Here is a 121,896-nt window from a genome sequence, read left to right as displayed (position 1 = left end):
GCACTCTCTGGGCACGCTCCGCCTGGGCCACCCTCTGTAACAGGCTCTCCAGGAAACTCTTCCTGGGCAGCAGCCAGGCACTGCCGTTTCCATTTACAATGGGTTTTTGTCATGTGTTCTCCCACCCCACCCTGTCCCAAGGGGGCTCTGTCTCTAGTAGGGCTGAGACCCCTGCAGGACCAGGGCAAGGATCTCAGCCTAGCCTGGTGGGACCAGCTGGACTGCGGACAGGCCCCCATGTTTAAGAGTGGAAATGGAATGGGTTGGCAGGCCTCAGTGGGGTACGGGGAGGAGCCCCTTCCTACTTTTGGCTTCACCTGATGGAAAGGCCCCTCCCCACACCCAGCTTCTCCTCCTAGGCAGAGACGGGCCCTTCAGGCTCCTGACAGACAGGCCCGGGACATCACCTGGTGTCAAAGCAGAGGCACTGGAGGCAATGGCCTCCTCCCAGGTCAGTAGAGACATCCCCAGTGCAGCAAGGCTAGGGACAAGGCCCTCCCAGGCCCCCACTGACCTCCTGAACCTGCTGGAGCACCCCGGCACCCCCAGTGCTGAGCCGGCCCCCTTGTGGAACTCCACCAGGAGTCTGGGGGTGAAGCCCACACCCCAGGCCCCACCACAATGCTGCCCTCCCTGGCTGCCCTGGCCACGTGGCCCACTGGTTGCACCTGGCAAGCACTGGGCCCTGGGGGTGGCCAGGTACAAGTCCCAGCCCCACTAATGAACTTGATGATGTATGTGTTGACTCTGGGGAGCTACCCCCTCTGAGCCCCAGGAGCATGGTTGGGGGCCTGCATCCTCTCCAGGCCCTCCCCCGAATCCTGGCAGGGATGCCAGCTCCAGGCAGGAACTCCTGCGACACGTCCACACCCTCCAATTGCCCCTTCGGTGCTACTCACACAGCACCCAGGGCTCCTGGCGACCCTCAGAGTCTTAAATGCCACACCCCCAGCTGAGGACAAGGCCTGGGGGCCCTGCTTGCTGCAGGCCAGGCCAACCTTTCATCACCTGGGGGCTGAGTGGGCAGCAGACCTGGGCTCAATCCCTTCTCTGCCCCACTGGGTGGTCGGGTGGGGCCTCAGTTTCTCCATCTGTGTCTGGTACGCAGGTAGCTCAGTGCAAGGGGGTGGGAGATGCCTGGGCCAGGGAATCAAGTTTGGGGGACTTCTAGCTAACAGCCCCCCTTCAAGTGAGATTTGGTCACTCACCCTTAGAAGCTCCTTGGTGGCATCCCCATGACTGCAGTGGCGCACCTGAGCTCTCCCTGGCTTCCCTGCCAAGCCTTTCCTGCCCAATCCCATGGTGCCTTTGCCTTTCCTGTGTCTTCCTTTGGGTACTCTCTGTCTGCCCCTACCCACTTCTGCCTGGCTGGCCCTCAGCACCATGTCAGCAGCCAGGTTGCACTTGGGGGCTGTGTCCTACCATGAACATGTGGCCCTGGGGCCCCACCACGTCGCCCCGCCCCAGGAGCATCCCCAGTTGGACTCCCCTGTGGGCCCAGCCGGGAGGGGGAATCCTGCCACCTCTGGGAGGGGTTGGCTGGACCAGAAGGCCTCCTGCTGTCCAAGCCCAGACGACGCCATGGGGAGCTCCTGGCCCGCCCCTTAGCCCCCTCAGATGCAGCACCAACTTTCATCGGTGCTGGGTCCCCTGGCCTCATGCTCCTACGTCATCCAGGCCACTGTAGCTTGGCCTGGAGATCTTTCTCGAGGGGTGAAAACAGGGTCAGCGTGCCAGCCAGTGCCCAGCGTCTGCGTGAAGGTCTCAGAGCAGCTTGTGTTCACAGAAACAGACCCAGTCTGTGTGGCGGGGCACAGCAGGGCGGGGAGCAGAGTTCCAGTGTTTATTATCGTACATATATATATTTCATGTGTATACACAGATAGTTTTCTCTCTTAGAAGTATTAAAAAATTGATCAACCTTCAATCTATAAAAAATACCTACTCTACACGATAGAAAAATCTCTCCTCCAAGTTTACATTGATTTACACCCAAAGCTTTCCCCAAAATATACAATACGAGGCAACATCTTAAATCTTAGTGTAGAAGGTGGGCCACGTGGAGGGTGGAGGGACACAGAGCCACACTCACGCTCGCTCACGCACGCACACACACACCCTCACGTATGCGCTCGCACACAGCAGTGGCCCGCCTGTGTGCAGGGTCTTGGCCCACCTGGGAGCACCCGGAGGCTCCTGGCTGGCGCTCAGGCTCGGGGGGCAGGCCCAGCAGCCCCTGTGGGTGATGCTGCTGCTCCTGGCAGTGCAGGTGCTGGGCACGGGCTTCCTTGAAGGAGCCCCAAGCCACCAGGAAGGCCTTGAACTGTGTACTTGTGAGAGCCTGCCCGCCCCAGCCTGCTGCAAAGTGCACCTTGTGGAGACAGGACGACTCCTAAAGACCTCAAACTCCCAGAGGAAACTGGTTCCAGACATTTGGTTTCCTCGGGCCAGCGGAGATCCGCACAGGGAGGAGAGGACACACCCCTGGGAGCCACAGCCCTGCCTGAACCCCCAGAGTCAGAGGGGAACAGCAACACCCACCCGATGCAGACAGCACATTCTACGCCATGACTCTCAAGTCACAGGAGGGTCAGCGCCCAGGGTTACTGCAGCGAGGGGCTGGCCGTGAGCACAGGCCCATGGCCTAGAGGCCCCTGGGCCTGAATCTGGACCAAGGGGCCCCTTCTGGTTGGGTGCCAGCCTGAGCAGCTCCAGGAACGCTGGGGGGGTGGGGGGCCTGCAGCTCCTGGCCAGACCCTGACACACACTGGCCTCTCCTGCTTGTCCTCCCCCTGCCCCACCATGTCTGGCGCCAGGGTCCTGGGGCTTCTATGCCATCCAGGAGCGGCTGAGACTTGGACGGCACCAGGTCAGGGTGCCTGGCGGGGACCCATTTCATTCCTTTCTTCCCTGACAAGGCAGGAAGCGTGGGAGAGGTCACAGAGGGGTTCACCCCAGCCTGAGAGACTGTCTCTCATTCTCTGCAGAAAGGAGGGCGTAGCGAGAGGCCAGAGCCACCACGGGCTCCGGCCCCAGCATCCCTCCTCCCCCACCCTGCCCTGCCCAGCTGTGTGCTCCACGGTGGGCGAGGGACCTCGGTCTCGGCCGCGTGCGTGCTGTGCTGGAGCCCCACCAAGTGGCACTACTTGACCTCCAGGATGGACGGGTTGGTCTCCATGATGGCCACGATGATCCTGTCGATGTAGTCCTGCAGGCGGAAGTTGATCTCCTCCTGCTTCTGGATGGCGTCCATGAGCTGTGGGAGGAGCCAGGGGTCGGTGCCAGGTGCCCAGACTGCGGACGCCCGCAGGGGATGGGGTGGGGTGTTACCTCATCGCGGGAGACGGAGCTGATCTCTGCGGCCAGAGACTCGGAGAAGGCCGTGGAGAAGAGGTTCTTGGCGCCCTGGATGCTCAGGTTGATGATCTGCCCGTTGAGCTCGTCATTCTGCTCCTTCAGGCTGCGGTTGTCCTGGGGGACACGGGGCGTCACTCCTGGGCCGAGGCAGGACCACCAGCTCCGGCACCGGCCCCCAGAAGCGTGAGCCCAGCCCATACCTGCTTCAGCCTCCGGACCTCCTGCTCCAGCTCACTCTCCCGCGTGCGGCTGTTGTACTCCTGCAGGCCTGCGCTGCTGCTGCGGCCCCTCCTCTGCTCGGCCTCCAGCTTGAAGAGCTGCAGATGCTCCAGCTGCTTGCGCAGGTCCTCGATCAGCTGCAGCAGCGGGGGTTGTCTCAGCTTGGCTTCAGGACCTCTGGGGCGGTCTGAACGCCAATGGGGGGGGGACCTCGGGGCTCTGTGCTCACCTCCTGGGTCGCCTCCTTGTCCCTCTGGAACTGGTGCCTCTCGTGGCTCAGCCTGTCCCCCAGCTTCCTCCTGTTCTCCTGTTCCTCACTGAGCCGCAGCGACAGCTCCTCAATCTCATCCAGCAGCTTCTGCTTCTCCTGCGAGAACGAAACAGTTGCCGGAGACATGCCCGTCTGCCGCCCGTCCATGCAGCTCTCCTCAGCTGTCTGCACCCGACACGTGGCAGGTGGGCCTGCGAGGCGCCTGGGATGGTTTCTGGGAGGAGGCCAGAGCCCAAGTGCTCTCAGATGTCCTCAGGGTGCAGAGTTGCCCAGGGGTCCCTGGGTGGGGAGGGGACCACGGGGCACAGGGGGTCAAGCTGAAGTCAGCCCCTCAAGGACATCATCCTAGATTCAAACCAGGGGTTAATCTATGCGTGACTCTCCAGGCCCAAGGATGCCGGGAAGCCGGGCAGGGTCGCGCATCTTCCAGCAAAGGGACGGCCAGGCCCAGCGTGTCCTGGCTCCCTCACCCCCGGGGCCGCAGGGCCCGGTGTCACCAGCCTACTCTCGAGCAGCACAGCTCCCTGGCCTGCAGGCGCACCCCTTGGCCGGCCACACCCCCGCAGGCCCATCGGCCAACAGTGCGGCTGCCCTGCTTTGGAGAACCTATCTCAGGTCCCGATGGCCCACAGGCACCCGGGGCGGAGGCTGCCGGCAGCTCACCTCCTCCAGGCGCTCGATGCTGGCCTTCAGGCAGGGCGTGCAGGACCTCAGCTCACTGTTCTCCTCGTCCAGCTGCTGCAGCCTGGGGCACAAAAACAAGGCTGGGACCCGCGGAGCTGTCCCCCGACCGCCACACGCACCCACACGAGGGTCCTGGGCCAAAGCTTCTCGTAAGCCAGGATGGTATCTCCACACACCTCCGGTTTACAGAGAAGCTGCAGACACAGAGCAAGTCCCCGGGACCCTGAGCCCCTTTCGGCTTCTCCAGGCATCTGCTCAGCATCGTGGCGTTCATCACACCCACACTGGAAACGCGAATGACCAACCCATGGACTCAACACAGCTTTCCCACCAGCGCCCCTTCCCGTCTGGGGTCCCCGCACCGCATTAGCCGTCATGGCTCCTCTGTTCCCTCTGGTCTGCAGCAGCCTCTGGACTTCCCTGGCTCTTCATGACCTTGACAGTTCTGAGCAGGTCTGGTCATGTATTTGGTAAAATGTCCCTCAGATTGGGCTTGTCTGGTGTCTTCTCATGACTGGAAAGGTTGTGGGTTTGGGGAGAATCCCACAGAGGAGAGGTACCCTTTGCATCACGGGTGATGTTGACCTGGATTGCCTGGTTGGGGTGTGTCTGCCAGGTGTCTCCTCTGTCGAGTTCTCCTTCTCCCGTCCCTTCTCTGTCGTCTGGAGGCCAGTCACGGGGTCCAGTCCATGCTCCAGGGACCCCCGAGCGGGCATGTCTGTGTGTTATTTGGTCTCCTCTGCAGGAGTCCACGTTGGGTTACACTCTGGATGGCGGTTCCTGCCGTGCCCCAGCTATGCCCACTGGGAGCCATGACACACCGTCGTCTGTGTGTGCTTCTGTTCAAGCACCTCCCCGCTTCCTGGCACTCCAGGCTCTGCCGGTTTTCCTCTGTGCCAGCCACAGACCCAGCCCTTCGCCAAGAACCCCAGGGAGCTGAGGGAGGCCATCAGGGTCCAGGCACATGGAGCTGCTAACTGAGGTGCAAAGAGCAGGCAGTGGTGACCCCGAGTCCCATCTCACTCTGTGAGGGCCTCATGAGGCCCTGTCCACCTCGGGCCCCTGCATATGCTGTCCCACTCAGCCAGCAGGATGTCCCACTTGGCCAGCAGGATGCCCCCTGCCGTGCAGGCTCTGGTGCTGGCAGACACGGGAGGCAGGACGGCCCGCCCCTAGGCACCCACAGCCCGGTGGACAGGGCCCCACGGAGAGGCTGTGGCCCGCGGGTCCACTGGACGGCACTATGCCGAGGCCCAGGAAGAAGGCTTTCCCGGGAGGTGACACCGCAGGCCTGCCCCCGGGGAGGCCTCCCGTCCAGGGAGACCCCAGCACAGCTCTGTGTGCAGCCCCTCCTGCCACCTCCCACTGTTGAAAATGTGTCAAAATTTATTTTCCAGCTTTAAGAGCTGGAGATAAACACATGCTAAAGAGCCTGGAGTTGTCGTTCACGAGTGTAAAACGGCTGCACGTTGAAGGCTGAGAGTGGTGCCTGTTCAGTTAAAAAGACTGTGAAATACCCGCCTCCCTGTCACTACCCACCCAGGAGCGAGCTCTGCAGGGGGAGGACGAGCAGGAACCTCCAGGTGACTGTTGACTTGTGGACATTTAGGTTCTCTGCTGGTTTTCTTTGACAAACAACGTTTGAGATCCACGTGTCCCCGTGAGTGAACGCCCCCAGCCCGAGTTCCTGGTCCACTCCTGTGCCTTTGTGGGGTGTCTGCACAGAGTATGTTCCCCTTTTCCTGACTCATCTAAGGCTTATGCCTTCAGGGAAGCATAGGGGTAATTTTCTCAAGTTGCCTTAAAAAAAGATTTTGACTTTGATTTTGAATGGTGCAGCATCCACTGGAGAAAGATTAGAGAAAGTGACATCCAGGTAGTGTCAGTCTTTGCCTTCAAATACTTCGTGGCCTTCAGTAGAATTTTTTAGTTTTCTTCACGAAGGTTTTTCCACTGTTTGTAAAATCAAATTTGTTCCTAGGTATCGTGCCCTCCTGGGGTGGCCAGCTGTTGTGGTGAGAGCCCAGCTGCATTTCTCATCAGCCCTCTCCCCCACCTGACCTGCGGGTCCCTGGTCCCCCTCTCCTCCACCTGGCCCGCGGGTCCCCTATCCCCCTCTCCCCAACCTGGCCTGCAGGTTCTCGATCTCGATGCTCTTCTCTCGCTCCATCTTGCACAGGAGCTCCTTCTGCTTGCGTGTCTCCTCCAGGACCATCTCGCAGGCTCTCAGCTCCTGCTCCTTGAGCTGCTCCTCCAGGGCGTTGGCTCTGCAAGGCAGAGGGGGAGGGGAGAAACCGTCCTGAGATGCTGCACCTGGAGCTGGAGAGAGCGGCCCTGCCCAGAGGGGGGACAGGAAGGCACTGAGACGTCCCCCAATGGCCCACAGCTCTAGTCAAGGGCAGTTCTGAAGCAGGACATGTATCCCCCAAACAGCCTTCACCTCACACTGAGGGTGCCTGGCCTTCAGACCACGGCACAGTCCTGACAGCAAGGACATCATTCCCAGGGGAACTTACCCCCATCCTGGCCTGCACCCACAGTTGCCTCCTGCTCGCTGGGTGTGGGCAGGAGACCCTCCCGGGCACAAGCCCACAAGGTGCCTGGCCCCAGGGCACCTTGCACTGATACTCCAGGCTGGAGACATGGTGTACAGACCCACCCCACCCAGGTCAGCCGTGGCAGACTCGAAGGCAGGTATAGCAAGAACATGGGGACAGAAGGAAGATACACATGGGGACCCTGACCCTGGCCTCTTCCCAGACCACCACTTCCACGTGCAGGAGACAGGAACGGACCAAACCACAGAGAAGGGCTCCGGGCTCTGCCTGTGGACGGCCGGAGCCCATGCCCCCAAGCTGCCCGTCCACACACGGCTTCTCATCTGCTTTTTGGTACTTCGCACCCAAGAGTGAACAGACAGCCAAAGACCACCAGACATCACAGGAAAGCTCTTAATACAAAGTGGTCAAAGCAAACAGAAAAAACGACCTGAAGGAGACACACATCACGCGGGGAATACCACAGAAGCCCTGTAACTATCACCCTCAGAGGCCTGAGACACCACGTCCACGAAACAGGAGCAGCTGTCGCAGAAGGAATGGGTAACAGAAGTAACTCTTAGCAATTAAAACTACGACACGACAAAATTTTAAATTCAACAGAATAACTGAAGGAGAAAACCAAAGATTATTACACAGAAAAAAAGAAAAATGAGAAAGGTAGAGAATAAGGAAGTAAAGAAAATGAGAAGGAAGGTCCATAAGGTCTGATATCTGATTAACAGAAGTTCAGACAGACAAGAAAATGGAAGAAACTCTGAGAGACACGTTTTCCAGATTTAAAGGCTGGAAACCACGTGCCCTCAGCACAGGAAACAACAAGAGACCCTCACAGCGTCGGGAGAGAACAGGACCTCACAGAGCAGTGAGCCCAGCGGTGCCAGGGCCCTGGTCACAGACGGGACAGACGGCAGCGGAGCCAGCTCCCAGGGACCCAGCTCCCAGTGGCATCCCAGACTCAGCCACACTGTCGATGGTGGGGGTGGCGGGGGGACATGACACAACCCCATTTTCAGACATGTGAGGCCTTAGGAAGCCTGGCTCCTATGCTGCGAGCAGGGCATCTGCTCAGAAAGCGAGTAAGCAAAGAAGAAATGCGGGATCTGGAGAATAAGAAACCAGATGTGGAGAAAGCAGGTGGAACTCCTGGGATGGAGGGAAAGGAGAGCAGTGCGGCGGGTCAGTGCAGCTGGGAAACGCCAAGCAGCAGCGGCAGGAGTGTGTGCTTGAGGGGAACTTAGGCAAACACTGGCAGAAACGGCCCCAGGAAGTGGATATGACAGGCCCCGGGGCTGGGTGGCCAGGCGGGGCACAAAGTGTGGACTTTCCACCACATATGTGGATAACTGATAAATGCCCATTGGATGAGATGAACCTCCGGTCAGCTGGAGAAAGGAGTCTGGTGGCCCATCCAGATCTCCCTGGACAAGGACAGGGAGGGAGTAAGGAATGCCCTGCAGACGCAGCACTGGAGCCCCAGCCCTCGCACGAGCAGGGCTGACCCCACCCCTGGCTCTGCAGCAGGGCCACGGGCAGGAAAGCGGGCGGCCCCCGAGCCAGGGTCTCGACCACACAGGAGAACATGCTTCTGCTGCTCTGTTATAGCAGCGGCGAGGCGCCCAGGACAACATGGCACATCCCGGTTCCCAGCCTCCAAGAGCAGGAGGACAGGTCATGAAGGCCCATCTCGCCCAGGAGAAGCCACAACAGGAGGCCAGCGTCCCCCGGAGCCTCGGGGCCCGTGTCCAGAGCTGGTACAAGTGCTCAGAGGGCGAGGAGTCCGGGGCTGCAGAGGGTTCGGCAGGGCCAGGCTTCGCCCAGACCACATGCCGTGCTCCCAGCCTCTGGACCTCCTGAAAGGGGTCTGTGACCCCAAGCCTCTGGCTGCACACGGGCCAAGTCCCTTGTCCTCTGCAGGAGAAGCGATGCAAACTGGGGTGAGGTACACAGCGTGACCGGCTTCCCAACACCGAAAACCACACCATGTGCTGTGAAAAGTCTGCAAAACAGGAGATGGGGAAGCGCCTGCTCCCTCCTTACACCGACTTCCACACGGCTGTTATTTCTAACTCAGAGCTCGCGGCTCCCACGTGGGGCTCGGTCGCGCTGCTACACCCCAGGAGGACCCCATGCTTCAAGGATGGGTCAAGTACCCGAGCACAGGGAGCTCTGGAGGCACTGGCCCCGCCCCAGAGCCCCCACTTGCTGCCTCGGTTTCCTCGTCCAGGAGATGCGGAGATGGAAGCAAGCCTGCGTGGGGTGGGGGGCGCGCCTTTGGTCAGGACGGGTCTTGGAAGCGGGGCACACGCCAGACACCCCCAGACGGGAATCCCAGCCGGGCACTCTGCAGGCAGGGTGTCGGCCCCGGCTTCTCCTGAGAGGTCCCTCCCTCACCCTTTCCTCTGGGGAGAGCCCTCCGCGAGAGCCTTGCTCACCCCACATCATCCAGCGAGCTGGCCCCCAGCAGCTGGATGGAGGGTGGTGCTCAGAGAACCTGAGGGGAGGAGAACAACCAGGGGGGCGGATCACACCCCACAGGCACTAAGAGGCCTGCGCTCACCTGTGCACCAGCTGGAGGTTCTCCTGCCTCAGCCGGCTGTGCTGCTCCCCGTTGGCAGCCGTGTCCTTTTCTAGCTCCGACACTCGCTTCTCCAGGAAGACAACCTGGGGAGCAAGATGGTGGCTTGAGAATCAAGGGGGCGGGAGAGTGTGTGCCCCACGCAGACTGTCCCAGAGGCCACGCCCACCAGGCTGGACATGCCCCGTGAACGAGGCAGCGCAGCCCCATGGGCACCAGTGAGGACAGGGAGCACGCGGTGCCCTCGAACCTCAAAGGCAGAGGAGCTGAGGGGCCGCAGGCAGGGCCACTGCTCTGCCAGACACAGCCCACAGAGGCGGCTCACGCTGGGGACTCGAGTGACAGAAAGGCCCAGGGTTTGGAGCCAGACACGCTCACCAGGCGGTGGGAGGCGTGACGGCCAGACCAGAGAGCTGGGGAGGGCTCTGCAGAGCTGAGATGCTGGAGGTGCTGTAGAGGTCCAGGAGGTGGGGGGCAGGGGGAGGTGGGCGAGGGGGACAGAAGGAGGTGGGAGAGAAGGTGGGGGGGGTCTGTGGCCACCCTGCCCCTGCACTTCCTGGAGCTGGTCCTGGAGCCCCGGGGCCTTGGCCACGGGGAGGCTGCCCTGCCCCCGGCAACCTCTCAGGAGTGGCCGATTCCACCGTCCTGGCTCTAGGATCACTGCAGGCTGCAGGCCCTCCCGCCTCCCTGGCCGGCACCTCTCCATGGACAATGTGACACCTCTCCTGTTCACCCCACGGCTGCCAACCCGAGGAAACCCGCCAGAGATCATCAGGGCTGGCGGACGGCGCAGCCCCGACGGTGCCATCACCACCTCCCGCTGTGCCCTCTGCACACCTCACCCAACACACCCACCAGGGGCCTGCGCCCGAGGCCGCTGAGTTGTCCACACGTGGCCCTCCAGCCCTGCCATGCATCCAGGGCCTACCTTGTCAGCAATGTCCTCTTCCATGCCCTCCACGGGGTCTGGGGGAGGGTCCTGCAGGGCCTCCATGGTCAGGGCCCCTGACTGATGCAGGTGCCTGGGGAGAATAAACAACAGCCCTGTCCAGAGAAGGTCCTTCAGCAGAGCAAGGAGAGCAAAGAAGGGAAACAACTTCACGGCCAGGCCTGTACACATGAACACCCCCAGGCCGGTCTGGAAAGCAGAACCCAGCAGCAGGCGGGCAGGTCTCCACCGAAGGGGACTCCGGGCAGGACACCACTACCGAGGGCTGGGTGAACAGGCCATAGTCTGTGGAGCCCAACGGGCCCGGCCTCCTTCCCTACCAGCTACTGGGCCAAGATACTTTGAACTTGGGCAATAAAACAGGACGTCACTCCTCTCGGTGATACGAAATAATCTCATCTCCCCGCCCCCCTGCCCCCCGAGCCGTGAAACATTAATTCAAGGTCACAACCTGTGGGCACACCATGACTTCCACGCCCTCTCCATCTCTGACTTCCAAGCACACCTCCTGGGGCAGGCACGGCAAGACACACTCGGGGCCTCTGGGGGCCAAGCGTGAAAAGGGCACAGGCCCTTGGCTCTGACACATGCGGGAGGAGCCTCAGCGCTGTGTGACCCTGAGGAAGCTAGGCACCCTCACTATGCTACAGAACGGGGATCTGCAGGCTGCCACATAACTAAGGACACAGCACAGATCCAGTTCAATAAAACACTGTTAAGAAGTACACTCTCAGGACTTCCCTGGTGGTCCAGTGGTTAGGACTCTGGGCTTCCATTGCAGCGGGCCCGGGTTCGTTCCCAGGTTGGGGAACTAAGATCCCGCATGCCATGCCACATGGCCAAAAAAAAAAAAGTACAGTCTCTTTACCAAACATATGAAGTTCTATTTCCTTTTCAGCACTGACTGAGCTTGCGCATTCCTTACATTTCTTTTCCAGAAACATTCTCAGGGGAACAAAAAGGAAGGGCATCTTTATCCCTGTAGACCACAAACCCCCAACTGTGCCCTGGGGGGTACGTATCAGCGCATTTCTGTGGATTTCACTCAATTCCCCGAGGGCGCTGAATCCCAAGGGCCAGGGGAGGACAGACCATCAAGTTGCCATCTAATCACTCCTCTTAACATCCATGACCTTGACCCAAATGTGAGCTCCTAACGCCACTCCTGGGGCAGGAAGCTGCCCACCCCAGACCCAGAGACCACCCTGAGGAGGGGCCGAAGCCTGGGGGCTGACACCCGATCCTGATCTCAGACCAGGGGTTCAGGCATTTTCCAAGGGCTGAATCTGGGGTCGGGGTGTGTGGCCACAGCATGTAGCCACCTTAGGGTAAGGCCAAGGTTCCTCCCATGGTGGGTGGGGAGCTTGTTTATTTAAGCCCATCCCGGCTCAGGAGACCCACCAGGAGAAGGGAGGGGGGATGCCTGACCCACCCCAAAGGGAATCAGGTCAAGCCTGGCCGGTGGACGGGACTGCACCCTAAATGTCACCCGACCCCAGACCTGCTGTCGCCCTGTGGGGTCCCCAGGCACACCGATTCCAGAGCCATCTGCACCCAGGCGAGCACACACCCAGGTCAGAGGCCTGGGCTGAAATGCTGCCACAAGAGTGAAATGACAGCAAGCATTTTGAGTTTCCTTGGAAGGCTGGTGGCAGTTCTAAGGGCAGAAGAGCAGCAGATTCAAAGTGCACGTGTGTGTGAGTGTGTGTGCACCGAATGCAGACGATGCCTGTTTGTAAACAACAAACACCTGCAGGCTGGCCTTTTTTATACCAAAGGGTATCTGCAAAGGAAGATGAATTCTCAGAGCAGCAGCCGCAGAGGCCAAAAGCCGAGGAGCGGGGCCCTGGTGGCTCCAGGTCCAGCCACGTGCCTGGTGTGGGAGCTGGGAGGGCAAGTCAGCTTCCTTAGTCTCACCAGCTGCAGGCTGTTTGGGTAAAAGGTGGAGCGAGAAGAGAAGTAACGCTGAAACTATGATCAAAGCATGGTCTGGAATTACTAGGACGCTCCCAAGACCCAGGTGATGGAGAGAGCAAGTGAGGAGGGTGGGCCTTTGGATTCACCTCTGCTTCCCCTGGACCCTCAGCCCTTAACATGATAAGAAAAGAAAAACAAGTGTTTTACATCCTCAGGGACAGAAGCAGGAGAGTAGGACAGCACCAGAGATGAGATGTCCAGGGCGCCGGACGCTGGAGGAGAGCCCAGGCGGCTGGCACCTGAGGGGCAGCAGGGAGGAGCTCAGATGGGGGAGGGGCGGCCCCCACCAGGCGCCCAACTCAGGACTGCGGGCCTCCAAACGGGCTGCACCACAGCCTGTGAACTACCTGAAGGTTGGCAGCCAAGCAGGACCCCGCTCAGAGGGAGACCTCTAGCAAGAGAGACAGAGCTCAGAGAAGGGTGGGGGAGCCAGAGCAGAGAGGCCGCCGTCAGGGGCTCTGGGGGCAGGGGCTCCAGGGGTAGGAGCTCCAGGACCAGTAGGTGGGGTGGAGGGCTCTGCGGATCGCGCTCCAGAGAGGCCCGCAGAGCTCAGGGCAGGCACTTCCAGACTGGAACCACGCCTCTCACTCCACCCAGCATAATTAACGGCGGAAAGGACGCACAAGATTCGCCCTGAAATGTCTGAGCTTCAGGGACAGGGAGAACATCTTTTAAAAGCTTCCAGAAGGGAAAAGCAGTCACAAAGAAAAACCAGCAAGCACTAGACTGTCCTGCAGCAGCGCCAGGACTAGAGGATAATGAGCAACGCCTTCAAAATGGCTAAACGGAAACCACTTCTGATCTGGAATTCTACCCCAAGCCAAACCACAGGAGTAAAATATCCAACAAGGGCTCAAAAATTTATTTCCTGGGCATGTCTTTTCTCAAGAAGCTACCAGAAGACGTGCTGGATAGAAAATGGAGATTAAAAAACGGAAGAAGGGGCTCAGGGGGTGAGATGATCCAGCACCTGAAACAGACACCAGGACCCGGCGTCAGGGAGACACACGGGGCCACAGCCGTGCAGCCCACACAGCACGGGCGGAGAGGGTTAGGGCTCTGGGGGAACCATCCAGGCAGCGGCAGGGCCAGGCAGTGGAGGCAGAAGACGATGCAAATAAAAACATAAAGGCAAGCACTGCCTCCAGGAGAAGCAACAACTCATCTTAGAAAGGAAATCCAGTAACACATCACATGGCTTCCTGTGAAGATTGCTGGCGTCTTACAAGCCTAGAGAGGGCCTGGCAGGAGGGGTGAACGCATGTGCTGTTACCTCTCACTGCAGGAAGCCAGTGGGCAGCTCCCAAAACTGAAAAATGAAGAAATGGTCACCAACGCTTGTTCTTTAGAAGCTCCTCCACCTCCTCCTCACCTTGGGGAGCCAGCAGGGGTGGAAAGGACGCAGCCTTTGAAGGAGGTGGACCCAGACCCGGGCTGTGGCATCAGGGCCCCCGCTGACCCTCCCCACCAGGTTAGCCTACAGCCCTCACATGGGAAAGACTCAACTGAACAGGAGGAAGGACAAAAGTTTTCACCACGGACCCCCAGCCACAAACCCAGGTCCAAATCTACTGCTTTGGAAATTCTTTTTACAACCCGTCCCCTCAAACTATTTTCAATCCCAAACCATGAGAAGTAACTTTCAGAAGTTTTTTTAAAAATACCTTGAAAACAGTATTTTCTAAACAAGTTTTTAAAGCACTGTGACCAGTGACACATTTCAGAAGAGCACCTCAGTGGGCACCCAGGGTTCCTACCTTGCCACCTTCTTGCTGGAGAGCCGCTTCGATGGACTGCAGAAATCAAAACAAACAGGAAAACGGTGTCAGAGAACAGACAGGGAGGATGGAGAGGAAGCAGGAAACTCAGGCGAAAGAGATATGGGGCGGGGGCGCGTCCGCAGGCATGCAGCACCCGCTCCCGAGGCCAGCTCCATGCACGGAAAGGCTTGCTCAGCAAAACATTCAGGGGCACGGGGACAATCTCAGGGGCCTGTCACCTGGTCCCAGCCCTCAAGGAAGTTTCAGATGGTGTCACAACCGGGCCTCGGTTCAGGGGCTGGCCCCAGCGCCTGGACCCACAGGTGGCCATGCTGGGTTCGAGCCATCGGCCACCGGCACGTCCCAAGTGCTTTTGGAGCCACACTGCCCTCCAAAGCCTCGGCCGTCAGAGGCTCCACACAAGGTGTGACACGGGCCCATGTGTACAGGAAAGCTCTGTCATGGGTTTTAACTCTGGCACTGACATTTCACCCTCTACCACCCCAGCTGCTCAGAGACTCGCAAAGCTTTCCTGCCGCCGTTTCAGGACAGGAAAGTCAGCCCCATGTTGCCTGCCTGACGTGATCACCTGCAGTGGCAAAAGGGCCAAGCTTACCGTACCCCTCGTTTTGCTTCCCAATTTAACTGCTAAACTATTAGCTTCAGCCTATGAGAACAAGAACAGTGTCACCCCCGTCAGTTACTGTGACCCCCTCAGGCTGGGGCAGGAAACCCTATCTGGGGAGACAACGCTGTTCCCGTCACCAGCAACTGTACCCATTACCAACGCACTGCCTCTCCGCTCCAGGCTCGTCCTGCCTACCAGCTCCTGGCCCCTGCGATGCTGCGTCGGCAGAGGGTGCTGGACAGGAACCCAGGAAAGGGCCTGCTTCCAGGTGCCCCTGCTGCCTGGGCAGCACCAGGGTTTGAACTTGGGCCCTGATCCCCACATTCCCGAATCCCACCTGGGCGGCTGCCCCTGACACCTCCCAGGCAGTTCCGTGGTGGGAGTCCCTCTGGTGAGACCCCTCCCAGCAAACAGCTTTCCTAGCAGCCAGCGGGTGGACTTCGGCAAGTTCTAGAAGGTGCAGCTACGCCCTCTGCAGCCGGTGGGCGTGAGCCACTGCTCCTCCCTCACAGCTGCTGCCCCGTCTCCTCCTGAGCTCTCCTCCCAGCCAATGCCACGTTACTCCAATCCCCCGTTACAGTGGTCACTCTCTTTATTAAACTTTCCTATTCAAGTTACTGTGTGGTCCCCTCTTCTGACTGGGCCCTGACTGATGCTGTACATTTAACACAAGTCTAATTTCATCCTGAAGCAACAGGAAAGGACAGACCACTGTCCAGTGTACTGTCCCCCTCCAGCGGCTGGCATCACTTGCACCTTTGGGTAAAGCAGACTTCTCAGTTTCTACAAAATGAACCGTTTTACAGAGGCTCCCAGGTATGTGGAAAATATGTATGTTCTGAGGTTCAATGGGTAGAAATTATATCAGATGTCAAAGCTGCTGTCTGAATATGGTTTGGACTAAATCACCTTTCACCAACCACAAAGCATGACCAAATACATTTATTTTGAGGCAATTTCATGGAAACCAATGGGTAAAATTCACATCTCCTTAAGTGAGTGTGTAGGGGAAAGTTCCTGACTGATTATAATGAGGGTTCTGATGGCATATTAACCCCCTTGTTAGTGCCTGTCTTAGGGAACAGGTGGCTGAAACTGGACGTGAGACCCGCTGGACTTGCTGGCTGGACTCGGCCACGTCCTGGTCTGTTCTCTGCCCCACAAAGCCTAGCAGAGGCGACTATGGCCGTCCTGGGGCAGGTCCTCAATGTGGGAAAAGATCACTTCCACATCAAGAACCTTCGGAGGGTGAGAGCTGAGATACGGAGACGACAGGTCCCCACTCGGGAAGGACAAATGACCATCCCAGCCAGGCTGAGCGGCCATCCTGGAGCGCTGAGCACTGGGCTGAACACGATGGGTAAAGGGAGGCTGGCGGGTCTCTGGAATCCCCGGTCTCCCCGGAAGCCCCTCAAAGAGCACCTCCAGTTCTCCTCAGCGCTGCTGGCACCCCCAGCTCCCCTCTGAAGCTGCCAATCGCCCTATCCCTCACCTGACCAGGTGCTGGCTGGACCCCGGCCCGAGCTCTGAGCTGCACAAGTGCAGGAGGAAGGGCTGAACCAGCACCGGGGAACGACTGGCTGTCGGTCGCAGGGCCCACCAGGCAGACTGAGCGGCCGAGGCCAAGCCCCAAGGGCAGATGGCAGGCCCGGGAGGAAGCGTACATGCCAAAACCATTAGAATGGTTCACCTTCCATGCAACTCCCACCAGTCCAAGGCCCCTTCCTCCAGGAAGTTGCCTGGGAGCCCACAGCACTGGTTGGCACGTCCCACCCCTTCCTTGCTGCCCGCACAAGAGCGCCTGGCAGTCCCTCACCCCCTCCGCTGGGCTGGGGCTGTGGGGTGCGCCGCACGAGGGCCCATCTCTCCTCCACACAACACGCTAATCAACAATCTGCCTAACGAACACGTCAGCATGTGCAAACCACCCAAAATGTTTCCTGCAGCTGGAGCCTGTGAGGAGCCAGGTGCCTCCTCCTGGGACTCTCTCTGACTAGGGGTGGGTACAGGGGGCGGAGAGGGAACCAGGAGATGAGGAGAGGGAGAGGCGAAGAGCAGCAGGCATGGTGGGCCCAGTGGCCCCTTCTGGGGACAGAGCAGCCAGTGACCCTGCCGCTGACGGAGGCTGCACAGCCTCCCGGAGACCAGCTCAGGGCAGGGCTCACCCCGATTCAAACTGACGCCTCTGACAGCTGCTCACAAGTCTGCGCTGAAGACCTACTCTCACTTTAGATTTCCCAGTGCTGCTTCTTGTGATTCTTAACTTCAAACATCTTTTAGTAAAACGGAGAAAGCACATCTTTCTAAAAGCAGACTTTCTCCCACACGCTGGCTGTCCTCAGGCAGGGCAGAGGCAGGGGACTGGACCGCGGCATGCACACGGGGCACCAGACCAGGAACAGCACATGCAGGGCAGGGGCCGGAGAAGAGTCTGCTGTCCGCACACCTGCCCGGCCTCTGGAGGAAGCCCCCGGAGTGGGCCGGGCACAGGGAGTGGCACCTGGGCCAGGGAAGTGGGGGCGGCTGCGGGCAGGCGGAGTCTGCCTCCCCTGGGACAGAGAGCAGGCCAGGCACCGCACAGGTTACCTATTCTTTTCAAGATCGTTCAGGCGAGCAGAAAGATCCTCAAGGCGGTTGATTTGTTTGTGGCACTGGCTACAGTAAAACTCAAAAGCCTCATCCGTGAGGATGCTGTGCAGCTTGGCGGCAAGCGGGTCAGCGCTGGAGGGACGAGAGGTGTGGCTTCAGGAGAGAGCAAGGACCGGGTGGCTGGACGGGGTGAGCTGTCAGGCGGATGACGCGGAGGCCTCTGTCACCCTCGGCACCACCTCCGGGACCCGCAACGCCCGGCGCAGTGGCTGGGGGCACCTTCCTGGTCAGGCTCTCAGAGGACGCAGGTGCAGCCCCGCGGCTTCGTTGTAAAACAAGAACCCTGCTTTGCCAAGAAGTAAATGACTGGACACACTGCATCCTCCTTTGTCAGAAACACGTCAGCGCGAGAGCAACACACATGGCCAGGGGGCGTCTTACTTCCTTTTCTATAACCATGTCAGTAACTGTCTAAGAACCACCAGAACCAAGAACTATGGGTGGACGACTTTCATTAAAAAGTCGTAATTCCGTTAGCCGTGCCGCGACCTAATCTCAGTGGGCTTTCAGGGCACTGGTAACGGCAGCCACATCTTGGGGGCATTAGGACCCCAGGCTACAGAAAAGTTAAAGTGAGACATCAGTCGTAGCGCAGAAGTAACCCTGCGGACATGGGATGAGGGACGGAGACACGGAACAAATGGAGAGATCACCAAAATGGGGAGACACACGTCCCGTGGGGCCACAGCCTGGCCCTCGGGGCAGCACCACTGGGAGCACGTCAGGCAGCCCTCCTGGCTTGGCCCCCGCCCAGGCCCTCGGCCTCTGCTGTTGGCACAGCTGGAGAATTTCCAGAACTGGGGGCAGAAGGGAGAGGTGACTGACATGTGCAGGCTGTCCGACCAGGCCAGGGTCTCCCCGAGGGGCCGGCACATCCCCTGACCTGGATACGAGGGTGGGTACTTTCTCCTAGGGCCTCCTGCAGCCCGAAGAGGCAGGAGAGCCGGGCAGGAGCCAGCTCTCTGAGCGAAGGTCCTGCCCTTTAGATGCCACGGTTGAGTTTATTCAAAGCCGGAATTTTCCAGAGAGTTTGGGGATTCATAAGAAAATGAATCCGAAGAGCCATTTGTGATGTTAAACCTCCCTCAGAGGCCAGTTGAAGGGCACAAACTTTCACCTACAAGAGGAATAAGGTCCGAGGACACCACAGATGATAACACTGTGCAGGCAGACCTCGGAGATACTGCGGGTTCACCTGCAGCCTGTCGCAATAAAGTGAGTGTTGCAATAAAGTGAGTCATGTGAAGTTTTTGGTTTCCAGTGCATGTAAAAGTGACGTTTACACTATACTGTAGTCCAATAAGTGTGTAAAAGTATCACATCTAAAAAAACAACGTAGGGAATTCCCTGGCGGTTAGGACTCTGCACTTCCACCGCAGGGGACACGAGTTCGCCCTCTGGTCAGGGAACTAAGATCCCGCAAGCCACATGGCACAGCCAAAAATTAAAATATTAAAAATTGAAAAAGAAAAGAAAAAACCCATGTGCATGCATACCTTAACTAAAAAATACTTTATTCCTAAAAAATGCTCACCAGCATCTAGGCCTTCAGGGAGCTGTAATCTTTTTTTTTTTTTTTTTTTTAAGTAGACAGCTGCTCCCTGTTGGGGAGAGGAGCTCTTTCTGTTTCTTCTTTAAAATAAATTTATTTATTTATTTATTTTTGGCTGCATTGGGTCTTTGTTGCTGTGCATGGGCTTTCTCTAGTTGTGGTGGCTTCTCTTGTTGCAGAGCATGGGCTCTAGGCACGCAGGCTTCAGAAGTTGTGGCTCGTGGGCTCTAGAGCGCAGGCTCAGTAGTTGTGGCGCACGGGCTTAGTTGCTCCACGGCATGTGGGATCTTCCCAGACCAGGGCTTGAACCTGTGTCCCCTGCACTGGCAGGTGGATTCTTTTTTTTTTTTTTTTCAGATTAACATCTTTATTCTTTTTTTAAAAATTTTTATTTATTTATTTATTTATTTATTTATGGCTGTGTTGGGTCTTCGTTTCTGTGTGAGGGCTTTCTCTAGTTGCGGCAAGTGAGGGCCACTCTTCATCGCGGTGCGCAAGCCTCTCATTATCGCGGCCTCTCTTGTTGCGGAGCACAGACTCCAGATGTGCAGGCTCAGTAATTGTGCCTCACGGGCCTAGCTGCTCCGCGGCATGTGGGATCTTCCCAGACCAGGCCTCGAACCCGTGTCCCCTGCACTGGCAGACAGATTCTCAACCACTGCGCCACCAGGGAAGCCCCTGGCAGGTGGATTCTTAACCGCTGTGCCACCAGGGAAGCCCTGTAATCCTTTTGCAACAGTCACATCAAGGATTGCTGATCACAGATTCCCACAACAAACAATCATAATGAAAGTCTGAAATATTGTTAGAATTACCATAATGTGACACAGAGACACGGTGCAAGCAATCGCTTTGGAAAAATGATGCAGGGCTTCCACAGGCCTTCAGTGAGTAAAAAACACAAAGGGAAGTGCAGGACGAGGTCCACCTGCACAGCAAGACTGAGATTGCTGAGCAGGGTGTCAACACTCACACACACACACTCACACACACTCTCTCACACACACTCTCTGACACTCACACACTCACACACTCTCTCACACACACACAGCCTCCCTCAAGCTCACTGCAAACCACAATGTGATCCACAAACAGCACTGTGAAACCCGTAAAGCCGAGTTTCCCAGCCCCAGCTCCGTGCCCTGGGACTCGGCTGAGGCCCCATAAACGGGGAGTGACTGGGACCATAACCGATGAGAGGAACCACAGCCAGCTGTTATCCCAATAGAAATCTTAAAATTTTGACTGTGGCATTGTTCAATTATATTACAGTGTATAAAACAAGTTCTCTGTGAACCAAAAGGGGACCCTCCCCCTTAACAGAAGAGAACGTGAAGAGACAGGGCCCTGGTGCAGGGCTGTTACCTGGGGGTGAGGAAGACGGGGTCTCTGCAGCCATGCTCCCCGTTGCAGAGGGTCTCTGGGGACAGCTCCGTCTCACTGCCCTCACCATAGTCCTCGAAATGCTCCTCGCCTCCTATCACCGTGACGACCGACTGGCTGTGCAGGTGGGACCTGCAGAGGCAAACTAGTGTCAGCTGCCGACATGGGCTGCGGGCACCCCAGAGCCACGGACGTGACCTGAGCCTCCAGCAGAAACGTGCGGTGACCACACGTGTGAGTTCGTGTTCTAACAGCCGCACTAGGGAAGGTAAATGCGCAGGTGAAATACACTTTAACAATGTACTTCACTTGGCCCAACATACCCAAAATCATCACTTCCAAAACAAGATATTTACATTATCTATGTCCTTGTGTCATAATAAGCCTTTGAATCTGGTGTTCGCTGCACCCCGGGCACATGGCAGGTGCTCCCTGCCCCGGGGCCGGGCCACCACCTCACCACGGACCCCCCCACCCCCCGAGATCCTGTGAGCAGGCGCAGGAGCTATCCCCTCAGAGGGGCAGGCCTGGTAGTCAGGAGGGGCCAGTCTCCGTCCGCTGCCCAGACCCACAGTCGCACGACACACAGCGCAAGCTCCCCGAGGCACCTGACCCCAATGGTCTCGGGACGTCCGACGGCTCTCTGAAGAGCATGTCCGAGTCTGACTGCCGCCCGCCTGCTACCAGCCCTCACCTTCTCACACAGAGACAGGAAGAAATGATTCCTTCCGACAGACACCATTTCACACTACGCTGCTTTCTGTTTCTGTAGATGAGCTGCTTCGTGGATCCATGTGCCCAGACCCCGGGAGAGGAAGCTGCCCCCAAAGTGAGAGGGACCATGCACAGCCTCCACGTGCCGGACGTGGACGCTCGTGGGCGGCGAGGAGCACAGCGCCTGTCCTCATGTCAGAGGGGATGCGCGCTTGGTGCTGGGGACCCAGGGCAGACCACGCAGCTGTCACGCACCGCATCGACAGAAAACGGGTGGCTTTAGATTACAATCGGCATCCTCGCGGCAATTCAAGATTTTCTCATTTGACACCAACGTGACTTCAACAAATCCTAAGGGCAAGTCACTGCTTAAGCAGCAAAACAGCCCAGAGCCTAGAAACTTCCAGAGAAAAACTAAGACCTCATAATGGTTTCCCAGATTTGACACTTCAACTTTGATTACTTGACCCAAATTGAATTTAATTAAAAGAACTTAGGGACTTCCCTGGTCGTGCAGCGGTTAAGATTCCACACTCCCAATACAGGGGGCCCAGGTTCAATCCCTGGTCAGGGAACTAGATCCCACATGCATGCCGCAACTAAGAGTCCACATGCCACAACTAAGGACCCCGCGAGCCACAACTAAGGAGCCCGCAAGCCACAACTAAGATCCAGTGCAACCAAATAAATAAATAAATATTTTTAAAAATTTAAAAGAACTTACCTTATTACCTTAAAAAAATACTGATCAGGGGCTTCCCTGGTGGCGCAGTGGTTAAGAATCCGCCTGCCAATGCAGGGGACATGGGTTCAAGCCCTGGTCCGGGAAGATCCCACATGCCGCGGAGTAACTAAGCCCATGCGCCAGAGCCTGCGCTCTAGAGCCTTTGAGCCACAGCTACTGAAGCCCATGCGCCTAGAGCCCGTGCTCTGCAACAAGAGAAGCCACTGCAATGAGAAGCCCGCGCACCGCAACAAAGAGTAGCTCCCGCTCACCACAACTAGAGAAAGCCCACGCACAACAACAAAGACCCAATGCAGCCAATAAATAAATAAATAAATAAATAAATACTTAAAAAAAAAAAAAAAAAGTACTGATCAGGAAGCTACAGCGAACGTGGCATCCCCAACCCCACGTATTTTACCCTCACACCTCCCTCCTTGGTCACTGCAAGCCACTCCGGGCTCCATCTCCATACGCTGGGCTTGGCCCCTGGTGGCCCTGGAAAGTGTTCCTTCAGTCCCAACAGAGCCCAATGGCCGAATGTGCACACACGACGCCCCCTTCCCCACCAGACGGTCACCCCACACCGCAGCAATCAAGGAAAGACCCCAATAAATGGAGCAATAAACTATGTTCAAAGACTGGGAGACCCATAGGGACAAGATGTTGGTTCTGCCCAAATAGTCTACAGATCCAGCAAAATCCCAATCCAAATCCCAGCAGGTACTTTTTTCCAGAGACTAACAAGCTAAATCTATATAAAATCCACATGGAAATGTGAAGGCCAAAGGTGCCAATGCAGCCTTGTAGAACGAGGCTGGAGGGTGCACATGGCCGAACGGCAGGACCGGTGGGCGACAAGCCTGGAGCAGAAGGACTGAGTGGTGCTGACCTGCGCAGGGCACACAGGGCCAAGCAGGGCGTCCAGCACAGCCCATGCACTTGGCCACCTTGTGGGGCAGTGAGGAAGGAGGGAGCTTCAAAACCGAGCCTGAGCTGATGGACATCTATACAGGTAAAATGACCCCTGCCTCACACCATGCACAAAAACTCCCTTACGGGGAGATGAAAGAGCTGAAAACAAAGGCAAAACAATAAAGCTTTTAAAAAAAAGCAGAAGTAAACGTCACAGTGATGTAGAGTAAGCAGAGACCTCTGAAGCAGAACACAGACGTGCCAACCACAAAAGACAAACAGATACACTGGACTACAGTAGAATTAAAAACGTCTGTTCTCAGACACCCCAAGGAAGTGAGAAGATGACCTGCAGAGGGGGAAAAAGATGCCTGCAACACACCCGGGACAAAGGAGTCCCCTGAGACAGAGGAAGAGATCCCACAATTGAAGACGGAGGAAAAGACGGCCCACGGGACCCGGGGAGGCCAGATTCACCCACCGCCTGTATCCGCAGAGGCAGCCGACGCAGAGCTGAGAAGCAGTGCTGGGACCATCAGGCCACGAGCCTGTTTACTATCTGGCCTCTACGGAAAAGCTTGCAGAGTCCTGCAATCAACAAAGGGGCGAAAGCCTGGAACAGGCACCGCACAGGAGAGGGTCTCCACGTGGGCAGCCAGTGCAAGAAAGGCACTGCCCCCGTCAGGCACCTGGGAAACCCAAGTGAGGACCACCTGCTCTGCGCGCCCTCGGACAACGGGCGTGAAGAAGCGGAGGATGCCAGGCGCTGCGAGAATGGAGAGCAGCTGGAACCCGCAGGCGGCTGGCAGGCAGGGAGCTACCAAACCCCACCTGTAAGTGTCTGAGCTGCAGTAACTCCTACAGAGGAGCCTGTGCCCCAGGTGCGCCCTACGCCACCGAGGAACAAACACGGCCACCGAAAGACGTGATGCTTATATGCAGCAGCTTTATTCATGAAACCAAAACTGTGAGCAAACCCAATACCCCAATGCCCACTGACAGGAAATTAAGAAGCTGTGGGCATTCACACAGTGGAACACTCAATAATAACCAGAATAAACCACTCACAACGGTGCACACAGACACGGATAAACCTCACAGCCATGATACCAAGTGGGAGAAGCCAGGTGGAGAAAGGATACACACTGTGTGATGACCCTTGAGTGAGGAACAAACCAGAAGCCAGGGTACCAGGGAAGGAGCTGGTGGGGGGGGGGGGCGGCGGGAGGGCTGGCACCTGGGACAGGCATGCTTTCTTCAATTAGGGAGGAAAAACACAAGCTCTGCAGGGGCCAAACAAGAAACACAACGAAATACAATAAGCAAAATTCCAGTTTCAAGGCATCCCGGGGAGCCGAGGGCAGAACCGCCAGCCGTCACCTGGGCCCACATGGGCCACCTGGCACCTGGCCTCTCTGAGCCGGCCCTTTCCCCTCACTGTCCTCAAACGCATGGAGTCAGGGTGCCATAAAGATGAAGACGTTTGAAGTGTGTCTCGCCCTGGGTCATAAGAATTGTGATGACAAAATCCAAAAGACTAAGCGAACGTTGTCTCCTAGGATTCCTATCTGTACAGAGGAGCACCTCCTGACGGAGGCTGCACGGTCAGCTGGGTGCAGGCTCTTCCCAGGACCGCAGCCCTCCACAGGCTCACACTCCCCTCTGGATCACCCGACATGAACCCCCCCATGAATCCATCTGCCATCAGCCCCGGGCCATGTAGATGGGAACAGACCTGCCCGGGAGCAGCAGCAGGGCGCCGTGGCTGGGCTCCTCCGTGGCGTCCAGGCATTCGGGGGGCACCAGAGTGCCTGTGTCCTCATCCGTGAAGGTCTCACACTCACTGTAGGTGCTCTCGGAGCCCATGTATGCGCTGTCTGTCACCTCGTTGGCCTAGGAGAGAGAGCCAAGAGTCAGTCCCGGGGCCCGGGAAAGGACCCCGTGGAGGAGGAGCTTGCACGTGGGAGATGTCCCTCCTGTACTTCTAAGCAGAAACAGTAGGTTACAAACACTTCAGTATTTTAAAAAATGAAAAATAGGCACACGTTCAAGAGCAGAAAAAATGACTGGAGTGATTTTTAAACTTAGTTATAGAAATATGCCTAAAACAGACACAAAGTATCCCAACATCACAGGATACATGCCAGAACAGCCCGTTTTGTGGCTTTCCAGCACTGGAATGAATTCTACCCCAGGAACTAATGTTCAATAATGTAAGACTATGTCTTTTTAAAAGTCCCCATCAATATCTGCTATGTACGTGCAAGCTACTGCTTTGAAATTCAATTACGTGGTCTAACCTCAAAATACGAATTCATCAATTATTTGACCAATTATGTTTGCTGGTTAAATGTCTACTTTCCTGGACTTCCCTGGTGGCGCAGTGGTTAAGAATCCGCCTGCCAATGCAGGGGATGCGGGTTCGATCCCTGGTCCGGGAAGATCCCACATGCCACAGAGCAGCTAAGCCCATGCGCCACAACTACTGAGCCTGCGTTCTAGAGCCCATGAGCCACAGCTACTGAGCCCAAGTGCCACAACTACTGAAGCCCGCGCGCCTAGAGCCCTCCCGTGCTCCGCAACAAAAAGAAGCCACCGCAATGAGAAGCCCGCACACTGCAACGAGGAGTAGCCCCTGCTCTCTGCAACTAGAGAAAGCCCGCACGCAGCAACAAAGACCCAACACAGCCAAAAATAAACTAATTAATTAATTAATTTAAAAAATGTCTACTTTCCCACTAAACACATCTTTGTTTTTACTCTTGTGGACCCGGCACCGAGCACAGGGCTGGGCGTACAGCAGACAGTAGATATTTGTGGATTGTCCAAATGAACTTAAAACTGAAGAACCATTAAACAGGCCATTTTCAATTTACAATCTCAGCTTTAACTGAAGGGCAACTTCATTGGTTAGGAGAAGCAGCCAACCTTTCATGCTCGCAAGAGTCTGAGGTTAACAATTTGCAAACAAGAATTCAGAGAAGCAACTGGAGACGGTGCACTTTGTCCTCGGGCTCTGGTGCCACAAGATGAGGATGGGGTGAGGGGGGCAAGAGGGCCCCTGATGGCTGTCTCCGCGCCTGCGCCCAATGGAGACCCAGGGCCCATCCTCGGTCTGCCGTCCACCAGCCGTGTGACCCCAGCCCGGGCTCTCGAGCATCCGAGCTGTGCTGCCTCATTTGTAGATCAGGGGCTGCAATGCTGATCTCAAGAGGTCGCAACCACTCAAGACTTAGAGATCACACAGGCAGGTGCGAGAATAGAGCCTGAAAGCCAGGGGCTCACGTGTCATAGGTGGTGCAACCCCCGCCTCCTGCACATAGGACAGAATGAAGCAGGGAAGGCACCCGAGGTACCTACTGCAGGCATTCCACGATGCTCCTTATTTCCAAGGGAAAACCCCATATTCCTTGGAATCTCAGGCAACTAAGTAATTCACAAAGAGCGTTCACTTCCAAATCTGAAATCAGGAAATCCCTTCAAGAGGCCCCCACTCTTTCTCCCCACCACCAAGCAGGTAGCTCTGGGCTCAGCCTGCAGGTAGGGACACTGTCCGAGCCAGGCAGGCTCCGCCATGTGCGAGGCTGGGCCCGCTGCTCCTGGGCCGAGGGACAGCTGCCCGGAGCCCTCCCCTCCCCTCTGCTTGCCCTCGAGCTGGAAGCAGGCGGGGCCCACACACCCCAGACTTGGACTGGGGGCCTCAGAGATGGCTTCCTGTAGGGGACAGAACATGATTCTTGAGGTCAGCGTTTAGACAGCCGACCACCACCACTTCCAGCAGAGGCTCCTCTGGCCAGTGTGGCCCCAGGTCCTCTCAGGCAGCGGGGTGCGCAGAAGTGACGGCCAGCTCGGTGCCAGGGGAGGCCCGGAGCTCAGGCCTGTTGACCTCACCCGCAGTCATGCCGCTGAGGCCGGGCTGCAGCCGGAACCCTCCCTGGGGCCTGGAAGACGGTTCAGGGTGGAAGTAATTCCCCACAATGCAGGACGAGGCAGATGCCATGCAAACCCGACTGCGCCCACACCTCACAAGCAGACACGCCCACCTTCCATCCTCATTCCTAAAGCAAGCCCGGCCCCGGGGGCACACAGAGCAGCCCCAGGGGCAGGAGGCCCAGAGGCTCCAAGAGGACCCAGGGCAAGGCCCAGGGAGGGCCAAGGGGACCGGGAGGACGGGGCCAGCTCGTTTCACAGACACTGCCCACCTGCTCACCCCCTGAAGTCCAGGCTGTCCTGAATAAATTTCAGCAAGCCAGATAGTTTTCTAGGGCAGGCGGGCGAACACCTGCCTTTCAAGAGGGCAGAAAACTGTCTGTGAGCGTGGTCCACTGGAGGAACACCGAGGGCTCAGAGAGGCACCCCAGCGGCCCCCATGTGCTGCCAGACAGGACCTCGCTTTGCCAGCCCACCGTCTATGCCGCCAACTTAAAAATGATTACAAATTACACGTTAGGATAAGCTCATGTGGAAATCAAAGTGCACTTTAGAAAGCTTGGCTGTGTTTCCTCACCGGTTAACAAACGCTGGGCCAGCGGGTGGACAAGGAAGCCCGTGCTCACGGCCATCAGTGAGGGGCTCGAGGGTGCCCAGGCCTGCCTGGGGCCCTCGCTGTCTGGTCATGGTCCCTCCAAGGGGAACAAGCTGCCGGGCAGACCGTGGCCAGTGTCCAGCCTCCTCTTACCCTCAGATGCCAGCCTGGCCAGGGCCTGGCTCCTCACACCAGCTCCAGGAAGGGCGCGCTCGTGGAGACAGCCTTCCCATGGAATTGGAGTGCTGGGGACTCTGTCCAGACCGGTCGTCAGCTTCCAGCGGCCTTCTATTTGCCCATCGTGCTGAGGTTCTGCAAAACCTGTGTGTCCACCTGAAGGTACATCACTGTCTCGGAAGGAGTTTAACCCGCTCCCAGACATGCTCCATTAAACCCACTGTGCTAGCTGGCAAGGGGAGCAAAGTTCAGGAAGTGCTTGCTGGGTTTTTAACAGTCAGATCTCAAAACAGAGCAGCTTTTGTTCTTGATTTTCTAAGCTTTCTGATAAGAGTTTGAACAAAAGACCTATTTCACCATCATCTTATTAAGGCCAAGAGTTGGAGGAGAAGGGAAGGCTGGAGAAGGCACAGCAGAGACCACGCTTATCATTCCGCTGGCGCCTGCTCTCTGCGAGACTTTCCCATCGTCCCTCTAGAAGTCCTGACACGCACTCGTCCCCGCGGGCATCAGGTCCTCTGCCAGTCCGCCCTCCACCTCGATCAGACTCTCAGACCCGGAACCACCTTCTCATCCCCAGAACGTCAGGGACAACCCTCATTCACCGCCCCGCCCTTCCCCTTCTCAGAATCGCCACTTTCTCCTGGGGAGAAAAGAATCAGAAACTTTCTCCTGGGGAATTCCCTGGATGTCCAGTGGTTAGGACTCCGTGCTTTCACTGCCGAGGGCCCAGGTTCAATCCCTAGTCAGGGAACTAAGATCCCACAAGCCATGTGGTGAGGCCAAAAAATTTTTTTTAAAATGAAAAAAATAAAAACTTTCTCCTAGGAGCTCTCCTACAAGCTGGGGACAAAGGGATGCTCAGTCAAACACCGGAAGCCACGGGTCCCCCAAAGCGTTCCCAGCAGGAAAGGACTCGGGAGCAGCAGTCCACCAAGTGGTACTGCAGAGTGCACCCTGACCAGCACCGCTGTGTGCCCAGACAGAAAATGTTCAACAAAAGGCTTATTTATCTCTGAAGATCGCCAGCAGAGGGTCTCCAGATGTGGTATTGGATATAATACACATAATCTTCACTCATCTTGTTATGGGACTTATTGGGATTACACGATTCAAAAGTTTTTTTTAAAAACAGCTTTCTAGGGCTTCCCTGGTGGCGCAGCGGTTGAGAATCTGCCTGCTAATGCAGGGGACACGGGTTCGCATCCTGGTCTGGGAAGATCCTACATGCCGCGGAGCAACTAGGCCCGTGAGCCACAACTACTGAGCCTGCGCGTCTGGAGCCTGTGCTCCACAACAAGAGAGGCCACGACAGTGACAGGCCCACGCACCGCGATGAAGAGTGGCCCCCGCTTGCCACAACTAGAGAAAGCCCTCGCACAAAAACGAAGACCCAACATAGCAATCAATCAATCAATCTAAAAAAAAAAACAAAAAAAAAACAAAAAAAACCAGCTTTCTACAAGTTTCTGTATAGCACCTAATTCCACTCCCCTCAAAATTACATATAAAAACCTTGAAAACGGGGCTTCCCTGGTGGTGCAGTGGTTAAGAATCTGCCTGCCAATGCAGGGGACACAGGTTCGAGCCCTGGTCCGGGAAGCAACTAAGCCCGCGGAGCAACTAAGCCGTGTGCCACAACAACTAAGCCTGCGCTCTAGAGCCCGTGAGCCACAACTGCTGAGCCCGCGTGCCTAGAGCCGGTGCTCGACAACAAGAGAAGCCACCACAATGAGAAGCCCACGCACTACAACGAAGAGTAGCCCCTGCTCGCTGCAACTAGAGAAAGCCCGCACGCAGCAATGAAGACCCAACACAGCCAAAAATAATAAATAAATAAAAATAAATACATTTATAAAAAATAAATAAGTAAATAAAATAAAAAATAAAAACCTTGAAAAGCATAAAAACACACGGAGGAACTTTTAAGGCCCAACACTGTATGATTCTAACCAGCTCTATGACATTGTGAAAAAGCAAAACGATGGAGACAGTAAAAGATCAGAGGTTGCCAGGTGCTAGTGGGAGGAAGGGACGAATCTGGGGAGCAAAGAGGATTTTTAAGGCAGCAAAACTGCAACAGTAGATACATGTCATGAATTCATCCAAACCCACAGAATGTACACCACCAAGAGTGAGCCCTAATGTAAACTATGGCCTTCAGTTAGTAACAGTGTATCGACATTGGTTCACCCTTTATAACAAATGGAAGATGTTCACTGCAGGGAAACTGTGTATGTGTGTGGGGTGTAACGGGAACTCTCTGTACCGTCTGCTCCATTTTCTATGGAGCAGAAAACCTAAAACTGCTAAAATGTAAAGTGTATTAATTCTTTTACAGCAACCAAAAAACTTAAAAAGAAATATTCCCTCCTTGTTGAAAAAAAAATGAAGATCTGAAAACCTGAGAAGCATTCCTGCTGCATACTCTGAAATGTCAGGTTCCCACCCACGTCCTCGGAAGGTGACAAGCGCGAGGTGGGGGCTGGCACACCTGAGAGGTGAGGCACCATAAAGGTGGGAGGGCCACACTTGTGGGATGCCAGGGGGTCCACCCTGCAGAGGACGGGAGCCAGCGGTCGGACAGCACCCCAAGCCTGCTCCACCCAGGCTTCAGGAGGCAGCCCCAGCGTCAGTGGGCCTCACCCTTTTGGATCAAATGTGTTGACACTTTTTACTATCCTGAGTAACAAAACTCATTGTATTAGTTCCCTGGGGCTGCCAATTTCTTTTTTTTTTTTTAATTTAATTTAATTTAAATTTTGGTTTTTTTTTTTTTGGCTGCATTTGGGTCTTCGTTGCTGCACGTGGGCTTTCTCTAGTTGAGGCGAGCAGGGGCTACTATTTGTTGTGGTGCACTGGCTTCTCATTGCAGTGGCTTCTCTTGTTGCGGAGCACGGGTTCTGGGCACGCAGGCTTCAGTAGTTGCAGCACGCAGGCCCTAGAGCGCGCAGGCTTTAGTAGCTGTGGCACGTGGGCTGGGTAGTTGTGGCTCGCGGGCTTAGTTGCTCCGTGGCATGTGGGATCTTCCCAGACCAGGGATCGAACCTGTGTCCCCTGCATTGGCAGGCAGATTCTTAACCACTGCGTCACCAGGGAAGTCCCAGGGCTGCCAATTTCTAACTACCATAAACTGGTGGCTTAAAACAACAGGAATATATTCTCAGAGACCTGGAGGCCAGAAGTTGGAAATCAAGGTGTCAGCAGGGCTGAATTCTCCCTGAGGCTCCAGAGGAGGACCTTTCCTGCCTCGTCCAGCTCCTGGTGGCTAGGGGATGTCTCGGCTGGCAGCCGTGTTCCTCCAGCTCTGCCCACGTCTTCATACCGCCTTCTCCCCCATGTGTCATCTCCCTCTTCAAAGGACATTGGTCATTGGATTCAGGGCCCACTCTACCCAGCATGATCCCATCTTGAGATCCTTAATGAGATCTGCAAAGACCCTTTCTCCAAATAAGGTCACGTTCACGGGTTCCGATGGACCTTTTGGGGGGGTACCATTCAACCCATGACACCCACATACACATAAAATACAAAGAATCAATATAACGCCCACACGGAAATACGAGAGAAGAACAAAACGGACGACATTGATGGTAAAGTGTGTGCTGGTGTGTCAACGTGCAGGAGAGGTCTGCTGCTGGCCAACCACTAAGTGAGGAGACGGGGTTCTCCAGACGCTCTGAACAAGAAAAGCAGGCTCTCCCCCGACCTAGCTGCACTTCTGGAAAGTTCAAGGTGTGTCATTCCACACAGAGCCTTCCATGCCTCGCCATCCCACAGTCTCAGGGTCTGGCAGTTGACTTGACAGCTGACACGTCAAGGTCTGCACACCCTCAGCCCTGCCCAGCCACACCATGCCACAGCCAGCACACGTCCCAGCTGGGCACTTGGCCTCCATGTACCAGGACTGGGCCTGGCACCACCAGGCCACACACGGAATGAACACACCAGCTGTTGCTGAATGGGGAACGCAAGGTGGGGTGGTCCCTGCCCTCAGGGGCTCAGGCCCAGGTGGGACTCTGGGACAAAGCTGAGGGGTGAACGCTCCCAGGTGGCTTGGAGGCCTGTGCTGGCAGAAGTGAGAGACAGTCAGGAAGTGAACCTGTGTCATCTGAGGGATGACTAATACCTGGGCAGTTTCTCAGAGCAGGGAACAAGCTACAGAGACACAGAGGAGGGCAGTGGGATCCTGTGGGGTGTTACCATTCACAGGGACTCTCAGAAGCTCTTCATTTCACAAAGGAGCTCGTGCTCTGGCCTTGCTTGGCAGTCTGGCAGAAGGGGACAGCAATGTCACAGGCGAGCCTGTCCCTCTGCTGACAACAGGCCACCAGCCCCAGGTGCACAGCACGGACAACAGACACCAGCCAACCACAGCGTCCCCACCAGTGTCAGAATGAGCCCTGCCTGCCTGCCCTTCATGCCATTCCCCACAGAAACAGCCGTGGAGATGACCAAGAGACACATGAAAAGATGCTCAACATCATTAATTATCAGAGAACTGCAAATCAAAACTACAATGAGGTATCACCTCACACCGGTCAGAATGGCCATCATCAAAAAATCTCCAACAATAAATACTGGAAAGGGTGTGCTGAAAAGGGAACCCTCCTGCACTGTTGAATGTAAATTGATACAACCACTATGGAAAACAGTATGGAGGTTCCTTAAAAAACTAAAAATAGAGCTACCATATGACCCAGCAATCCCACTACTGGGCATATATCTGAGAAAACCATAATTCAAAAAGAGACATGTACCACAATGTTCACTGCAGCATTATTTACAATAGCCAGGACATGGAACCAACCTAGATGTCCATCGACAGATGAATGGATAAAGAAGATGTGGCACATATATACAACGGAATATTACTCAGCCATAAAAAGAAATGAAATTGAGTTATTTGTAGTGAGGTGGATGGACCTAGATCCTGTCATACAGAGTGAAGTTAAGTCAGAAAGAGAAAAACAAATACCGTATGCTAACGCATATATATGGAATCTAAAAAAAAAAAAAAAAAATGGTACTGATAAACCTAGTTGCAGGGCAGGAATAAAGACGTAGATACAGAGAATGGACTTGAGGACACGGGGTGGGAGGGGGAAGCTGGGGCGAAGTGAGAGTAGCATCGACATATATACACCACCGAATGTAAAATAGTTAGCTAGTGGGAAGCAGCAGCACAGCACAGGGAGATTAGCTCGGAGCTTTGCGATGATCTAGAGGGGTGGGATAGGGAGGGGTGGGAGGGAGGCTCACGAGGGAGGAGATATGGGGGCATATGTATGCATATGGCTGATTCACTTTGTTGTACAACAGAAACTAACACAGTATTGTGAAGCAATTATACTCCAGTAAAGATCTATTAAAAAAAAAAGAAAAAGAAACAGCCGTGGGGACCAACGAGTGAAGCAGGATTTAGGGTACATGAGGAAGAGAGGGTGTATCTGTCAGATGCCTGCTCAGCTCTCTGGGGAAGACCACTTGCCTCAAAGGTAACGAAGTCATCGAACTCCTCGGGGCAGGCTGGCGGCTCCTCGTCAGGGGCAGGCGTGACGCTGCAGAGCTGGCCGTCGGGATCTGCTAGAGAAAGAAGACCCTGTTCAGCAGGTGGCCCAGAGTATCCCCAGAGAGGTCAAGGGGGAAGGTGCATGCATGGTGGACGTGAGCGGGACCTGGACTGGCCATGAGAAACCCGGGGGGAAGGAGGCAAGCAGTGCAGCCCCCAGGGAAACAAGGCTTTGGGCCAGCTCTCAGGGGGCCGGGGGGGAGCCCAAATGACAAGAGGGCTGTTTCTTAAAGAGCTGGCAGTATTGTAAAGAGAAGGAGTAAGACACCAAGCTCTGCCATGCCACCCCGGCTGGAGAAGGAATGAGGTGCCAGACTCCACGTTTTATTTATTTATTTTGGCCACGCCACGCATCTTGCGGGATCTTAGTTCCCCAACCGGGGACTGAACCCAGGCTCTTGGCAGTGAAAGCGCGAGTCCTAACCACTGGACCGCCAGGGAAGTCCCAGACTCCACGTTTTAAAGAATCTGTCTTGTCTGGGGAGGTGTCAGTGTGGTAACATCTGTCCAAGGTGCTGGACCCACGGCAGCTTTTATTTTCTCCTTTTTTACTTAACTTTATCTTCTACAACACATTTTATTTTATAATAAGTTTGAAGGAAACGCTATTGTTTCATGCTGGATAACGCCGACGTCAGCACCACAGACCCCACTTCTCAGACACGAGCCCACAGCAGCGGCCCTTCTGCAGGAAAAGCTCTGCTCCCACGGCCTCTAGGCAATGTCAGGGCATAGCCCGTCCCAAAGAGCATGCAAGACGCCTATGTTTCCTGAAGCTGTCTCATTACTGTGATATCATAAGAAATATTTATTTGGTCTTTGTCTCCATCGGTTCCTGGCACAGAGCTCCTAAAACCCCGGGGATTTCCTGAGTGAAGCGGTGAAAGGAGCATCTTTTATTCATAACAAGCCCCTTTCAGCCTTACCTGGGTTCACACCAGTGAGGTGGCTCTCAGAGGATGGGGGCTGGTTGCCAGGGGAACTTTCAGCCCCACTCCTGACCTCTGACCTCCCGGGAGGGGGAGGGGCTGGAGACACAGCTAATCTCCAATGGCCAGGGATTAAACAGTCCTGCCCGTGTAATGGAGCCTCCACACAAACCCCAAATGAAGGGGTTCGGGGAGCTTCCGGGTTGGGAACACACTCAGATACCAGGAGGGTGGCACATCCCAAACTCCATGGGGACAGAAACCTCTCCATGCCAGACCCTGCCCCATATACCTCTTCACCTGGCTGTTCATTTGTAACCTTCATAATATCCTTTATAATGAACTGGTAACAGTTAAGTAAAGCGCTTCCCTGGGTTCTATGAGCCATTCTAGCAAATTATCAAACCTGCGGAGGAAGTTGCGGGAACTCTCGATTTGCAGTCAAGTCAGACAGGAGGGAGGGTGACCCGGGCACCTGGGCAGTTGGTGTCCCAGGTGGTATCCACAGAGCACAGAGGACTGCGTGGTGAGGAAAACCCACAACACGGATCACAGCAGTGACTACTCAAACACATCAGTTCCTTGTTGAGTGTGTTTCACGTGACCTAACAAAACATCAGTCACTTATTTGTATGGAGTAGAGGCCTTTGAGGACCAAGTGGACCAGCAAGCCTCCTGATGCTCCTGGGAAAAGGACTCTGAAGGGTCAGTACTGGCCTCCTTGGCCAGAGGACGCTCTTGTCTGGCATCTGGACACCACGTCCCCAGCTGGGCTCTGAGGCTTGGAGCCACAGGACAGCCTGGGGAGGGGGATGGATGCTGCCGGACCCTCAGTGGAAGGACACATGACTATGTCCTGTTTTTTTTTTTATATAAATTTATTTATTTTATGATTTTATTTATTGTTTCTGGCTGCGTTGAGTCTTCATTGCTGCACGCGGTCTTTCTCTAGTTGTGGCGAGTGGGGGCTACTCTTCGTTGCAGTGCACGGGCTTCTCGTTGCAGTGCACGGGCTTCTCATTGCGGTGGCTTCTCTTGTTGTGGAGCATGGGCTCTAGGCGCGCGGGCTTCAGTAGTTGTGGCTCATGGGCTTAGCTGCTCCGCGGCATGTGGGATCTTCCCGGACCAGGGCTCGAACCCGTGTCCCCTGCACTGGCAGGCGGATTCTCAACCACTGCGCCACCAGGGAAGCCCTGTGTCCTGTTTTTGAAGAGTTCTCAATTTGAACAGAATAATCATGCTTCCCCTCGACAGTCAAGCGGATTCAAACATTTACACGTTCAGTAACCGTGAGATGCTGCTCCAAATTCAAGACTGCAAAAGCCCTTTGGCTGCTTCCGTCTTAAGAATCACAGGTACTTTTGCTGCTGTTGCTTTGTACCGTTTTCCCCAGGGGAGTGTGGCTCAGACGGTGGCTGGGGTGAAGGAGCCTCAGAGCGTGGCAGGCTGGACCTGGACCCCGTGCTCGCTGCCCACCACGCCAGCCCACAGCCCTGCAGCCCCTCATTGGAGGCCTGGTCTTTGGTGCAGGTGAACTATGGCAGAACCATGGGGAGAAGGTGACTGTGGACGGAAGGCTTTGGCGTCTGGGGCAGGGGAGGGAGAAGACCACTTACCCCGGCGCAAAGCTGTAAAACGCTAGGCTGACTCTGCCTATCTTTCCACTTTCAAATGTTAAGTCTTGCTTGCACTTCCAAAAACTGAAACAGAGAATTCAAAACTCTCAGAGCGCAGCCAATCATCTTAGCCATGGTGGACATGAGCTCAGATTCCAGGGGGGGGTCCTGCCGCATGCAGTGGAGGAACATGTGAACGCAGCTCGCATTTCTACGATCTCGATGGGAACTAAATATGGTTCTTCTATCAGTTTTCTCAATTAAGTATCAGTTTTTACTGTTTATTTATCTTATTCTTCCAGAGCCTGGGGGTGGGGGATGAGCCAGAGCAATGGCCCATTTGTAACAACCACCCTTGATTTCATTCTATTCCTGAAACGAGGCCTGTGGCGAGGACAGCAGACTCCTGCACTCCTCTGCAAAACTGGGTCAGTACACGGAGTCAGTGCTCCACTCCAGGACGCAGAACGAAAGTCTGACAGACGCGACAGGCCGGCCATGGTCATGGCAGGCGTGCCGGCAGGAAGACGTGAGGTGAGCTCTGGCTGAAAGCAGTTCAGGTGATCATGCTCCCATTCTCCCAAATGCTACGAGTTAACAATTTCAAAATCGTCTCTGACTTGCTTTTATTCTAATTTTATTTTCACTCTCCATTCGTAACAAAAGTTAAATGATGACGTCAAATTACCAAAAAAAAAAGAAGCAGGGGGACTTCCCTGGCAGTCCAGCGGTTAGGACTCCGCAATTTCACTGCCAGGGCCTGGGTTCAATCCCTGGTTGGGGAACTGGGATCCCACAAGCAGTGAGGCCAAAAAAAAAAAAAAACAAGAAAAACAAAAAAAAGGAAAAGCAGGGCCCACAGCCCTGAACTGCCCAGCAGTTCACCCACTGTGCGGGGAGGGGCGTCCCCACCAGCACTGCCCACTCCAGAAAAGGCCAAGTCTCCTGAGGCACCCACGCTGCCCAGCCCAGCCCCCCGGCCTCCCTGCAGCCCCAAATGTGCAGCGTGACCCCAGGTCCCCTTCCCAGACGCTCTCCGGGAGACCTGTGTGCCCCCAGCTTCACCGTCCCCCGAGTCCCATCACCTCCCGGGGTTGTCCGGGCTGTCCTCCACTAGAAAGCCAGCTCCACGGGTGCTGTGTCCCCGAGCCTGGAATGGTCCTCTCGGCAAAGCCGACGGCCCTGACAGGTCTCAGCTGCCCCCTCCCACAGCCGCAGCCCCTTCATCCGCCTGATTCAAGCTCTCATCATGGCAGCCTCCCCGTAGCCTGCCCACCCGAGGACCCCGCCCTATCTGCTGGCCAGGCTGGGCCCCTGACCAACCCTGCCCACCACCCCCCACCCTCTCTGCTCCCTCCGGCACACACTTCAGGAGTGGGGTCTGCTCTGCATAGGCTAAACTGGGGCAGGGGGACACCAGCTGCAGTGTGGCATCACGCTGAGACCGAGCCTCACCCTCCCACACCACCGCGTGGGACGCTGCTGTTCCAGAATATTCGTGCCACTGAAGAATCACAGCACCACTTCCCGGAGCATTCAGGCTAACTCTGGGACAGCCTAGGAAGCTTTTATTTTTAATTACAGTGGAAATGTTACCAAAAAAGAACGTAAAAATAATGAGACTCAGTGATGTGTGTGGGCCCCAGAGGCGGAACTTTCACCTAGTTGTCCTGACCTGGGGACTTCCCTGGTGGTCCAGTGGTTAACAATCAGTCTTGCAATGCAGGGGACGCTGGTTCGATCCCTGGTCGGGAAACTAAGATTCCCACATGCCGTGGGGCAACTAAGCCCACGCGCCGCAACTAGAGAGAAGCCTGCGCACCACAACGAAAGATCCCGCGTGCCACAAGACCCGACGCAGCCAAAAACATATTAAAAAAAAAAAAAAAAAAAAGTTGTCCTGACCTGGAGGCTCTGATTCGGGAGGAAGTGAGGACAGAGGGCCCTGCAGCTGCAGAGGGAAGGGCCCAGGCCAAGGCAAGGAGGGAGGAGGGGTGTGGCGAGCCCCATCTCAGCATCAGGTGGAAGGTTGACCACAAGGGACAAGCAGGACCCAGGAGACAAGACATTCTCAGACAACCATCTTCTCTCACCAGGTTGATAAATCTATGCACACGAAACTTCGAGACACGTGCAACCAGGAGACAGCCTCGGGGACAGCAGCTGGCACCCCTCCGGCTCAACAGATGGGGGTCACTCTGCTCCCACGCCGGGGCCTGACGGGCTGGTGGCTGGAGAGCTCTGACAGCGCACTGGGTCGCGCCCGCCTGGTCATGAGTTTTCCAGGGAGCACATTCTGACTCCTGAGGCCCCGGGTTGGGACCCCATAGGTCACGACCCCCCAGGAATTCCTACAGCTGAGCTTGCTCTGTTTCTCATCACCTGTGGGCCTATCAGAACAGAGCAGCCACTGCCCAGCAACAGAACTGGGGATGTGGGCTCAGAGAGGCTCAGAGAGGGCCTCAGAGCCACACAGATAGCCCCGGCACCGTCTCTCACTGGCCACTGTCCTGGGCTCCTTCCTGCCCACACCCAGGGGCCTTGACCCTTCAGAGAAAGCATGGTCTCGGCCCTGGCTGGAAGGTGCCCCGTGGTCAGCAGCTGCTCCGTGGTCACCCCAGGGAATGGTCCACACCACTCCCCCCCGAGGCCATGGGCTGAGGGTGGGCAGCAGCATGCCTAGCCTGGCTCATGTCAGGCCGAGTGTCCCAGCAATTCCCGTAAGTTCTTGAATTCTAGAATGTTCTGCTGACGTCCCGGTACAGCACTCAGGGACTTTAGCACCTTCTTCCCCACAAAATGGCTTAGTCTCTGCTTACCTGAATATTCAATTTGTTTAATTACTGTGACCACATAAACATTGATCCCCTCTGGCCGAGAGTATTCCAGAAGCACATTTTCCTCTTACTCCACGTCTTGTTTTTCCTGGCATGAGTGACTGCTTGCTGGTGTCCTGGGCTTGACCCCTATGCACCCACCACCCTCCCACCCCCAAGCCCTCGGGCAGAGCTGCAAATCCTTCTCCAATGACCCACCAGTCCTGGGGCCCTGGCTCCCATCACCACCAACCTGCGGCCAACCCATCACATGGGGTGAAGGTGAAATGAAGCTGCTGAAGACAAAGACCCACAGAGCCACCTCCTCCGGGACATGTGACCTCCTTACTGACCCCCGGGACTGAGACCAGGCAACCCAACGCAGCGGCTCCAGCCCCGCTGGGTCCGGACACCCAGGGACCCATCGGGAAGCTCTCAAGCACACGCGGCACACGCGTGAAAACCAGTCACACGGCAGACCTCAAACTCCAGGCACAGCACAGAGATCCCATTCTCTGACTATCACACACATGATTAGATTCAAATTATTGACAAGATCTTAAAATACATTTAGAAATTGTTTAAAATAATTGATGAGTCAAAGAAAAAAATCACACTGGTTTGTTAAAACTAAGAGAAAAAAGCCCACACCTAGAGTTTCCCAAAGGTTAACCGAGGAAGCTGTGGGCGGACAAGCCAGCCCCCAGCGTCCTGGGCGTGCCTGCGGTGGCCCTGGCCCCGGTGACCTTCCCGAAGGCCTGGCTCGGGTGCCTGCTGTGGGGCGGTGAGCACACCATATCAGGAAGCACCAAGACACACTGGAGGTGGAGAAGCAAAAATCTGCATGAAGCCACCAAAAAACTTTGCGCAAGGGATGAAGTTTTAAACAACTTTCTGTTTTAACCGCACACCTAACCTCCAAAAAATCACTGAAGGACTACAACCCACTGGTTACACAGATCCAGACACAGGCACGAAGCCTCCGCCTGCGGACTCTCAGCCTGGAGCCCAGGGTTCACCTCGCCCACCCCCCACCCCAGTACCACCTCTGGGTGGTACTACCCAGCTCACCACACGGGCCTTGGGACTGCCCCCCACCTGGACCAGCCTCGTGCCAGCCGGCCCAGAGAGGGCTGCCAGCCCGGACCTGGCCCATGGGGTCCTCCAGCCCGGCCCCACCCACCACACTGAGGTCAGCTACACGGCCTCGGCATGTGCCGTGCACGCATGGGGTCCCCAGGCTGTGCGGGGCCTCCGACGGCGTGCGTGCAGACTGACTGGGAGAAAGAGCCAGCGGGGACTTGGGGTTTAGGAAACCTTGCCCACGTGACACTGCTAGGCAATAACTTGGGGGCGGGGACAGACAAGACAGGTGACACTACCAACAACTGCTGATAAGACCCAAGGGCATCCCTTGACCCAGCCCCATCAGGTAACTGATGGCCCCACCCAGGTCTGCACGTCCTCCTCTTCCTCCGCCGAGAGCAGGAGGAGGGAACAAGCCTGCGACTGGGACCTCCCACCACCCTCACCCCAGCACATGGCCACAGATGGGGAATGAGAAGGAAAGCTCTATTCAGAGCTTCGGGATTTTATTTAAAAGGACAGCATATGGGCAACCAGTGAGAGTGTGAAGTGTTCGCTCTGGCAGTTCTGTACGAAACTAAGCTCACAGCCAGCACGCGACCAGCCATCCCATCCCTGGGCACAGGCCCCAAAGCCATGACAACACTGTCCACACAAAGACTTGGACCCCAGCGCCACTAGAAGGTTCATTCATTGTGGCCCCAAACTGGAGACATATTACTGTCCATCACCTGGGGGGCGGACAGACAAACTGCATAGGCATGCAGGCGAGCACAGCTCCACACGGGAAGAGTGCCCTGACACGCGGCAGCACGGGTGAGTCGCAAGCATCACACGCGGGCGAGCGCAACACAGGAGTGCGGCCAATGGTTTATTTATGTGATGTCCACAAGAGGCAAGGCTAATCCATGCTGACAGAACCAGCCAAGGAGATGCCGGCAGGAGGGAGGGGATCACTGGAAGGCCGGCAGGGAGCTGTCTCCGGGGGCAGTAAGGCTCTGGGCAGGGGTCTGCATCCCAGCAGGAGAACATCAACATTCACAGACGGGCACACAAGATTTGTGCGTTCACAAAAGGTAAATTTTGACTCAAAATAAGACTGCAAACGAATACTGAACTCTAAGTAATGACTGATACACAGGACAAGGTGTTTGGGGGAGTGTATGGTAGTATACCTGTCTAAAATGCATCCCATTTAAAAAAAAAAAAGATGGATTGTTGGACAGATGTATGGGTGGATATATGATATATAATGACACAAACGCAGGAAGATGTTCCCTGCAGACTGTGGACAGCAAACACACGTGTGGGTGTTCATTGTGTAAGTCTTGCAATGTTTTTGTATGTTTGGAAGTTTTCATAAAAAAAAAAACTTCTGGGGACTTCCCTGGTGGCACAGCGGACAAGACTCCATGCTCCCAATGCAGGGGGCCTGGGTTCAATCCCTGGTCAGGGAACTAGATCCCACATGCATGCCACAACTAAGGAGCCCCCCAGCTGCAACTAAGGAGCCCATGTGCTGCAACTAAGAAGCCGGCAAGCCACAACTGAAGGAGCCCTGGAGCTGCAACTAAGGAGCCAGGCTGCTGCAACTAAGACCTGGTGCAACCAAATAAATTAAAAAAACAAAAACAAAAACAAAAAAAACTTCTGGGGAAAGGGGCAGTAGACTTCTAACATTACAAATAAGTAGTTGAGTCAGTGAATTCTGGAGTACAGGGTGTGAGGAGCAAAGAACAAGGTGGGAGAGAGGGCCTCCTGAAACCTGGGATGTTTCAGGGGCTCTAAGGAGGAGGAGGCTGTGAAGCTCAGCAAAAGGAGTCTGAGGAGTGAGGGTCACTAATCGGGGGGCAGGGGGCTGAGGGAGGGGGCTAAGGAAGGAGTGAGGCGACAGAAGCACACGGTGGGGTGACTGACCTCCATTTCTGATCGCTGTGATCCCTCGGTAGAAGTCTTCGAAACTAATCACGCCGAGCCCACTGGGATCCAAGTACCTCGTTAAGTCCTTCACCTGCAATGGCCAAGTGAGAATGTTATCGTAGCCTTCACACTTTGGGTGGTCGGGGAGTCGTGCATGTGACATCTCACCACATTCAGAGAAGCAGGAGGCTTGCAAGGGGCGGTGCTGAAAGTAAGGGCCATCGGGTCCTCTGACTGGAGTGCCAGCAACAGCTCCAGCCAGGGCACAGGTGGCAACTGGGGAGATGCTGCCAACAGTACCCAGAACCATGAACCACGAACCACGGAATAAGACCCTGCTCTCAGGCCAAAAGCCATGCTTCTTGAGTGTGCTGAAGTTTTAGGCATTACTGCAGTCAGGATCCAGGCGCTATGCACAGCACAGACCTGCCCATCCCAACAGGCACCCCAGCCGTGCAGAGGCCTTAGTAAAACTGACTCCAGCAAGTAGACTCTGGACATCAGAAATAATAGAGTAAGTGGGATAATTCACACATGATGTTCCAGAGAATGAAACTCTCCAAAAAGAAGATAAGTTTCTGTTTGTAAGTATAAACTGGATTTCATAAAAATTTAATACTTTTGCTCTTTAAAAGACACCCTTAGGGGCTTCCCTGGTGGCGCAGTGGTTGAGAATCTGCCTGCTAATGCAGGGGACACGGGTTCGAGCCCTGGTCTGGGAAGATCCCACATGCCGCGGAGCAACTGGGCCCGTGAGCCACAATTACTGAGCCTGCGCGTCTGGAGTCTGTGCTCCGCAACAAGAGAGGCCGCGATAACGTGAGGCCCGCGCACCGCGATGAAGAGTGGACCCCACTTGCCGCAACTGGAGAAAGCCCTTGCACAGAAACGAAGACCCAACACAGCCTTAAAAATAAATTAATTAATTAAAAAAAAAAAAAAAGACACCCTTAGACAACACTGTAAATCAACTATACTTCAATAAAAATTAATTAAAAAAAAAAAGACACCATTAGTATAACTAAAAGACACAGACTGGGAGAAAATACTTGCAAATCATATATCTGATAAAGGACTTGCATCCAGAATGTATAAAGAAATCTTAAAATTCAACAAGAAGACACACACAATTCGTTTTAATGGGCAAAAGATTTAAATAGACATTTCATCAAACAAGATATATAAATGGCTGATAAGCACAAGAAAAGATGGTCAAGATCCTGAGTCCTTAGGGAAATGCAAACTAAAACCATAAATGGCTGTAATGAAGACAACTGACAACAACAAGTGTTGCTGAGGAAGTGGAGGCACAGGAACCTCCGACGCTGCCAGGAAGGGTGGGAAATGGTCTGGGAAATCTGGAAAACCAGGGCCAACCACACAACACAGAAACTCTACTCTTAGGGATCTTTGCAAGAGAAAGGAAAACGTGGGTCCAAACAAAGACGTGTATGCAAATCTTTCCAGCAAGCGGCATTATTCAAAACAGCCAAGGAGCAGCAGCAACCCAGATGTCCACCAGCTGAGGAACAGATAAACACGATGTGGTCCCTCCATACAAAGGACTACTCTTCAGCCATGAAAAGGAATGAAATACTGACACACATACAACATGAAAGCGCCTCAAAGACATTCTGCTAGATAAAAAGCCAGGCACAAAAGACTACAAATCATATCTTTTCACTTACAGAAAATTTTCAGAAAAGACAAACTTACAGAGCTCAGTGGTTTCCTGGGATTCTGGGGTAGAAGCAAGGGTTGACTGCAAACAGCACAAGAGATCTTTCTGGGGTGTAGAGATGTTATAAAACTAGGCTGAGGTGAAGGGCATGACTCTATAAATTTACTAAAATTCATGAACTGTACACTTTAAATGGATGAATTTTTTGGTATATATGTTATACTTCAACAAAGCTCTTAAGAAACAAATGAATAGAAAGATAAAAAGGATTCAAGGGAAACTAACAAATACTGAAGTAAGGCAAAGAAGATCTAATATATGGATATTAGAAGTCCCTCAGAAGAAAAATCAAAGCAAAGAACAAATATTAAAACTATACTTAGCGACTTCCCTGGTGGTGCAGTGGTTAAGAATCTGCCTGCCAATGCAGGGGACACGGGTTCAAGCCCTGGTCCGGGAAGATCCCACATGTCGTGGAACAACTAAGCCCAGGTGTCACAATTACTGAGCCTGCGCTCTAGAGCCTGTGCTCCACAACAAGAGAAGCCACCGCAATGAGGAGCCCGCGCACCGCAACGAAGAGTAGCTCCCGCTCGCCACAACTGGAGAAAGCCTGCGTGCAGCAGCAAAGACCCAACGCAGCCAAAAACAAAATAAATAAATAAACTAAAAAAAGAAAAGAAAACAAAACAAAACAAAAAAAACTATACTTAAGGGACTTCCCTGGTGATCCAGTGGTTAAGAATCTGCCTTCCAATGCACAGGTTCAATCCCTGGTCGGAGAACTAAGACCCCACATGCCTCGGGGCAAGTAAGCCTGCATGCCACAACTGCAGAGCCCACACACCACAACTACTGAGGCTGCACGCTCTGGAGCCTATGCACCACAACTGGAGAAGCCCTCATGCTGCAATGAAGGTCCCGCATGCTGCAACAAAGATCCTGCATGCCACAACTAAGACCTGACACAGCCAAACAAATAAATTAATTAGCCAAAGCAATCTTAAGAGAAAAAAACAGAGCTGGAGGAATCAGACTCCCTGACTTCAGACTATACTACAAAGTTACAGTAATCAAGACAATATGGTACTGGCACAAAAACAGAAATACAGATCAGTGGAACAGGATAGAAAGCCCAGAGATAAACCCACACACCTATGGTAAACTAACCTATGACAAAGGAGGCAAGGATATACAATGGAGAAAAGACAGTCTCTTCAATTAAGTGGTGCTGGGAAAACTGGACAGCTGTATGTAAAAGAATGAAATTAGAACACTCCCTAACACCAAACACAAAAAAAAACTCAAAATGGATTAAAGACTTAAATGTAAGACTGGACACTATAAAACTCTTAGAGGAAAACATAGGAAGAACACTCTTTGACATAAATCACAGCAAGATCTTTTTTGACTCACCTCCAAGAGAAATGGAAATAAAAACAAAAATAAACAAATGGGACCTAATGAAACTTAAAAGCTTTTGCACAGCAAAGGAAACTACAAACAAGACAAAAAGACAACCCTCAGAATGGGAGAAAATATTTGCAAATGAAGCAACAGACAAAGGATTAATCTCCAAAATATATAAACAGCTCATGCAACTCAATATTAAAAAACAAACAATCCAATCAAAAAATGGGCAGAAGACCTAAATAGACATTACTCCAAAGAAGACATACAGATGGCCAAGAGGCACATGAAAAGCTGCTCAACATCACTAATTATTAGAGAAATGCAAATCAAAACTACAATGAGGTATCACCTCACACGGGTTAGAATGGGCATCATCAGAAAATCTGCAAACAACAAATGCTGGAGAGGGTGTGGAGAAAAGGGAACCCTCCTACACTGTTGGTGGGAATGTAAATTGATACAGCCACTATGGAGAACAGTATGGAGGTTCCTTAAAAAACTAAAAATAGAATTACCCTATGACCCAGCAATCCCACTACTGGGCATATACCCAGAGAAAACCATAATTCAAAAAGACACATGTACCCCAATGTTCATGGCAGCACCATTTACAATAGCCAGGTCATGGAAGCAATGTAAATGCCCATCGACAGACAAACGGATAAAGAAGATGTGGTACATATATACAATGGAATATTACTCAGCCATAAAAAAGAATGAAATTGGGTCATTTGTAGAGACGTGGATGGACTTAGAGACTGTCATACAGAGTGAAGTAAGTCAGAAAGAGAAAAACAAATATCGTATATTAATGCATATATGTGGAATCTAGAAAAATGGTACAGACAAACCGGTTTGCAAGGCAGAAACAAAGACACAGATGTAGAGAACAAACGTATGGACACCAAGGGTGGGGGGCTGGGATGAATTGGGAGATTGGGATTGACATATATACACTAATACGTATAAAATAGATAGGTAATAAGAACCTGCTGTATAAAAAATAAAATTCAAAAACAAGAAAAAAAAGTAATTTTAAAAAGAAAAAACTATACTTAAGAAAAATTCCCTAGAATAAAAAAAATGTTTTTAACTACATATTTGGTTTTTTCCTTATTTTTTTCCTTGAAACTTTATTTTATTATTTTTTTAATTGAAGTACAGTTGACTTACCATGTTTCAGGTGTCAACTACCTACTGAGAGAATATATCACATCCCTAAGAATATCAACTCCCATCCCCAAAAGACCTCATACAAGACTTACTCTGGTGAATTTCTTAGACTTTAAAGGAAAAGAAAAAAATCCTTTGAATATGCAAAAATCAAGTGATTTATAAAAGAAAATTAGATGATCATTAACCTTTCTGGCAGCAACACCAAGTAACAAGGGATATTCGAATTCCACCATCCCATGTGTTGTTGAGGACTGGGATCCCCAACACGACTGAAAAAGGAGAAAAAGATATAAGACTGAAGATGCCAGGCAAATACCCTATTATCCTGATTTTGAATTTTAAGTACCACCATGAAGCATCACTCATGATGTACTAAAAACAAAACAATCGCTTTCTATTCTGTCCACTTAGCAGTCAGCACCCCTCACACCCAGGTGAAGGTATTTACATTCCAATTCCCATTAGAGGGAACCAGGACCCTTGGAGAAGTGCTAGGGAAAGTGCAGGCTGAGCCTGGACTATCTTGTCATCCCTGAGAGCAAAGATGCTGTGAAAGACTTTGTCAGGTCACATCAAAGAACTCAGGAGCCAACCTGAAAGTGAGTTGACCTGAGCACTGACTGGACACACCAAACTCGCCTCAACCCACAATGGAGTGACAGCAGTAAAAGTCACCGCTTATCACTGGAGACACTAGGGAACCCGCTTATTATTGTGAAAATTAACCCATAAAGGGAAAGAATCCAGCGGTGGGCCTGCCTTCCCTACACAGGCATAATGGGGCCACAGTAGATGAACGAGGGCAATAGCTCTGTACAGAACATCCCATCTACTAAGCACAGCAGCGATGGGATCAGAACAGCAGGTCCTGCCCGCGATCCTTGGTGAGGTAACAACACGTCACACATCACACAATACGATGTTCAGTGCCCCCAAGGGCACAGAAGACACACCCAGACACCATGTGTCTCTGATGGAACCGCGAGACACTGCCTGAATCCACCCGGAATCCAACTGCCGATTTACAGGAAATACAATGATCAACATGTGTTAACAATACTGAGGGGTGTAATCAACAAAACCCAGTCCGTGAGACCCTTGACAGAGACAGACAAGGGACCTGCTGTCTTTAAGGGAAAAAAAGATGGAGAGGAACCTTTATTGAGAGACTCAGGAGAGGGACGTCCCTGGTGGCGCAGTGGCTAAGAATCCGCCTGCCAACGCAGGGGACACCGGTTCGAGCCCTGGTCCGGGAAGACCCCACATGCCGTGGAGCAACTAAACCTGTGAGCCAAAACTAGAGCCTGTGCTCTAGAGCCCGCGAGCCACAACTACTGAAGCTCGCAAGCCTAGAGCCTGTACTCCTCAACAAGAGAAGCCACCGCAAGGAGAAGCCTGCGCACTGCAACGAAGAGCAGCCCCCTCTCGCCGCAACTAGAGAAAGCCCACACACAGCAACGAAGACTCAAAGCACCCAAAAATAAATAAATTAAATTAATTAATTAAAAAAAGAGAGACTCAGGAGAGATACATCAACCTACTACCATGCAGGGACTTTTTGGATCTGGACTCACATTTTTAAAGCTTTTAATCGTATTTATAAGATAACTAGAAACTTGAATACTGACTGATGCAGGATACTGAATACTGATTATTTGATGATATTGAGGAATGGTGGTTAATTTTTATAGGTGTGACAATGATATTTTGGTAATTTTTCCAAGTGCATTGCTTTTCTTTTTTTTTCTTGGCCACGTCATGTGGCATGTGGGATCTTAGTTCCCCGACCCGAGGATCGAACCCGTACCCCCTGCATTGGAAACATGGAGTCTTAACCACTGGACGGCCAGGGAAGTCCCAGCGCATTGCTTTTTTGATATATACTTACTGAAATATTTAGGGGGTAAGGCATATATGTGGTTACACGTATGTACCCGGCTGGCATGGCTGAGAAGTGTCAGAGCAGGGGGGCACACACCAGGGAGGCATCACACAATTCTCTCTAGTCTTCTATAGGCTTGAACTTTCCATAATGAAAATAAGAGAGAAAAGGAGAAAAAGACCAAAGAAGAGCAAGAAAGAAAGAGAGGAAAGACGGGGGGAGGAGAGGGAGCAAAGGAGGAGGCAGTCAGCCAGGGAGAGGGCGGACCTTGGACCACAAAGGGCTGGCGCATGGACAGGGCACACTCGGGGAGGGGTACAGGCAAACAGGGCGCTCAGCAGTGGAGAACCCACTCTGGCCAAGGCCCCCCACAAGCACTGTTCTGTGCTGGGCAGGCTGGTGGACACTGCCACGGTCAGCCCTCTTCCCCATCTGCTGACGTGCGTGGACAGGGACCAGCTCAAGCCGACGGACCCACAGCTCAGGATTCTCTAGCCTTCCCCCATCCCAGGGCCTGTGTGTTCCTGAGACACTGGGCTTGGAAGTCCACTCAGAAGCTGACTTCCTGAGACCATGGAGTCTGAATCCTCCCTCCTTATCTCACGAAGGCCTTCATTCCTAAAGCTCCTCGCTTGCTGGGGACCTGAAATCCACAGTGGCCAATCTGTCCTTAAGATTCCTAAGAATTTCAACAATGAAGCTACCAATTGGACACAAAGTACCAAGCTATTCATTCCTAAACATTAACCAATGCTTTTTAAACAAATTATTAAATAGTTACCACGTTAGAAAGAGCAAGGATGAATCAAAGCGTTCATTTTTTTTAAACTCCACTTTAGGACTTCCCTGGTGTCACAGTGGTTAAGAATTCACCTGCCAATGCAGGGGACACGGGTTCGATCCCTGGTCCTGGAAGACCCCACATGCCGCAGAGCAACTAAGCCCATGCGCCACAACTACTGAGCCTGTGCTCTAGAGCCCGCAAGCCACAACTATTGAGCCCGAGTGCCACAACTACTGAAGCCCGCGCGCCTAGAGCCCGTGCTCTGCAACCAGAAAAGCCACCACAATGAGAAGCCCGCGCACCGCGTGGAAGAGTAGCCCCCACTCGCCACAACTAGAGAAAGCCCATGCGCAGCAACGAAGACCCAACACAGCCAAAATTTAAAAAAAAAAAAAAAATCCACTTTATTTTTCTCTATGATTTGGAGGATAAATCAATGTCCATGCAGCTAATGACTGGGGGATGGTTCTATTCTCCAAGCCCAAAAGTACTCCATTCAGAGGCCGTCAGGAAAACAACAAGGCTGGAAATTAAGAACCTGCCCTTTGTTGCAAAGAAGAGACAGAAAACCAAGCTCAGAGGAGTACACCCCATCCAAGCCAGCCAACACCCCGTCGGGCAGACAGACACAGGAGACCACAGAAACACCCCAGGAGAGAACCCCACTCTGCAACCAGCTGCAGGCAGGCGGGCCCAGCTTCCACGCGGTTATTCTAACAAATTTACTGGCAAATTATATTGTTTCTGCTACAGACGTGCAGACATAATCTGCAGAAGAAGCCAGAACAACTTCTCCAACCACAGCTAACTCCAGCCACAGAAGCCCCAGTCACAGAAATCATGGGAAAGCACAGCCCTTCACAAGGAGAGCAACCCTTCTTCCTGCACCTGCTCGTTACTACTGTCCTTGAACTGTAACATTTTCAAAACAGCTTGTGTTTTATCAGAAGCACCTCAACCATTTACAGAACACTCCAGCCTACATAAGTAGAATCCTGACAAGTGCACATGGCACATTTATCAAGACAGTCTATATACTGGCCCAAAGAACAAGTTTCAAAAGACTCAGGTCTCAAGTCAACGTCATTAACCATTAGGGAATGTAAATTCCCACTGCAGTGAGGTGCATGTGTATTTGAATGGCCAGAATGTAAGACTGGCCACACCACGCACACCAAGTGTTTGGAGGATGAGAATTGGAATTCTCCTACACTCTGCTGCCAACTGGAAAATTCCACAACCACTTTGGGAAACTGTCTGGAAATTCCTAAGAAGGTCAGCCTTATTCCTACCACACAATCACACAAAAGAAGTCATTTCACTTCTAGGTGTTACTCAAGAGAAATGAAAGCAGACGTCCAAAGCAAGACTTGTAGACGAAGGATAGCAGAAGCCTTATTTGTAATGGTCAAAAAAATGGAGACAACCCAAATGTCCATCCACCCAAGAATGTATAAAATGTGGTATTCCATGGGGGGAAAAAATAAGCAGCAGCAGCCATGGTGACAAGAAGCAAAATGTTCTAGGGGCTCCTGTAGCAATACATAAACTTCATACCGACGTGAGGGTGGGCAGGCGTGGGTGGGAGAGAAGCTGATGGTAGCTCATCCCGAATGTCCACAATGAGCCCTGCAGCTCGCCCACCTAGAGACATCTGACCTGCTTTCTAGGAGCATCTATAAAGCAGCTAAACTACGTGCCGTATATATACAATGGCTTTCCCTGCTGCCGAGAACTCCTCTCAGCTGTCCTGGGCTGCTCTGCCCAAGCACCTGGAGGGACCAGCCAGCGCCCGAGGCAGCCAGAGGCCGCCTGCCTCTGCACCTGGAGGGGTGATCCTAGATCACCTGTTACGATGAACTGATTAACCACCCCTGGTTTAAGAGGGAGGGCTTAGAAAATTCTAAAATAAAAGCATCGTGCTGGTCTTAGATGGACAAGGTCATTCCTCATGTATCACATTCAGGAATCCACTTTTGTCTTTAGACACAGGTGTTGCAGTGTCGCCAGCTGTGTCCTTTGTGGATGGAAGGCGCCCACTCAGAGCCCAGCTGTACCCTGTGACTGGGAGGCTCTTCTTGCTGTGCTTTGGGACAGGGACACCAGAAGCTGCTGTCTCCCTACGTCTGTCATCGCTAGGAGTTTGGAGGCTTGCTGTTTGAAGATCTTGGTGCGGGAGGTGGGGGTCAGGGAGGCTGGGGTCTGGGGCAGGGGCACCTCCAGCCACTTCAGGGGATGCAGCCATTCCTACCACCTTATTTCTTTAACAGCTTTATGGACATACAATTCACCAATTTAAAGGGTACAATTCAGTGGTTTTTCGTATATTCACAGAGCCGTCTCCATGTTATTTTAAAGACAATAAAATCTTAAAATGCACATGAGAATACTCGGGAAAATAGTCAAGTGGAAACACTCAAGCTTTATGCAAACGTGCTGAAAAGATGAAACAGAATTTACAGGAGTAACAGAGAACATGTCTGTTCAACTTATGCAACCATGTTAATCAGGGTGAAGAGGAGGCACTGCTGGACGCAGAGGCCTCTCCAGCCCTCCCTGCAACTCAACTCCCAGAAGGGGCACTATGGGCCCCCCAAGGGGCTACGAAAGGGTCCCCCTCATGGCCCTTCTCTGGATCAAGGACGATCAGGCCCTGCTCCCGGACATGTGAGGGCAGCGTGCAGTGTGCCCTCCAGCCTGTCACCTCTCCGCACATAACAGAAGTGGAGGCGTCATTCCTTACGGGACACCCCTGGACTCCCAGCCTAACCCAGGCCCCTTAGAATAAGTAAAGGAGGAAAAGAAGAAACCACACAGTTATCCAGCACAGGTACGCACAGGTATGCAGCTCAGCAGCCGCGGCGCTGCAGGCTGGAGCAGGACAGACCTCCCTCACTCCCGCCCGCCTGGCTCCGTTCGGAAGCCCTTCTTTCTGCTCTTCAGCTTCGGATGGTTTTGGGGGTTCACTGCCTCTACGTCTAACTAATGTGCTCCTGGTGCTACTTCGTGGCTTGTCAAATTTACATGCTGCATTTTGACCTCCTATGGTGAAAAGCAAGAATTCAACACCACCCTCCCACCCCAGTTTAGCTAGGCCTTCTGCAGCGTTCACATCATGGAGTACAGAAATATTTTTCACTGGAGAGAACTGCCTTTCTTACATAATTTCTTCCTCTGCTTAGCAATTCCCTTGCTTTCCATGCCTCCACTGTCCACACACCTACTGCTCTATCCAACCTTCCCCAGACCCCCACCCCCCGGCCCCATCCGACTCCTTGTGTTTCCTCATGCCGCTGCTCCCAGCCCGCGTTCCCACCTTCCATGCTGGGAACCCTGTGTCCTCCGTTCTTAGTGCCCTTCATCTCACAGAAGCCCCTGCAGCTTCGTGAGGAGGGGTGTGCGGTATGCACCCTGAGCATCCTCCTTTCTTAGTGCCCCTCATCTCAGAAAAGGCCCTGCAGCTTCGTGAGGAGGGGGTGTGTGGTGTGCACCCTGAGCATCCTCATCTGAGGCCAGCACTCTCCCCTTACCTGGGCAGGTGCCTGCACCCGGCTGTAGGGTGGAATCCTGTCCCGATGCAGTGGGAAGGCCATCCACCCCACTCCTGCACGTGCTGTGGCCTCTGATACCAACCCCATCGTAATGCTTTGTGTGCAGCCTGTTTTAATCTCCTTCTCTTTATTGGCAGGATTCGCCATATTTGCTGGGGGTACTTTCTCCTCACAGGAAGAGCCCTTTCACCTGGAGACGCAGTCCTCCTGAAGGTCCCTATGACGGTGTCTCTGGGCCCCTCCCCACACCTGTTGGTCCAGCAGTGCACCTCATTAATCACGCCCTCGTCCTTATCTTTCATCTCCTAGTATCTCTGCCTTTTAAAGAAGTTTCTGGGATGTATTCTTGACTTGATCTTCGTTTTTAATTTCTTATTAAAGAAATGCTTTTATTTCGTTTTTAATTTCTGAGGGTGTGTTCTAGTTCTCTGAATGTGATGTGTTCTTTAATCTGACAACATAAATCAAGTTTCATTTTCCAAGTTTTCTTCTGCTCTCTGCACTGACTCTGTTCCCTTCAAGTGCCTTCCACTTTTTCTTTTTTGTTTTTGGTTTTGGTCTCTGCCTTTCTTGTTGGAGGCTTCCCTAAAGTATCTGAGGTCCCTGACCGTCCCTCTATACTTAAAAGTGGTCACTAAAAAGCTGACGAGCTGGGCTTGTCGACTGGGGACCTTACTGCAGGTGCCTTGGGCAGAGACCTGGCTCTGTGTTGTCCGCTGCTCCAGGACTGGACGCTATGGGGACAGGGTCCTGAGAGGGCTTGTGAATATGATGGGATAGCCGTGTGCGGCAAACATGAAGGCCAGTGCGTGTGTTAACTGTAGCAGACAGCTGGTCACAAAGAAGTAAGCTGTTGTGCTGTGAGGGCCACGTGGCTGGACCTGAGGGTGGCCAGTAGGACCCAAGGGCTGTTGCCTGCCAACCACCAGCAAGAAAACAGGGATATCAGCCCTACAACCACAAGGAACTGAATGAGCGTGGTGGAGGACCCTGAGTCCCAGGCGGGAATGCAGCCTGGACAGACACCAGGCAGAGGGCACGGCCAGTGCAAAGGGCCAGAGGAGGCGAGCCCATGGCACACAGGGAGCCTCAAGGAGGCCAGTGGCTGGAGCAGAGGGAGTGAGGGGTTGGCAGCAGAAAGGAGGTCAGTGCCCTGGGAGAGCTCCGAGCACAGGAGTCACAGGATTTGCCTTAACACTACTATCTGGCTGCCTGTGAGCCAAGGCTGCAGGGTGGGGCAATAAGGCAGTGCTCCCACAAGGCAAGCAGAGCAACAGGCGAAGCCTGAGAAGTGGTGGGACTCTGGACGTACCCTGACGACAGAGCCAGCAGCATTTCCCAAATGGATCAGAAGTCGGGTGAGAGAAAGACGTTTTGGCCCGAGTCGCTGAAAGGGTGGGACTGCTGTTTACTGAGATGGGGACACTACAGGTGGCACTCAAAGCTTCAGCCATGAGTCTGAGACGTCCATCTGACATCCCAGCATGAGCCCAGCATCCAGGAGTGCGCCGGGCTGGAGAAGTGATGTTGGGGGTCATCAGCACAGAGGCCACATTTACAGTGTTAGCCTGGGAGTCAGTGAGACCAAAGTGGGAGGAGCAGCCCTGGGCCTCCAGCCCTGGGTGAGGAACTAGCGAAGTGAGACTCAACAGCCAGCGGTGTTCAGTGCTGCATGCGGCAGGGCAGGCCAGGCAGGTGACGCACAATCACGAACCAATGTAACCATGACAGCGCAGGCGTCCAGAGCGTCTGCGGCTTTCCTCACTCTGACCTAGAAATGGGGCTGCCTCATTGAGCCTTCACTTTCCGAAGGCTTTTAATGCCTACTGCTACTTTACCTTCAGAAAGGCTATGATGGCACGCTTTCAAAAATCTTTTAGTTGTGATAAAATATACATAAAATTTACCATCTTAACCATTCTTAGGTGCACAGCTCAGTGGCATTAAGTACATTCACACTGCTGTGCACCATCACTCCCAGCAACTCCAGAACTTTCTCATCTTCCCAACTGAAACTGTCCCCACTAAGCAGTAACTCCCCACCCCCTCCTCCAGTCCCTGGCAACCTCTATCTACTTTCTGTCTCTGAATCTGATGTTCTAGAGACCTCGTAGAAGGGATCATACAGGATTTGTCCTTTTGTGTCTGGCTCATTTCACTGTGCAAAATGTCCTCCAGGTTTGTCTGTGTTGCAGTGTGTGTCAGAATGTCCTTCCTTTTTAAGGATAAATGGCAGTCGCTGTATGCATACACCACATTCTGTTTATCCATTTATCTGACCATGGACACTGGTGTTGCTTCCACTTTTTGCTGACTGTAAATAGTGCTGCTATGAACAAGGATGTGCAAATATATAATGGTATAATTTTAAGAAGAAAAAATGTACATGCAGTGTGATTCTAACACAATGACATTTAGCAACCTGGGTAAATATTATCATATTACTTCTCAAGAGGGTCTACGTGTAAAACGCTAGTGGTTTTTTCCCATTTCCTAGTCTCCCTCCACAGCTACTGAAGCGCTTTGAATTTTATGTCCTCTGTTTGAAACTGGTTGTTTTCCTTTCTTGGATCATGGACACTTTCCCCTACTGTATTAGCGTCCTGTGGCTGCTATAACAAATTACCACAAACTTAGTAGCTTAAAACTACAGAAACCTATTCTCTTACAGTTCTGGAGGTCAGAGTCCAAAATGAGTCTTTAGGCTGAAATCAAGGAGTTGCCAGGGCTGGTCCCTCCTGGAGGCTCCAGGGGAGAGTCTGCCCCCTGGCCGTCTGGCTGCCAGCATTCACTGAGGCTGGACACCCCAAGCCCGACTTCCATCACCACACAGCCAAGTTCTCTTATCCTCCCACCTCACTGTTATAAGGACCCTTGTGGTTCCACTGAGGGCCCACCAGGATAACCCCATCTCAAGACCCTTAATTTAATCACATCCACAAAGTCCCTTTTGCCATGTAAGGTAATGTTCACAGTCTCCAGGGAATAGGACCTGGATGTCTTCCGGGGCCACTGTCAACCGACCACACCCAACTTACTTTTTTAAAATAACACTTTATTGAGATACAATTTCCACCCTTACTGTTTTAAGTCAATCCACTCCTCTTGGAAGAAATTCAGCTTACCTGAATGTTGATTTTATTTTACTTTATTAACATTTATTTATATATTTATTTATTGAAGTAGAGTTGATTTACAATGTTAATTACTGCTGTACAGCAAAGTGATTCAATTATACATATATACATTCTTTTTTATATATATTCTTTTCCATTATGATTTATCGTAGGATATTGGATATAGTTCTCTGTGCTATAAAGTAAGACCTTGTTGGGGCTTCCCTGGTGGTGCAGTGGTTGAGAATCTGCCTGCCAATGCAGGGGACACGGGTTCGAGCCCTGGTCTGGGAAGATCCCACATGCCACGGAGCAACTGGGCCCGTGAGCCACAATTACTGAGCCTGCGCGTCTGGAGCCCGTGCTCCGCAACAAGAGAGGCCACAATGGTGAGAGGCCCGCGCACCGCGATGAAGAGTGGTCCCCACTTGCCGCAACTAGAGAAAGCCCTCGCACAGAAACGAAGACTCAACACAGTCATAAATAAATAAATAAATAAATAAAAGAACGTGAATTTCTTTAAAAAAAAAAAGTAAGACCTTGTTTATCCATTCTTTATATAAAAGCTTACATCTACTGACCCCAACCTCTCACTCCATCCCTCCCCCAACCCCCTCCCCCTTGGCAACCACCAGTCTGTTCTCTATGTCCGTGATTCTGCTTCTGTTTCACAGATAGGTTCATCTGCATCATATTTTGGATTTCACATCTAAGTGATATCAGACAGTATTTGTCTTTCTCTTTCTGGCTTACTTCACTTAAGTATGATAATCTCTAGCTGCATCCATGTTGCTGCGCTGAATGCTGATTTTAAACCTTTATTCTCATCCGTTTGGCAGGGGCCCACTGCCATGGTCCATTTTGCTCAATGCTATACCCCAGGGTGAGAATGGTGCCTGGCCCATGGCAGGTGCTCAGTAAACATTTACTCAGTGAAAGGAGGGCTCTGTCACAGGGACCAGCAGCTGGACGCAACAGCGGGGGGCTGGTCGAGACCCCATTAATGCGGCCAGATCAAACCATGCCCCAGAAGAACACCTGTGTCTCCCAGAGCAGGTGGCTGCCCAGAGTGGACTTTCATGTCCCCCTTTATGGGGAGAGACCCCCACCTCCCCACTGGGGAACCAATGTCCTCTTGGACCCTGTGCTCTGCCTCAAGGAAAGGCCTCTCTCTCCTTGGTGGAGCAGGCAGCCCAGAGTCACCATGTAGGGACAGTGTCTAAGAAAGACACCACCACAGAAGCCCAGGCTGCTACTGGTGGCTCCTGGGCCCAGGCTGGCATGGCATGAGTCGCCACTGAAAACAAGCTCTTCACAGAGTGAATCACGCTGATTAGGATGGACTTGCTCATAAAAGTGTGGTACAACCCTCGCTTTGTTCCTAGGAAGATCACACAAGCACAGGAAAGAGCTGGGGGCACACATTTCAGGGCCTTCCAGCAGCTACGGCTCCAGAACATGGCAAAGCCTCTGATTTGCACATACTCACTTTTCTAGATAAGAAGAGACACAGCGCCACAGGCCATGTGAAACAACAGATAAAACCCCTACTTTAAGGTACCTGACCGCCCTTGGCCCTAAGGCTGCCCCTGTGTGCTCCAGACGGTTACAACCCAGGGCACTGGGTAAGCACAGCCTGGGACCCAAAACTCTTTCCCTTGTGCCTTCAGCTCCCTCCTGGGTGTATCTGAAGGCACAGATTTACAAGTGGCACAAGGACTTAATTATGTGATCATTCTGCTTAAACAAAGAGCCCTGAGATGGTCCTCTGCCCCTCGCAGGCTGCCCAGGTGAGCCAAGCCCCCCAGGTGAGCTGTACCAAGGGCGACGTTGGGAAGACGGCCTGCGAGCGTCACTCTTTAAGTCCCCGGAAGAAGACACCCTCTACAAGGAGAGCTGATGCTGCAAAGTCACCACCAGAAACAAGGCAAACCTCAAGTAGAGCCCCGCCCTCAAGTAGTGCCAGTGTTTTGCTTCACTTGGACAACCGACTTGTGACGTGGGCCAGAGAGGCCAAGGCAATCAGCAGGGGAAAGAAGAGATGACAAGACGCAAAAGAACATCCTCCCATGCAGGTCCCAGAAGACCCAGGAAGACCGACACCCCCACCCCAGGACCATCAGGACATACCTCCTCCACTCCCCACACTGCACTCAGCACAGCCTCTCCCCCCACGTGCCCCATCCTGCTCGCTGGGGCTTCGACCTGCACCTGGCCCAGGGTGGCACACAGCTGGGAACAAATGCGCGAGTGCCCAGAAGACAGGCTCTCTCCCGCAGTCCTTCGGGTCTTCTCGCAGAACCGTTTCCCCACAGGAAACCCAGTACAGGAGCCAACAGTTACCTGGTTCAGCCACCTGACTGGGGACAACGCCCTTCAGATGTCACTCCCCAGCACCAGACCAGGTCAGAAACAGCCACACCCATGTAGTCTGTGGTTGGGTTTCAGTAGTTTTGTTTTGTTTTGAGATTTGTTTAAACCTAAAAGTGACAGTTCCTAGATTGTGACAGTACCTAGGACAAATCTTGAGAGGACTGAAAAAAAACTTCAGAAGCTCTAAAATGCGAAGCGTTAAACCTTGGAGCTAAATAAAGCTAACTGTAGAACTGGCCTAATGTCTATGATCATCACAATTTTTTAAAAATTATCAAGAGATCATGCAACAGTGGAGAAAACTTCTAAGTCAGCACAAAATGAAAATTCTTCAGGCTCTCATTCTGTCCACTATCATCCTGTTTTCTCTGCCTTCATCTTCTGCACTTTGCTCTTTAAAAGCAGAATGCTAAACCAAAACAAAGACAGTATTTATTCCTTAATGATACAGACTGATGGCATCCATCTGAAATATATAAGAAGGGATAATAGCACAAAAGAAAGGAACTCTACAGAAACTCATAACATTTTTACAGCTCCACAGGATTTTAGAGGCTGCTTGAGCCGACCCCCACATTACAGGTTAAGAAATGGAGGCCAGTCAGCACTCACTATGACACAAAAGATACACACACAAAAATACTGTTCACTAACACTTTTAGAGAAACATCAGGTCAAATACACTCATAAGAAAAATGCAAGTTAAAACTACACTGATATACCATTGTCCCTGTATCAGATTGGCAATACTTTTCTAGAGGACAATTTGGTGTTAAAAACATTTAAAAAATCATTTAAGATCTATACATGTTTCCCCAGCAATTCCATTCTTAAGACTTTAACCTAAAGACATAATAAAGATTGTGCAGGAAGATTCAGCTAGGAGAAAGCTTATAACAGCAGAAAAATGAAAACCTAAAATACCAAAGACAGAGGATTAACTGAATAAATTCTAGCACATTCATTCATATGATGGAAAAGTAGGCATTAAAATCATGTTGTAGGAGTAAATCTGCCAACATTGAGAGATGATGACAATATACTGATTTAAAGTAAATTAAAACTGTAAGTTAATTGTGACTCTGGTTTTATTTATCTCTCTTATATAAATAATGACTTAAAGCCTAGAAGGTTGAAATGATTCACAATGCCAGATGAGATTTTCGTTTTCTCCTTTATTTGCATGTTTTTATGTAAATGTACATTATCTTGTTATTGCTTTAAAGGCAATACCAACCTGAGAACAGGTTCTTGATTCACATGTTACAAATGCTAAGATTCCTCCTACGAGAAAGTTCTTAGTGTAAAAGAGAAAGCCAAATGTTCCTCCAAATGCGGATTAAGCCCCACTAACCAGTACTTCTCGCAAAAGGCATCATAAGGCAGGCTCCTTGAAGGCAGTTTTTAAAAATAAAATCACCAAGAGGAAAATGTCTGGTGACTTTGTGGCTTTTCTCTCCTCACCAGCCAGAGTGTATCACGCTGATAAGGATGGACTTTCTCATAAAAGGGCTTTCTGTTTCCCACAGCAAAAAAGTCAGCCTTGTTTTTCCTGGATTTTAGTAGAGTAAACCAACCCACCCAAAGCTGGAATGAAACACAACCGTAAACAAGTGGAAAAAGAAGAAGGGCGGGTGGAGGAGGGGAGGAGAGGGAGGCACCTGCCCCCGCAGCGTCTCTCCTGACTCTTGGGAGAACCACACCCGACAAGGGAGACTGTCCTGAGGTCCCCTCTGTGGTCAAAGAGCCACTTGATAAGCAGCCAGCGGAGCCAGAGCTCCTGCCCAGAGGGTCACTCACAGGCGCTGCCCGTGAACCCCACGCACACACGGGAAGCACAGCTCTGTGCTTTCCCACAGCTCAGCAAACAGGGCTGCTCCGACAGCACAGAAAACAATTTATCTCCTCCCGACTCCCTTGGAGTGCTGCTCCCAGGAAAGCACCACCACCTGGACCGTGGACAGCTGAGTAGGAGAGCCAGCTCCTGCACACAGCGCTGCCCAGCCTCTGCTTCTCTGCAAACAGCAGCAGCCTTCACGAGAAGTACCCAAGGCTCCAGAAGGAAAGGAAAAAGTGCTTTAATTCAAAGTATGTGCGCCCCCGCCCCCCCATTCTCTCCACAAGTACCCCTCACACTGACTGGGCCTGGGCGAGGCAGAGGGGCAGGAGCCAGGAGGGAACCTCCAGGGTGACCGCCACAAAGGAAGCCTGTGCCCAGGCCCAAACACTGACTTTCAAGCCTGACCAAAAAACATACTTGTTTACTGATGACTTAAAAAGGCCTCAAAGGCCCCACTAATACACTCAGCTAGCGAGGCCCCAGTCACCCGTCACCACAGTGCTGGGACTTTCTCCCCAGGAGGCAGCGCCCCAAAGTGGAAAGTAATGGGACTTTGGGTCTGACAGCTCCAGGTTCAGATGCAGCCTCTCTCAGCAACTGTGTCTTCTCAGAGCGGCTCCGCAACAAGCTCCTGGTCTCACCCTCGACACATCTGCTTGGGCAGGACAAGGGTTTTCCCTCGCAGCCAAGCTCTCCACCTCTGTTCCTGGTCCCACCCCAGAGAGTGGGACGGAAAGTGCCCACGGCACAGCGGGGCCCTCGGGTCACTGTGTGCAGCCAGGGTCCAGATGCACGGCTCTGGGGCAGAAGTCTCCCAGTGATGCAGCAGCACCTCCTGGGCACTCGTTAGGGATGCAGACTCTCAGGTCCCACCCAGGACCTGCTGAAAAGGGGACCTGCTGGTGAGACCTGGCACTGTGTTCTAACAAGCCATCCAGGCCATCCGATGCCACTGCAGCTTGAGACTCTCTGAGCAGAAGGAGGAGCAGAGGCCTGGCCCCAGGAGGACTTCACGGGACCAGACAGGACGGGGCTGAAGGAGCCAAACAACCTGTTTGTTAATATGTAACTCCAGGGGATTCCCTGGTGGCAAAATGGTTAAGAATCCGCCTGCCAATGCAGGAGACACGGGTTCAAGCCCTGGTCCAGGAAGATCCCACATGCCACGGAGCAACTATGCCCGTGCGCCACAACTACTGAGCCTGCGCTCTAGAGCCTTTGAGCCACAGCTACTGAAGCCCGTGCGCCTAGAGCCCATGCTCCGCAACAAGAGAAACCACCGCAATGAGAAGCCGGCGCACCGCAATGAAGAGTAGCCCCCGCTCGCTGCAACTAGAGAAAGCCCGCGCACAGCAACGAAGACCCAACGCAGCCAAAAATAAATAAATAAATAAATAAATTTATTTATTTATTTATTTAAAAAAAAAAAAAGTAACTCCAACCACCATCCCCAGACTCCCCGAGACACCCACAAGCGGGAATATTAACCCCACCTCCAAAAAACAGTGCCATGTAGGGACCCTCCTATTTCATAGGTTGTGAATCTGAACCTGGATTCCTCCTTCCTTAAACACACAATCAAAGGGCAGACGGTGTTATTACATCACAGGAAGAGGGCCCGGGGCCACGAGTGTGTATGGCTCAGGACAGGAGAGAGCAGGGCAGGGCGAAGTACTCCAGCCCATGCACGGCGCCACCAACTGGGCACGTCCCAGCTCGCAGGAGGGTTTGTGTACAAAATCTCTTTGTAGTGGAAACTACAGAGTATCAGACATAAGGGATTATTTTATTACCATTACAGGAAATTTCAAATCCATATCTAATTTTTGTGACTTGTCTATCTGTGGGTCTTTAAATAAATAAGCAGCATTTTCTCGGGGAGGGGGTGGATGTGGAGACAGAACACGCTCCACTGTCAACAGCAACTGGGGGAGATTTCATGTCCTAGGATGTACACTTCTGGAACATTTGTTTTTTCAGTAATGGACAAATATGACTTCAGTCATCAGGAGCATCAAAGGCTGAAGGAACACGGACCCAAGCTGATCTTCTCAGGTCTCAAGAGGCTGGATGAGGAAGAAGGTGGGCAGGCATGGACAGAGCTCGCCTCCCCAGCTGTGCCGCCCAGACTCAGCACACAGCATCTTCAGAAGTGAGTCTGTCTTTCCTTAAGGGATAGAAGGGTCTCACTGTGTCTCTTGAGCAGCTTTGTGAGGAAGATGCATCTCCGACTTTCTGAGAAACCAGAGGCAGGACGCTGGGGCAAAGCAAGGGGCTCTCTTCCAGCAAGAGGGCGTCCTTCAGGAAGTTAGAGTGCCAGCTAGGCCACGGAGTACCCACCATCACCTGTCCTCAGGGGAGAGGGGAAGGAGGGGAAGAAAGGAGCCGCCTGGTCCACCTCTCCCTGCACTTCTGGCTTCCACAGAAACCAGTTTCATCCCCAACATGGTATCCCAAGTCTTTTGAGCCACTTAGTAAGTTTTCAGTACAAAGAAAAGAAACACAGCAAGGTAAGGTCCAGAAACATTTTAAGCAGTTCCCAATTTTTGAAACTATTTACAAGCTCACCACATGTAACATTAATAATACAACATAATAACACTTAACACATAACCAGGTAAATGGAACATGGTTTTGGAGCATGACTATACTTAGGAAATGAAAAGGTTAACACTGAGTACGCTACTCATACATACAGAATTGGAAACAGGAGATTCTTAGGAGGCAGAATAAATGTTTTTCACAAAATAGAAATTAATTAAAAATCAACCAAAGGAAAAAATAGGTTCTGATCTGTTGAAGGGTCCCAAATAATCAAGACACGGCAAAAACAAACACACAGAAACCACAGACAAGAAACAGAGCCTCCCTTTAAAAGAAAAGTATTTACTCTTCCTACCCAATTTCAAACAGCCCCCAAACCATTAATTCCTAGAAGGCAGGAAATGTGTTCCTAATTTCTTTTGGCAACTCCCCCTAAAAGGCCAGCACTAGCTTCCTGCACACCTTTCAGGTAACCACACACCGCCCCAGGGCCCTTGAGCCACAAGCCATAAATATACATGCAGCTTTTTAAAGTTCCTCTAGGGCGTCCCAAAGGGAATTAAAATCTAGAGAACACGGCTCTGCACACAGTGAGCCCTCAGTCACTCAGAGTACCCCCCCAACCCGTGTCAGCACCACACCTGCCTTATTCACTGCTCACAAGCACCTGTGAACCAGGCACTGCCAGGACCCTCACTTGGACAGAGGCCTGGAGCAGGTGAGTATCTTGCCAGGGCCGCCAGCCTTTGGCCCTCACACCCCCTTCCTCAGCCCCCTCTGCGTTCTCCATCTCCCAGGGGCCTCAACATTCGTGTTTTCCAGAGGCTTCACTGGTGACTCCAGCTGGACACCATCGGCCACGGCTGGTCGCCCACACTACTCCCCCTTGTCCTTGCTGACAGACCCCCATCCTGTCCAGGTCTTCCTTCCTTCATCCATGTGTGTCTGCAAATATCTGGGAGGCCCACCAGGCACGTTCATGGTGGGCAGGTGGGAATGGAGACAGAGATGACAAATAGCAGCATAAGTAAAACATGGACTTTGCTAGATGGTTCAAGTGCTAAGGGGAAAAGCAAAGTGGGGAAAGGGGAACAGAGAATGCTAGAGGCAAGGAATGGCCTGTTAGTGCAGGGGAGGCCCAGCAAGCAAGGCTGCCTGGAGCCAGGCCAGCAGAGTGGTCCTGACTGGTCAACCAGTGGTTCTCACACGCCTCACCCTGCAGAATGAATGCTGTGTCCCTAACAAGCCTCTGGGCCCTGCTGCCAGTCCAGGGACCCTACTTGCAGGGACCAGCCCGGGGAGTGCCTACAAGCAAACTGGCCAACAAAGGGGAGGGGGTCCAGTGGGCCTTGGGAAGACTGGGGGAGAGTTCCTCAGACAGAAACACAGGGACCCAGCTGCTGCAGCCCAGACGGACAGGATCTCAGGACGCTGTCAAGGGTCACCCGCCGGAGGCTTGTCCGGTGTTGAGAGGACGCACTTTCTTCATTCTTGGAGCCTGGCTGTGTTATGTGCTGCTGAGTCCTTCTACATACTGACCTATCAGATTCTACGTCCAGCCCAGACTGGTCTCTGAGCTCCAGGCCAGAGAGCACTGGACATCCATGGAAATGCCCCCCAGACCCAGGCCTACGCCCTCCATCCCGCCCACACCTATTCGGCCACAGGATGTGACCATTACTGCCCCCCGGGGTCCCTTCTAGCCTCCCCCCGCTCCATCCCCTTGAGCACCACCTAGTCCAAGTGGTCACCAGCCTTGGCCGAACCCTTCACCGGCCTCCTGTCGGGTCTCCCCATCCACCCCTGTCCTCTCCAAACAAACCATCTTCTGGAAGAGTCAGTCTCATTTCCGACCCTTCTCTACTTAAACTCCTCGGCGCCTTCAACCCGCCCTAGGACTAAAGACCAAATCCCCTGCTAGACCTGGTCCAGCGCCTCCTCTGCCCCCGCGGCTCCTCATCCCCCTCAAGCGCCCTCTTTCCTCCCACTCAGGCCTCTCCACAGGCTGTGCCTCCACCTGGAGTGCTCTTCCTCTCAACCCTTTGCTTCACTAATTCCACTCAGCCTCAGTATGTAGGCTCAAGAGTTACCTCAAAAAAAAAAAAAAAAAGAAGAAGAAGAAACAAGAATAAACCGACTTCCCTGAGGGAAACATTCCCAACTAGGCTGGATTCCCTGTTACACAACCTCAAACACTCTGCTTCTCCTGCGCAGCACTTGTATCAGCTTGCAGCTCCTGGGGACGACCTGTCCCACGTCCTGAGGAGGGCAGGAAGCGGGCCAGCCCTCCTCACCACCATGTCCCCACGTCCCCGCACCCACGGCACCGCCTGGATGGGGAAGGTGCTCACAGACGCCACTGCACACAGGTGCTGAGTGAACGAATGGCAGGTGCCCGAGCCTGAAGCCACACCCAGGTCCCTCTGACGGTTTTGTGCCCTTGAACACATATAACATCCACCTTATAGATGGAAAAATAGGGGCCCCAAACATGAAAGAACACTACATCCAGAGGCCACGTGCTACAGCACAAAGGACTCCTAGTGCCCTGGGCTCAGTTCCCTCAGTGCCGGCGCCCTGGGGTCACACTCCCAGCACCGTCCAGGGCTGAGCTCCTGCAAACCGGGAAGAGAAGGACCTGTGGGCAGGGAGCACTGCCTGCAGGTTCTCCAGGGACTGCATTACAGAGCCAGTAACAGGAAGCCCTCGCTGAGCAGCTGAGGTATTTCCAGAAGCACAGCCAAGGGCTTTCTGTCTCCTCTCTTTAGTACCTACTTCGGCTCCCACAGAAAAGCTCTGAAATGCCAAAAAAGCCTGAGTAAAACTCTTCCGTATATCTACGACTCCAAGCACAAGGCAATAACCTCCATTTCCCCATCACAAAAATTAGCTCTTGCTTAGGACTTAGGTACATGAAAAGTGACCCGTGTAGCTGGGGGTACAGCAGCATTACTCCTAGTAAAGAAACACTGGAAAAAATAAATGCAGACCAATCACAGCACAGCAACGTAATGGAATATTCTAAGGTTAAACAATCTAAGTTCATGTTTGTGGATTTTGTCAAAATATGAAAACTTTCACACACATGTGAAATACAGACGAGAAAGGCTAAATCAAATCATCTGTTGACCCAGATTTCCTGCAGATAACATTTGGGGGACAATGGAAAGGGGTAGCAGAGCCTGCATCTGGTCCTGTCCCCCCAGCCAGGGGACACTGACAAGTCCTGCTCTGCCTGGGTCACAGGATGACGGTGGAACAGACAGAAAAGCCTGCAGGCAGATGCCTAAGCCTGTCCTGACAAATGCATGTCTGGGACGCTGAGGAGAGAGAAGGGCCAAAACGGAGCTAAATGCAGAACACGGGAGCTTCTCTCCACTCCCTCTCGAAGTCCAGGAAAACACAACTCCAGAGGCAAGGCCCCAAGGTTCCAGAAGATGCACAGGAACAGACAAGCAGGAAGTTGCTTAGAGCAGAGAACAGAGAGATGTAAGCGCACAGAGGGGATGCCGGACGACCCAGCACTAGGCGTCATACCTGAAAAGGAAAGCCTGGTAGAGGGTCTAACAGGGAAGCCCCGGCAGGGAGGCTGACTTAGGAGATGCAACCACAGGTACTCCTAGAGGTGGGAGGTGAGCCCCGCTGGAGCCCCAGGGTACAAGCAGAACAGTCAGACCCCGGCAGACAGGCTAGAAAGAACTACTGACAGGTATGCAGAAAACTGAGCAAAGGGAAACATAATGTGATCACTAACTCCAGGAAAAGCAAAAGGCTGTATTAGAAAGGAAGTGTAATCACAGCACACTAAACGGGTCAGCCATCAAAAATATCTGTGGTCAAAATAAGACAAACTCAGAATGCCTACTTAGCCAAGACTGGGATTAACCGTGTTGAAAGAATGGAGGAGACGGAAGGGAAATACGTGGGTGTACCTTCCACAGGAAAAAGTCAATAGAAAGTACCTAAAATTGGAGGAAAACACCAACAGAGGAAACAGCCAGGAGCCTGGGAGCGGGAGGTGGCAGTCAGGAGAGTGCAGCTACTTTCGTCATATGACGTGTGGTACACTATTTGACTTTTTAAACTATACACGTGACAAAAAAATCAAACGGAAACGTAAAATTAAAATAAGTAGGGACTTCCCTGGTGGCGCAGTGTATAAAACTCCATGCTCCCAATGCACAGGGGCTGGGTTCGATCCCTGGTCGGGGAACTAGATCCCACATGCATGCCACAACTAAGAGTTCGCATACCGCAACTAAGGAGCCCGCCTGCAGCAACTAAGGAGCCCACCCGCACAGCCAAGTAAATAAATTAAGAAAAAAATAAAATAGGACTTCCCTGGTGGCACAGTGGTTGAGAATCCGCCTGCCAATGCAGGGGACACGGGTTTGAGCCCTGGTCCAGGAAGATCCCACATGCCGCAGAGCAACTAAGCCCGTGCGCCACAAATACAGAGCCTGCGTTCTAGAGCCCGCGTTCTAGAGCCCATGAGCCACAACTACCGAGCCTGCGTGCCACAACTACTGAAGCCCACGCACCTAGAGCTCGTGCTCCGCAATGAGAAGCCATAAGAAGCCCGCGCACCGCAACGAAGAGTAGCCCCCGCTTGCCGCAATTAGAGAAAGCCTGCATGCAGCAACGAAGACCCAACACAGCCATAAATAAATAAATAAATAAATAAATAATTTTTAAAAAAGAAAGAAAGAATATAAAGTAATTACCAAACACACGTAGCAAGCTGAAGTGAGAGAGTAGCAGGGACACGTCAGGAAGAACGGGCCAAGGTGGATAGACTTCTCCGCCGGGGTCCTGGCTTCTTGTCTGTGCTTTTCTACCAGACAAAGCAGAGAGGGCAGAGGGCAGCCCGGAGGCCTCCTGAGGGGCCGGCAGAGTGGGCCCCAAGTAAACACTGGTGAAATTAATGTCCAGATAAATACAGCAGTGAGGAAAAGAGAGATGTTAAAATATGACTGGGGAGTGTGGACTTTAAAGAGATGCAAACATTTTCAAAACTCTCTGGGACAGTGGCTCTCCAAACATGACCTCAGGACCAGGGGCAGCAACATCGCCAGGAACTGTGCCAAGGAAACAGGCCCCACTCAGTCCAGATCAATTAGACACTCTGGGGCGGACCAGCAGCCAGTGTTTACGGGATCTACAGGTGATTCGGATGCGTGTAAACATGTGAGATCAAGCCACAACTCAGCCACTTCAGGAGTGTAAGACAGCTGTTCTCAACCAACCAGTGGTCCAGGGACCCCAGGGGACCCTAGTGTCTGAGGAAGGAGGGTCTGCAAGATCAACGCTAGTTCCATAACATCCGAAGACGTCCTTTGCCTTCTTTCATCACACTTTCTCCCGAATGTACCGTGGAGTTTTCCAGAGGCTACATGACACAACAGATCGCTTGCAGAAGCAGATATTAAAGAAACCAGCTCTCGTCAATCAAGCCAGACATTTAAGACACTTGCCAAAATGTAAAATAACGCCACTCCTCTATTTTAGAAAGCAGTTATTTTTCAAAAAAATGCCATTAATGTTAACATGTGATAGATTATTTTTTAATGAATTAATAAAAAGATACTTTAGGGACTTCCCTGGTGGTCCACTGGTTAAGACTCCACGCTCCCAAAGCAGGGGGCACAGGTTCGATCCCTGATCCGGGAAGTAAGATCCCACGTGCCGCACCACACAGCAAAAAAAAAAAAGATACTTTAAATGTTTTTAGTTTTACTTTCTAATACAGCAGAGACCAACAGAAATAACGCAAATAAACAAAGTCTCTTTGGTATTCAACGACACTGAACAATGTACAGGGGTCTGAGACAAAAAGTTGATGAATCAGTGGTCTAAGGCATTGACAACCTACATACACAAGGAGTCTCCTGCCCATCACCCAAAGGTCACAATATATACTCTACCATCTTTAAAGGCTTTCTACATCACTAGCAGTGACAACAGGATCTTTGTGGCTTAAACCAACCCCACACAAGTCCATTTTGCTGCACTCTGTTGATACCTAAAACCCACAGTGAACGAACCTCAGGACCGCAATGTGCAACACCCGCCATACACACTCAAGGTATGTGTATGTACACGCTCCACAGCAGCACCCAGCCATTTTCATGACAAAACACAAAGCATAAAATACATGAAGTTGCCCTGAAACAATAAGTTATTTTTAGGTCCCTAAGCATTTCTAAGGTCCTTTCATACATTTGTTCAAGTATGGGTTTATCCCATTTGAGTACTGTCAGCAGAGAGAGGAAAGGGGCTCTCTCTAAATTCCCTTCTCAGTGAGCCTGTGGGCTGAACAAGATATTCACGCCCCTTGGGGAAGCAGAATCTCCTGATAAATAAGAATATGGTTTTATCACATAGCTATTCCTAGTTTAAGAGGAGTTTTAATTTCCCATTTCAACCCCTGTGTCAAAGAGAGGGGTCATGGCATACCCTGTGTACTTGATGAACCAACAATGCTAGACGGGGCACTGAGTCAATAAGAAGGAAAACCTGGGTGCATAGGTGTAACATTCCTTTCACTTGTTTGGGAATAAAGGAGTTTTTGTTTCTTTTTGTTGGCTGTTTTTAAGATTGATAAAAGCCACACAACCTAACATTCCGTACAAGATGTAGTGTAGATTACATCAATGAACTTCCCATATTGTATTTTTCCTTTTTATTTTTAAATACGTCAAGCTCACTGAAAAAGTTCGAGGAACACAAGAAACACCTACATCCCTCCCCTAGAGTCAGCAATGACTAACGTCTTTCCACATTTGCTATAAGTCTCTTTCCACACACGTGCTTTTTCTGTGGGAATGCTGAAAGTAAACCACAGACGTCCTGATACCTCTCTAACCCTTCCAGCATGTATTTCCTAGGAACAAGACCCCCCTACATAATGACAACAGTATTATGACCCACAAGGAATTTAACACTGTTATTATCAAGTGTTCCATCTATACTCAAAATTTCCCAACCATCCCAATAATGGCCTCTGTAGTTTTGTTTTGTTTTCTTTTAATCCAGCATCCAGTCAAGGGCCAGGCCTTAGTGGTCATGATTCTTTAGTCTTCTTCAATCTACGTGTCCGACCCTTTTTACGACACTGGTATTTTATTATATGAGGGTTTTTTTAATATTTATTATTTATTTATTTAGGCTGCACCAGGTCGTCATTTATTTATTTATTTGTTTGTTTGTTTGTTTATTTTTGGCTGCACTGGTCTTTGTGCTGTGTGCGGGCTTCTCATTGTGGTGGCTTCTCTTGTTGTGGAGCACGGCCTCTAGGCGCATGGGCTTCAGTAGTTGTGGCTCACTGGCTCTAGAGCACAGACTCAGTAGATGTGGCATATGGGCTTAGTTGCTCCGCGGCATGCGGGATCTTCCCGGACCAGGGATTGAACCCGTGTCCCCTGCACTGGCAGGTGGATTCTTAACCACTGTGCCACCAGGGAAGCCCTGCACCAGGTCTTAGTTGCAGCACTCAGGATCTTTAGTTGCGGCATGCGGACTTCTTAGTGTGGAATGTATGTGGGATCTAGTTCCCCGACCAGGGATCGAACCTGGGCCCCCTGCATTGGGAGTGCAGGGTCTTATCCACTGGACCACCAGGGAAGTCCCACAACACTCATATTTGAGGAGTCCAAGCAGCTGTCCTGTAGATGCCCTACAGCATGTGTCTGATTTTCTTCTCATTACTTGACTCAGGTCAAACATTTTTGGCAAGAATGTTGTCCCTCCCACTGCATCCCATGGAGGGGCATAGTCTGTCCACTACTGGGGAGTCTGAGTTTGATCACGTGCTCAAGGCGGAAGCCACCAGACTTCTCCAACGTAAAGAGATCTTTTCCCTTTGTAATCAATCATCACTGGAAAGACACTTTAGACTGTGTGAGTATCCTGCCGTCCCTGCCGCCAACAAAATGTTTAAACCACGTTTTTTGACAACCACTGATGATCCTTGCCTGAATCAATTATTACCTTGGTGGTTGCAAAATACTGATTGTCTAAATCTTTCCCACTTTCTACCTTAACTGGCATTTGTCTATAAGAAGCCCCATGCACCCCCTTTGGAGTATCACTATGAGTGATTTTTACTCTCTGCGCCATGGACTTTTTTAATTCAACGTATCCATGATCGTTATTCTTTTTTGTGCTCAAAATGCCCCAGATTTGCCCATTAGGAACCCATTCAAGCTGCTCTTTTTTTTTTTTTGACATGTCCCCATCAATTTTTGAACACTTCCTTGCTTTCTGATACAAGATAATCCAGGCTCACATTGAATTTTCCCTGCCCAGAACCTGGAATACGTCATTTCTCCAAGGATCCCTGATCCCTTTAGTGGAAAATGGTATTTGGCAACCAAGATCTGGGGACTAGGTGTACTCAGTGCTACTGGGGTATCATTGCCCCTAGACCCTCTCAGAAAACAGGGTTAGGAATGTTTGTTAATCATGTATTCATACTCATACCTCCGATTTAAATCACCAGACAGCAGGGTCCTTCCTCACCTCTTCTTCACATTTCATCTCTTTCCTCCCAGAGAACCCTGGTTCCCAACACCAGTACATGTGCTCATTTTATCCTAAAATACAGCCAAAGTCACTTCAGAACTACTACTCTGATCTATCAACAACAAACCTACTCTGTAGTATATTTCTCTGTAGTTCTTTTTTTTCTTCTGAATATATCCCACTAAAGGAATACAGAGTACTGTGTGTGTGATTGGAATTACTCTTTCTTATGTGGTTATGTTATTAATTCAATATACTTCTAGGTTCACCTGTTTCTATTTGAATTCAATATTAGTCTTTTTTTCTATCATTGTTGTTTTACTTTTTGAATATGCAGAATATCTGCATGGTTTAAAAAGTCAAAATTATATAAAAAGGCATACTCGGGGGGGGTTTCCCTGGTGGCGCAGTGGTTGAGAGTCTGCCTGCCAATGCAGGGGACACAGGTTCGAGCCCTGGTCTGGGAGGATCCCACATGCCGCGGAGCAACTGGGCCCGTGAGCCACAATTACTGAGCCTGCGCGTCTGGAGCCTGTGCTCCGCAACGAGAGGCCGCGATAGTGAGAGGCCCGCGCACCGCGATGAAGAGTGGCCCCCGCTTGCCACAACTAGAGAAAGCCCTCGCGCAGAAACGAAGACCCAACACAGCCATAAATAAATAAATAAATAAAATTTAAAAAAGGCTTTATGGTGCTGCTGTACCTACTATAAGTTCCTCAAGAAAAAGGCATACTCAGATAAGTTTCACTCCCATCCAGATCCCTTACCCCTTGCCCCCACCTACTTGGATAAGTTATTTTAATTAGTTTCTAGTCTATCCTTCCTATGTTTCTTTTTGCTAAGAGAAGCAATATATATAGTCAAAAATTTTTTCTATTGAAGTATACTTGATTTACAATATACACATATTCTTACTTCCTCTTCTTTCTTATTTTACATTCTTTCTCCCTTTTTTTCTTTTCAGTCAGGCCCTGTCCTGGAGCCTCTGACTATGGAAACCTCGGATGGGTTGAGGATCAGATTAGAGGCTGAGAGGGTAGGTGAGAAGAGCCTGCTCTGGGGGTCAGGAGGGTCCTTCTTCTTCCCGTCAGTTCCTCCTCCTCTGAACTGAAGACTGAAGTCCATCACTCAGTGTGCTGGACCTCAGATCTTTTTTTTTTTTCTCTCTTTTTCTTTTTTAAACTGGAGTAAATTAACCATTTTTAAGTATACAGCTCTGTGGCATTAAGTACATTCACACTGTTGTACAACCATCACGATTATCCATCTCTGGCACTTTTTCATCTTCCTCAACTGAAACTCTACCTATCAAACACTATCCCCCTCCCCAGGCACCCACCATTCTACTTTCTATCCCCATTGTTTACTCTAGCAGGCCTCCTATAAGCACCCATTCTTTCCTACCGCATAGTATGCATATTAATTTGTATCAATACTTTCTTTTTTCACTTAATACATCTTAGAAATAACTCTCTACCAGTTCATAGGAATTTTCCTCTTTTATTTTTGCAGCTGCACAGTTCTCAGTTAAGTTGATGTACCTTGGTTCACTCATCCTGGGTGGACATCTAGGTTGTTTCCATTTTTGTATCACAAATAATGCTGCAGTGAATAACCCCGTGCATCCGGTGTTTTGCACCTGGGGAGGTACATCCTCAGGGTAAATGACTGGAAGTGTGACTGTGAAGTTGAGGGCAAATGCACACACAGATACTGCCAAGCTCCCCTCCAAGAGGACTGTACCACCCTGCACTCCCACAGCAATACGAGAGCGTGCCTGTTTCCCAAAGTCTCACCAAAAGAATGTGTTCAAGCTTTTACATATATGCCAAGAGTGAGAAATGCTATCCCAGCGATTTTAATTCGCATTTCTTTTATCATAAGTGAAGCTGAGCATCTTTTCATATATTTAAGGGCCATTTGTGTATCTTCTTCTGTGGAATGTCTTCGTATCTTTTGTTCATTTTTCTATCACCTTTGGTCTCTTTTCCTTTTGACTTTTAAGAGTTTTTATATCAGCCTTTTATCTGTGATTCACATGTTTTTAAAAAATTTTATTGAGAGCTCCTACTCCAGAACACTGGGGCCAAAGAGGTGTCCTGGGCTGGCTGTGCTTCCCGCTTCTCCCAGATGAAGACCTGTGCTCCTGTGTGGGCGTGGTCAGGAGGTCCAGGATGGACCTGACACAGAGCCAGCCATCAACTCTGGCAGAGCCAGGAGGCCAGCCATCCTCTGCTCAGATCTCTCCCGCAACTCACACCTTCGAACCATCCTCATCTGTTTGTCAAGTGAGAAAAATATTCTCACTGGTTGAAGTTTTTAAAGGTACTTTACTAGGCTTTCAAAGGAAATGCTAATCTCTCTAATCAGTGTAAATTTTTATTTACTTTTATTGTGGCTCAAGCAATCTATGAGTAAAATAAAAATTACCATTTAAAAAAAAATTTTTTTTGGCTGCGTTGGGTCTTCGTCGCTGCACGCAGGCTTTCTCTAGTTGCGGGGAGTGGGGGCTTCTCTTGTTGCAGAGCACAGGCTTTAAGCACGCGGGCTTCGATAGTTGTGGCATTCGGGCTCTAGAGCGCAGGCTCAGTAGTTGTGGTGCACGGGCCTAGCTGCTCTGCGGCATGTGGGATCTTCCCGGACCAGGGATCGAACCCATGTCCCCTGCATTGGCAGGCGGACTCCTATCCACTGCGCCACCAGGGAAGCCCAAAATTACCAATTAACTTGACAAATATATAAACAACAAGGTCCTACTGCATGGCACAGGGAACTATATTCAATATCCTGTGACAAACCATAATTGAAAAGAATATGAAAAAGAATGTAAATATATACACAAAACTGAGTCACTTTGCTGTACAGAAGAAATTAACACATTGTTAATCAACTATACTTCAATAAAAAATTTTAATTAAAAAATTCAAAATTAAAAAATTAAAATATATATGATTAATCAGTTCACTGGCAAGAAGCTTAATCTAAACAAAAAGGTTTATAAAACATCCCTGGATTGCTAGTGACAGTAAAATGCTAAGCCACTGTTCTGTTTACTGACCCAGTGATTTATGGCAATAAAGGCCTTTACAGTCCTGAACAATGCCTCTGGTCCAAACACATAAACCACCTGCCAACACACTCAGCCAACAGGTGCCACCACATCATTCATAACCGGAGTTTTAGGCTTTAAGCTGGTTAAACTCGCTTAAAGAAAAATCAGAATAAAGTATGTGAAATAAAAAAGAACAATGGATCATGAAAGCCTCTGACATCCACACCATGGATGAGGTGAGGTTGGGTGAGGTCCCAACACCATGGAGCCCTAGTTCAGAACAGGGATATGAACAGGCAAGCTTACTTCTGACTACAGCAGGACTATTTACCTGTGGGCACAGAAGGCTCTAAAACTTTTGTAAATGCTTTTAAAAATTATCCAACGAAAGAAAAAGCAAAGTAGGTCATTTAACAAACTAGAATTACAGGAGTTATATACCCTTAAATCCTTCTGAAGACATGGGTCTTTAAAAAATAGCTGGGACTTCAAGAAAATAGCTAAAAATACCTGGGATTTTAGAAATCCCAAGTAATAGACATACAGACACTGTATGCAAAAGAACTTAATATGCATCGTGACAGTGCTTCCTGTAACTTACAGATAATAATACTAAAATGTTATTGGCCCTCTGGTTTGTCTCATATTTAGAGCAGCCATCCAGGACACCTTGCCCACAATATGTCCCTGCTGAAAGGGGGCAGCACCCATTCCAGGCTTGCTGCTCTCAGCCCAAGGTTCAGCTTGCCCAGCAAGAGGTTTACAGACAAGGAGCCAGGACAGCTGATCCATCAGCACAGACAGGACACTGGCTCAACATTAGCTCTGGTTTTGAAACTTACGAAAAACACACCACCACAAGATTGTAACCAGAGTAATACCAACTTGCCAAAAACAAGTATTAAATATTTAGACAGAAGAAACAAAATGTACCTACTGAAAAAATTTCTTTTTCTCCCTAACCATGATACTGAATCCATTTACACTAATCGACTAATCTCAAAAGCTTTTGAAACTTCCAATGCAATCAGTGCAATTCTTTTCACCAGGAAGTTCTTACTTACTTATGTTAGATGCTGATGAAAGCTCAATGCCAACCTTCAAGAATTACAGGCATTTTCATACGCATTTCTCCAAATATCAATAAAAATTAAAGGGCTTCCTTGGTGGCGCAGTGGTTCAGAATCTGCCTGCCAATGCAGAGGACACGGGTTCGAGCCCTGGTCTGGGAAGATCCCACGTGCCGTGGAGCAACTGGGTCCGTGAGCCACAACTACTGAGTCTGCGTGCCACAACTACTGAGTCTGCACTCTCGAGCCCATGAGCCACAGCTACTGAGGCCCGCGCACCTAGAGCCCATGCTCCGCATCAAGAGAAGCCACCGCAATGAGAGGCCTGCGCGCCACAACGGGGAGTGGCCCCCGCTCACCACTACTAGAGAAAGCCCACGTGCAGCAACGAAGACCCAACTTAGCCAAAAATAAATAAATACATTTTAAAAATAAATAAAATAAAATTTTAAAATTAAAATTAAAATTCCATCTTCAATAAGCATCTGAACATGCTAATTCAACGTTCTATGCAGTTTTTAAGTTTACTAGAAAATCTGAGTTTCTTTAGATGTATTTTGTATATTGATCTAATACCTTAACAGAGTCAAAGTAAAACATGTAAATATTTTGTCTTTCAGGTTTATTTACATTTTTTATTTCTAAAAATGACAATGAAATTTTTTACTAGATTCCTTTTTATACTGTTTGAAATTTATGGTATATGTACAGGCACTACTTTTCAAAATAAATAAAATGAGTAACATAATAGAGAATTTGGCCAATACTTCAAATAAAACCACCCCATTTCCACCACACGCACCCACACAACGAAAAATATTTTTTTTAAATACATTTATTTATTTTTATTTATTTATTTTTGGCTGCACTGGGTCTTCGTTGCTGCGCACGGGCTTTCTCTAGTTGCGGCAAGTGGGGGCTACTCTTCCTTGTGGTGCACGGGCTTCTCATTGCAGTGGACTCCCTTGTTGCGGAGCACGGGCTCTAGGCACACAAGCTTCAGTAGTTGCAGCACATGGGCTTCAGTAGTTGTAGCACGCGGGCTCAGTAGTTGTGGCTCACAGGCCCTAAAGCACAGGCTCAGTAGTTGTGGCGCATGGGCCTAGTTGCTCCACAGCATGTGGGATCTTCCCGGACCAGGGCTTGAACCCGTGTCCCCCGCACTGGCAGGCAGATTTGTAACCACTGCGCCACCAGGGAAGCCCCGAAAAATAATTTTTAATACTTCCTTTAAGACTTTTAATTTTCACATGGATAACTTTTACCCAGTTAAAATTGTGGTATACATACAATGAATTTATATACGACTATTCACTTATATCAGAAGTGATAATCTAGGCTACTCTGGAGACTTTGCAATTATCATGAAAGTACTTTCAATGGCCGCCTAAACAGTCTTCAGTGGGTGCCTAACCCTTTTGTCTGATATTTCAATTATAATTAATGTTTAGACCCTGTGCCCAGAATTTAAACGAAATAAGTGTTTGAAAAGGAAGCAACCCCTAACTTGGTGCCCTTTACAATGTGGTCCGTGTACTCCACATGGAATTTAATTCTTCCTAAATGTTAGATCCTACACTGGAATAATCCCACATGACTCTGAATCTCCCTGAGGACAAGTAAGCCTTAGGCTTCCATTAAAGTACAGCTGGCCCTCCATATCTGTGGGTTCCACATCCACGGATTCAACCAAGGATCAAAAACATGTTGGGGGCTGGGGCTGGGGGGACTTCCCTGGTGGTCCAGGGAAGTTAAGTTAAGACCCTGCACTTCCACTGCTGGGGGTATGGGTTCAATACCTGGTCGGGGAACTAAGATCCCACATGCTGCGCAGAGTGGCCAAAAAAAAAAAAAAATTGGGGGAAAGAAATTCCAGAAAGTTCCAAAAAGCAAAACTTGAACTTGTCACCTGCTGTCAACTATTTACATAGCATTCACACTGTATTTATAACTGTTTATGTAGCATTTACATTGTATTAAATATTATAAGTAAAGCAGAGATGAGGGGCTTCCCTGGTGGTGCAGTGGTTGAGAATCTTCCTGCTAATGCAGGGGACACGGGTTCAAAGCCCTGGTCTGGGAAGATCCCACATGCCGCGGAGCAACTAAGCCCGTGAGCCACAACTACTGAGCCTGCGCATCTGGAGCCTGTGCTCCGCAACAAGAGAGGCCACGATAGTGAGAGGTCCACGCACCGCGATGAAGAGTGGCCCCCACTTGTCGCAACTAGAGGAAGCCCTCGCACAGAAACGAAGACCCAACACAGCCCAAAAAAATAAATAAATAAATAATAATTTAAAAAAAAAAAAAAAAAAACAAGATGATTTAAAGCATATAGGAGGAAAAAATTATAAAACAAAACAAAACCAAAAAAATCAACAGAACATTGTAAATCAACAATGTTTCAATAAAAAATATTACAGAACAAAAAATAATAAAGTATATGGGAGGATGTGTATAGGTTATATGCAAATATCACACCATTATGTATAAGCAACTAGAGCATCCATGGATTTTGATATCCAAGGGGGGTAAGTCCTGAAACCAATCCTACCCTCCATATAGAGGGACAAATGTATACATCTGAGATCTTCAATTTTAAAAAACAGGTCAAAAAGCAGGCTCAAAACAACAGACATGGAATTATACCATTTTTGGACAATGAAGCATTATTACATATATTTTAATTTACACATTAAATACTTAAATAGTTATCTCTGGATGGTGGATTATAGGTGATTCTTATTTTTATATTTTGCTTACTGGTGTTACTTACTTTTATTTTTTTAAACAATGAACATCTGGGACTTCCCTGGTGGTCCAGTGGCTAAGACTCCGTGCTCCCAGTGCAGGAGGCCCGGGTTCGATCCCTGGGCAGGGAACTAGATCCCACATGCCACAACTAACAGGTCGCATGCTGCAACTGAAGATTCTGCACACTGCAACTAAAAGATCCCACATGCCGAAATGAAGGTCCCCCATGCCACAACTAAGACCCGGAACAGCCAAATAAATAAATAAATAAATAAACATTTAAAAATAATAATAGAAAATAAACAATAAACATCTATAAAAATAATTCAGCTTCTACCCAATATGACCTTAATTGTGTACTTCTATACAGTTATGTGTGTGTGTATACAAAAAAGTCTGGAAGGAAATGCACAAAAATGCTAATGGTGCTTTTCTTGTGATAGTGGGATTATTGGTCATTTTTTGTTTTATATTTTATAACACTCTGTATTTTCCAGTTTTTAAAAATAATAAGCATGTGTTACTTTTATACTATGAAAAAGGCATTTTTTAAGACACTAACAAAATTGCCTGGGATCCAAGCACAGAAAGGAAAGTCATCTGCCTTTTAGCAATTCCTCCAACACACAGACCCAGACACACACACACCACCAGCTCTCACGTGCACCTGCTCCCGCACGCACACTCATTCTCTCTCACACACACATGCAAACCCAAGACTAGGACAGAAACTGGAAAGGAAACTGAAGCAACTAAAAGGTGCGGCCAAACGTCCCCAGGGAGTTCCAACTGCCCACCAGCAGAGGAATGGAAAGGAATGAAAAGCAGGGAGACTTTCTGTGCATTGACACCTCCTCCAGCAGCCTCCTTTTGCAAGTGCTGAGGAAGACGGACAGGGCCCACAAGGTTACTGAAGGGCATTCACAGCTCCAACGTGCAGGGCTCTCTGGAAAGGACCCGTGACTGTTAAAATGTAAATGCTTAAGTGAGTGTTATACTGTGAAAATAATCTTTACAATTATAATTAATTCCTTTGAAAAATAACACCAAAAGAAATGAATCCTTTCTCACAATATTCTCACAGTTTATTTTACAATTTCTGCTTTATGATAAGTTGGTGATGACTACAAAAGCATCAGTCCTCTCAGTACGAAGGGGTCACGTCAATGAGGAATCTTCATAGATAGTCAAGGCCTTAAAGATAACCTATTGCAACTTCAGAACTAGTGCCTGGGCACATGTGACTATAAATTCCTGGTCAAGAAAATACAACCAGAAAGCTCCGCTGTAGTCTTCTTTACCCTTTCAATTCCTGCCAACACTGTGTTCTATTACACCACACCTGATCTATCACCAGATGAGGTAATGAGAGCCAAACACACCATGACATTGCTAAAGAAAGAGGGACACAAAAGCCGCCTGTATTATGAATGGGAACTGCTTCTATTAAAAATTCAGATAATCCACTTAAATAATTTAAAACACTTCCTTCAAAACAGATTACATAAAAGATACTGAAAGTGCTACCTTTGAAAATTTGACAATAATCAAGATAATTGAGTTGCAATCATCAAGGACAGTAATGTGACCGGCCTAAGAGACTCATGAACTCAGTATTTTGAAATCTCAAGGTGGAAAAGTACAGCAACTTACGGTCTTTATTGCTGTTATCCAGCTTATCCAAACTGTTCCTACAGTTAAAAAAAAATCATAAATGTTTAAAAAAGAATTCTTATCTTTTAGAGATATATACTGAAATATTTATGGGTAAAATGATATGTCAGGTATGTGCTTCAAAAGTAATCTGGGGGTGGGGAGTAGGGAGTTCACAAATGAACCAAGACTTCGGAAACTGTGCAATGGCTTGGGGGCAGGTAGAGTGTTTCACTAGGCTATGCTCTCTACTCTTATGTATGTTCAATACTTTTCATTTTAAAAAATTAAAAATATTTATCATGAGGTAGAATTCTTCACTTTTCTCTAAATTATTTCACTATCAAGGAATACTTCTTCTCTTTGCTCCTCTATAATGTATTCTGACATTGGACTTGGAAAAGCAAGACTGAGTCATAATAAAGGCTAGCAAAGCTTACACAGACACAAAAATTAACCTTTTGCTACACTGTTAATTATCTGCTCCAAAACAAGAGCTCTCCTCCACCATCCCAGGAAGCCTGTCCAAGTCCAGTACTTAGATCACATCCAACACTGCTTCTTCCTGAGAAGTCTGGGAGAGCAGACGGAAGGGGCAATGCCACAGGAGATCTCCCTCACTTGCCCATCCCCACCAAATCCTGAGTCATCCTGGCCTTACCCCCAAACTTAAAATTCCATCAGGGGCTACCAGAGCAAAGAATGTTGACTCATTTCTACTTTGTATTTAGAAAAAGCTCAGCCCCAAATAACAACCCAAAATTTTTCCCACTGTGATCAGTAAGAATGATACAACAAAAGGTGGTTCTCAAATGAAAATGGTTTTACGAAAGTCAATAAGATGAAACTTTGTGGGATTATTTAGGAGCACCAAACCTAGGAAGTTGAGAGCCACCTAAACATTATGAGCCCAGAAGACCTAGGTGTAGTCCCTGTTATTGCATTGACAATCTGTGAGGCCTTGGAAAGTAACTTAACCTTTCTGGGCCTCCAGTTTCTTATCTGTAAAGTGGGATGAATCCCTTCTGCCTCCTACCACCTCAGAGAAAGGTTGATAATCCAGTGAAAACATAAATGAGCCTCATATAAGCTATAAGGCACTCTATTAAGAGTCAGATTATGGTAAAGAAAAACAAATAGGGCTTCCTTGGTGGTGCAGTGGTTGAGAATCTGCCTGCCAACGCAGGGGACACGGGTTCGAGCCCTGGTCTGGGAAGATCCCACATGCCGCGGAGCAACTAGGCCCGTGAGGCACAATTACTGAGCCTGCGCACCTGGAGTCTGTGCTCCGCAACAAGAGAGGCCGCGATAATGAGAGGCTAGCGCACCACGATGAAGAGTGGCCCCCACTTGCCTCAACTAGAGAAAGCCCTCGCACAGAAACGAAGACCCAACACAGCCATAAATAAATAAATAAATAAATAAAAAAGAAGAACAAATGTGCCACTTTCCTAACATTCTTGATTGGTGTAATGAGGAAGGGAATGTTTGCAGAGAAGACACATCACACTAATGAGAAACAACCAAGGATACCCAAGGTGCTCTCCAGCCGAGGGGCAAGAAGGAAAAGCATCAAAAAAACTTAGACCAGGACTTCCCTGGTGGCGCAGTGGTTAAGAATCCACCTGCCAATTCAGGGGACACAGGTTCAATCCCTGGTCCGGGAATATCCCACACACTGTGGAGCAACTAACCCTGTGCGCCACAACTACTGAGCCTGTGCTCTAGAGCCCACGAGCCACAACTGCTGAGCCCACGTGCTGCAACTACTGAAGCCCACGTGCCTAGAGCCCATGCTCCCCAACAAGAGAAGCCACTGCAATGAGAAGCATGCACACTGCAACGAAGAGTAGCCCCCGCTCACCACAACTAGAGAAAGCCCGCGTGCAGCAACAAAGCCCCAACGCAGCCAAAAATAAATAAAATATTTTAAAATTTATTAAAAAAAAAAAAAAAAAACTTAGACCAGCAATCACAATCCATACTAACCATACAGGAAACTGTCAGTCACATATCTCTCTCTCTGCCCATTACACTAAGAGATGGAAGACCTGTCCTGAGCAATGTCTTCAACCCAGAGCTAAACAGGAGCTCACACTGACCTAGACGCCAACATTCAGGATGCCCACAGGGACATGCCCACGCTGAAAACTCAACAAGCAGCCCTGACTCAGGACGACCCAGTTCTTTACATGACAGCTCAATGGACACTGTGAATACTCAGGGGGCATACAGATCCTTTATAAAGGTTCTTAAGGTTATGGCAGACACCCTAAATAGCAGGATGTCAATTTTACCTCTTGGCTTAAACATGCATATGTACCTGAACACCCACTTAACAAATACCCACATGTATGAAAAGTCAATAAAATACAGAAACTAGCAGATCAACCTTTTGTGATTTCCCACTAAGTAAAATATTTAAAAATGAACACCAGTAACCTATTTGATGTCTATTTGGGTTAACAGCAGAACATACACAGCCTTGCTGCTGTCTCCACATAAACTTTCATAAGTGCTGAGATGGGGGAAGGCCTGGATCTTGAGGCCCACCTTCTCCCAGAGCAGTCGCAGCCCTGGGAGCTGCACAGGACTCCTGCCACACTGCCCTGTGCATTCCCGTCACCTGTCCAGCACCTCACCTGTCCTACAAGAGTGGAGATGGCCCTGATGGAGTTCTGCTCGAGTTTGTATTCACCACTGTGCTCTTAGGCTCATTCCCCTCCCGCTGGGGTTCATCCCTTTCCCTTCCGCAGAGAAGGTATGGAAATGACCGTTTTTCACGTTCACTGTCTCCCCAACAACGAATCTACCTAAAACAGCCAAACATACACAGTAAAGTAACTACGCTCAAAATAGATCAACATGATCTTAAGCGTCCAAGTGCAGCCTGGCCTTTGCAGACCGAAGAAGTGAATTACTTCAGCCAAACCAGACCTGGGCCCTCAGTTGGGGGAACCGCTGGCACTTCTCCATCCAGGGGGTACTTTTATCCGGCAGCTTAGGGGCATGTCCCCACGCCAGGAGCTCCTCTCAAGTTAGGAAAGATCAGCTTGTGTGGCTTGGGATGGCAGGGAAAGAAACTGACTCCCGGGAATAGAACCTCTTTAAAGGGGGAAGAGGTGCTTCAGCGAAATTCAACCAGAGGTGAGAGCAGAAATGAATCAAAAGAGAACGCGGGACCTGCACTCCGCGACCACCGCGCGGGGCCCGGCTGCCACGCTGCGAGTTACCTGTTCTGCCCCGTAGACGGTGGCGAACTGGACGAAGTCTTCGATGCGGACGAAGCCGTCCCCATCCCCGTCCAGGGCATCGAATACGGCTCGGAGGCGGGGGCCGTCCTCCGGACACCCCGCGGGCTCGCTCGTTAGGGGGCGGGTCTGGCTAAAGTCCGAGGGCCGGTCCGGGTCCCCGGGACCCAGCTCCAGGGCCGGCTCGCCCACCGCGGGGGACGCGAAGGAAGGAAAGAAGTCGACCTCGCCCCTCAGGTGATGGCTGCGGCTGAAGTCCTGCGCGCGGACAGACGCGCTGTGCGGGGGGCCGTCACCCTCCGGCTCCGTCGTCCAGGAAAAGAGCGGACCGAGTTCCGGCAGCGGCGGGTCGGGGTCGGGGTCCCGGCTCGAGCGCTGCGGCCGCCGCTCCCGCCCCGGAGCTCGCCCAGCATCCGCGCCGGCCGCGAGGTCCTGCGGGCCGAGCCCAGGGCGCGGGGCAGGGGCGGCGGGCGCTCCGGGCCCACCGGGCTCTGGGTCGGGGCCCGGGCCGCCCGCTGGGGAGGCCGGCCAGCCCGGGTCCATCTTCATGGGCGCGCCCCCAGCCGCGGCGCGGGCCCGCGAGGCCAGTGGTGCGGCGGGCGGCGCGGGCGGCAGACAAAGGCGCTCAAGGCGCGGCGGCGGGCGCGGGCATCCCCGCGGCGGCGCGGGCGGGCGCGCGCGGGGCGCCCGGACTGCTCGGGCTGGCGCTCGGGCCCTGCTCCGCCCTCGCCCATCTTCGCGCCGCGCCTCAGCTGTCCTCGGCCCGGCGGCGCGGCGGGCGCGGGCCCATGGCGGCGGCGGGCGGCCGAGGGAAGTCGAGGGGGAGGGAGGGGAGAGGACGCCGAGGAGGGGGACGCCGAGGAGGGGACCCTGAGAAGACCCTGATGAGGACGACGACGCGGAGGTGGACGCTGAGGGGTATGCAGCCTAGGCGGACGACAAGAAGGGACCCAAGGTACCGGAGCGCACGCCACCGCCCTCGCCCCGCCCTCCGTTCGGCCTGACGTCAGCACGTCGCGCCGCACGCTGGCCCCGCCCCTCGCCGCCTTGCTTTAAAGGCAGGCGCCGGCGCGGCTGCGCGGTTTGGGGTCTTCGGTCCCTCATCGTGTGCCGGTGTTTGGGAGCAAGAGGCGGGTGTGCTCGGAGGCTGTGGGCCCGGGCGTGACGTCATCGACCCACACACGGGACGGATGGACTGAGTCCTGCAAGTGTAAAGCGCTCCCACAAATTGATAAGCAGCAAACACGATCCTAATGGGGCGGGGGAAGTGCAAGTGGCGCCCTCCGCAGACGCCCGCCGCGCGGAGAAGTCCAGGCGTTGACCTGCGGCAGCAAGAGCAGCCACCGCCTGAGTCTGGAAGGGCCCTGAAAATGAAACTTATGACCGAAGGAACGCGTGGCCAAACACTGAGACCTTTTTTTAAATCTATGACAAGGGCTTTTTTCCCCGTAGGATATCCAGTGTTCATCACCAGTGTACAGTCAAGCCTCCCAAGCACTGCGGCTGTCTTTGACAACTGACATCTGTTTCTCTAGATGTCACTATCGTCAGTGGGGACACAGGGCGCCAGGCAGCAACATGGGAACCTTGAAGCAGGCATGAAAGCGGAGACATGCTGGATAGGAGCCGGTGAGCTGCCAGGCCTCAGGCGAGGTGCACTTAACATTACAGGCTCCATTTAGAGCCTGTAATGAGATGTATCGGGGAAAGCACCAGCACTAGGTATGTTCATAAGCATCTCTGGCAAGAACCAAAGGAAACTGAACCTGTTTCCAAGTGTACCGTGAGGAGCAGTGTGTTAATTAACTGATTCATCTCCCATGACAAAATCACAGGGCACGTGGCACCAGATTTTGTGAGGTTGGCATTGGGGAAAAGAAGGGCAAGGGAATACCACCCCGCAACCCAAAAACTATATTCTCAATTTCTTATAAGAGCTGTATGCTTTCATGAGGAAGATACTGCATTCAACGAAAATAAATATCTCCAGTTTGGCAAGAATCTGAAATTGGACTGGTGCCTTTGGCCAGATACAGTTTTCAGAGGTAGTTATAGTGATGTGTCAACCTTTCTAAATAAGGGTATTAATGTGGGGGAGGTAAAACCAAATGAGGCGAGGGCTGCGCCCTGAGGAAGCAGCACTCCTACTGCTGCTGTGCCAATTCATGAAAAATCTGCATTCCTTGGCTGGCTGATGCACCCAAACAGAACCCCAGCATGGAAAGCATGCACCTTCCTGCTTAGACCACTTCAAGAGACTCTGTTCCTGAAACATTAAAGGTAACAAGTTCCTGGGCACTTGGACTTGGCGTTTGGACCTCGAGCATCCCCTGTAGACATTTTTTAAATATATTTATTTATTTATTTATTTATTTATTGTTTGCTGCGTTGGGTCTTCGTTGCTGCGCATGGGCTTTCTCTAGTTGTGGCAAGCGGAGGCTACTCTTCGTTATGGTGCACGGGCTTCTCATTGCGGTGGCTTCTCGTTGTGGAGCACATGCTCTAGGCATGTGGGCTTCAGTAGCTGTGGCTCGCAGGCTCTAGAGCGGAGGCTCAGTAGTTGTGGTGCATGGGCTTAGCTGCTCCATGGCATGTGGGATCTTCCCGGACCAGAGAGCAAACCTGTGTCCCCTGCATTGGCAGGTGGACTCTCAACCACTGCTCCACCAGGGAAGTCCTCCCTTTAGACATTTTTGATCTCTAACATTCAAGATGAAATGAACCAGCTCAAGGGAAGCAGCCCCTGCTGCCATTTTAACCTGCTCCTCCACGCCCACGCCATGCACATTTTAATTTAGCCATGTAACAGGTACACAGAAGAGGAAGGGAGAGGATGGGGTGCAGCTCACAGTTGTTGGCTTTTGGGTCTGAGTGAATGTCTGTGAAAACCTCCCTCTGTGAGTCTTTCTTTTTGAAAGGTACCTGGGTTAAACACTTACCTTTTGGAACTCTCAAGCAAATGGGTCTCCTTGATCCCTCTTCCCTGGTGACCTTTGACCTATGGAGAAAGATGGGAAAATGAAGACCAGCAAGGTGACTCAGCAGATTCTTAGCTGTGTAGCACAGCCCTGTAGGACCTGACAAGGGAGCAAAGGGAAAGTAGGTCAAGAAGCCTCAGTGGAAGAATGCACATGTCTCTCCTGGGATAGGGCCTCTCCACCACCTGGGTGAGATCTGGCCACTGACAGGAGGAAGGGGAAGGTGACAGGCAAGGCTAAATTTGATCACAAATCTATCTTATTTAATGCACATTTTTAAAAACCAGGAGGAAATTCACCAAAATTACAGTAGACATTACATATGATTTCCCCCATTTTTGCTAGTCTGATGAACTTAAAATGGCAGCTCATCTTGTCTTATTTGAATTTAGCTGAATGCTAATGTTGTTGAGTGTTTCTTACTGTGTTTACTGACCACTAGGATCTGTGAATTGCCCAGTTGTAGCACTTGCTTTTCTTTTGAGTTCTCTGACTTTTTCTTTAGGTAAAATCCCTCATGTTTTTGATGTTGCAAGTATCTTCTCCCTGCCTGTGACCCCTTCATGAACTCTGCCTGTTGGGGAAGATTAGACATAAATCTTTCATTTTGGGTAGTCAAACCCATCATTTTTATCCTTGGTGGCTTTGCTAATCATAAGGAAGATGGACTTTTCTATAGCTGGTGCTAGTTGTCTGTACAGAAACCTTACAACTAGATCCCTATGTCATATCAGATACAAAAATAATTAGAGTGATCAAAGACATAAAAGTGGAAAGCAAGGGAATTCCCTGGCAGTCCAGTGGTTAGGACTCCACACTGCTGAGGGTGCAGGTTCGATCCCTGGTCAGGGAACTAAGATCCTGCAAGCCACAAGGTGTGGCCAGAAAAAAAAAAAAAAAAAAAGCAAAACTTTAAAACTTTTAGAAGACATTGAAAAATATCTTTATGACCTTGGCACAAGAAAGTTTCGAATAAAGATTACAAACCATTAAAAAAAAAGACAATGACTTAAATACTTTAAAATTTAAGCTTTCCAAAAGTTAAGGGACACAAATCAAATAGGGGGTGGGAGGGCTGGGGGAGAGGGAAATTTGTTGAAGTGAAGGAACTGTTTCATATCTTGATTGTAATGGTGATTCTATAACTGAATGTGTTTGTCAAAATTCACAGAACTATACGCTACAAAGAATGAATTTTACTGTATGTAAATTATGCCTTAGTAAAAATTAATTAAAAATAAATTATCCTTCTGTTTGATGAAAGACACATCATAGACTGGTGTCTTAGTCTGCTCATGCTGCTGTGACCAAATGCCATATACTGGTTCGCTAAAAAGCACATTTATTTTTCATAGTTCTGCAGTCTGGGAAATGCAAGATCAAGATGCCAGTGTTAACCTAAATAAAGCCAGTTATTTTACCAGCAACGTGGGTTTATTCAGAAGCCACAAAGAGTTGTAATTGGAGACTATGTCCAGCAAAGGAAAGGAAATGCTTTTATAGGGGAGAAGGAGGAGTTGAGAGGAGCTGTCATAAACAAAGAGCCCATTGGAGGAAACTGGGAGTCCTAGGTGCAGTGGCTTTTCATTGGCTGAGCTGTGACAGTCTCTCATTGGCTGGACTGTTGCTGGTCTAAGAGAAATTTTTCTTCCTCCTGCTGGGTAGTAAAGTAGTATCCCTTCCTGCTGGGACATGTTGGGATCTGTGCTGATGTTGAGTGGTATGTGCATGAAAGCTCCCCCTTCTGGAACCCTGGTTTCATTTTGGTGAGGTTTCCTTTTATTACTTTTCACACTAGCAAATTCCTTCCTGTTGAGAGCCCTCTTCCTAGCTTGTGGTGAGGGTCTCCTTCTAGGTGTGTCCTAGCATGGTGAAGAGAGCCATCTCTCCCTCTTCCTCTTTTTATAAGGCAGCAATTCTATCATGGGAGGTCATCTACATGAACTCATTTAATGGTAGTTATCTCCCAAAAGGCCCCATCTCCAAATACCATTGCTTTGGGGGCTAGGGCTTCAACACATGAATTTGGGGGGACACAATTCAGTCCATAGCAACTGGGAAGAGATATTTAAAACAGATGTAACTGACAATGGATTTATTTCCAGAATACACAAGAATCCCTCAAAAAACAGTAAAAGAACAGCAACCTAGTAGAAAAATCAGCAGTGAATACAAATAAGCAGTTCCAGAGGAAGAAACTCAATTGGCCAATAAACATATAAAAAGATGCTTAACCACGCTGATAATCAGGGGAATGAGTAATGATAGCATTTGACATCAATCAGTAGAAATTAAGTCTGATGTCAGCCAAGTGTGGGGGTTCACAGAACTAATACAGCTGAAGCTCTGTGTCCCCTTAACCTGGCACTCCTGCTTCTCCACCTTCAAGGTCCAAGAGGAGGCAGGAAAGGGGTGTTTGAGGCAGCCCTGGTTTCCATAGTCCTGTGAAGAGCTTGCTGGCTGGCTGAGGGGAAGTCTGTTGCGATGGAATACTGAGCAGTTTCAGCAAATGGATCACATCCTCACACAACCACATGGGCAGACTTCTAAAACAAGCTGTGTGAGAAAGCAAGTTACAGAACAGATACTGTGTAATACCATTTTTGCAAAGTTTCAGAACATATCATCAATACATATATTGTTTTTGAACACCTTCATTTGTAGTAAAAATACCAAAACGAAAGTGGGAATTATATTGAGGGGGACAGAGGAGGAAAGTGGTAAAAGGTAGCTGTACCTGTAACATTTATTTCCTCCAAAAACAGGCAGACTGGGAATAAACAGGACACAGTACCAACATCTGGTAAACCTGGCGGGTGAGTACACGTGCATCTGGGCTTGTCCACATATTTTAAGGATTTCATAATTAAACACTTTTTAAATTCAGTAAGTAAATCCTGTACCCAAAGTCTCAAAGATATCCACCTCTATTTATAGCTTTTCCTTTCGCAAGTATGTCGTTATGCTATTTGGAATTTTTTTTTTTGGCTGCGTTGGGTCTTCATTGCTGGCACGGGCTTTCTCTAGTCGCAGCGAGCGGGGGCTACTCTTCGTTGCTGTGCGCGGGCTTCTCATTGCGGTGGCTTCTCTTGTTGTGGAGCATGGGCTCTGGGTACACGGGCTTCAGTAGTTGTGACACATGGGCTCAGTAGTTGTGGTTCGCGGGCTCTAGAGCACAGGCTCAGAAGTTGTGGCGCACACGGGCATAGTTGCTTTGCGGCATGTGGAATCTTCCCGGGCCAGGGCTAGAACCCGTGTCCCCTGCCCTGGCAAGCAGATTCTTAACCACTGCACCACCAGGGAAGTCCCTGGACTTTTTAAAAATGTGGTGTAAAATAGGGACCCACTTTTGTTTTTCTCACTTAATGAGCCGGTTTCCCAGAACAGCCGAACAGAACAGCCTGCCACTGGGCGCCCCAGGATAGGGGTTCTGGACCCGGCTGAGGGCCCAGCACCTCTACCTCCTGTCCCACCTTCTCCTCCCACCCAGAAGAGGCTGGCCTCCCCCTCCCAGTCCTGAGCTGCCATCCTGGCTGGGTCACCTGGGGATGAGGGGGCAGGGAGAAAAGAGGGGGTTTCCAAGGGGCGGGAGGAGGCGCTTTACAGGCGATGGGTATGTTCATCCTCTTGATTGTGGTGATGGTTTCACAGATGTAGAAATGTCAGAACTCACCAAACTGTAGATTTCACTCATGTGCAGTCTTCTGAATGTCAATTATACCTCAATCAAGCTACAAACTGCTGGCCAAATATTTTCAATTTACAAATTTTAAAAACTACATATACATTTTGTGTAGGGTAAGTAAACTGAGAGCAGAGTCAATTTTAGGTCTAGATCACACGCACCCTCCCCGTGGCCTCCTGAAGCCGAGAGCACAGTCCACACTCGTGTTTACTGATATTTATTCAGTGGGGAAGGATTTTTTTCTCACCTTCAAGTTTAGTAAAGTACATTTCTTAGAGTAAAAATAGACCATGAGTTTGTAAGGCACAATTTAATTCCTCCTGACTCAGCCGAGGTTTGGATGATTTTCTTATTTTAACATTTCACTCTGCAGTTGCTGGCACCTGGTCCCATCTTCCTGTGAGGACAGGCATCTCCAGTCCCCACTGCGCCCACATCCCACACCTCCCACGCCTCCCCTGCAGCCAGAATCACAGCCCACAGTCGGGGGATGGGCGCCAAGCACCAGGTGGGGAGAGGTTTGTACGCAGATTCAGAACTTCCTTTCTTAGCCTCGGGTCACATTTTCCAGAGGTGAAGATATAATTCACACCATTCTCCCATGGGGTAAAAATTGTCCAAATTACACGTGATGGTGGAAGAGTTAAACTTTAATTCTGCATATTCCTAACATTCCTTATTCCTTCTTCAGCAGACACCTGTCAGGTGCTGTCTCATTGAGATGCTCTGATGTAGGGATGTGATGAGGTGCTCCCCAAATACTCCAAAATGTGAAAATAAAGTTATCCTCTGGGAGTTGAGTTAAGGAACTCCATACTAATAACATGTGTCACCTAGGAAATAATGCAAGATAATCAGTAAATAAATGACTAAAGAGTTATAGAAACCTCTGTCTGCTGACAGGGTAATGTAGGTCTAATCCCAAGAGACCTGAACTAGGATGCAGCGGTAAACATGAAATCCAGCAATCCCATCTGAGGGGCTGTTCCCTTGAAGGGCCCGATTAGCACAAGCAAGGAAGAGGGAAGTCCAAAGAAGGATCCGGTCCCCCACGGCCCCTAGGACAGAAGAGCCGAGTTGGGCAGAGCTCTGGCCCGAGAGGTGAGCAGGGAGCCTCTGCCATCTCCCACTGGCCCTCGGGTTTTGCCAGAGAGGGGACCTGAGACTCATGCGATCTCACACACACACACACACACACACACACACACGCACACACACGTTCTCAGCACGCTGGTCTACACATTGGTTTCTAGCGAGTGTGTTTGATGTGAGTCAGGACCCACATGGGATGCCTGCTCACACGCGTTTTCTAGAAGCAGTGGGAGTTGCCAGGTTCATATAATGCAGTCAACCCTTGGCCACGGTTTATTGAGCAAGAGCCAGACCCTGACCCGAAGGGAGCACCTTTCCCAAGAACCGGGATGTGTGTCTGATAGAAGGAATACTGTCTCTCTTCAGGGGGCTGGGCTACAGCTTGCACACAGGGCGGCTGGGACCTGGGCAGAGAGAGCAGAAGGGCAGCGAGGGGAGGGGCAGGTTCACAGGGTAGGTCAAGTGGGAGAAGGAAGAACCCCCGAGCCCTGGGCCCCAGCTTCGTCCCCAAGCTCCAGTGCATCCCAGCCCTGGAGCCTGTGAACTTCCCAGGATCTCCCCCCACATCCCCTCTTCGTATCTGTAGCAGCATCCAGCAGAGACCAGCCTAAGTGCCCAGAGGGAAATGCCCCAAGGGGCCCACGCCCAGCCCCCTCCCCAGCCTGGAAAGCCCTGACCCCGGAGAAACCCTCTGCCCTGCTCAAGAGGACACGGCTGCCCTGCTGCAGCATGATGGGGCCTCGGGGCAGAGCCAGGGGTGAGCAGGACCCCACCTGGACACACAGTCCAGGGTGGGGGTGTGACCACTGCAAGGCAGGCTCGGTCTGACCCACACGAGAAGGACAAAGCGATGTGAGGGTCAGAGGAGAGGGGAACATCTGCTGAGCCTCCAACTGGCAAGGTGCTCGGGGATTTACCATCTCTCCCTGCTTCACTCAGCGAGCCCACGAGCACGGCCGAGAGGAAGTTCCGGAGGGACAGTCGTGCTTGTGCCAGCCCCCAGCCAGGGCACCGGGCAAAGGGCTCAGTGTGCACCTAGTGGGTGGACCGCGTCCAGGCGAGGTCAGCCTCAGCCTCCCAAGTCTCCTCCTCCATCGGGGTGGCCCAGCCCTGGCAGGTCCCACAGTGCCCGGGGCCACCAGAGACCCACATGTGGAGGATGCCAACCAAGGGACCAAGAAACAAAGCAGAACGACCTCCAGCCTTTCCGCGGTGACCCGCAGACAAAGCACAGGCAAGCCAGTGAGTTTTACCAAGTTACCATGGCAACAGGAGTCCGCAGAGAAACTCCCCCAGGTTAACAGTTTAGTTAAGTGAATTTTAAAGTTCACTGCATCATGGCGACGCCTTGGGGACACCTTGTGTGGCTCACAACACAGGGGTCATTCACATATTCACTCAAAAAAATGTACAACGTGGAGCAGGGCTGGAAGGCTGCACCCCGGTGGTGGGCAGCCCTATGCTGTAGCCATGATGTTTCCTGTTTTTTTTTAAATTAACTTATTTGTTTTGTTTTTGTTTTGGCTGTGTTGGGTCTTCGTTTCTGCACACGGGCTTTCTCTAGTTGCGGAGAGCAGGGGCTACTCTTCGTTGTGGTGCGCGGGCTTCTCATTGTCGTGGCTTCTCGTTGCAGAACACAGGCTCTAGGCGCACAGGCTTCAGTAGTTGTGGCACTCGGGCTCAGTAGTTGTAGCTCGCGGGCTCTAGAGCGCAGGCTCAGTAGTTACGGTGCACGGGCTTAGTTGCTCCGCGGCATGTGGGATCTTCCCAGGCCAGGGCTCGAACCCGTGTCCCCTGCATTGGCAGGCGGATTCTTAACCACTGTGCCACCAGAGAAGCCCGGCCGTGATGTTTTTATGTGTAGTTCTGAAAAGACGTGAGGCATCCTCATGCCATGGAAGGGGGACTCGGAGTGGGCGGGGTCTGTAAATCAGCTTCCACAGCTGAGGTTCACACATAAAAGATGATCCTTCCTTTCAGAGAACCTGGCATTTTCTAAGGGAATTGTAGAGATTGTTAATGTGGAAGGGGACAACCTAATTCTCTGCCAACTGCCACCAAGTCTGAGTGCCACTGCTGGGGCCGGTGTTAGCCCCCTCACCATGTGCACCTGGCCCTCCTTGCCAGCCCGTCCTGGAGCCCACCTGGCAAGTGACACACGCCAGGTGTGCCCATGACCCACAAGCCCCCGGCAGGCGTCCTGGACCTGCAGGACGACAGCCGGGGCTGGTGGACTAAGCCAAACAGCGAGGCAGATTCCTTACAGCCGAACTGACCACCACATGCAGACGATGAGCATGGGCACGGACCTCATGGTCTGTGCAACTGTGATGTTTAACTTTGTGTCAACTTGACGGGGCTAATGTATGCCCAGATAGCTGGTAAATCGGTATCTCTGGGTATTTCTCAGAGATTAGCATTTGATTCAGTAGATGGAAGACCTGCCCTCATCAGTGTGGGCTGAGGAAGGGCAAGTTCCCTCGCTCGCTGCTTGAGCAGGGACATCCACCTTCCGGTGCCCTTGGCTGTCAGAGCCCCTGGTTCTTGGGCCTTTGGACTCAGACTGAATCACACCATCTGCCTTGCCGGGGCTCCAGCTTGCAGTTGGCAGATCATGGGACTTCTCAGCCCCCACAGTCACATGAGCCAGTCCCTATAATAACTCTCCTCCTGTAGATCTATATATATCCTACTGGCTCTGTTTCCTGGAGAATCCTGACTAACAGCAATAAAAGGCTCACTCCTTTCATTCTCTTCTGTCCTCCTGGAGCTACGCTGCTGTTGAGTCCCAGGCCTTCGAATGTGGCTGGCGGGACACCCTCCCCAGGGCCTTCTTTGTCTCCTCCAGGGACGGCAGGCCTCAGCTTTCTGGCACGTGGGGTCTATGGTTGCAGCTCCCCAGGAACTGCCTTCACGGTTCTCTTTCCTCCTCCCGTGGCATCACGAGCGCCCATCTGCCTGCCTTGCTGGTAGACTTGATGCCACCACACCCTGGTCTCCGTTTAAATGGCAAGCGGAACTCCTTCTGCCCTGTGGCCTCCCTGCCATGCCCCTGCACCCATGAAGGCGGGAAGGAACTCAGGTGGGTGTGGGTGTCTGGGGCAGAGGGCTCAAGCTCAGGACTCTAGTGGCAGCACCAGGAGATTGCAGGGCAGGCAGCGCCCCCCGCCCGCCTCCAGGACCAGCTGTGGAGGACACCCCTCCCACCAGGGGAGCAGACAGCCTCCCCTTGCCTCAGGGTGGGCTCCCCCTGCGTCAGGACCAGGGCTTCACACATTAGGTAAAAAGTGTTTTCTAAACTCTTCACAGGAAAAAGACAGGAAGTAGACACACCACTAAATGCCCAGATCACCAGTGATTCTGTTCAGGTGCCCTCCTCCTCCTTCTAAAAACATTTGTGAAGTCCAATGAATAGATGTTTTTGCAGTAAAAAGATTATTTTTTAAGTAAATGCATTTTCTGGCAAAACTCTAGGACCTGTGCTTATGCAAATGGACAGTACAGATGGGGGCAGGGTGGGAGGCAGGGAGGAAGGGGGCACCCAAGCCGCATGCCCAGCCAGAGGGCAGATCGACAGCTTTGAGCACCTTGAAGTTTGTAACAAACAGCACAGAAAACAAGCCCAGGATCCAAGTGGCCCCCTTAGGTCCTGGCCTGGGTATGTGTCAAAGAGTGGTCATTGGGGAAGAATTGAGGGTCCAGAGATCCCCCACCCCCTGGGCCTGAGGGAGGGTGCTGGTGACAATGGGGACAGGCCACGTGGAGGACCTAGAAAGTGAGCCCCTAAATGACCAAGGACTAAGTCCTCTAGGGATGTCCCAGCAAAGGACAGACTCCAGGGCAGGTGGGGAGCAACCCTGCCCGTGTCACTGGAGGCCGGCAGAGGTCCCTTCTGCAGCCCACACCCCCGGTGATAGGACCCAGGACACAGGTCTTGTGGAGAGGCTCAAACACGCTTCTCCAGCCTCCCTAGTTTGGCATCTCTTTGCCAAGCAAAGGTCTCAAAGCGGGAGAGCAAGGAAGAGAAGACAGCCTGAAACGCCCCCTTCTCTCCACCCAGGCCATGGGAGCCACCTCAGGACACCCACTGGATGCAGGCAGGAGGGGAAAGGAGGCCAGCCTAGGCAGGGGCTGGGGTGGCAGGACAGCCCTGACCCTGGGTTGTGCAAGGGGGACACCCCTGCGTCCTGGCCTCCTCAACACTCTCGAAGTGCTGAACCCAGACCTCCCCGGCATGTGTGAGCAGGTCAGCAGGTCAGCCACACTGCCTAGTCACTGCCCCCCATGCATGGGAGACAGGGCCATGGGGAGGGAGTGTGGATGCAGCACAGTTCCTAGAGGAAAGGTCAGTCTCTGCTTCAGACACTCTGCTGGGATTGTCGGGTTTGGCGCTCAGGCTGGGCAGGCGGGAGGCAGGTCGCAGGGATCCGAGAGCAGGTGCAGACCAGCTCCTCTGCCGCACACTGTCCCCTGCCTGTCAGAAATGCCAGCAGACACAAGGTCACTGGGGAGCACTGAGGGGCACCAGGGCCCGCCTCCTGCACAGCCCGGGGGGTGTGAGTGGCCAGGCTGGGGCGGACAGCAGGCCACCAGGCCGTGTGCGTCTCCTGGAGGTGGATACAGTGGCCCCCTCTGCCCCCTCCCAGCCCTCCACCATCAGTACTCCTCACCCCAGCGACCGGGGGGCCTGCCCAGCACCCACACCCTCCCGCCGCCTGGTCGCCCGCATGCCCCAGGGACCGAGAATGTATCTGCCGGCCACCAAACCACAGATGGCCAATCAGCAGTTCCTGTCCTACGAACAAGCCCACCTCTGAGACTGGGGGTCTCCACAGAAGCCCACGCCAACTGCAGCTTCACGGTGTGACTGAACGCTGTGAGCTCCTGGGTGTCCCTCCACCGCTCCCGCCCCAGGACGGGACAGGAGCCAGCCAAAGTCCTAGAACGTTCCTGCCACCACCCTGCGATGGGGACCCAGGAGGCTTAGGGGCCAGGTCCCAAGCAGGGGGGTTACATCTCCTCAGCCATCCTCAAAGGAAGCTGCTGCTCAGAGGACTAGGATGAGCAGGTCTCAAGGGCTGGCCACGCCCCTGGGATTGGTGGGGGAGGAGGGGAAGCAGAGAGCAGTGGCACCTTCCCCCACCCCCATGGGCCCAGCAAGCCCTCAGGCCCCCAGAGAGGATCACCCAGGGGAGCGTCCAAAGAGAGACAGGGTTCCCATCCTCTTCAGGCAAGCCATACTGGTTCTGGTTTTCAGGGAGGCCCCGAGGTCTGCAGTGCAGCTCCATGGGGCTGGCCCCTCCCAGCACCACCCATCTGCCCTGGAAGACTCGAGCCTTGCCCTATGTGTGGAGCAGGGGAACCCAAAAGTGCCCGAGAATACATCTAGAAATACACGTAAGAGACTGAGAGGAAAGGCATCAGGCCCAGCACAGTGACCATCAGTCCACCAGGTGGGTATTTTGGGAAGGGGGCCAGGGACACAGGTGACCCTTGAATGTGGGAGCGGCACATCACCTAGAGCTTAGCAGAGAAGGATGAGAAGTCCGCCAGCGACTGGATGTCGTTAGGGAATGTCAGCCAGGCCCCACCATCAACCACCAGCAGGGCCCCCGTCACGTAGGATGCCAAAGGGCTGGCCAGGAAGAGGGCGCTGTGGGCGATCTCTGTCTTGTTCCCCAGCCTCTGGAGGGGGCTTGCCAGGACCTTTGCCCTCATGCTGGCCTGTGGGCCACCTGGGAAGCAGCGGGAGGCTCAGCCCCTATGGGCCCCAGGACCCGGGGGCCCTCCACCCTCCCCTGCCCAGCTTTCCCTGAACCACACCCAGGAATGTTGGGGGCATCGTTAGCATCATCCTGGGGGAGCAGGAACAGGCCAGGTACAGTAACACCACCACAGAACCAGCACAGGGCCTTTCTCCGCTCACCCTGCCAAGGCTCTGGAGGCTTCAATGGGGCCCCACTTTGTGTCTGGCTCACATATCAAGGCCAGCAGCCCCTGGCCTCTAGCTCTAGGGGGCAGCTGCCCAAGTCCAGCTGACCCTTAGTCCATTGCAGGGCCGTGCGAACTGTCCCCAGCCTGGAGACGGACTCTTTGCCCACCCTGGGAAGCCATGAGGATTTGGCACTGATCCCAGGCCTGTCCCAGCCAGGTGGGAGGGGAGCCCTCGGAGGCACGGGGGGGGGTGGGGGGGCTGTGCTCAGGAGAGCACCCGCTGGGGGGCCTGGGCTCCCCGGGAGCCTTACCCAGCCGCCGGAAGCCCTCCGTGCCGCTGATGGGGCCGGGGGCAAGGCTGTTGATGCGGATGTTCTGGGGGCCCCACTCCACAGCCAGGTGCCGTGTCATCGCATCTGCACGGGAGGCCAGTAGGCATGAGGGAGAAGCAGGGCTGCTCTGCCTTTAGGGGGGCCCGGGTGGGGGTGGGGGCTCAGCGTCACTCGGGACACTGCCGGCCTCCGGGGACAGGGACGGGGAGGAACCCACGTGGGCAGACCAGAGGGGGCGCCCGTACCCACGGCCGCCTTGGCAGAGCCTGCATGCACTTGGAGCACCTGCCCGCGGGTACCCAGGGTTGCAGTGATGTTCACGATCACCCCTCCATGGTCCTGCAACACACGAGAGGGGCAGTGAGCAGCGGCCAGAAGCGGGGAGGCCCTGGCTGCGGGACACTCACATGGAAGAACTTCTCGTAGAGTACGCGAGACACGTTGAAGGTGCCCAAGGTGTCGATGTCCATCACAGTCTTGAAGGCGTTGGAGGACAAGGCACTGGCAGGGCACAGGAAGTTCCCGGCTGCACCTGCCAGTGGAAGGAGACAGCGGATGGTGCTGGAGCCCCGGGCAGTTGAAGCATCTGGACCCTCAGGGTGGCCCAGGTTGGCCAGGGAAGGAAACCTGAGCATTTGGACAAGTTCCTGAATGATGGGCAGGATGGGTTTTATGGGTTGGATTGTGTTCCTAAAAATAATTCGCTGAAGTCCCAAACCCTGGTGCCTGTGAATGTGACCTTATTTGAAAAGATGGTCTTTGCAGATGTCATCAAGGTAAGATTAGATCATACTGAATTAGGGTGGCCTAAGCCCAAGGATTGGCGTCCTTAAAAAGAAGAGGACACAGACGTGTACAGGGAATGGCAGTGTGAAGGAGGCAGAGGCTGGAGGGGTGCAGCCCAGAGCCAAGGCCCGCCAGGCAGCAACCCCAGGAGCTGAGGGCAGGGCCTGGGAAAGAAGCTCCCCCGAGCCTTGTTTTCAGACTTCTGGCCTCCAGACTGTGAGAGAATATATTTCTGTTGTTTTAAGCTGCCCAGCTTATGACTTTTTCCGTGGCAGGAAAATAATACGCAGGATGTTTTTAAAGGAAATTTCAGCAAAAATGAACCTGAATGTAAAATAGGGACTATAGTTAACCGTATGTATCAATATAGGTTCCTCGGTTGTAACAAATGCAAGGTGTTCATAGTACGTGGAGTTCTCTGTACTATCTGCTCAATTAGTCTGCGAATCTAAAACCATACTAAAACAATAACGTGTAGTCCTTTTTCTTTAAGGGGGAATTTCAGGACACAAGAGTGGCCCTACTCTTGATTCAGCCTAGTTCACGGGGCATCCTCTTGAGCCACGGCTGCACTGACCCGGGAGGAGCTGAGTTAGGCCAAGACAGTGGCCTGGAGCCAGGACAGTTCTGGGGCCTCCAAACAGGGAGATCTGGTATTGCTGACCTGTCAGAAGCCCCCTGGCCAGAAGGCCAAAGCAATGTGGAGGAGACGTTAGTGACTTCAGAGCACGGCCACCACCACTGCCACCATGTGCCTCCTCAACAAGCCCAAGGGTGAGATGACCCCGGAGGAGCTGCAGAAGCGGGAGGAGGAGGAGTTTAACATGGGTCCACTCCCCGTGCTCACACAGTCGGTCAAGAACAACACCCAAGTGCTCATCAATTGCCGCAACAAGAAGCTCCTGGGCCGTGTGAAGGCCTTTGATAGGCACCGCAACATGGTGCTGGAGGAAGTGAAGGAGGTGTGGACCAAGGTCCCCAAGAATGGCAAGAGCAAGAAGAAGTCCAAGCCAGTCAACAAGGACCGCTACATCTCCAAGATGGTCCTGTGTGGGGACTCGGTCATTGTGGTCCTGCGGAACCCGCTCATGCATCGCCAGCAAGAAGGGGCCTTCTCCCCACCGTTAGAACTTGCCCCCTCGTTTTTCAAAGACCTGCCCTTTGCGCTGGGAATAATAAAGTCCTGTGTTTTTTCTAAAAAAAAAAGGAAGCCCCCTGGCCTCGCTCAACAGTGACTCACAGTTAATGAGAATGTCGATCTTCCCGAACTCCTTCAGAGCCTGCTCCACGGCTGCCATGATGGCCAGGGGAGCTCGGACATCCAGAGATAAAGGGAGGCACCTCTGGCCAGTGGCAGCAGCCAGCTTTCTGGCAGCCTAGAAGCCGGACAGGAAGAGAGAGGTGGGCAGCAGGCCTGTGACCTCAGCCTGGAGGAACAGCCCTTCAGAATCTGATGAGGATGATGAGCCAGGTTCTGCCAGGAAGCCGGGCTCTGCTGCTGAAACCCACCCTGCAGAGACACAGCTGGCAAGTGGCCAATCCCCAGGGCCATGACCCCTGGTGGACGCTGCTAAGACAGCCCGCACCCTTTCCCCTCTCATCACCCTCCAGGCCCGTGGTCACTAGTCACACGTCAACGGCAGCTCCAGCTGACGTCCAGTCCCTGCCCCGAGACCAGCCATGGCAGTGGAGAGACTCTCCGCCCTCATGACCCTGGTGAGCCCAGAGATCTGTCTTGGGGCCACATTACCACCCAACATAAGGGTTCCTGCATAGGACCCAATAAGTAGATTCTTTAAAAAGACAAGGATGTCCCTGCAGGCCACTTCCATTGAAGCTCTGTATTTGGAAGAGGGGCAGGTTTTGGTGTAATCATCCTCTGGACCTCAGGACCCTCCAGGCCCAGGCTCCCAGCCCCCAAAGCCGCCCATGGATGTGTGGGCACAGGAGAGACCCCTTACCATTGACACTCTAGGAAGACTTCTGCTGGCGATGACTGTGTGGCAGCCGTGCCTGCAAAGCCAGAGGGCAGGCGTGAGGGCAGCAAGGTGCAAGGGACACGCCCAGCCGGGCTCCTGCCTGGCGCTCAAAGCAAAGGTCCCCCTCCCCGAAGGGTCTCTCAGGCTTAAACACCAGCCTAGGGCTGAAGGCACAGCTAGCAGAGGACCCAGGGGCCCCCGTGGGGCTGAGTGACTGTGGCAGGACCTCAGGCAGCCACCACTGGTTTCTGGGCTGGGTCTCTCTGGCACGAGGTATGCCAGCCATGCAGGGATGTGGGCCGTGCCCCAAACACCATGTGAGCAGCTGTGAGTCTCGGACACAGGGCCCAGACTCTGCATGAGTCCTGCTGGGTCCACCTGGGTCTCCCCAGGAGGATGGTGTGAAGGACAGAGAGCCCATTCCAGGGCCAGGGCACCTCCCCTGCCTTACCTCCCGACAAACCCAGCCTCAAACTCAGTAACAGTACCAGCTACCACCTGCTAAGCCAGTCCCACTGAATCCTCAGAACACCACAGCACAGCTGGCCACACTCTGCTCAGAGAAACAACAAAGCTTCCAGCTCGGAAAACAAATTCACCTGGAATGGATGAGTCCCAAAATGTCGTCCAGTAGGACATCTCTGAAAAGCAGGGTCCTGGAGGAAACCAGCTTCATCTCCCCTAACCCCAGCCTAACTCTAGGCCTCTCCTAGGTGGGGATGGCAAACTGTTGACCTGGGCCTGAGACCACAGACCTTGTGTCCCAAGAGACACTGTGCTCTGCATGGTGCCAGGGTCCAACTCGGCCCACCCTGACCCTGGCTTGGCAAGGCCCTGGGGGACCCTGCAGTAGAATTACCTCAACCTTTGGATCCTCCCGCTTTGTACAAATAGGGGTGCTGAGGCCAGAGGCAAACAGTCTAGACTAATCTCTAGGAGAGGCTGGAGTCTTGCCTCTCCCAGGACAGCACTTGACCCCTTTCAGATGCTCTCTGATGGCCCTGGGCCTAGAGGGGTTCCCATCACCCACCGGCATTTTGCCCAAGATCCCAGGGTCCAGTGGGGTCCATGCAAGGGGGTGGGGAGCAAGATGGGGCACAGAGCAGTGCTTACCGCATGAAAATCTCAGCAATCCGGAACCCGATTCCAGAGCCACCGCCTGTGATGAAGGCTACCTTGTCCCTGAGAGAAGAAAACAGAGGCTCTTTAAAGAGGCCCCTGTTAAATGGGGGCAGGGGAGGAGGTGCTCTTGGAGGACATTGACCCTCTGCACTGGGCACTTCTGTCAAATTTGAGAAACGCTGCTTTTTTATTTTTATTTTTTAATAAATTTATTTATTTATTTATTTATGGCTGTGTTGGGTCTTTGTTTCTGCGCGAGGGCTTTCTCCAGTTGCGGCAAGCGGGGGCCACTCTTCATCGCGGTGCGCGGGCCTCTCACTGTCGCAGGCTCCCCCGTTGCGGAGCACACACTGCAGACGCGCAGGCTCAGTAGTTGTGGCTCACGGGCTCAGTTGCTCCGCGGCATGTGGGATCTTCCCAGACCAGGCCTCGAACCTGTGTCCCTTGCATTGGCAGGCAGCCTCTCAACCACTACGCCACCAGGGAAGCCCCAAGAAACGCTGCTTTTTAAAGTCCTCAGCTTTTTGAATCTTTGGGAAGAATGTCTCTATGCATAAAAGTCTCTATGCAGAAAGTTATCAATTAAGTGAGAAATGTTTTCAAAACATACAAGCCTTCCTCCAGCCACCCTCTAAGCAGATAGGGTAGAGGGTTCCTGGAGAAAGAGAAACAGGTATGGCTTTCTTGACATAAGAGAAGCATTTTTGGCCTAAGACATTCTATGATCTAAGCCTGGTCACAGTCTTGTCCTCGAACAGATCTCAAAAGAATACAGAAACTGGGACTTCCCTGGTGGACCAGTGGTTAAGACTCTGAGCTCCTGATGCAGGGGCCCCAGGTTGGATCCCTGGTTAGGGAACTAGATCCCGCATGCCACAACTGAAGATCCCACATGCCATCCCATGTGTCACAACTAAGACCCAGTGCAGCCAAATAAATAAATTTTTTTTTTAAATAAAAATGGGTAGGGGTCACATATATACGCTATCTACAAGAGACCCACTTCAGACTTAGGGACACATACAGACTGAAAGTGAGAGGATGGAAAAAGATATTCCATGCAAATGGAAATCAAAAGAAAGCTGGAGTAGCAATACTCATATCAGATTAAATAGACTTTAAAATAAAGAATGTTACAAGAAACAAGGAAGGACACTACATAACGATCAAGGGATCAATCCAGGAAGAAGAAATAACAATTACAAATATATATACACCCAACATAGGAGCACCTCAATACATAAGCCAACTGCTAACAGCTATAAAAGAGGAAATTGACAGTAACACAATAACAGTGGGGGACTTTGGGCTTCCCTGGTGGCTCAGTGGTTAAGAATCTGCCTGCCAATGCAGGGGACACAGGGTCGAGCCCTAGCCTGGAAGATCCCACACACCGTGGAGCAACTAAGCCCGTGCGCCACAACTACTGAGCCTGTGCTCTAGAGCCCGTGCTCCACAACTACTGAGCCCATGCACCACAACTACTGAAGCCTGTGCGCCTAGAGCCTGTGCTCTGCAACAAGAGAAGCCACCGCAATGAGAAGCCTGCACAACACAATGAAGGGTACCCCTGCTCGCTGCAACTAGAGAAAACCCGCATGCAGTAACAAAGACCCAACACAGTCAAAAATAAATAAATAAAATAAATTAAAAAAAAATAATAATAGTGGGGGACTTTGACACCTCACTTACACCAATGGACAGATAATCCAGACAGAAAATTAAAAACGAAACACAAGCTTTAAATGACACAATAGACCAGATAGATTTAATTGATATTTATAGGACATTCCATCCAAAAACAGCAGATTACACTTTCTTCTCAAGTGCACACGGAACGTTCTCCAGGATAGATCACATCTTGGGTCACAAATCAAGCCTCGGTAAATTTAAGAAAACTGAAATCATATCAAGCATCTTTTCCGACCACAACGCTATGAGATTAGAAATCAATTACAGGGGAAAAAAACGTAAAAAACAGAAACACATGGAGGCTAAACAATACACTACTAAATAACCAAGAGATCACTGAAGAAATCAAAGAGGAAATCAAAAATACCTAGAGACAAATGACAGTGAAAACAAGATGATCCAAAACCTATGGGATGCAGCAAAAGCAGTTCTAAGAGGGAAGTTTATAGCAATACAAACCTACCTCAAGAAACAAGAAAAATCTCAAATAAACAATCTAACCTTACACCTAAAGGAACTAAAGAAAGAAGAACAAACAAAACCCAAAGTTAGTAGAAGGAAAGAAATCATAAAGATCAGAGCAGAAATAAATGAAATAGAAACAAAGAAAACAATAGCAAAGATCAATAAAACTAAAAGCTGGTTCTTTGAGAAGATAAACAAAATTGATAAACCTTTAGCCAGACTCATCAAGAAAAAGAGGGAGAGGACTCAAATCAATAAAATCAGAAATGAAAAAGGAGAGGTTACAATGGACACTGCAGAAATACAAAGCATCCTAAGAGACTACTACAAGCAACTCTATGCCAATAAAATGGACAACCTGGAAGAAGTGGACAAATTCTTAGAAAGGTATAACCTTCCAAGACTGAACCAGGAAGAAATAGAAAATATGAACAGATCAATCACAAGTAATGAAATTGAAACTGTGATTAAAAATCTTTCAACAAACAAAAGTCCAGGACCAGATGGCTTCACAAGTGAATTCTATAAAACATTTAGAGAAGAGCTAACACCCATCCTCCTCAAACTCTTCCAAAAAATTGCAGAGGAAGGAACACTCCCAAACTCATTCTATGAGGCCACCATCACCCTGATACCAAAACCAGATAAAGATACTGCAAAAAAAGAAAATTACAGACCAATATCACTGATGAATATAGATGCAAAAATCCTCAACAAAATACTAGCAAACCGAATCCAACAACACATTAAAAGGATCATACACCATGATCAAGTGGGATTTATCCCAGGGATGCAAGGATTCTTCAATATATGCAAATCAATCAATGTGATACACCATATTAACAAATTGAAGAATGAAAACCATATGATCATCTCAATAGATGCAGAAAAAGCTTTTGACAAAATTCAACAACCATTTATGATAAAAACTCTCCAGAAAGTGGGCATAGAGGGAACCTACCTCAACATAATAAAGGCCATATATGACAAACCCACAGCAAACATCATTCTCAATGGTGAAAAACTGAAAGCACTTCCTCTAAGATCAGGAACAAAACAAGGATGTCCAATCTTGCCACTATTATTCAGCATAGTTTTGGAAGTCCTAACCACTGCAATAAGAGAAGAAAAAGAAATAAAAGGAATACAAATTGGAAAAGAAGAAGTAAAACTGTCACTGCAGATGACATGATACTATACACAGAGAATCCTAAAGATGCCACCAGAAAACTACTAGAGCTAATCAATGAATTTGGTAAAGTTGCAGGATACAAAATTAATGCACAGAAATCTCTTGCATTCCTATACACTAACAACGAAAGATCAGAAAGAGAAATTAAGGAAACAATCCCATTTACCATTGCAACAAAAAGAATAAAATACCTAGGAATAAACCTACCTAAGGAGGTAAAAGACCTGTACTCAGAAAACTATAAGACACTGATGAAAGAAATCAAAGATGATACCAACAGATGGAGAGATATACCATGTTCTTGGATTGGAAGAATCAATATTGTGAAAATGACTATACTACCCAAAGAAATCTACAGATTCAATGCAATCCCTACCAAATTACCAGTGGCATTTTTTACAGAACTAGAACAAAAAATCTTAAAATTTGTGTGGAGACACAAAAGACCCCGAATAGCCAAAGCAGTCTTGAAGGAAAAAAACGGAGCTGGAGGAATCAGACTCCCTGACTTCAGACTATACTACAAAGCTACAGTAATCAAGACAATATGGTACTGGCACAAAAACAGAAATACAGATCAGTGGAACAGGATAGAAAGCCCAGAGATAAACCCATGCACCTATGGTCAACTAATCTATGACAAAGGAGGCAAGGATATACAATGGAGAAAAGACAGTCTCTTCAATAAGTGGTGCTGGGAGCACTGGACAGCTACATGTAAAAGAATGAAATTAGAACACTCCCTAACACCATACACAAAAATAAACTCAAAATGGATTAAAAACTTAAATGTAAGACCGGACACTATAAAACTCTTAGAGGAAAACATAGGAAGAACACTCTTTGACGTAAATCACAGCAAGATCTTTTTTGACCCAACTCCTAGAGTAATGGAAATAAAAACAAAAATAAACAAATGGGACCTAATGAAACTTAAAAGCTTTTGCAGAGCAAAGGAAACTACAAACAAGACGGAAAGACAACCCTCAGAATGGGAGAAAATATTTGCAAATGAATCAACAAAGGATTAATCTCCAAAATATATAAACAGCTCATGCAGCTCAATATTAAAAAAACAAACAACCCAATCCAAAAATGGGCAGAAGACCTAAATAGACATTTCTCCAAAGAAGACATACAGATGGCCAAGAGGCACATGAAAAGCTGCTCAACATCACTAATTATTAGAGAAATGCAAATCAAAACTGCAATGAGGTATCACCTCACACGGGTTAGAATGAGAATCATCAGAAAATCTGCAAACAACAAATGCTGGAGAGGGTGTGGAGAAAAGGGAACCCTCCTACACTGTTGGTGGGAATGTAAATTGATACAGTCACTATGGAGAACAGTATGGAGGTTCCTTAAAAAACTAAAAATAGAATTACCCTATGACCCAGCAATCCCACTACTGGGCATATACCCAGAGAAAACCATAATTCAAAAAGACACATGCACCCCAATGTTCATGGCAGCACTATTTACAATAGCCAGGTCATGGAAGCAACCTAAATGCCCATCGACAGATGAATGGATAAAGAAGATGTGGTACATATATACAATGGAATATTACTCAGCCATAAAAAGGAACGAAATTGGGTCATTTGTAGATACGTGGATGGACCTAGAGACTGCCATACAGAGTGAAGTAAGTCAGAAAGAGAAAAACAAATATCATATGTTAACGCATATATGTGGAACATAGAAAATGGTACAGATGAACCGGTTTGCAGGGCAGAAATAGAGACACAGATGTAGGAACAAACGTATGGACACCAAGGGGGGAAAGTGGCGGGGAGGCATGCTGGTGGGATGAATTGGGAGTTTGGGATTGACATATATACACTAATATGTATAAAATAGATAACTAATAAGAACCTGCTAGGGGCTTCCCTGGTGGCGCAGTGGTTGAGAATCTGCCTGCTAATGCAGGGGACAAGGGTTCGAGCCCTGGTCTGGGAAGATCCCACATGCCGCGGAGCAACTGGGCCCGTGAGCCACAACTGCTGAGCCTGCGCGTCTGGAGCCTGTGCTCCACAACAAGAGAGGCCGCGATAGTGAGAGGCCCGCGCACCGTGATGAAGAGTGGCTCCCACTTGCCACAATTAGAGAAAGCCCTCGCACAGAAACGAAGACCCAACAAGTCCAAAAAAAAAAAAAAAAGAACCTACTGTATAAAAAGAGAAATAAAATAAAATTCAAAAAAAAAATGGGTAGGGGTCAAACTCTATCCAAGTTAAAAAAAAAAAAGAATACAGAAACTAACGATTGTCATCAGGCAAGAGAAGTAACAATAGCAAAGATAATAAATCAGGTTTAAAGACTCCCAGTTCTGTTTCCATGGTAAAGATTAGCCTGAAGTGCTCAACCACCAGATGAACTGGAACCTCAGGGATGATGACCCTCGTGACTTCAATCAACTAAAGCTTGGACTCTCAACCGCCCAAACCCTTCATGAAGATGCATAAACCTTTAGCTTAAAACTTCCCCAAATTTGCTGTGCGGGGAGACACCGCTTTAGGGAAAATCTCCAATGTTCTCCTTATTTGCTGCTAGTAATAATAAATCTTTCCTTCTCCTGACCTTTGGCTTGGTTGTGTCCTTTGACACTCACCCCCACCTCGGAGCATTACTAATGAACACCCGCCACCACCCATAGGACAAACAGACCGTGCTCACAGCCATGCAAAGATCAGAACACCAGCAGTTGCATCTCTGGGGCACCTGGACCTCCGGACAGTCTGGCCACCAGGCATGGGGTCCTCACGCATCCCAGTAAAACCGCAGTCCCCGTGCAGCCCGCACCGCAGGCCCTCCCGCCCCCTGCCCGGCTCCCTGGGGCGTCCCCGACACGGCCCTCACCGAAGCAAGTCCGGACAGAAGAGGTGGCGGTACTCCAGGAGACAATCGTCCTCCCTGACGTCGGGCGGTGGCTGGGCCATGGCGCTCGGTGCTGGCCTGGGCGGCTAGAACAGCAGGGACCCACCGGGATCAGGATTCCGACCTCGTCCTCCGGGGACAGGCGGCGCTGTGCCCGCGCCCTCCTCTCGGGCTGGCCAGGGACGAGGAGGCCCCGCCCACCCGGCGCTCGCCCCTCTCGGGACGCCCCGCCTCCGCGTGCCCGCTCTCCTCCCAGGAAGCCCCGTCTCCGTGTCCCCTCGCTCCTCCCAGGACGCCCCAACCACCCCGGCCCTCCCTCTTCCCAGGACAACCGGGTCCTTCCTGGCCCTCCCCCCACTTCTCCGAGGACTTCCGGCCCCATGGCCGCGCGGCCTGCTGGGACTGGAAGTCAGTCTGGGCGCCAAGGTGTGCGCAGGCGCAGTGCGGCGGGCAGTTTCTCGCGGCGGAGGCGGGGTGAACACGGCTGGGAGCTGTCCGCTTTCCCGACTCCTTTTCACAAGACTGGGCGTTAGTGCCGGGGTCGGAGCCAGCCGGACACAGGGGACACTCGGTTCCCGGGCTAAGGTGGAGCTCGCGGGCCAGCCCAGGGCCCCTCGGCTTCCCTCACCGCCCTGGGCCCTGCTGTGCATTTAAAACACGTGGTCGGACTCGCCCAGCATTTAAAGTTCCTCGCCTCCCGGACGCTTCCCTTTCCTGTTGCAAAAGTGTGACGTAGAAGCGGGAAGGAGACTAGAGCCCGGAAAAGCCATGGGAAACAAGGAAGGCCCTTCCCTCGAATGGCCAGTCCCAGGGTTAGCTCCCAACATGACCCTTTCGCGGCCAGTAAAGTCAGTACACTTCATCCGTGCCCTCGTGTGTAGGCACAGGGAGCAACCAAAGCCGGGAATCCAGGACCAGCGCTTCCGTCTGCAAGACGTCAAATTTGAGTGAGGACCAAGTCGGCCTCAGCAGGTGTAATGATGTGTGGTGTCCAGTACCTGTGACAAGTGACCGGGGACACACCTGAGGACCAGGCGTAAGTGTGTAGTGTCAGTGTGGTCACCAGCCTTTCTGCCCTGGGGGCGGCTTCAGTTCCCTGCCTACCCCTTTGCAACCCTCCAATCCTGCCTAGGGCTCCTCCTTCAGGGAGAGCACTAGCTCAGGGGCTCAGCTTGGATTCCCCAGATTTCAGGCTGGAGGTCTCTGGACCTCTGCCTGTCTTATACATTCAACAAAGTTACTGATCCCCTCCTGGTGTGTGAGAGATGGTAAGCTTCATTTCTACTTTCAAGCTGCTTACAACTTTGCATAAAGGCCTCATCCTTACCTCAGAGATGGCAGAGGCTGTAATGAGCACTCCACCCCCACGCACAGCACAGTGAATTTTAATGTTCCCACTTTGGGGGAAGGGAGGTCACACTACCAGCTTTTGGAGGCACCCCAAAGCTTGTCTGGCACTTTGGTACAGAAAGGATTTTGTCCAATCTCTTGCTTGCTTCGGATAATACTAAAAGGCACATAAAGTTGGTGGCTCAACCCCTCTGGGCTGGGGTTGGCGCAGCAGGTGGACAGGCGGGTGGGTCTGGGACAGATGGGCAGGGCATGGGTGTGGGCTCAAGGTCTTGTCGACAGAGGTAGTTGGTCCTGGGTGGATGCTGGGGTGACCGAGGGCACCCTGTGTGCTCAGGCTGGATAGATGCTGCTGTGGTGGCCTTCGTCTGCCCAGTCCACCAGCTCACTGCTCTGGAACCACAGCTGGATCTCCCTCTGGGCCCCCTCCACGGAGTCGCTGGCGTGGATGACGTTCCTGTGCCAGGTGGCAGAGGTAGGACACAGGCTTCAGTGTGCACCTTGGGGGTCCCAGGGACAGTCTGCTGCGTGCACCTTGGAGGTCCCAGGGACAGTCTCCTGATGCCCTACTGTCTAGGGGAGCAAGCGGGGTGATTGTACAGAGGGAAAGGAAGAACAGGGGAGCTGCAAAACTGGGTTCCAGCCTGATCTCAGCTTCTTAGCCACAACCTCATCTGTCCCGTGCCAACCCCCGGGGCATCTGGCAATAAAGTCAGGTGACAGACAACGATGGCAGAGCACATACACAACACACAGGGAATGCTTTATCTTCTCCTGTGTGCATGAAAGGGTTTTTTAAAAAACCGCACTAGCAAACGTTAGGTGTGATGTGCCACCAGTAAAAGTCTCTTCTGGCTTTACTTTCCCCTGAGCAAGAAGCCCAGGTACGGTGGATCTGCCTTAGCAGCAAGCCGCCGCCCCAAGCCCCTAGTGAGCTGGCCCTCAGCTCCAAGTGGCTGAGTGTGTTAGGGCCCCCATACCTGCTGATGTGGATGCTGAAGTCTCCCCGGATGGTGCCAGGGGCGGCCTCAGCCGAGTTGGTGTGTCCTATCATGGCCCTCGAGGTGCAGACCACATTGGGGCCTTCCCAGACCTGCAGCACAGAGATAAAGGAGGTGGGGAGAGGTGGGTATCACCAAGGGCTCAGTCCAGGACCCTCCACCCCTCCCACCACCCCTGCCCCGCTGTACCATGGCCACCACCGGGCCGGAGCTCATGTAGCTGATGAGGGCTGGGTAGAAGGGCTTCCTCTGCAGGTCGTGGTAGTGCTCAGCAAGGATGCTCTCTGGTGCCTGGTGCATTGGGGGAAGGGGGTGAGAGGAGCCCTTGGAGAGGGAGCCCCACCAGGCACTGGGACAGTGACATGGTGTACTGATCACAGGGCCCTTTGCAGACGACACCTACATGGGGCAGCACTCCAGCCACAAAAGCACAAGGCAGACACCTCCCCACCCCTCCCCTTCTACTGCCAACACCATGATGTCTTCCTGACGCAGGGCTGAGATGTGAGAAGCCCCCCATCCTGGTCCCCTCAGGGACACCCACAGGCAAAGAGCCCTGGTACCTGCAGCATCTTCATCCCCACCAGCTTGAAGCCCCTCCTCTCAAAGCGCTGGATCACATCCCCAACAAGCCTCCGCTGCACCCCGTCTGGCTTCACCGCAACCAGCGTCCGCTCCAGGGTCCAGGAGGGTCCTCCTTTAGAAGAGGGGGGTTCGGGGCTGCCGAGGCCTCACCCTTTCATGTCTCCTGGACCTGGGTTCCCCTGCCAGGACCCAGGTGTCACCTGGACTTCAGAGTGTCTGCCTCAGGCAGAGCAGCTCTGGAGGGGAGAAGTGTGGTGTCCACAGCCAGGACTGTCCAGCGTGGTGCTACCCCTTGGGACAAGCAGCACAGGGGGCCCCTGGGGACTTCAGCCTGTTGGAGGGGCCATGGGCCCTTCCAGGCAGTGGCAGAAGCTGCCCATGATAGAGCTGATGTCCCCTGAAAAGGCATCTATCTTAGACAGCCTGGAGGCCTGGGGAGGCACAGTCCAGCTCAGAGGCCACCCGGAGGCCCAAAGATGCCATACTGGAAAGAAAGTACAAGCCTTGGCCTGATTTTCACTCTTGTCCTTTGCGGTGCTAGCACAGACAATGTCTGAACCCCCAACCTGCCACATCAGGAAGGAACCACCACCCATCTTCTGGGTCTCAGGTGAAGGAATGGCAGGGGACCAGGGAGGCAGAAGTGCACTTTCCCCACCGGGTGGGCCACAGACAGCGGGACAAAGGGACCTGGGGATTGAGGAGAAAGGTGGAGGGGTTCCTGTCTGCAGGTGGGGAGAGTTGAGAGGGCTCCTCCCCTCACACCTTCGTTGGCCAGGCTGCTGTGGGGTTCCAAGGTGGGACGCTTCCAGACCTAAAGTCAACACTGCCACAGTCTTCCCCCTCCTGGGGAGACACTGCCCGGGAGACCCCCAGCATCATCACCCTCCTACAGCCCCAGGCCACTTCCAGAGTTATGCTGACCCTCAGCATTGGGTCCAGGGTCAAGTGTACTTTTGGGAGGAGCCCAGGCCCTGGATGTCCGGCTAATTCCTGCAAAGAGGGAGAAGAGAACTGGAGGAGAGATAAGACATAGGGTCCAGGAGGGCCAGTGTCCCTGTAGGCAACTGCAGCTGCCTTCCCATCCCCAGGAGGAAAATTAACCAAAGTTGTGCAGGGCCTGGAGAGCAGGCAGTGGGTGCCCACCACATCCCTTCAATGAACCGCGCTGGAGGAAGGCCCCCCATCCTTATTCCATCCCCCAAGCCCAGTGCCTGGGGGCCCTGCTGCCAGCTGGCTCGTGCCTCAGACGGTGGCAGTTCACTCTTGCCAGCATTTGGAACGCCAGGACATCTGCCTGCCGCTCAGGAAGGGCCCAAGGGCCAGCAGGAAGAGCCTGAGGGCCAGCAGCTAGGGCAGAGGTCCCTGTGGATACCAGCGGGCAGGAATATGCCAGGCGGAAAAACGCCCCAGGAAAAACGCCCCAGGACGGGAGTATTCATCTGCTGAGAATGACCCCGCTCAGGAGCCCCGGGTCCTCCGCAAAGTGTGGCCACCAGGCTTCTGGCTTCCTCCTGCCCTGGAGCCCTGGGGACCCCCTGCCCTGAGCACGGTGAGGAGGTGAGCGGGGGCGTGGGGGGCTGGGTGGGAGTGAGCGGTGGGGGGGTGGTGTGCGCAGGGCCCCAGCCCGGCGGGAACCCGACGGTCGCGCAGCTCCAGCCGGCCTGTCCCGAGGCCTCAAGCCCCCTGCGCCAGGGCCCGCACGTGCGCCAGCAGAGGCCTGCGGCGCCTCAGCCCGCCCCACCTCGCGCATGGCCGCCGGGTGGGCGGACTCACCAGAGCTGGAGCGCGCAAGCAGGCTTGCGACCGGGGCCCGCGTGCGGCACATCAGCCCCCGCAGCGCCGCGCGCCCGGAGAGACCGCGCATGACTCCCTGCCCGCGAGTGCCGTCTGAGAGCGTAAGAGAGAGGCCCGGGGATGGAGGGGGAGGGGCGGAGGGAAGAGGGAGGGAGGAGGGTGGAGGGAGAAAAGGAACCTGGGGAAGGGTTGGAGGGACAGAGGGAAGAGGGAGGGAGGGAAGGGGAGGGAGGTGGAGGGGCAGAGGGAGAAAAGGAACCCGGGGAACGGGCAGCGGGAGAAAGGTAGGAGGGAGGGAGGGGAAGGGGGAAGAGGAAGAGGGGTGGAGGGAGAGAGAGCGGCGCAAGGCCCCCACAGCCCCTACCCTCGCGGCCCCACACCGACCCTGCTTCACTCAAGCGGCCTCGGGAAGTATTTAATGTCAATTTCTGTTAAAATCAGAAGAAAAAAATAACAATGATAACGAACACAGCATGGATTGTATTCGTCTTTATACCAACACAGTCCTTAAGTATCATTTTGAGTTCATGCAAGTCCTCCTGCGCCTGTCTTGGGCTGTACCCCGTCCTGGCAGCAGGACCTGCTTCTGGGGGCGGGAAGTGTCCTCCCACCTGAGTCTCCCTCGGAAATTACACCCTGCATCTGGAGAGGGTGGACCTGGATGGTCAGGCAAGGTCAGGCAGGGCATCTCTGCATTTGGATGGGGAAAATCCCACCTTTATTCTCAAGTGGACATGTAACTGCATTCCTCTAACTGAAGGAATTTAGCTTCCACTGAAACCCTTACGGTCCCTGTGACTTTATCGCAAGCAGAAATCACAGATATTCTCATTTACTATATTGTTCCAGTTGAGAAGGTGGCGCAATACTGTTTGAAATATGAGATCAATTGCAAGATCTTATGTAATGAGTTTTCGTTTTCTTTTTTTTTAAATTTTATTTATTTATTTTTGGCTGCGTTGGGTCTTCGTTGCTGTGCGTGGGCTTTCTCTAGATGAGGTGAACGGGGGCTACTCTTCGTTGGGGTGCACAGGCTTCTAAATGTGGTGGCTTCTCTTGTTGCGGAGCCCAGGCTCTAGGCACGCGGGCTTCAGTAGTTGTGGCACATGGGCTCAGTAGTTGTGGAGCACGGCTAAGTTGCTCCGTGGCATGTGGGATCTTCCCGGACCAGGGCTCAAACCCGTGCCCCCTGCATTGGCAGACGGATTCTTTTCTTTTCCTTTTTTTTTTTTAATCTATTTTATTTTTGGCTGCGTTGGATGTTCGTTGCTACATGCGGGCTTTCTCTAGTTGCGGGGAGCGGGGGCTAGTCCTCATTACAATGCGCGGACTTCTCATTGTGGTGACTTCTCTTGTTGCGGAGCCCAGGCGGGCTCTAGGCGCGCGGGCTTCAATAGTGGTAGCACACGGGCTTCAGTAGTTGTGGCTCGCGGGCTCTAGAGCGCAGGCTCACTAGTTGTGGCGCACGGGCTTAGTTGCTCCGTGGCATGTGGACTCCTCCCAGACCAGGGCTCGAACTCGTGCCCCCTGCATTGGCAGGTGGATTCTTAACCACTGCACCACCAGGGAAGCCCTGTAATGAGTTTTTGAAAAAGCATATATACTTCTTTATGCTGTTGTGGATGGAATTTTCTTAATTTCATTTTCAATTGTTCATTACAAGCGTATAAAAATACAATTGAGTTTTGTATATGGATCTTGTATCCAGAGACTTTGGTGAACTCATTTATTAATTCTAATAGTTTTTTAGTGGATTCCTCAGGATTTTGTACGTACAAGGTTATGTCATACAGGAATAGAGATAGTTTGACTTTTTCCTTCCCAATCTGGATGTCTTTTTTTTCGTTTTATTAATTAATTGCTCGGCTAGAATCTTCAGTACAATGTTAAATACAAGTGACCTTCTTTTTCCACTGTCTTTTTTTTTCTTTTCTTTTTTTTACTTTTTTATTTTGAAGCAATTCCAAAATCACAGAAAAGTTGCAAGAACAGTACAACACCTACGTCCCCTTCACTTTGATTCCACTGTTGTTGACATTTGACCAAATTTGCTTTATTATTCTCTCTTTGTCTGTCTATCTTTCTCTATATTTTTATAGCATTTAAGAATAAGTCTCAGACATGATGATTATTGAATGTATATTTTTCTAAAACAAGGACAATCTCCTATATAACCACAGTAAATCCATGAAAATAAGGAGATTAATATTGGTACAATACAACCACCCTACCTTCAAACTCCATTCAGATTTCTTTCCACTATCCCAATAGTCATTTATAGCAAATTCAGAAAATCAAACAAATATACAAGATGTACTTCTCTTCTTCTCTTTTCTTTCTGGTCCAGAATTTTTTTTTTTTAACATCTTTATTGGAGTATAATTGCTTTACAATGGTGTGTTAGTTTCTGCTTTATAACAAAGTGAATCAGTTGTACATATACATATGTTCCCATATCTCTTCCCTCTTGCGTCTCCCTCCCTCCCATCCACTGTCTTAAGACAGGAGATTAGATTATTGTTTTGAAATATTTTTTTCTTTCTTAGTATAGACATTTACAGCTATAAATTTCCCTCTAAACACTGCATTAACTATATTCCATAAGTTTTGATGTGTCTTCATTTTCTTTCATCTCAAAGTATTTTCTGATTTCCCTTTTGATTTCATATACTCTAAAAACTACAAATCATTGTTGAAAGAAATTACAGAAAATCTAAACAGGACAAAAATCCCACATTCATGGATTGGAAGACTTAACATGTTAATATGTCAATGCTCCTCAAACTGATCTACAGATTCAACTCAATCCCTGTCAAAATCCTGACTTCTTTGTAAAAATTGATAAGTTGATTCTCGAATTCAGTGGGTTTGCAAGAGACCCAGAATAACCAGAAACTCCTGAAAAAGAACAAAGCAGGAGAACTCACACTTCCTGATTTCAAACTTATCACAAAACAATAATAATCAAGTCAGTGTGGTACCAGCACAAGGATAGACATATAGACCAATGGAATAGAATTGAGAGTCCAGAAATAAAACCATACATCTATAGTCAACTGATTCTGGTGAGGAAGCCAAGACTATTCAATGAGAGACAGAATAGTCTTTTTAACAAATGGTGTTGCAGTAGCCAAGACATGGAAACAACCTAAATGTCCATTGACAGATAAATGGGTAAAGAAGATGTGATACACATATACAATGGAATATAACTCAGCCATAAAAAAGAATGAAATAATGCCATTTACAGCAACGTAGATGGACCTAGCAATTATCATATTAAGTGAAGTAAGTCAGAAAGAGAAAGACAAATACCATATGATATCACTTATATGTGGGATCTAAAATATGACACAAATTAACTTATCTACGGGACTTCCCTGGTGGTCCAGTGGTTAGGACTCAGCACTCCCAATTCAGGGGCTCAGGTTCGATCCCTGGTCAGGGAACTAGATCCCGCATGCCACAACTAAGACCCGGTGCAGCCAAATAAATAATTTTTTTTTTTAAAAAAGACATGCACCACAATGTTCATTGCAGCACTATTTACAATAGCCAAGACATGGAACCAACCTAAATGTCCATCGACAGATGAATGGATAAAGAAGATGTGGGGACTTCCCTGGTGGCGCAGTGGTTGAGAATCTGCCTGCCAATGCAGGGGACACGGGTTCGAGCCCTGGTCTGGGAAGATCCCACATGCCGCGGAGCAACTGGGCCCGTGAGCCACAACTACTCAGCCTGCGCATCTGGAGTCTGTGCTCCGCAACAAGAGAGGCCACGATAGTGAGAGGCCCGCGCACCGCGATGAAGAGTGGCCCCCGCTTGCCACAACTAGAGAAAGCCCTCGCACAGAAACGAAGACCCAACACAGCCAAAAATAAATAAATAAATAAATAAGTTTAAAAAAAAAAGATATGGCACATGTACACAATGAGATATTACTCAGCCATAAAAAGGAATGAAACTGAGTTATTTGTAGTGAGGTGGATGGACCTAGAGCCTGTCATACAGAGTAAAGTAAGTCAGAAAGAGAAAAACAAATATCATATGCTAATGCATATATATGGAATCTAAAAAAAAAAAATAAAGGTACTGATGAACCTAGTTGCAGGGCAGGAATAAAGAGGTAAACATAGAGAACGGACTTGATGACATGGGGGTGGGAGGGCGAAGCTGGGGCGAAGTGAGAGTAGCATCGGCGTATATTCACTACCAAATGTAAAACAGTTGGCTGGTGGGAAGCAGCAGCATAGCACAGGGAGACTGGCTTGGTGCTTTGCGATGACCTAGAAGGGTGGGGTAGGGAGGATGGGAGGGAGGCTCAAGAGGGAGGGGATGTGGGCACATATGTATGCATATGGCTGATTTGCTTTGTTGTGCAACAGAAACTAACACGGTATTGTGAAGCAATTATACTCCAATAAAAATGTATTTAAAAAAGTATCATTTTAAAAAATTAACTTATCTACAAAACAGAAGCAGACTCACCGAACAGACTTGTGGTTGCCAAGGGAGAGGAGGGTGGGGGAGGGATGGATTGGGAGTTTGGGATTAGCACATGCAAACTATTATATATGCAATGTGTAAACAACAAGGTCTTATTGCATAGCACAGGAAACTATATTCAATATCCTGTGATAAACCATAATGGAAAAGAATATGAGAAAGAATATATATATATAACTGAATCACTTTGATTCAGCACCTGAAAAGATGCTCAACATCATTAGTCATCAGGGAAATGCAAATCAAAACCCTGAGAGACAACTTTATGCCCGCTAGCATGGCTAGAACCAAAAGGTCAGATAATAACCTGTGTTGGTGAGGATGTGGAAAAATTGGAACCCTCCTACATTACTGATGGAAATGTAAAATAATGCAGCCACTTTGGGAAATAGTCTGGCAATTTCTCAAATGATTAAAAATCGAATCATATGACTCAGAAATTCTATTTCTAGGTATATACCCAAAAGAAATGAAAGTACATGTCCACAAAAACTTGTACACAAATTTTCACAGCAGCATTATTTATAGTAGCCAAAGGGTGGAAATAACCCAAGTGTCCATCAGTTGATGAATAGATAAACAAAATGTGGTCAGTCCATGCAGTGGAATAGTATTCGGCCATAAAAGGAAGGAAATACTGACACATGCTGTAACCTGAATGAACTTTTTTTCCCCCTAACCACTGGACTGCAAGGGAATTCCCTTGAAGGAACCTTGGAAACATTATGCTGAGTGAAAGAATTCAGTCACAAAAGGCCACATATTGTATGATTCCATTCATGTGAAAGTACAGAATAGGGAAGTATACAGAGACAGAAAGTAGTATTAGTGGTTGCTTAGGGCTGGGGGTGGGGAATGGTGGGGGAATGGGAGGGTGATAGCTAAAGGGTATGGAGCTTCTTTTTTCTTAATATTTATTTATTTTATTTTATTTTTGGCTGCTTCAGGTCTTAGTTGCGGCACGCAGGATCTTCAATGCGGCGTGCGGGCCCTCTAGTTGAGGCGTGCGGGCTTAGTTGCCCTGCAGCATGTGGGATCTTAGTTCGTCGATCAGGGATTGAACCCGCATCCCCTGCATTGGAAGGCGGATTCTTAACCACTGGACCACCAGGGAAGTCCCTGGAGCTTCTTTTTAGGAGATGAAAATGTTCTAAAATTGACTGTGGTGATGGTTACACATATGTGTGAGTACACCAAAAATCATTGAATTGTAAATTTTAAATGGGTGAATGGTTTAGTATGGAATTATTTCTCAACAAAGCTGTTTTTTCAAAGATGAAAAAGCTAAAAATAAGAAAAGAAGAAACAACAAAAAAAGACCAAAAAAATGAAAAAGCATTTATTATTATGTCACATATTTTAAATGTCTTGAGACATCTTGGCTATTTCATCAAACCACTTCCAACCCTGCACAGGTCAGGCCCTACACTGCTCTGGGACTCTGAGGCTGCTGTAGCCCAGCCCCAGACTGATCCCTGTTCCCAGAGACAGTGCAGCACATGGCTCACGCCCCTGCTCTGTGCAAGGTGGCCACTTCCTGTTGGGAGGTGAGCCTGCTTCCCCACCCCCTTTGCATCTGGGCTGGCCCTGTGGCTGGTTGTGTCTGCACAAACGCTGGGTAACATCCTCATCTGGGCCTTAGAGATCTGCACTTCTGCCTTTGCCATTTGGGATGCACGGACTTGGACTTTCCTTTCCATGTAAAGAAGCCTAAGGCAGCCACAGAGAAAGAGAAAGAAAGAGCCACCAGCCCCCAGCTTATCCCTACCAAAGCACCAGAAGTGTGGGTAGTCATCTCGAGAGTTCCAGCCCCAGCTTATGCCTCAAGGAGCAGAAGTGCCACCAGCTGAACCCTGCCCAACTCCGACTCAGCAAAGAATCAGCAGGAAATATCCTGGCTGTTGGTTGAAGCCGTTGAGATTTGGGGTAGTTTGTTGAGATGCCTCCCACTCAACCCAGCCTGGCTCAACTGAGCTCATCTGAGATGTGGAATCCCTTGGCTTCTCAGTGGCCAAGCCAGGGCTCAAGTAGAAGAGTGGCCCTAGGTCCACTGCTCCTCCGACCACAGTTCCCTGCATCCTCTTCTGGCCAGGATCTGTGCAGCTTCTGTGTGAAGACTTCAGGCTCACAGGTGGCTGGCTGAGTGAGTTAGGACACCTGAGTTTCGACCCTGGTCCTTCTCCTAAGGCTACAGCTTTACCCGCTCTGAGCCCCGTCCCCTCCTCTGTAAGGTGCTGCTGACGGTGCCTCAGGGAATAGGGTTCTGGCACATGGGCTGCTTCTTGCTCTGTCCTGTCTTGTCCTGTCCCCTCTGGTCCCTGTTCCTGTCCCTCTCCTGCACCCTGACGCCCTCCTCAGGCTTCCAGACCCACTGCCACTGTGTCAAATGGGATTGCTGGGGGATTTACCTCCCCCAGAGGCAGAGATGTGCACCCTGCATCTCCCTGGCCCCCATATCGCAACAGTTCTGGGGTGCCTTCAGAGGTTCCCGAGAGATCAGGCCAGAGTTCCATGACCTGGGCCTCCTTCTTTTCCCTTTCCAGACCCAGTTCCTACTCCCCCTGAGTGTCCTCTGGGACCACATCCTAAAACATCGTTTTCACATTTTCACACAAGTCCACATCAGGGTCCACCTCCAGGAAACCCAGCCTCAGGCAGGAAGATACCAGAAGGAAGCACTTTATGACCACATTTGATACAGCAGAGCACAAACACGAGGCTGTTCACTTCTCCTCTGATGCTGACTCTCCTCCCGCGTCCGGCACTAAACGTGGAAGCACTTTATCAATACATTTGCTTGGTATTTATTTCTCCGTGACCGCATTGCTCCCGTCTAGACTCTCCTCTCCCATCTCTTGAGGAGTAGATCTCATAGCCCTCAGATCATTTTCAGTTGTTACAGGTCCAGTTTCACATGGGTTAAAACCCCCGCCATGTATCCACCTGAAGAGTCTTTTCTCTCCTTCCCCCAAGCCGGCCGGGTTTGGTCCAAGTGAGGCTGGTCTGCAACAACGTCCTTTCTCTCAATCTCTGTCCTGATCTGGTGCATGACTTTCTTGTCTCCAAGTTGTTCACATTGAGCTTCCTCCTGGCAAGGCAGCCCTAGTTCCTTCTGAGGCTTAGGACGACAGACATCTTGTCTCGGACCCTGCACCCCTGAGCCCTTCAGATAGAACCAGGGCCCAGGGCCAGTGGTCAGCTGTCCTCACCTTGACCCACAGACCCCAATCAATGTTCCAACAGGATTGTTTTGTGGTCTCGAATTACAATATGGAAATGCAAGGGACCTGACTACCCAGACTCTCTGAAGAAGATGAGGATGAGAGGGCTTGTTCTGCAAGCTATCAGTCCTCGTTACATTGCTGTAATAATTCCGACCGTGTGTTGGCCCAGGTATTGACAAGTAGACCAAGGGAACAGGATAGAGAACCCAGAAACAGACTCATACATGTACGAGCACCGAATATATGATTGAGGAGCCACTGCAGATCAGTGGGAAATGCAGACTTTTCAATAAACATTGCTGGCTCAATCAGGTATCCATATAGAAAAAGAGAGAGAGAGACCTAATCCTACATACACAGAAATAAATTTCAGGTAGATTAAGGGCCTAAATATGAAAGGCAGATCTATGAAGCTTTCAGAAGGTAAGAAACTATAAGCAGGACCTTTTTTTTTTTTTTTTTAATTTATTTATTTATTTATTTTTATTTATGACTGTGTTGGGTCTTCGTTTCTGTGCGAGGGCTTTCTCTAGTTGCGGCAAGTGGGGGCCACTCTTCATCGCGGTGCGCGGGCCTCTCACTATCGCAGCCTCTCTTGTTGCGGAGCACAGGCTCCAGACGCGCAGGCTCAGTAATGTGGCTCACGGGCCTAGTTGCTCCGCGGCATGTGGGATCTTCCCAGACCAGGGCTCGAACCCGTGTCCCCTGCATTGGCAGGCAGGTTCTCAACCACTGCGCCACGAGGGAAGCCCTAAGCAGGACCTTTTAAGAGGAAGAATTTCTTTAGGCACAAAAGGGACTAATCATAAAGAAAATGATTGACAAATTCAACTACATTAAAATGAAGGACTTCATAAAAAACACCATGAAGACATTAAAATGGCCCAAATCTAAAACACTGACAATACCAAATGCTGGCAAGAATGTAAAGCAACAGGAACACTAGTTCATCACTGGTGGAAATGCAAAATGTAACAGTTACTTTGGAATATATTCTGGTGGTTTCTTACAGAGCTAAACATACTCTTACCATGTGCTGCAGCAATCATTATACTTGGTATTTACTCAAATGAGTTGAAAATGTATGTCCCCAAAAAAAGTGCACATGGATGTTTACAGCAGCTTTATTCATAATTGCTTTATTCATAAATTGCCAAAACTTGGAAACAACCAAGATGTCCTTCAGTAGGTGAATGGATAAATAAACTGTGGTGCATCCAGACAGTGGAATATAGTTCAGCAATGAAAAGAAATACGGGGGACTTCCCTGGTGGCCCAGTGGTTAAGAATCTGCCTGCCAATGTAGTGGACACGGGTTCGAGCCCTGATCTGGGAGGATCCCACATGCCACGGAGCAACTAAGCCCATGCGCCACAACTACTGAGCCTGCACTCTAGAGACCACGAGCCACAACTACTGAGCCCGCGTGCCGTAACTACTGAAGCCCGCCCACCTAGAGCCTGTGCTCCGCAACAAGAGAAGCTATCGCATTGACAAGCCTGCGCACCGCAATGAAGGGTAGCCCCTGCTCGACACAACTAGAGAAAGCCCGGGCACAGCAACGAAGACCCAACACAGCCAAAAATAAATAAATTTAAAAAAAATAAAAATATTAAAAGAAAAAGAAGAAAAGGTGGGGAGTAGATGAAACAAAGCTGTCAAAATGTTGATGATTGTTGAACTGGGGTGATAGGTATGTGAGGGCTTGAGTGTATTATTTGATTTCAGTGTATGTTTGAAAATTTCTATAATAAAAGGTAAAAAACAAAACAGGTCTTTAAAAAAAAAAAAGAAAGAAAAAAGAAATGTGCCATCAAACCCTGAAAGGACATGGAGTAAACTTAAATGCATATTACTTAGTGAGAGAAGCCAGTTCGGAAAGGCTATATACTGTATGATTCTGACTATATAACATGCTGGAAAAGGCAAAACTCTGGAGACAGTAAAAAGCTCAGTGATTGCCAGGGGTTGGGCGCTGGAAACGATGAACAGGCAGAGCACAGAGGATATTTAGGGCAGTGAAACTACCCTGTATAGTACTGTAATGATAGATACATGTCATTATATATTTGTCCAAACCCATAGAATGTACAATACCAAGAGTGAACCTTAATGTAAGCTATGGACTGTGGGTGATTAGGATGTAGGTTCATCAGCTGTAACAAATGACCACCCTGGTGGGGGATGGTGATATTGGGGGAGGCTGTGCATGTTTGGGGGTAGAGGGTATATGGGAACTCTCTGCACTTTCTGCTTAACTTTGCTATGAATCTAAAACTCTTAAAAATAAAATATATTAAATACACACACACAGACCATGAAGAAAGAAAAAGACAAGTCACAGAACAGGAAAGAATATTTCCACCACTTAAAACCTATGCACATCTAGGGCTCTATGACCAGAAATCAGTGAGTAAAAGACCAGTGGCCCAACAGCACAGCAAATACTTGAAGATTCATTTCTCCAAAGAGGAAATTTTAACAGCTAGTAAATAACGCAAAGGTGCTCAGCCTCAGGAGTAATCAGAGAAACGCAAATAAAGTCATGGTACAAATCTCCAAGTCTGAAAATTCCGGATATTAGCAAGGATGTGGACCACTGGAACTCCTCAGTGCTAGTGAGAATCTCAGCTGACCAAACCCCTTTAGGTGAACAGCGTGGAGTTACCAAGAAAGGGAAAAGACAAGCTACAGAGCCAGAGAAAATATTTGCAACTCATAAATCTGATCAGGGTCTAGTATGAAGAATTTACAAAGAACTCTTACAAGTTAATAACAGAAAACGACTCCGCCCACACCCTCCCGTAACCCTCTCCCCTGGAGTGTGGACTGCACCCAGTGACAAGGAGAAAACAGCAGGAGATGGGATGTTGCCTTCAGGATTGGTGACCAGACCCGCTGATCTGCTTCTTCCTTTCTCCTTCCCCCCATCCTGCGTGGAGCTCCAGCTGCCCTACGGGCAGGTCCACTTGACAAGGAACCCAGGTCTCTGGCCAACAACCAGTGTGGACCTGAGGCCACAGCCACGGATGTGAGTTTAGAAGCAGATCCTACCCCAGTCCAGCCTTGAG

The 121,896-nt window shown here is 50.9% G+C and overlaps 4 protein-coding genes across 18 annotated transcripts; 1 reads left to right on the top strand and 3 right to left on the bottom strand.

The window, feature by feature from the left end:
* Positions 1 to 1,822: 1,822 nt before the first annotated feature.
* Positions 1,823 to 84,508, bottom strand: RAB11FIP3 (RAB11 family interacting protein 3). Of its 7 annotated transcripts, none has more exons than XM_036825148.1 (16): positions 82,205 to 83,657; positions 41,557 to 41,650; positions 33,112 to 33,206; positions 24,654 to 24,811; positions 20,548 to 20,697; positions 17,568 to 17,702; positions 14,351 to 14,386; positions 13,867 to 13,902; positions 10,596 to 10,689; positions 9,650 to 9,753; positions 6,658 to 6,798; positions 4,511 to 4,592; positions 3,806 to 3,943; positions 3,558 to 3,713; positions 3,331 to 3,471; positions 1,823 to 3,256 (listed from the first exon to the last, which is right to left on the bottom strand). In XM_036825148.1, exons 1-16 carry the CDS (start codon positions 82,769 to 82,771, stop codon positions 3,143 to 3,145), a joined length of 2,241 nt encoding a protein of 746 aa, XP_036681043.1. In that variant the 5' UTR covers positions 82,772 to 83,657; the 3' UTR covers positions 1,823 to 3,142. The 7 variants fall into 7 exon arrangements, with proteins under 7 accessions (XP_036681043.1, XP_036681044.1, XP_036681046.1 ...); XM_036825149.1 differs by having other exon boundaries at positions 33,112 to 33,203; XM_036825151.1 differs by lacking the exon at positions 13,867 to 13,902 and having other exon boundaries at positions 33,112 to 33,203; positions 82,205 to 84,508.
* Positions 84,509 to 87,280: 2,772 nt separating this feature from the next.
* Positions 87,281 to 106,649, bottom strand: DECR2 (2,4-dienoyl-CoA reductase 2). Of its 6 annotated transcripts, none has more exons than XM_036826007.1 (9): positions 106,342 to 106,647; positions 100,122 to 100,190; positions 98,991 to 99,042; positions 98,270 to 98,405; positions 96,651 to 96,775; positions 96,489 to 96,582; positions 96,223 to 96,327; positions 95,495 to 95,712; positions 87,683 to 87,756 (listed from the first exon to the last, which is right to left on the bottom strand). In XM_036826007.1, the coding sequence occupies exons 1-8, from the start codon at positions 106,419 to 106,421 to the stop codon at positions 95,495 to 95,497; spliced, it is 879 nt and encodes a 292-aa protein (XP_036681902.1). In that variant the 5' UTR covers positions 106,422 to 106,647; the 3' UTR covers positions 87,683 to 87,756. The 6 variants fall into 6 exon arrangements, 5 of the variants coding, with proteins under 5 accessions (XP_036681903.1, XP_036681902.1, XP_036681901.1 ...); XM_036826006.1 differs by lacking the exon at positions 87,683 to 87,756 and adding an exon at positions 89,087 to 89,718; XM_036826005.1 differs by lacking the exon at positions 87,683 to 87,756 and adding an exon at positions 94,314 to 94,451 and having other exon boundaries at positions 106,342 to 106,645.
* On the top strand, positions 96,953 to 98,264 carry LOC118880912 (small nuclear ribonucleoprotein Sm D2-like). The gene has a single exon (XM_036825108.1). It carries the CDS (start codon positions 97,779 to 97,781, stop codon positions 98,262 to 98,264), a length of 486 nt encoding a protein of 161 aa, XP_036681003.1. The 5' UTR covers positions 96,953 to 97,778.
* Positions 106,650 to 107,728: 1,079 nt separating the features above from the next.
* Positions 107,729 to 111,240, bottom strand: NME4 (NME/NM23 nucleoside diphosphate kinase 4). 4 transcript variants are annotated; one of them, XM_036827405.1, is made up of 5 exons: positions 111,072 to 111,238; positions 109,274 to 109,407; positions 108,900 to 109,001; positions 108,690 to 108,802; positions 107,729 to 108,166 (listed from the first exon to the last, which is right to left on the bottom strand). In XM_036827405.1, the coding sequence occupies exons 1-5, from the start codon at positions 111,160 to 111,162 to the stop codon at positions 108,043 to 108,045; spliced, it is 564 nt and encodes a 187-aa protein (XP_036683300.1). In that variant the 5' UTR covers positions 111,163 to 111,238; the 3' UTR covers positions 107,729 to 108,042. The 4 variants fall into 4 exon arrangements, with proteins under 4 accessions (XP_036683300.1, XP_036683301.1, XP_036683302.1 ...); XM_036827406.1 differs by having other exon boundaries at positions 107,797 to 108,166; positions 109,274 to 109,404; positions 111,072 to 111,240; XM_036827407.1 differs by having other exon boundaries at positions 107,797 to 108,166; positions 109,274 to 109,531; positions 111,072 to 111,198.
* Between the last annotated feature and the right edge of the window lie 10,656 nt (positions 111,241 to 121,896).

Source organism: Balaenoptera musculus, chromosome 15 (genome assembly GCF_009873245.2).
Source record: "Balaenoptera musculus isolate JJ_BM4_2016_0621 chromosome 15, mBalMus1.pri.v3, whole genome shotgun sequence".
In the NCBI taxonomy this organism is placed as follows: domain Eukaryota; kingdom Metazoa; phylum Chordata; class Mammalia; order Artiodactyla; family Balaenopteridae; genus Balaenoptera; species Balaenoptera musculus.
The sequence above is the reverse complement of the archived record's forward strand: the minus strand, read 5'-3'. Positions and strand labels throughout refer to the sequence as shown.

Excerpts from the sequence above, each read along its gene's own strand:
- RAB11FIP3 (XM_036825148.1), bottom strand. The coding sequence starts at position 82,771 with ATGAAGATGGACCCGGGCTGGCCGGCCTCCCCAGCGGGCGGCCCGGGC. Across the intron at positions 9,754-10,595 it reads AAGAGGACATTGCTGACAAG|GTTGTCTTCCTGGAGAAGCG; the intron begins GTAGGCCCTGGA and ends CTTGCTCCCCAG. Across the intron at positions 3,257-3,330 it reads GCTCCGTCTCCCGCGATGAG|CTCATGGACGCCATCCAGAA; the intron begins GTAACACCCCAC and ends CTCCTCCCACAG.
- LOC118880912 (XM_036825108.1), top strand. The coding sequence starts at position 97,779 with ATGTGCCTCCTCAACAAGCCCAAGGGTGAGATGACCCCGGAGGAGCTG.
- DECR2 (XM_036826007.1), bottom strand. The coding sequence starts at position 106,421 with ATGGCCCAGCCACCGCCCGACGTCAGGGAGGACGATTGTCTCCTGGAG. Across the intron at positions 100,191-106,341 it reads TTCTGTCCGGACTTGCTTCG|GGACAAGGTAGCCTTCATCA; the intron begins GTGAGGGCCGTG and ends TTCTTCTCTCAG. Across the intron at positions 95,713-96,222 it reads GGAGGGCTTCCGGCGGCTGG|GTGGCCCACAGGCCAGCATG; the intron begins GTAAGGCTCCCG and ends GCTGCTTCCCAG.
- NME4 (XM_036827405.1), bottom strand. The coding sequence starts at position 111,162 with ATGCGCGGTCTCTCCGGGCGCGCGGCGCTGCGGGGGCTGATGTGCCGC. Across the intron at positions 109,408-111,071 it reads GCTTGCGCGCTCCAGCTCTG|GAGGACCCTCCTGGACCCTG; the intron begins GTGAGTCCGCCC and ends CCTCTTCTAAAG. Across the intron at positions 108,167-108,689 it reads TTCAGCATCCACATCAGCAG|GAACGTCATCCACGCCAGCG; the intron begins GTATGGGGGCCC and ends CACCTGGCACAG.